The 132,731-nt window shown below is 45.4% G+C and overlaps 1 protein-coding gene across 2 annotated transcripts; it reads left to right on the top strand.

Moving 5' to 3' along the window:
- The first annotated feature begins 22,853 nt into the window (after positions 1–22,853).
- On the top strand, positions 22,854–113,800 carry gsna (gelsolin a). 2 transcript variants are annotated; one of them, XM_059993806.1, is made up of 18 exons: positions 22,854–23,009; positions 45,792–45,994; positions 54,096–54,250; positions 69,988–70,149; positions 73,898–74,047; positions 75,893–75,982; positions 78,469–78,601; positions 81,243–81,331; positions 82,728–82,943; positions 84,455–84,588; positions 87,202–87,292; positions 88,871–88,900; positions 93,809–93,979; positions 98,919–99,093; positions 100,944–101,065; positions 106,154–106,231; positions 107,989–108,049; positions 113,157–113,800. In XM_059993806.1, the coding sequence occupies exons 2-18, from the start codon at positions 45,802–45,804 to the stop codon at positions 113,327–113,329; spliced, it is 2,223 nt and encodes a 740-aa protein (XP_059849789.1). In that variant the 5' UTR covers positions 22,854–23,009; positions 45,792–45,801; the 3' UTR covers positions 113,330–113,800. The 2 variants fall into 2 exon arrangements, with proteins under 2 accessions (XP_059849789.1, XP_059849790.1); XM_059993807.1 differs by lacking the exon at positions 88,871–88,900 and having other exon boundaries at positions 22,855–23,009.
- The last annotated feature ends 18,931 nt before the right edge of the window (positions 113,801–132,731 follow it).

Raw genomic sequence — 132,731 nt, 5'->3', positions numbered from 1 at the left:
AGCAGGCCCAGACCCTCAGCGCAGTTCCGAACCTCACGGAGCCCTCAGAGAGTCTGGAGCAGGCCCAGACCCTCAGCCTCAGTTCAGCACCTCACGGATCCCTCGGACAGTCTGGAGCAGGCCCAGACCCTCAGCCTCAGTTCAGCACCTCACGGAGCCCCCAGACAGTCTGGAGCAGGCCCAGACCCTCAGCCTCAGTTCAGAACCTCACGGAGCACCCAGACAGTCTGGAGCAGGCCCAGACCCTCAGCCTCAGTTCAGAACCTCACGGAGCCCTCAGACAGTCTGGAGCAGGCCCAGACCCTCAGCCTCAGTTCAGCACCTCACGGAGCCCTCGGACAGTCTGGAGCAGGCCCAGACCCTCAGCCTCAGTTCAGAACCTCACGGAGCCCTCAGACACAGTCTGGAGCAGGCCCAGACCCTCAGCCTCAGTTCAGCACCGCAGGGAGCCCTCAGACAGTCTGGAGCAGGCCCAGACCCTCAGCCTCAGTTCAGAACCTCACGGAGCCCTCAGACAGTCTGGAGCAGGCCCAGACCCTCAGCCTCAGCTCAGCACCTCACGGAGCACTCAGACAGTCTGGAGCAGGCCCAGACCCTCAGCCTCAGTTCAGAACCTCACGGAGCCCTCAGACAGTCTGGAGCAGGCCCAGACCCTCAGCCTCAGTTCAGCACCTCGCGGAGCCCTCGGACACAGTCTGGAGCAGGCCCAGACCCTCAGCCTCAGTTCAGCACCGCAGGGAGCCCTCAGACAGTCTGGAGTAGGCCCAGACTCTCAGCCTCAGTTCAGCAACTCACGGAGCCCTCGGACACAGTCTGGAGCAGGCCCAGACCCTCAGCCTCAGTTCAGCACCTCACGGAGCCCTCGGACAGTCTGGAGCAGGCCCAGACCCTCAGCCTCAGTTCAGCACCGCAGGGAGCCCTCAGACAGTCTGGAGCAGGCCCAGACCCTCAGCCTCAGTTCAGAACCTCACGGAGCCCTCAGACAGTCTGGAGCAGGCCCAGACCCTCAGCCTCAGCTCAGCACCTCACGGAGCCCTCAGACAGTCTGGAGCAGGCCCAGACCCTCAGCCTCAGTTCAGAACCTCACGGAGCCCTCAGACAGTCTGGAGCAGGCCCAGACCCTCAGCCTCAGTTCAAAACCTCACGGAGCCCTTGGACAGTCTGGAGCAGGCCCAGACCCTCAGCCTCAGTTCAGCACCTCGCGGAGCTCTCGGACACAGTCTGGAGCAGGCCCAGACCCTCAGCTTCAGTTCAGCACCGCAGGGAGCCCTCGGACAGTCTGGAGCAGGCCCAGACCCTCAGCCTCAGTTCAGCACCTCACGGAGCCCTCAGACAGTCTGGAGCAGGCCCAGACCCTCAGCCTCAGTTCAGAACCTCACGGAGCCCTCGGACAGTCTGGAGCAGGCCCAGACCCTCAGCCTCAGTTCAGCACCTCACGGAGCCCTCAGACTGTCTGGAGCAGGCCCAGACCCTCAGCCTCAGTTCAGCACCTCACGGAGTCCTCGGACAGTCTGGAGCAGGCCCAGACCCTCAGCCTCAGTTCAGCACCTCACGGAGCCCTCGGACAGTCTGGAGCAGGCCCAGACCCTCAGCCTCAGTTCAGCAACTCACGGAGCCCTCAGACACAGTCTGGAGTAGGCCCAGACTCCCAGCCTCAGTTCAGCAACTCACGGAGCCCTCGGACACAGTCTGCAGCAGGCCCAGACCCTCAGCCTCAGTTCAGAACCTCACGGAGCCCTCAGACACAGTCTGGAGCAGGCCCAGACCCTCAGCCTCAGTTCAGCACCTCACGGAGCCCTCAGACTGTCTGGAGCAGGCCCAGACCCTCAGCCTCAGTTCAGCACCTCATGGAGCCCTCGGACACAGTCTGGAGCAGGCCCAGACCCTCAGCTCAGTTCAGAACCTCATGGAGCCCTCGGACAGTCTGGAGCAGGCCCAGACCCTCAGCCTCAGTTCAGCACCTCACGGAGCCCTCGGACACAGTCTGGAGCAGGCCCAGACCCTCAGCCTCAGTTCAGCACCTCACGGAGCCCTCGGACAGTCTGGAGCAGGCCCAGACCCTCAGCCTCAGTTCAGCAACTCACGGAGCCCTCAGACACAGTCTGGAGTAGGCCCAGACTCCCAGCCTCAGTTCAGCAACTCACGGAGCCCTCGGACACAGTCTGGAGCAGGCCCAGACCCTCAGCCTCAGTTCAGAACCTCATGGAGCCCTCAGACTGTGGAGCAGGCCCAGACCCTCAGCCTCAGCTCAGCACCTCACGGAGCACTCAGACAGTCTGGAGCAGGCCCAGACCCTCAGCCTCAGTTCAGAACCTCACGGAGCCCTCAGACAGTCTGGAGCAGGCCCAGACCCTCAGCCTCAGTTCAGCACCTCGCGGAGCCCTCGGACACAGTCTGGAGCAGGCCCAGACCCTCAGCCTCAGTTCAGCACCGCAGGGAGCCCTCAGACAGTCTGGAGTAGGCCCAGACTCTCAGCCTCAGTTCAGCAACTCACGGAGCCCTCGGACACAGTCTGGAGCAGGCCCAGACCCTCAGCCTCAGTTCAGCACCTCACGGAGCCCTCGGACAGTCTGGAGCAGGCCCAGACCCTCAGCCTCAGTTCAGCACCGCAGGGAGCCCTCAGACAGTCTGGAGCAGGCCCAGACCCTCAGCCTCAGTTCAGAACCTCACGGAGCCCTCAGACAGTCTGGAGCAGGCCCAGACCCTCAGCCTCAGCTCAGCACCTCACGGAGCCCTCAGACAGTCTGGAGCAGGCCCAGACCCTCAGCCTCAGTTCAGAACCTCACGGAGCCCTCAGACAGTCTGGAGCAGGCCCAGACCCTCAGCCTCAGTTCAAAACCTCACGGAGCCCTTGGACAGTCTGGAGCAGGCCCAGACCCTCAGCCTCAGTTCAGCACCTCGCGGAGCTCTCGGACACAGTCTGGAGCAGGCCCAGACCCTCAGCTTCAGTTCAGCACCGCAGGGAGCCCTCGGACAGTCTGGAGCAGGCCCAGACCCTCAGCCTCAGTTCAGCACCTCACGGAGCCCTCAGACAGTCTGGAGCAGGCCCAGACCCTCAGCCTCAGTTCAGAACCTCACGGAGCCCTCGGACAGTCTGGAGCAGGCCCAGACCCTCAGCCTCAGTTCAGCACCTCACGGAGCCCTCAGACTGTCTGGAGCAGGCCCAGACCCTCAGCCTCAGTTCAGCACCTCACGGAGTCCTCGGACAGTCTGGAGCAGGCCCAGACCCTCAGCCTCAGTTCAGCACCTCACGGAGCCCTCGGACAGTCTGGAGCAGGCCCAGACCCTCAGCCTCAGTTCAGCAACTCACGGAGCCCTCAGACACAGTCTGGAGTAGGCCCAGACTCCCAGCCTCAGTTCAGCAACTCACGGAGCCCTCGGACACAGTCTGCAGCAGGCCCAGACCCTCAGCCTCAGTTCAGAACCTCACGGAGCCCTCAGACACAGTCTGGAGCAGGCCCAGACCCTCAGCCTCAGTTCAGCACCTCACGGAGCCCTCAGACTGTCTGGAGCAGGCCCAGACCCTCAGCCTCAGTTCAGCACCTCATGGAGCCCTCGGACACAGTCTGGAGCAGGCCCAGACCCTCAGCTCAGTTCAGAACCTCATGGAGCCCTCGGACAGTCTGGAGCAGGCCCAGACCCTCAGCCTCAGTTCAGCACCTCACGGAGCCCTCGGACACAGTCTGGAGCAGGCCCAGACCCTCAGCCTCAGTTCAGCACCTCACGGAGCCCTCGGACAGTCTGGAGCAGGCCCAGACCCTCAGCCTCAGTTCAGCAACTCACGGAGCCCTCGGACACAGTCTGGAGCAGGCCCAGACCCTCAGCCTCAGTTCAGAACCTCATGGAGCCCTCAGACTGTGGAGCAGGCCCAGACCCTCAGCCTCAGTTCAGAACCTCACGGAGCCCTCAGACACAGTCTGGAGCAGGCCCAGACCCTCAGCCTCAGTTCAGCACCGCAGGGAGCCCTCAGACAGTCTGGAGCAGGCCCAGACCCTCAGCCTCAGTTCAGCACCTCATGGAGCCCTCGGAGACAGTCTGGAGCAGGCCCAGACCCTCAGCTCAGTTCAGAACCTCATGCAGCCCTCGGACAGTCTGGAGCAGGCCCAGACCCTCAGCCTCAGTTCAGCACCTCACGGAGCCCTCGGACAGTCTGGAGCAGGCCCAGACCCTCAGCCTCAGTTCAGCACCTCACGGAGCCCTCGGACAGTCTGGAGCAGGCCCAGACCCTCAGCCTCAGTTCAGCACCTCACGGAGCCCTCGGACAGTCTGGAGCAGGCCCAGACCCTCAGCCTCAGTTCAGCACCTCAAGGAGCCCTCGGACAGTCTGGAGTAGGCCCAGACCCTCAGCCTCAGTTCAGCAACTCACGGAGCCCTCGGACACAGTCTGGAGCAGGCCCAGACCCTCAGCCTCAGTTCAGCACCTCACGGAGACCTCGGACACAGTCTGGAGCAGGCCCAGACCCTCAGCCTCAGTTCAAAACCTCACGGAGCCCTTGGACAGTCTGGAGCAGGCCCAGACCCTCAGCCTCAGTTCAGCACCTCGCGGAGCCCTCGGACACAGTCTGGAGCAGGCCCAGACCCTCAGCCTCAGTTCAGAACCTCATGGAGCCCTCGGACAGTCTGGAGCAGGCCCAGACCCTCAGCCTCAGTTCAGCACCTCACGGACCCTCGGACAGTCTGGAGCAGGCCCAGACCCTCAGCGCAGTTCCGAACCTCACGGAGCCCTCGGACATTCTGGAGCAGGCCCAGACCCTCAGCCTCAGTTCAGCACCTCACGGATCCCTCGGACAGTCTGGAGCAGGCCCAGACCCTCAGCCTCAGTTCAGCACCTCACGGAGCCCCCAGACAGTCTGGAGCAGGCCCAGACCCTCAGCCTCAGTTCAGAACCTCACGGAGCCCTCAGACAGTCTGGAGCAGGCCCAGACCCTCAGCCTCAGTTCAGAACCTCACGGAGCCCTCAGACACAGTCTGGAGCAGGCCCAGACCCTCAGCCTCAGTTCAGCACCTCTGGGAGCCCTCGGACAGTCTGGAGCAGGCCCAGACCCTCAGCCTCAGTTCAGCACCGCAGGGAGCCCTCAGACAGTCTGGAGCAGGCCCAGACCCTCAGCCTCAGTTCAGAACCTCACGGAGCCCTCAGACAGTCTGGAGCAGGCCCAGACCCTCAGCCTCAGCTCAGCACCTCACGGAGCCCTCAGACAGTCTGGAGCAGGCCCAGACCCTCAGCCTCAGTTCAGAACCTCACAGAGCCCTCAGACAGTCTGGAGCAGGCGCAGACCCTCAGCCTCAGTTCAGCGAAGAGCAGAGTAAACATCACGGAGCTGCTAGCAGAACCAGTTCGACCCTCACTGCTGGTCCTGCCTTTTCTATCCATCTGGCCTGGCATTTAAATCATCCAAACATCAGGTTGTTGACGCACTGAGATTTGAAAAATATAGGTTATTATTAAGGATTAGGGATATGTCTAAACCAGGGGTTCCCAAACATTTTCATACCATTAACCAAGGGGTCCATGGACCCCAGGTTGGGAAACACTGATAAATTGAAAGGCATGGAATAATCAGAAATACAAAGAACTCAGCGATTTGATTCAGGAACAGCTTCTTCCCCTCTGCCATCCGATTCCTAAATGGTCATTGAATCCATATATAACCATATAACAATTACAGCACGGAAACAGGCCATCTCAGCCCTTCTAGTCCGTGCCGCCACTTACACTCACCTAGTCCCACTGGCCCGCTCTCAGCCCATAGCCCTCCATTCCGTTCCTGTCCATATACTTATCCAATTTTACTCTAAATGACTATGAACACTATCTCACTACTTTTTCAATTTCTGTTTTGCACTACTTATTTTAATTTAACTATTTAATATACAAATATTTGTATATATCTGTATCTCTTTATATATATATATGTGTGTGTGTGTGTGTGTGTGTGTGTGTGTGTATGTATATATACACACACACACACACACATATATACATACACATAGTTACTGTAATTCCATTTTTCTCTTTGTAGTTATCATTGTACTACTCTTTGCATTGTACTGTTGCTGCAAAATTAACTAATTTCACGACATATGCCCCTGATTTTCAACCTGATTCTGATTCTCGTTCTGCTTCTGAATACAGAATAATTTTCACATGTACAGTTTGTTGACATTGACCATGATTAACAGCACACAAGTACCTTTTTTTTACATGGCTTGTTGTTATTTGACCACACTACTGGAAATGTCAAGATATTTTAATGTTAAATGTATAGTATGCATAAACAAAATCTATTTCTTAGCATAATTTTTTCAACAGTGCACCATGCTCTCTGGTTATCTGGAAATGGCTTCCTGCCTTCTTTTACTGCTCCTGTACTCAAGTTTAATTTATGGCACAATTAGAGCCCTGCATCCATTTCTAATCATCATTACTTCAGAAGAATGAGAAGGTCCAGGAGACGGTGCAGGGAAGGTTTAATAGAATTGTGAAGAGGGATTTCATTTCCGGGGTAGAAAAAGCAAGATGGGAATAGTCTCTTTGTGGCAAAGAAGATGGAAAGTAGAGTGAGAGATCCTGACCAGCCACGATTTGTGTTCGTTCTGAATAGAAACATGCTTCTCCCAGAAGCTTGTTCTTACTAAGAACTGAGCACAAATATAAAGTCGGGCAAAAAATACACAGATACTGATAACGACTAGAATACACTGTAGGGATTATATTGTAGGTTTTTGCAAATAAAACAGAGTGGAGTGTTTTATGTTCAAGAAGAACCTTAACAACTCCTTTATTGTAATCCAAATATTGAAAACAATAGAAACTCACACAATTACATCATCATGTCAGAGCAACCTCTTAAAGTGAACCCCAGCTCAATGTTGTGAATTATGAACATTTCCACCAATTACGTTACCCTATACAGTTCTCCCTCCCCCAGAATTCACTAGAACTGGCATTGGGAGCCTGTCTAGAGCTCGGATGGGCTGCCCAGCTCAGGTCCTGTGTTCTGTGGGTGACGGAACAGCAAGTGCCTCTGGCTCGTCCAGATGTGTGTTGACATGCCCATTGTCATGTTGTGACGGCAGGGGCATGGTAGCAGAATCCTCCAAACCTTGGTGGTATGGCTTAGGGCAATCTACTGAAACACATTCAGATTTACCCTTCTTATCTATGATAGAAGTCTTTTACTCCATCCCAAAACGCAGAACAGGTCATTGTAAGGAGGCCTTAGGGGATGCTGGTGTGTATCATGGTGGATGAAACCATAAATAGAAACACAGAAAATAGGTGCAGGAGTAGGCCATTCGACCCTTCGAGCCTGCACCACCATTTAGTATGATCATGGCTGACCGTCCAACTCAAAACCATGTACCTGCTTTCTCACCATACCCTCTGATCCCTTTAGCCACAAGGGCCATATCTAACTTCCTCTTAAATGTAGCCAATGAACTGGCCTCAACTGGTTCCTGTGGCAGAGAATTCCACAGATTTGCCACTCTCTGTGTGAAGAAGTTTTTCCTCATCTCAGTCCTAAAAGGCTTCCCCTTTATCCTTAAACTGTGACCGCTCGTTCTGGACTTCCCCAACATCAGAAACAATCTTCCTGCATCTAGCCTGTCCAATCCCTTTAGAATTTTATATGTTTCAATAAGATTCCCCCTCAATCTTCTAAATTCCAGTGAGTATAAGCCTAGATGATCCAGTCTTTCTTCATATGAAAGTCCTGCCATCCCAGGAATCAACCTGGTGAACCTTCTCTGTACTCCCTCTATGGCAAGAATGTCTTTCCTCAGATTAGGGGACCAAAACTGCACGCAATATTCTAGGTGCGGTCTCACCAAGGCCTTGTACAACTGCAGTAGAACCTCCCTGCTCCTGTACTCAAATCCTTTTGCTATGAATGCCAACATACCATTTGCTTTTTTCACCGCCTGCTATACCTGCATGCTCACCTTCAATGACTGGTGTACAATGACACCCAGGTCTCGTTGCATCTCTCCTTTTCCCAATCGGCCACCGTTCAGATAATAATTGTTTTCCTGTTCTTGCAACCAAAGTGGATAACCTCACATTTATCCACATTAAATTGCATCTGCCATGAATTTGCCCACTCACCTAACCTATCCAAGTCACCCTGCATCCTCTTAGCATCCTCCTCACAGCTAACACCGCCGCCCAGCTTCGTGTCATCCGCAAACTTGGAGATGCTGTATTTAATTCCCTCGTCTAAATCATTAATATATATTGTAAACAACTGGGGTCCCAGCACTGAGCCTTGCGGTACTGCCTGCCATTCTGAAAAGGTCCCGTTTACTCCCACTTCCTGTCTGCCAACCAATTCTCTATCCACATCAATACCATATGCCCAATACCGTGTGTTTTAAGTTTGCACACTAATCTCCTGTGTGAGGCCTTGTCAAAAGCCTTTTGAAAATCTAAATATACCACATCCACTGGCTCTCCCCTATCCACTCTACTAGTTACATCTTCAAAAAATTCTGTAAGATTCGTCAGACATGATTTTCCTTTCACAAATCCATGCCAACTTTGTCCGATGATTTCACCTCTTTCCAAATGTGCTGTTATCACATCTTTGATAACCAACTCTAGCATTTTCCCCACCACTGATGTCAGACTAACTGGTCTATAATTTCCCGGTTTCTCTCTCCCTCCTTTTTTAAAAAGTGGGGTTACATTAGCCACCCTCCAATCCTCAGGAACTAATCCAGAATCTAAGGAGTTTTGAAAAATTATCACTGATGCATCCACTATTTCTTGGGCTACTTCCTTAAGCACTCTGAGATGCAGACCATCTGGCCCTGGGGATTTATCTGCCTTTAATCCCTTCAATTTACCTAATACCACTTCCCTACTAACATGTATTTCCCTCAGTTCCTCCATCTTACTAGACCCTCGGTCCCTTACTGTTTCCAGAAGATTATTTATGTCCTCCTTAGTGAGGACAGAACCAAAGTAGTTATTCAATTGGTCTGCCATGTCTTTGTTCCCTATGATCAATTCACCTGTTTCTGACTGTAAAGGACCTACATTTGTCTTGATCAATCTTTCTCTTTTCACGTATCTACAAAAGCTTTTACAGTCAGTTTTTATGTTCCCTGCCAGCTTTCTCTCATAATCTTTTTTCCCTTTCCTAATTAAGCCCTTTGTCTTCCTCTGCTGGTCTCTGAATTTCTCCCAGTCCTCAGGTGTGCCGCTTTTTTTTGCTAATTTATATGTATCTTCTTTGGACTTGATACTATCCCTAATTTCCCTTGTCAGCCACAGGTGCACTACCTTCACTGGTTTATTCTTTTGCCAAACTGGGATGAACAATTGTTGTAGTTCATCCATATGATCTTTAAATGCTTGCCATTGCATATCCAACGTCAACCCTTTAAGTATCATTTGCCAGTCTATCTTAGCTAATTCACGTCTCATACCTTCAAAGTTACCCTTCTTTAAGTTCAGAACCTTTGTTTCTGAATTAACTATGTAACTCTCCATCTTAATGAAGAATTCCACCATATTATGGTCACTCTTACCCAAGGGGCCTCACACAACAAGATTGCTAACTATCCCTTCCTCATTGCTCAATACCCAATCTAGAATGGCCTGCTCTCTAGTTGGTTCCTTGACATATTGGTTCAGAAAACCATCCCACATACATTCCAAGAAATCCTCTTCCTCAGCACCCTTACCAATTTGGTTCACCCAGTCTATATGTAGATTGAAGTCACCCATTATAACTACTATTCCTTTTTTGCACGCATTTCTAATTTCCTGTTTAATGCCATCCCCAACCTCACTACTACTGTTAGATGGCCTGTACGCAACTCCCACCAACGTTTTCTGCCCCTTACTGTTATGCAGTTCTATCCATATTGATTCCACATTCTCCAGGCTAATGTCCTTCCTTTCTATTGCGTTAATCTCCTCTCTAACCAGCAATGCTACCCCACCTCCTTTTTCATATGAGGCGGAACATCAGTCAACAGGAACCCATGATGGGAGGTTAGGAATAGGTGCAAAGGAATTGAATTTACCGAGGAGGGTGGAACACTGTTGAAAGGCCAACCAGGGAGTCGTGGCATCAGGAATGAAATCACCTGGCACTCGTAATGGCTGTCCTTACACCAACTCAGCCGTGGATGACTGCAGGTCCTCTTTTGGAGACGTTCTGAGCCCCAGCAGGACACATGGGAGACGATCATACCAACACTCATCAGTCAGGGAAGCTCTCAGAGCAGCTTTTAAGGAGTGGTGAAACCGTTCACATAGGCCATTGGACTGTGGGTGATAAGCCATGGTGTGATGCAGCTGGGGTTCTGGGCCATCGCAGCCCAGAGGTCTGATATTAATTGGGGACTGCGGTCAGAGGAAATATCGGATAGGGTGCCAAACTGAGTAACCCAGCTGCTGATGAATGCCCGAGCCATGTCTGCAGCTGTTGTTGATGCTAGGGGCATGACTCTGGCCACCTTTGGTATGGCCCACCATGGTCCATGAAACCATGGGACAGGGGAAGAGGGCCAAACAGTCACTCAGGGACCTCAGAAGGTGAAAATGGTGCCTGGACATGACTGATAATGTTTGCCTGCTCACACTCCACACAGGCTGCTCGCCAATCAGGCATGTCCTTTCAAAGGCCGTGCCACACGAACTTTAGTGTCTGTGAGGCCTTGCGCCCCGGATACGAGAGGACGCGTATGGAGTTAAAAACAGTCCGCCTCCAGTTTGCAGGCACGATGGAGCGAGGGCAACTGGTTGAGACTTCGCACAGGAGAGAAACCCCAGCTCCCCCGAACTTAATGTTAGCCTACCACAGGCCCGTGACTGAATTTCAGTGAGACTGGACCTCTGAGTCAGTAGCTTGGCTGGTTGCCATGCTGACATATGTGTACAGCCTCAATGGCCGGCCATGAGAGGCAATCAGCCACTGCATTATTAGTCTGAAGGGTCAGTAGTATTGGCTATAGTTGCATTGGGGAGCAGGTGCTCCAGTAGGGTCACAATGGAAAGAGCTTGTTTGGTATCATCAAATGCCCTGGTCATGTCCACTGACCTGTCCAGCACATGATTGGTGGCATTACCTTTAAGCGCACTACACAGGGAGAGAATAGGTTCAGCGGCTCACGGAATGAAGTGGTGAAAGAAATTCACCACGACTAAAAAGTAGTGTGGGGAAGTGAGAGATCCGTAACAGCGGGTACTTTTGATGGGAGGGGTTTTTTTTAATTAGTTTTTTTTATACATTTTACAGATTTAAAAAAAAACCCAAATCACAATGAGGAACATTAATACAGTGCAAAATTAAGCAACAATGACAATATGATACAGAGAAAGAGAATTTTTAAAAAAGCACCTAAATTGAAGACAAGTAAAATTAGTATCCTCCCCAAGCCCCACAACACACAAAAAAAACTCCAGACCAACCACAACACAATATAGAGAATATAAATCAGGACAATCAAACTCCCAGACTGTGAATACACTTAGCAACACAGGATAATAATGCCTACTACCAGAAAAAAAAGGAGCTGAAAGCAAGAGACCGAAAAGAAAGAAAAACCCTAGTCAAGAGGAAGGTTATGAAAGTACTCGATAAAAGGTCCCCAGACCTTATGGAACTTTAGATCCAAATTAAGAACTGAATAATGAATTTTTTCGAGGTCCAAGCAGGCCATGATGTCGTTAAGCCATTGAGCATGAGTGGGCGGGGCAACGTCTCTCCATCTGAGGAGGATCAAGCATCTAGCCAGGAGAGAGGCAAAGGATAATATTCGGCATTTGGTCGGACTCAGACGTAAATCTGTCTTGCCCCAGAAACCGAACAAAGCAATTAAGGGGTTTGATTCTAGGTGCTGATTCAGAATATACGATTACGTAGTGAAGACATCTTTCCAAAATTTCTCCAAGCTCGGACAGAACCAGTACATATGAATGAGAGAGGCCTCGCCCCTCTTGCATTTATCACAGAGCGGACTAACGCTAGAGTAGAATCGAGATAGTTTAGATTTAGACATATGGGCTCTATGAACAATCTTAAACTGTAAAAGGCAATGGCGAGCACAAAGAGAGGTTAAGTTAACCGATTTGAGAATCGAGTCCCAGCTCTCATCAGATAAGGAGGTATTTAAATCATGCTCCCATGCCATTTTAATTTTTTCCACAGGGGCCCGTTGTAAGGCTGCCAATTTATCTTGGATAATTGATATTAAACCTTTACCAAGTGGATTAATGGAAAGAAATAAGTCCATAGCATTTTTCGCAGGCATTTCAGGAAAGTTAGGAATTAAAGGAGCAATAAAGTGTCTAATTTGGAGATATCTAAAAAAATGAGCATTGAGCAGATTGAATTTAACAGAGAGCTGCTGAAAAGAAGCGAAGCGATTATCAATGAAGAGATCTTCAAAACGTCTAATGCCCTTCCTATACCAAACCTGGAATGCTGAATCGTACGTGGTAGGTAAAAAAAAGGTGATTATGTACGACAGGACTGGAAACAGAAAACCCCTGGAAACCATAGCATTTCCTAAACTGAGCCCATATACGTAAAGTATGTCTAACAAGAGGATTAGCTATTGTTCTGGACAGACTGCTAAGGAGTGCAGAGCCAAGAAGTGCAGAGATAGATAATTCTTTAGTGGAGCTCAACTCCAATTAGGGCACTTGGGTTGGCCATGGAAGAAAGAGCAAAAGGTAGCACAATGTATATTAGCTGCCCAATAATATAAACAAAAGTTAGGTAAAGCCATGCCACCCTCTTTTTTAGATTTTTGGAGATGGATTTTATTAATTCTAGAGCGTTTACTGTAGATGGGAGGGGTTTTACACCTGCAGAGATGTGATGCTGGGGAAGTCAATGGTTGACAACCCGAACTGGCATTTAGCAGGGTTAATAATCAACCCGTGTTGGCATGAGCATTTGAGAAGTGTGTGGAGATGAGATACGTGTTCGGATTTGAATGCACTGGTGACAAGTTTGTCATACAGGTAAACGTCAGCCGTTGGAAAGTCTGTGCTGCATTTTTCAGCCCAAATGGCACGCGTGGGAACTCAAAGAGACCAAATGGGGCTATCACAGCTATTTTGGGAATGTCCTCCAAGCACACAGGCACCAGATGGTAGCCCCTAGCTAAGCTGACTTCGGGAAAAATGTGCCGAAAAGTCTTGTATGTGTGGGACTGGGTATCGATTGGGGGTGGTGACCTCATTGAGGCATTGGTAGTTGTCACATGGGTGGCAAACACCATCGGACTTAGGGACCATATGGAAGGGCAAAGCCCAGGGGCTATTTGATCAGTGTATAATGCCAAGTCTTTCCATGTTGGCAAACTCAGCCTTCACAGTTGCCAAATTTCTGGGTCCAGTCTACGCCGAGGGGCGTGGACTGGTGAGTCGGTTGTGGAAGTGTCCTGCTTCACCCCGCGTTTTGTGATTGTATTGGAGAATGTGGGGTCCAGGACTTCACCCAGCAGTTGAGGAAACTCACATGCGGTGGTGCATGCACTTGACAGAGTCATTGTGGGGAACTTACTGTGAGAGCAGGGTAACAACCCAAAGTCCTTGACATCCACAAGCCGGCAGTTCTTAAGATCAACTAACGGTCCTTGTGCAAACAGGAAATCTGCACCGAGCAGAGGTCTGGCCACTTTAGCCAGGACAAAGTCCCATGTGTAACATCACCCACTGAAGCAGAGTGTCAAGGGAGCTGCAAGGGTGTTGGCATTTCCGAGCGTTCGTACCAAAGTGAGCGTGATCCTTCAGGAGTATATTAGCAAGAGCTATGCAAACTTGATCAGGCATTTGCTGCAAGAAGAATTCTTTAAAAATAAAGCAAGGGTGCTGATTTCCCGGGAGAGACGGCACGTGCTCCATTAGCTCTGATGGCTTAGCCTTGCTGAGGCTGGGCAAGGAGAGAGCAACTGTTTGGCACACTTGTACTCCAGAAGTCCGTAAAAGGTGAGTTTTCAGTGATCAGTATTTATCATATAAAGTCTTCTCAGGCTTCCAGCTGGGTGCAGGTATCAATTATAACCAAAGTTTCGATAACAAACTCTGCCATCTTCATCGGAGATGACAGCAGAGTTTGTCATCAAAATGTTGGTTATAGTTGATACCGGTACCCAGCTGGAAGTCCAGGAGGCGTTTATTTTCATATACGATGGGAAAGCACTCGATCTTTTCTCAGTATTTAACGTGCTCAGGCGGGTGTTCTAGTATACTTACTACTCTGGCATCTGTGGAGCTACCGAGGACACTACCAAGTGGTGAATTTTGGTTTTGAAGGCAGAGACTTCTGGTTGTGCGAATTGGGCCTCAACCTGTACAAACCAAGGCATTTTGCTCCCAAAATTCTGACAGTTTCAAAGCGACTGCATTGGCCAACATGTTTAATAACTCTGGAATCGTCCTAGAGTATCAGATTCACCAATGTACGTTTTTGCAAATAAAGCAGCGTGAGGTGTTTTATGTATAAGAAAACCTGTGACAACTCATTTATAGTAATCCAAACACTGAACACAAAGCGTGGTAACAGAAACTCATGTAATTACATCATCATGTCAGCCCAGCCTCTTAAAGTGAACCCATCTCAATGTCGGTGGCTGTGAATTACGTAGGCTTCCACCAATTACACTACCCTACAATATAAACAAAATCTACCCATGCCTTGAAAAGAGATTGGGATAGACTTCTGAGAGAATAATTTGTAGAGCTTCTGGGAAAGAGCAAGGGATGGGATTGGCAGAATTGGTTTACAAGGAGCTGGTATCTAGAGCCAGCCTGGCAGATTCAAGCTCAGTAGGACTTGACTGTGCTCAGGTCAGGCTGTTCCCTAATGTACAAGCCTGGGTCAGTTCTTCAGAGTCACAGAAAACTACAGCACAGAAAGAGACCCTTCAGCCCATCTCTTCCATGCCAACTGCCTACTCCCATTGACCTGCACCAGGACCATAGCCTCCGTACTCCAACCATCCATGTATCTATCCAAACTTAAACGTTGAAATCAAGCTCATATGCACCACATCTGCTGGAAGCTTGTTCCACACTCTCACCACTCCCTGTGTGAACAAGTTTCCTTTCACATTCCTAATGTCTGGTCGTTCACCCTTAACCCATGACCTCTGGTTGTAGTCCCGCCCAACCTCAGCGGAAAAAGCTTGCTTGCATTTATCCTATCTATACCCCTCATAATGTTGTATACTTCTTGCAGCAGGAACACATGCATGTAGGTACAGACAACGGACAGAAATTGTACATAAATTATACCATACAGTGAAAAAAAGTCTGCAACTTTTTTAGCCCTGAGTGCAAAAAAAAACAAAGGCACAATCAAAGATAAGTCTGTGATATCATAAGAGGTGGTCTGCAGTGTTCCATTGTTGAGGGAGGGTCAGAGTTGTTCAGGTAGGTTCAATAATAATGATGGTCGTAGAAAGGTAGCCACTCCTGAACCTGGTGGTAAATTGGTTTACTATTGTCACATGTTCCTGTATACAGTGAAAACCTTTGCAAAACATCTCTGCAGATCATTTTATCACATCAGTGCATGGAGGTGTTATAATGAGGTGAAGGTTAATGAAGTATCCATGAAGAACCCCCATCAGTGACTGGGATGTGGAAGTTGCAGTAAGGCAAGGGTTAACATAATGTCCAGCAAGTACATTGAATTGAACTGACTTTATTACATACGTCCTTCAAAAATGTGAGGAGTAAAAATCTTTACGTGACGTATCTGTTCAAACATGCAATGTGCAACTATAGTAATTTATAATAAATAGTATGTACAACAGGACTGACAATATAACATAGAAATACAATTGTATCAGCATGAATTCATCAGTCTGATGGCCTGGTGGAAGAAGCTGTCCTGAAGCCTGTTGGTCCTGGCTTTTATGCTGTGGTATCGTTTCCCAGATGGTAGCAGCTGGAACAGTTTGCGGTTGGGGTGACTCGGGTCACCAATGGGCCCTTTTTACACACCTGCCTTTGTAAATGTCCTGAATAGTGGGAAGTTCACATTTATAGATGTGCTAGGCTGTCCACACCACTCTCTGCAGAGTCCAGCGATTGAGGGAAGTACAGTTCCCATACCAGGCAGTGATGCAGCCAGTCAGGATGCTCTCAGTCGTGCCCCTGTATAAAGTTCTTAGAATTTGGGGGGGTCATACCAAATTTCTTCAACCGTCTGAGGTGAAAGAGGTGCTGTTGTGCCTTTTTCACCACACAGCCAGTATGTACAGACCACGTGAGATCCTCGGTGATGTTTATACCGATGAACTTAAAGCTATTCACCCTCTCAACCCCAGATCCATTGATGTCTATATGGGTTAGCCTGTCTCCATTCCTCCTGTAGTCCACAACAGCTCCTTTGTTTTTGTGCCGTAGAGGGAGAGGTTGTTTTCTTGACACAACTGTGTCAGGGTGATGACTTCCTCTCTGTACGCTGCAGCTTGAGTGCATTGCATTGCAGCTTGCGTGCAGACAGCCCAGGCAAGGAAGGTCTTTGAAGGGCAAAACTTCCCTTTGCATAGCAGGTTATCAGAGTTATTTCACTTACTGGAAATGTGATAAAAATGTAATGGAAGTATGTGAATCACACACACACCAACTAAGGGACAATTACTTTAATACCTTCAAAGTATCATCAATTGTCAGTTTGTAGTTTCTATTGACTTTTAACACCTGTTTCGTGAATGACGATTGATCTTCCACGTAAGGAATTCAATCATACACAGTTCACCAAATGGCCAATATCTATGCCTGCAGGTCAGTTCTTTATAAAAAAGGCATTTCTCTGTTCAGACTTCAGAACAGAGTGGTGACGGGGCCATGCTGTTTTCCTCATGCACTGGTAAAATAAATTATGATTGAGGAATAAGTGCAAGTTCTCAGAGACTAGTTAATCAGTGACGACAGGGAAGTATCTCAGCTTGAATGGAGTTTTGTGAGGGTGACTATTGGTGCTGACGTTCTGAGGTAAAACTGAGTCAGCTATAGATTGAGTCCAAATTAGGATTCAGATACTTTGGAATTATGGAATTGTCAACACACAGTTGGCCAGAAAGAACTACAGTCTACAAATTAGTGAATTCAAATGAATCAAGGACAATGGAACAGACAAACCATGAACTCAAAGGAATGGAGGCTGCCATTTTGTGAAGTTACTCTGCATCCTCCATTTTGTGAACTGGATTTGCTTGGCTGAATTAATGGTTTAAAGAAGACACAACAATGCTCCAGGTAATCTGCTGGACTAGAGATAATTTTCAAATAAGAATATATTTGTGAGGTATTCTTTGATATGATTGATGCACCATCAATAACTCTCTGAGACACGAGGCGAGATATCGGCTTTTATTGACTGGAAGAAAGAACAAGCAGCAATTGACCACTATGCTACATCCTGGAGACTGAGAGGCAGGGCTCGGGCCCCAATCGCCTTTATACCGGGGTCTGTGGGAGGAGCCACAGGAGCAGTCAGCAGTGGGGGGGGGGGGGGGCGTGTCCAGACAGGTATATGTAGTTCACCACAATGATATAATATGCAGGTCTATGAATGGTGAGGTCTGTATCTGCTCTGAGAGATTTGAGCTGGTTACTGGTTTGGTAACTGATTTAGAACAAAGAGCCATACTGTGGAAAGTAGGGCACTAAGAGGATGCTGGCCTATTATAAGGTGTTATAAGTCAGTCAGCTGACCCATGGCTAATAACACTGAAATGCAATAATTGAATTGGTAAGGAATGTATATAAAAGAAAAGGCTTTGAATGCAAAGTAGTGATAACTCTCTCCAGAGAGCCCCCCTTGCAGATGTGGAATACCCCGTGAACATGTGGAGATCGGACTGGGACCATGAGGAGCACATGGCCAGCACAGATTCCTTTTACTGGTACATGCTACCTTTTCTGTTCTTTAACTGTTCATGGAGCATCAGGAAAACTTAGTAGGTATACTGACAGGTATTTGGTTGTGTATACTCACGTGTTCTTCCATTGAGACAATAAAGGTACTTGTCAGTAATTACTGATTCTCCCTGATCATTATTATTAACGGATAGATCCACGTAACAACACCAAGACTGCTTGGCCTGATCAACCTCTCTCAGTCCTGTGGAAGAGAATCCCATTTCACAATACATTCCTCTTAGCTACACAGTTGACTACTCTTCAAGTGAAAAGGTTTTGTCTCAGGTCAGTTGAGTTTTCAGCCAATCACATCTCTTCAGTTAGAAGCAACACACACAAAATGCTGGAGGAACTCGACAGGTCAGGCAGCATCTATGGAAATGAACAAACTGTCGACATTTTGGGCCAAGACCTTTCTTCAGATCAGGAACGGAAGGGGAGTACACCAGAATAAAAAGCTGGGGGGAGGGGGTGGAAGGTGATGGGTGAAGCCAGGTGTGTAGGAAAGATAAAGGGCTGGAGAAGAAGGAATCTGATAGGAGAGGAGAGTGGACCATAGGAGGAAGGGAAGGAGGAGGAGCACCACTGGTAGGCTTATGAGAAGAAATAAGAGGCCAGAGTGGGGACTAGAAGAAGGGGGTGGGGGGAAGGGAGACTTTTTTTTCCAGATGGAGAAATCAATATTCATGCCATCAGGTTTGCGGCTACCCAGATGGAATATAAGGTGTTGCTCCTCCACCCTGAGGGTGGCCTCATCTTGGTACAAAAAGAGGCCATGGACTGACCTGTTGGAATACGACTGAGACATGGAATTAAAATGTTTGTCCACCGGGAGGTTCTGCATTTGGCGGATGGAGCAGAGGTGGTAAATGTAGCAATCCGCCAATTTTACAATAGGTTTCACCAACGTAGAAGAGGCTGCGTCGCGAGCACCGGATACAATAGACGACCCCAACAGATTTACAGGCGAAGTGTTGCCTCACCTGGACGGACTGTTTGTGGGCCCTGAATAGAGGTGCGGGAGGAGGTGAATGGGCAGGTGTAGCAGTTTGGCTGCTTGCAGGGATAAGAGCCCGGAAGGAGATTAATAGGGAGGGATGAATGCATAAGGGATAATAATCTGAAAATCCAAAATACCAGGAAGACAAAAGGCTGAAATATCATTAAGGAATATGCCTATTTAAACTGAAAGGCATGGAATGATCAGAAACATAAAGAATAGAAAATAATTTTCACGTGTACATTGACATTGATCATGATCACCAGCACAAGTATCTTTCTTTACATGGCTTGTTGTTATGTATTACTTGATTACGATCTTGAGATATTTTGATATTACTGAGAGTCAGAATCATTGGCATATGTTGTGAAATTTGTTGTTATGCAACAGCAGTACATTGCAATACAATATGGTATAAACTGTAAACTACAGTAAGAAGAATATACATTTAAAAAGTTAAATTAAACAAGTGGTGCAAAAAGAGAAGAAAAAAAGTAGTGTGGTAATATATCTTGAGTTCAATGTCCATCCAGAAATAGGATGGCAGAGGGGAAGAAGATATTCCTGAATCATTGAGTGCGTGTCCCCAGGCTCCTGTACTTCCTCCCAGATGGAAGCACGAGAACGGGGATGACGTGGGTCATGGGGAGTCTTTAGTGATGAGTACCACCTTTTTGAGGTGTTGCTCCACAAAGATGTCCTGGACGCTGGGGAGGTGAGTGCTCCTGATAGAGCTGACTGAGTTTATGATTTATCACAGCTTACTTTGATGTTGTGCAGTTCCCACCCCTTCATATAGACAGTGATGCAGCCAGTTAGAATGCTATCCACAGTACATAGTAACTGAAATAATAATATTAAATACTTCATTGATCCCAATTGGGAAATTATTTGGTCACAGCAGCAACATTTAAAAACACTCTTGGCAAAAATACTAACTATAATAATAATAACTCATAATGAAGTCCAGAATAATAATATACACAATAATAATTTACCAATGTACAATAATGTATGAAATAATAAAGCAGAGACTATTGTGGTCTCCTGTTGCACAGGGAAGAACTGTTGTATATTCTTATTGCATTTGGTAGGAAAGATTTTCTGTGACAATCCTTGTGACAGCAGAGCTGAATCAGCCTGTTTGAAAGGGTGCTTAGCTGCTTATTCAGTAGGTCGTGGAGAGGGTGTGTCAGTTTGTCCATGATGGATAACAGTTTGTTTAGTGACCTCCTCTCCATCACTAACTCAAAAGAATCTGGGTTGTAGCCAAGGATAGATCCAGCCTTTCTGATGAGTTTATTTAATCTTTTTCTATCACCAGCACTGATGTTGCTCCCCCAACATAATGCTGCAAGGAAGACTGCATTCACTACAACAGACTGGTAAAAGATCTCCAGCATCCTGCTGCACACATCCAAGGATCTCAGCTTCCTTACAAAATAAAAAATAGAAAATTATGAGAAAATTATACCAAATCTCCTCAAACTCCTAATGATGTATAGCCGCTGTTATGCCTTCTTTGTAACTGAATGGATATGCTGGGCCCAGGATGATTATCAGATAAATGCATCACCCGGGAATTAAAGGCTTAATGCATGAGGAGCAATTGATGGCTCTGGACCTGTACTCACTGGAGTTTAAAAGAATAAGGTGGGGGGGGGGGTGATATCACTAAAACCTGTCAAATACTGTAAGGCTGAGATAGATAAAGGCCTAGATAAATAGGTTTGGAGAGGATGTTTCCTATAGTGGGAGAGTACAGGGCCGGAGAGCACAGATTCAGAGTAAAGGGATGACTCTTTAGAATAGGGATGAGGAGGAATTTCTTTAGCCAGAGGGTGGTGAATCTATGGAATTCATTGCCACAGACAGCTGTGGAGGCCAAGACATTGGGTATACTTAAAGCGGTGATTGATTGGTTGACTAATAGGGATGTTAAAGGTTACAGAGAGAATGCAGGAGAATGGGGTTGAGAGGGATAATAAATCAACCATGATGGAATGATGGACCAAACTTGATGGGCTAATTCAGCTTCTACATCTTATGGTCTTATATAAATGCAATTCTTGCTTAGCAGAGTTTCCTTTAAAAGTTTACCTTATGAGTAATTACCTACTCCTTTATTTAACACACATAACATGCTGGAGGAACTCAGCATGCCAGGCAGCATCTATGGAAAAAAGTACAGTTGACGTTTCAGGCCAAGACCCTCTGGCAGGACTGATAATAATCTTTTAGGTGGCAGTTTTTAAATGAATCGTCGCTTGAAGTTGTTCATTTGCTATAATGTAAAATAAAACTACAAATTATTGCACAATATCTTACATTTATATGCTCTTTTAATGTCAGCACTTTCAATTGACAATTAAGAAGGAAGAAGCAGAAAACAAACATATTATTACAGTACTGCTGAAGGGTCTCAGCCTGAACCACTTTTCCATAGATGCTGCCCGGCCTGCTGAGTTCCTCCAGCATTTTGTGTGTGTTGCTTGGATTTCCAGCATCTGCAGATTTTCTCGTGTTCATGATTTGATTAAATGGTGTGATAATGAGATAACTCAAGTAATTACAGGTGATATCAAGAAAATATTTCCTAACGAATGGAATAATAGCCTGAAATGAAAGAATTGGGCCAAAGTAAGAGCAATGTAATTAATCCACTTCTTGGTCCTCTTTCCAGATCCCCGAATATTGTTTTCCTTTAAATATGTACTTATGTATGAACATCATAATTGAATCTACCTTCACGATGAACCTTGTCAATGCATTGCAGACTCTAACTATTTACATATTATCATGTTTGTCCTACACTGTGCTCAACAGTGCAGGGACAGAACATCACTAAAGTTCTTGAAGAAAAAGTCTCCTACTTTGACCAAAGATTTAGTCATCTGCCCTAATATCTCCTATGAGATTTGATGAGAATCTTTTCATTTAGTAACCCTTTTAGGTGGCATTTTTTAAATGAATCATTGCTTGAAGTAGATATTCATTTGCTATTTTATAAAATAAAATTATAAATTATTGCACAATATCTCAAATTGATACACACTTTTAATAGTGGGGTATATTGTCAGCATTTTAAATTGACGATTAAGAAGCAAGCAGAAAACAACCTTATTATTATCAGTCCTGACAAAGGGTCTCAGCCCGAAAAGCTGACTGTACTTTATTCCATGCTGCCTGGCCTTCTGAGTTCCTCCAGCATTTTGAGTGTGTTATTACAATGATTAATACTATCGTCCCCTAGTATTTCAGGTCTATGGGCTGAGAATTTTTCTTAACCCGTTTTCCATTAATTAGCAACTTGTAAAGTTTAGTTGTCAATTATTTTAAGCAGGAGGTTAGGTGGGTAATGCAAATTGCTATGTTCTTGCTTGCGTATACTGTACTAATACTAGTCATGTCAATCTGTTATTACGATATCTATTTGCGTGAATCAATTTTGGAAATTACTTTGCTTTGGAGGTCGACTATTCAGTGTGGAATTCCATCCAGTTGTTATTTTAATCCCCCAAATCCTCGTAATTTAAATGTATTCCATGGATAACTTCAGCCAGGGACTATACTAACTTACACATAAAATAGGGGTGTTTAAGTAATATTTGTTTCCGATATCCTCAACAATCTCACTTGTACAATATAGTCGACGCTCAATTTGTTTTACATGAAAATAGCCATTGTAGACTTTCTAAGCGGGAACGGGTAAGAAAAACGCAATATTTTAAACACCTTCAAGTATTTGTGTAAAAACCCTGTTAAACTTCCTGTATGGAATCCTTTTTTTTACCCATTAATTTGTACTTCGGGAAAAGTTGAAACATTTCAATAAAGTCAATCTGAAGCTTAAGTTAGGTTTTTAATTTAAAAGAAAAAAATACAGTTTAGGAGGCTGAAAAGGTTTTGCCTGAAATCTGAGTACAAGGAACAGATGGCTCCGCACTGCCCCCTAGGCGTGGCTTTTGCAGGGATATAGCTGAAGGAGAAGGCGTGCTCCATAGGCAGATCCCGCTAGACGAGACAAGCCAGTCTCAGACTTCGTTTGATATCCCTGTGCCAATCGCTTCTTTGCATTGCCGGTAGCTCTTGGATAAGAATCACTGCGTATGTATCTTTTTTTTTAATTATTGTATTTGCGCTCGACCCCAGACCTGTGCGTTTTCGAGCCGGGAGTTACTTGGAATGAAAGACGCTCTTTGATCTGGCCATGACGGAATCTGGCAACAGAAAGCGAGATCTCTATGTGCAGACGTTTTACTTTTTCTCCAGTTTGGCATATAGTGAGATGAGAATGTCTACCTGTTAGTTACTGATTGCAGCATTTGATATACTTATAGTAACCAGTATCTGCCAGTACTGTGATTTTTTAAAAGTTTTTTTTAGTTTTGTTTACAGATACTTTTGTAAACGTCTCGTAAACAAAATAAAACGTAGCTTTTACTCCAAAATGCAATTAGTTTTAAAACTGTTTCAAAGTGTATTTCAGTGATTTTGTAACTTTTAGCTTACTGTCTGATTTTTAGATGGGCGTTAGCCTGGACATCTAACACGATGAGAATGTACATATTTCCTTCCAGTATTCCTGAACCCATTATTAACAAAAGGCACTTAAACATCACATTTAACGTACCGTAAGGCTTTTGCAGGAACTTTTTTTAAACAAAAAGTATTGATCGCTGTAGGGCGTTTGCGAATCAGTAAGTCTGTGGGATGTGAGTCATCCGAAAGAATTGTTGATGACTAATTTACAACCGATGCATGTATAATTTCCTGAGCTCTTTTAACCCCCCCCCCCCAATTCTAGTTTTCAAATGTGACAAAAATGATTTGGGTGTGTCCGGCTGTGGTAAAATCAGCTTGGCACATCTCCCTAAGAGAGATAGGACTGTAGTTTAGTTTGTGTAACGTTAGAACTCTTGTAAGGACGAAAAGTCTAAATACCACAGGGGATGCATTTAAGGAGTGAAGGGGGTAAGTTCAAAAGAGATGTGAGGAGCAAGTTTCCTTTACACAGTTGGGGTGCCTAGAATGCACTACCCGGGATGGTAGTAGAGGCAGATGCATTAGGGATTTGGGCACACGAATACGAGGATAATGGGCATTGTGTAGGCAGAGGGGATCAGTTTAGTCGTCCATTTGGTTGTTAATTGGTTCGACACAACACTGGTCTGAAGGGCCTGTTCCTGTGCTACTGGTCCGTGCTCTAAAGGGTTAATTTTGAGAAACGGTAGAATGTATAAACGTTGAAACTAAAGGAAGGAGAAACTCGTTGAAGTAGGCACGGGGGCTTTACCTGGCACCGAGCAGATGTGGCGGCAGTGTAAAAGGGTGTATCACCTTTGACGGATGGAATCAAGGAACTTTCTAAATTCTGTGTGATGCAAATGAGTTATTTTTGATCCCTTGAATGTCAGGGTATGCCTATGCTTGATCTGTCTTCCTAACTATACCTTGCCAGTCAGTCTTCATGTTTCAATGGGAAACTCTGCTGTAGAGGTTTCAACCTGCAAATAAAAACAGTTACTCATCTTTTCCCCAGTTTATCTGACTGTAGCTTCCAACCTAATTGCATGAACATCAGTTTCTCAAACTATTGGTAATCGCCCCCCTCACTATTCTGCATTCCTGTTTCTCTCTTTCACTTCATTTCCTTACCTGCCTATCACCTCCCTCTGGTGCTCCTCTTTTCCTTTCTTCCATGGTCTTCTACCCTGTCCTATCAGATTCCTCCTTGTTCAGTCCTTTGTCTCTTTCACCAATCAACTTTCCAGTTCTTTACTTCACCCCTCCCCCTCTTCCGTCTTCGCCTATCACCTGCCACCTTGTACTACTTCCACCCCTCCCTCCACCTTTTTATTTTGTCCTTTTTGCCCCCAGTCTCGATGAAGGGTCTTGGCCTGAAAGGTCGACTGTTTATTCTTTTCCATCGATGTTGCCAGGCCTGCTGAGTTTCTCCAGCATTTTGTGTGTGATGTCTGATTGTTTTTTTTAAAGATGCTGGGTAGTCAAACCTTTATTTTTCCTTAATGTTTTGGTTCAAACACTGAATCTCCGTAAAAGTTGTTTGAATAAATATAGCTCAATTGACTTAAGAATTAGTATCAGTCTTTGCATTGTGACTGTCATCTCATTGCTGATAGCAGTGCATGGGTGTGGCTCTGCAGTGGTCAAACTACTGACTTAGTAATTGATAACTAATCCGGAACTTAATGTTCAAATTTAACAATGGCAGCTCTGAAATGAATTCTGTAATTTAATAAAAGTTCTTATTTTAATTTAGTAATGATAAAACCAAACTACTGGTTATCATTTTAAAAAATATTTAATTTCCTTGAGGAGCAAAAATCTGCCAATTCAGCCTGAGTGATTCCAGACCACACTGATGTGACTAACTCACTTTTTTGCTCTTTTTTTTGCACTAATTTATATATTTATCTATATACTGTATACAAAATGTCTACTGCATATTGTAATTTATAGGCATTTTATTTATTGCGTTGTACTGCCCTACAACAACAACACACTTCATTGCATAAGCCAGTGATAGTAAACCTGATTCTGATTTGGAACTTGCACCACCAGGTTCGGGAACAGTTACTACCCCCCCCCCCCCAAACATCAGGCCCTTGAACAAAAAAGGATAACTACATTCCATCTGTTGAGATGTTCCCACAACCAATGAACTGGCTTTAAGGGACCATTATACATATTATTTCATGCTCTTGTCCTTTATCTATATTTGCATTTGCATGGTTGTTGTCTTCTGTGCTCTGTTTACAATTACTGTTCTCTGGATTTGTTGAGTATGTCTGCAGGAAAAAGAATCTCAGAGTTGTTCATGGAGACGTGTATGTACTCTATTAATGAATTTTTACATTTTTTTTTCCCCCAAGGACAAATCTGGCATTTGGTAATGCTGAGAACTCCCAAGATGTTGTAAAACTGAATAAACTGGGTAGGAAAACAAAGTTATTCTGCCTGGGTACGATTTAGTTTGGGTCTTGTCAAACACTTGGCTACAAAGTAAATGCAAAGGATGATCCCAGCCAGATCTTGGAATCTTCAACATAAATTTCCACCCTTCTATGTCTGAATAGCTCATTCCTGCAGCACCCGGTGTACTGAGGAAGGTTGTGCTGTTCTGAAACCATCCCATTAGAATCAGGTTTAATATCACTGTGCCTTCCTGATGGTAGCAATGAGAAGAGGGCATGTCCTGGGTGATGAGGGTCCTTAATGATGGACACTTCCTTTTGAAGCATCACTCCTTGACGATGTCTTGGTTCCTACCGAGGCAAGTGTCCATGATGGAGTTGACGAAGTTTACAAATTTTCTGTAGCTTACTTTGATCCTGTGCCATTCCATTAGCATGAAAAGTGGCTCAATTTTACTTGCTCAGGGCAGGTATTGCACATTGAATCTCTCAAACCAGGAGAAATTGTTTTGTAAATAACGCACTTCCTATTTTCAATGACTGGAAGTATTGTGTATCAGCTATATAGAAAACAAAATAGAGTAAATTACCAACAGAATTTTCTTAGATAGTCAACCTGCACTACTGCCACACACCTTCGCCCCCTCATTTTCTCCCACTCCATTCTGTTACACTGCTTAACCTGAACAGCTTGATTTTACTGAAAGTTATTTCCTCAGGTTCACTACCTGTTCCTCAATTTAAGTTCCTTCTCAAAAAAAGGGAAAACTCTTAACATTTTACTTGGAAATTGTTGTGGTAGGGTATTCATCAATTTACAAGTCTCTAACTATCTTAGTGATGCAACAGGGAAGAGGTTCCATAGATGCTGCCTGACCTGCTGAGTTCTTCCAGCATTTTGTGTGTGTTGCACAGTATTTCCAGCAACTGCAGAATCTCTTGTGTTTAGAATTCAGTTGGAGCACTATTTATCAAGCTATTGCACAATTGTGCAAATCTAATGCTCAGATTTTTAACTGCAATGCAAAAGCCCTCGCTGGAAAGTTATCTTTCAAAGCCAATCTGGGGGAGAAAGGACCATGAGAAATTGAATTCTTTGCCACAGGCAGCTGTGCAGGCCATGTCGTTGGATATATTTAAAGTGGCAGTTGATCGGTTCTTGATTGATCAGGGCATCAAGGATTTTGGGGAGAAGGCAGGAAAATGGGGTTGAGAGAGAAAATAAAGCAGTCATGATGAAATGATGGTGCAGACTCAATGGGCCAAAAGGCTTAACTCTGTCCTAGGTCTTGTGGTGAAATGATAATGATGGAATAGATTATGAGTCACACTGCACACTAACTCTCAAAATATCTTTGGTAAGCTTTGGGAAGTAATTTGGCTATCACTTGTAAATCATTTCTTCTAAACTATTTATCTAAGATGAAATATGTTGGCTGACATTGATGTAACGTGCAGAATATTCTGTCCGCAGTCGTCCTGAGTTGGGTTTTGGTTAGGTGGTATTCTAGGTAAGGAGTATAATACAAATGAAGGGGAAGCTGTGGGAAGTTAGGCTTGAATGGTGAGGAAGCAAAAGTGTTACTTCATGAATTGGCTCTGGACATCTGTTCTAAACCGGGGGGAAGTGTACAGTGTGGTTAGATTGACAGAAACAATGTGGTCCTCTGGAAAATATAACATAATCCACAGAGTAATTTAGAACTTGGTTTCTTGGCCAGTTAAATCCTTTTGCACTTTTTTTTAAACCATTCTGTATATTTGTGCCAGGACGTTGAATGGAAAATGACCATATATGGCATCAGATTTCAGGTACTGGATTAGAAAGCTCTATTCCCATTTCCAGCTGTTTATTATTCCAAACTTCAGTGACTCTCTCTCTATGAATGGGTAGAATCACACAGGGGAGCTCCAGTAACGGGTTTGGTGCTGTCTGTCTGGAGATTGTCATCTCAGGAAAAATCTTCAAGGCTTTCCTCTGGGTTCTTCAGTTTCTTCCCATACCCAAAATCATGGGTCAGTTTGTGGGATCCATTGCCCAGGACATGCTGTCTTCTCATTGTTACCACCGGGGAGGAGGCACAGCAGCCTTAAGGCGCGCACTCTACATTTTAGGAAGAACGTCTTCCCCTCCACCATCAGATTTCTGAATGCATAAACACTGTTTTTGCTCTCTTTTGCACTAGTTATTTAATTTGTATAGTTCTTGTTTGGGCAGTTGAGGCTTGTCAGCTCACCTAGAAGAGGGAAAGCTCTGATCACAATCCTCCGCTGCCTTGTGGCTATACCCACTCACAGGGAAGGCTTTTGGGACTAAACCTGGGAGAAATCCAGAGCTGGAGTCCCTAAGGCAGTCCTATGTTGAGTTCAATGTTGACTGCCAACTCCTGCGATGCTGTTGGTGCCAAACTCTGTCCGTCTCTGCCGTTCCTTCGGATTCATCAGATGGGTGGAGAGAGGGAGCCTGCTGTGTGGGCAACATCTTGCTCTCCGTATCATACTGCCTTGGCTTGTGTACCACATAGACAGGTAGAACGCAATACATGGTTAACTCCACCAACGGCAGGCCATGATTTCTTATTATAATTCATTGGTTTTAATGTATTGCACTGTAATGCCACCAAAACAACACATTTCACGACGTGTGTCAGTGATATTAAACCTGATTCTGATTGGCCACTCTAGTGCAGAGATGTGTGGTAGGAGCCACACATTTGACAGAGGGATATGTGTAAACAGGGTCTGGATGGTTAGCAGGGCCTCATTGGGTGCAAGAGTCTATTTCTCTGCTTTATGACCGTTTGTTTAACGTTGCAACATTTAGCTGTACCAAATGGTGTTCACTGTTGTCTTTTAAATACAGTAGCACCATCTGTGGTACTTTGCCAGAAAAAATATTTGCCTATTTTTGAGAGTTAATTGAACAATCAGGCAAAGGAATGGCTGATTCCTAAGGAATTTGGCTTTACTTTTATTTTAAGTTCAAAGTACTTTTATTATCAAAGTAGGCCTGCCTCAGCTGGCCGGCGGTGTAGTGGCATCTGGAGGGGAGTGGTGTCGGGTTCAAATCCGGCCAGCTCCTTGGACGGCTTCTGACCCTGCTGAGGTGAGTGTCGAGCTGCTTGGCCTTGTTTTAAAAAAAAACAGACAACTGCTAATAAAATGACAAGGTTGCCGCCCGGTGCGCCACAAGGTGCAAAAAGGAACAAACCAACGACAACGCATACATTATACAACCTTGAGATTTGTCTCCTAACCGGTAACCACAAAACAAAAAACCCAAAAGAACCCTTTCTTTAAAAAAAAGACCATCGAACACCCAGTGTGCACAGATTTTTTTAAAAAATCGTGCAAACAATGTGCGCAAGCGAGTAGTGTACTGAACTGAGGTCCTGTCCTCAGACCCTGAGTTCGGTGCAGGGTGTAGCAGTGCACAGAACCGGCCCATCCCCCGCAGTCCTGACACCCTGACCTTTGCAATCTGGCCTGGTACCTAAATCGGCGTCCAAAACTCGGGTTCTGTTGCTTTGATCTATTGGTGATAGAGTAGGCTTTCAAGTCAAGCTGCCCCAGCAACCCCGGTTAACCCTAACCTCATGATGTGACAATTTATAATGACCAACTAACCTAGCCAGTAGGCCTTTGAACTGTACACCCGGAGAAAACCCACGCATTCCACAGGGACGACAAACCGAGACTCCTTACAGATGGTGCCAGGATTGAACTCCGAACTCAGGACCGCCCCAAGCTGTAATATCGTTGCGTTAATCACTATGCTGCAGTGGTGCCCTAGGAAAAGGCAGAAAGTGCATCAATCTGAATTCAAACAAATTCCAAAATCTGGGATTTGGTGTTTCACTCAAATGCCGGTGTTAAAGTTTATCATGTGAGTTTCTGAATTTAGTGGTTGGTGAAAACCAAGGGGGTGGGGCAAACACTCCCAAGGGAGAAGTACAGTTATGGCCCTTCAGCCCAATATTCCCATGCTGACCATCAAGCATTCATCACCCCGTTAAGCAAGCACTTGATCCACTATATTCAATGATTTAACAATTCAAGTGCTCATCTAGACGCTGAAAATGTTGGAAGTTTCTGACTGCCACTCTCAGCAACAATGAGTTCCAGATTGAAACCACACTCTAGAGAAAGGACTTTCTAGATCTTTAATCATCCTGCCCTCTGGATATAGGCTCCTCGGTCACAGGGTGTTCCGGCTATCTGTCCTATTCATGTTAATTGTAATTCTGTATTTCTCCTGCTAGGTTCTCTAATGGCCGTTAAGGCCTCCGCTTTCCAAGATAAACCAACTCGATGTATTCAGGTGCTTCCCTTGGCTGAAATGTTCCAAGTCAGTCTCCCCTACACCCTCAAGTGCCATCACCTCTTTCCATTGCTCTTTGCGTCAGCTGTAGCCTTCCTGACAGAACAATGGATCAGAATCAGATTTAATATCAGGCAAATGTCGTGAAATTTGTTGCTTTGTGGCAACAGTGCAATGCATAGTAATTAAAAACTACATAAGTATATATCAAAAAAATTCAATACCTAGTGCAAAAGAAAAATACGGTTCACTGTCCATTCAGAAACCTATGGCAGAGGGAAGACACTGTTCCTGAAACACTGAGTGTGTGTCTTCAGCCGCCTGCACCTCCTCCCTGAAGGCAGTAGTGAGAGGAGAACATGTCCTGGGTGATGGGGGTCTTTAATGATGGATGTCACTTCTTTGAGGCATTGCCTTTGGAAGATGTCCTGGATGCTGGGTAGCGTAGTGCCCATGATGGAGCTGGTTGAGCTTACAACTTTTTCTGATCCTGTGCAACGGCCCCTCCATTACCAGATGGTGAAGCAGCCTGTTTGAATGCTCTCCGCAGTACGTCTGTAGAAATTTGCGAGCGTCTTTGGTGATATTCCCAATTCTCCTTAAACTTCTAATGAAATATCACTGTGTCGTGCCTTCTTTGTAATTAGACTGAAGATGATCTTTGAACGCTCCTGCCAGTTGGTTGGCACAGGTTTTCAGTGTCTTACCAGGTATACCATTGGGGCATGATGTCTTGTGGGGATTCACCCTCTTGGAAGATATTCTGAGATCAGCCTCAGACAGAGATCACGGGGTCACTGGATGCTACGGGGATTTGCATCAATGTAGTTTCAAGAAGCTTAAGGGTTCCCACAATGTTGTGCCAAACTAATGGAGTAAGTGATCACCCATCTGAACTAGTGTCTAACCCTTTCATTTCCTGCACATTCACGTATCTATCTGAAAGATTGTGCTTGCATCTATCACCAACCCTTGCAGCACATTCCCGGCACCCACCTCCTTAACTCCGAGCATCGGGACACCGTCAGGGCAGTGCTTTATAGCAGGCTTTCTTGTTTTTATGAGGCCGAGTTGCTAGCTCGACGCTCGACCCAGCACCGATGGAAAGTGTGTGAGGGAGCCGGCCGGATTCGAGCTCAGGAGCCTTCGCTCCGAAGTCCGACACTGATGCCACCTCTTTACGACACTGCAGCTTTTTATTTTAATGTATCTCCTTTCAACGTGCTCCCTCTCATCTTGAAGCTTGCCCTTTGGTATTGAATGTTTCACCCACGGGGAGGGGGAAGATACCAGGTGTCTACTGATGTTTCTCATAACTTTTAAGTCAATCAGGTCTCCTGTCAGTCTTCACCACTCCAGAGAAAACAACACCAGTTTGTCCAACCTCTTGTTATTAACACATTTTCTCAAATGGAGGCATCCTGTTCTGCGCCCTCCGCAAAACCTCGACAGGCGCACTGTAATGGAATCTGCAGCAGCATCATTTATCTATCTATCTATTTATTTATTTATTTTATTATTTGCATGATGCCTTTTACACATTAGTTGTTTGTCAGTCTTCGTTGCTTTTTAGCTTGTCATAAGTTCCATTGTATTTCTTTACCTTCATGTAACTGCCTTCAAGAAATCTGATCTTAAGGTTGTGTATTGTGACATAGGTACTTTGATAATAAATTTATTTTGAACTTTCACATCCTTCCCTTGATATGCTGACCAGAACTGAATGTAATACTCCACATGTGGCCTAACTAGAGTTTTATAAACATGCAATGAAACTTTCAGTGGTGGTTGCCCTCGGGCAAGGTGTGGCACCTGCTTAGCACTCCTGATCAGGGTCGTGAAGCTGTGGGAGCAGGTGGTGGATGGCCATAGGAGTTGCTGGTGCAGATCACCCAAGTCCTGGTTATGCAAACACTGTCATGAGGTAGATAATCTCTGATGAATATTCACACATCCCACCTCTCCAGTTCTGGGAGTCTCCCGCATATTGATAGCGTCTCCTGGACACCTGCAAATTACATACAATATCCTGGAAATCGATGTTTGAGAGAGAGAGAGAGCCCAAAAAAAAGTACTTCACCCCATACTACAGTGAAGTGTTACGAATCTGCCAATGCAATCATGGTATTATGCCCCATGGATTCTAAAATGTATTTGTGCTAAGTACTGAATATTTTTATTTCAAAAATACACTTTATCCATAAATATAGAAATTAATTACGTTCATCTTTCTCTACACTGTGTTTTGTAACTTCAAAACATTAAGTTAATTCAATGAAAAACACGGGAGACCGTGAATAACTTTGAGTTTACCTTAAGCAAGGTCATCAGGTAGTAAGTAGTGTGATGGCACATGCAATTAATGTTTTTTTTTACAGATAATATGTAATTAAACAAAAATGCTTAATCAACCAGTATATATACAAGATTACTCAAATTATTGAAATATGAAATCTACAAATACACCAATGTGATCAAACCAATATGTTGTTGTACAAAGCACCAATTCCATTCAGGTTTCCTCTTTTAAGCAATGCAGATTTTTTCCAAAATAAACTTCCTAATAACAAAAAAAATCCGCCAAAGTGCAGAACTTTACATTCAATGGTGTTAACTTTTTTTCAGAACCACAGCCACACTGCTACATGTGTGCCTCCCTGGGGCGATGCAACCATTTCAGTGTTTGAGGGCCACAAATCCTCTCCAAGCTTTGTGTTTAAGATTCTTGCTGTGGCCCGAGGGATCTGCTCTCAGCCGGTTCAAGGCTGATGTTGCTCTTCGCCTGTTTGTTTGTGGAGGTTTGCATGGTGCCTGCAGTTATTTATTCAGAAGAAGCTGGGGTTTTAAAGCCTCCTGAGGCAACATTTATTGGTCTCTGAGCAGCAGAGGCCTCTTCTGTTGCTTCCCAGCTCAACTTCTGAGACGTAGTTTAACTCAAAGGAAAATACTGACAGTGTGTATCCACAGGTGACCCTTCCTTTCTTTCCATTCTGACTCTGCCAGGTTGAAATGTCCCCAAGAGCTGTTTGCAGTTGATTAGCCAGGTCGGACCTGGTGCACACTACACATCAGATGATATTATTTTTTGTCACAGAATCTCTGTTTTCCTCTAGTTTCTTGCCTCTTCAATTTGCCCTTTAGCGGTATGCCAATTCCCTCCTCCCTGCATTGACACTTGTTCTGTTGGTCTGACTGATGAGGCATGGGAGCAGAATTGGGGATTTGCCCCTTCCAGTTTGCTCGGCCATTTATATTTTCGCTCTCAGCCCCCCCTTCTCCTAACCTTTGCCACCTTTAGTAATCAAGGGCCTATCAACCCCCCGCTTTAAGTATACCCAGGGACTTGGCCTCCACAGCTGTCTATGCATGTTTGACACATTATATTGGTATAGGGCAGGGGTGGGCAAACTTTTTGACTTGTGGGCCACAAAGGGTTCTAAAATTTGACAGGGGGGCCAGACCAGGAGCAGATGGACGGAGTGTTTTGGTAATACACTTCATAAGAGAAAATAAAATATCATGGGATATGTAGAAAACATGTGCTTTAATTTCAATTGAAAATGAACAAATGCATTACAACAAAATAACTGTCTTTGAAGTCCCATGGTATTTAGCTATTTAATGAAATGACTTTTAAAACACTGAAAATTAAATGAATAAAATACAGCTTTTTTTAATAGTAACAGTTATTATTTTAAAGCACTGAAAATTCTGTTATCCTTCAAGATATTATCATCATCACTCTCCTCCTGACTGTCTTTATTTCAAAAACGGTAGGAGATGCAGGTCTATTTGTCCTGCTCCTTCTTGTTCAATTGTCCCCTGTGCCAAAACTCAACAACGACCTGCACAATGACAGAACACTGCCAGTATGCGGAGTGCGTTATTTGATCTGGAGCGCATTTTTTATTTTGAGAACGTACGTGCACCTGCGCACTACTCATGTCCATCACTTAACAGAAATGACATGTAACATGTAAGGCTTATCGAAAAAAATATTTTCAAATGCATTTTTTACATAACACAACGAAGAAAACTTATTTTTAATTTCAGTGGGAACAGTGTTGTTGGTCTCCCTTTTTAGCCAGCGCATCAAAGTCTGGATTTAGTTTTGTTGTGGCGATTCTCAGGATGGATCTGAGGTGTTGGTCAGTTAACTTGGATCTGTGGCTGGCTTTGTCGATGTTCATGACGCTGAACGCCTGTTCACACAAATAGGTCGAGCCGAACAAAGAGTAAAGCGCAAATGTGGAGTAATACGCTGCACCTCAACAAAGGTCAATGTATATAGAGTGCGTCATCTATTGGGAAAACGCCAGAATTGCGGGGAAAAAACGTTAAGAAGGTTTATTAATATAATTTCATCAAGTTCTGCGGGCCAGATTAAAAAGCTTAACGGGCCGCATATGGCCCCCGGGCCGTAGTTTGCCCATGCCTGGTCTAGGGCCTCAGAGCAGATATAACATAGGGCATAGAGGACAGCACAAGAACAGGCCATTTGGCCCACAGTGTTGTACTGAACCAGCTAAAAAGCAGATCAAAAACACCCAAACATTAATCCCTTCTACCTACACCATGCCCATATCCCTCTATCTTCCTTATATCCATGGGCCTACCCAATGTCTCTTAAAAGCCTCTAATGTATTTGCCTCTACCATCATGCCAGGCATCTACCACTCTGAGTAAAAGAAAACTTGCCCCTCACTTCCCCCTTGAACCTACCCCTCTCACCTTCAATGTAAGCCTTCTGGCATTAGAAATACTGGAAATTACTGGCACTGATAAATGCCATAGTTGGTTGAGCCAGTGACCCAGTCCTGGCCTGCCCACTTGTGCTCCATGCAGGCCCTTGAAACCAGGGACTCACTTCCCTTCGACTTGCTGGGGATGTTGGGGGGAAGAATACCTCACTGGCTTCTCTGCATTCTGCTGTGCGGATGGCATTATGTGGGACAAACAGTGGCGCTCTGCCCTACGTGCACAGCATGCCTCGTATTCCCAGATGCAAGGAAATGCAATGGAGTCAACGGGGGAAAGACTACACACAAAGACTGACACCCAAACAACGTGCGAGAGAAAACAATCTGTTGAAGTAAATTATAGGTGGTTAGATCAAAGTGAGAATATGATTTGAAGAGTCCTTGAATGTCGGTCTATAGGTCGTGGAGTCAATTCAGCATTGAGGTGAGTGAAGTTATCCACACTGGTTCACACTGATGTTTAAGGGGTAATAACAGTTCCTGAACCTGGTGGTGTGGGATCTAAGGTGCCTCTATCTCTTTCCCGATAGCAGTAGTGAGAAGGGAGCCTGGCCTGGGTGGTGGGGCTCGCTGATAATGGACGCTGCTTTCCTGTGACAGAGCTGCTTGTCGATGTACTCGGTGGTGAGAAGCACTTTGCCTGTGATGGACTGGGCTTTTCCATACAAGGGCACTGGTGTGCTATACCAACCCGTGGTCCAACCAGTCAGGGTACTCTCCACTCTGCATCTGTAGAAGTTTGCTAAAGTTTTAGAAGACTTGGCTGAATTTGCGCAAACTTCCAAGACAGTAGGGGCGTCTTGCATGTTAGACTTGTAAGTTATCTTCCTGTTGTTGGGATTTGCTGGGACGGTGCACAGTAATCTGGGAATTGGGACTGTTCACTTGGCCAGAATCTAAATCAGGTTTACTGTCACTGACATGTGCCAGAATGCAGTGCAATACTTGAAATACCTTATAGGTTACAGTGAGAAATATACACGTTGCAAAAATAGTGAGGTGGTGTTCATGGGTTCATTGTCTATTCGGAAATCTGATGGTGGAAGGGGAAAATCTGTTCTTAAATGTTGAGTGTGAGACCCAAGGCCCCTGTGTGCATCCAGTACAGACAGGTTCACGCACCTCAACGCTGAACTGACACCACAACTTACAGACTCGCCTGCAAGGACACTGCAACTCTACTATTTATTTATTTTTATTCATTATTTGCGCATTGGCTGTTTTTTTCAGTCTTTGTTTATGTATAGTTTTTTCCATAAATTCTATTGCTTTTCTTTTCCTGTAAGGAAATGGATGGCGAAGTGTACGTATTTTGATAATTAGCTGAGATAGTTTACTGGGTTCTCAGTGGACTTGGGCATTCGCTGGTGAATTTTATGTAAACTGCCCTTATTTTCCCCCAACGGTGCACATTTCCAGCTGGTGGTACTGCAGGGTGAGGCAATCTGACCTCCTCTCCTCAGGTGTTGTTTGAGTCTATGACAAAGCTGCTCAAAGATTTTCCACTCCACAACCGGTTCCAGGAGCAGGTTTTACTCCAGATCCACAGCTGAGGTCTTGCCTGATGAGTAAACACAAGCAGCACACAAAAGAGAGCCTCTTCTCCTGTGTAAGGCAAAGGTTGTATTTTATCTCTCCCACTCATAAAAAGGAGGGTGGGTCTTAAAATAATGAAAAGGGTTTTATTAGCTAGTTTTGTTAAAAAGATACTGTATTTAAAGTGGGACATTCAATAGCGAATTCAAGTAGATGGAGTGTTTGAGTGGAACAGTGAAAGGGCGAATGACTTAATTGGATAAAGCTTCTAGGCCTGAAACGTTGACTGTTCATTCATTTTCATAGATGCTGCCAGACCTGCTGGGTTCCTTCAGCATTTTGTGTGTGTTGCTTTGGATTTCCAGCATCTGCTGAATTTCTTGTGATTTTGATTTGGTGGTGGGGGGGGTGGGGGGAGAACCTTGACTCATATGAACAAATTGTGAGTGTGTGCTTTTTTGACAGCTACGGGCTTCAGCGGAGACTGCTAATGGCCTTGTCACTGTGTGGGACCTTTCTGAAGTCAATGCAGTTTGAAGCAGAAGACTGTTTAACCTTACACCCTTGTTTGAACTTTTGTTTCTGCATTTTCATCTGTTTCTCATCTGTTCATCCATTGCCTTGTGGGGAAGACTTGCCTGACATCGAACATAGACTGTAGCACAGTGCAGGCTGTTCGGCCCATGACTTTGTACTGACTATTTAACCTACTCTAAGATCAATTTAACCCTTCCCTCCTATATAATCCATTTTTCTATCACCCATGTGCCAATCTAAGAGTTTTTTAAACGCCCCGAATGTACCTGCCCCTACCACCAACCCTAGCAGTGTGTTCTATTTACCTGCCACTCTCTACAAAGAACTTGCCTCTGACATTCCCCCCATTCCCACTATACTTTCTTCCAATTACCTTATAACTATGGGCCCTTGTATTAGCCATTCCTGCCCTGGGAAAAAGTCTGTGGTGATCCATGCCTCTTATCATCTAGTACCCCTCTACCAAGCTGCCTCTCATTCTCTTTTGCTCCAAAGAGAAGATGCCTACCTCACTCAACCTATCCTTGTAACACCTTCTAATCCAGGCAGCGTCCTGGTAAATCTCTGCACCCTCTCTTAAGCTTCCACATCCTTCCTATAATGAGGCGGCCAGAACTGAACACAATATTGCAAGTTAACTAGGGGTGACTAGTTTGAAACACGATCTGAGGGAAGCCAGTGAACAGTGTGGCTTTAAAAATCATAATGCACAGGGTTGATCTGCTCCTCTGGCTGTTTTGAAATGGGAATCTACAGCTTAAGATCTTGGTATCTGTACTGAGCAGTTTTAAGCAAAAAATGAACATGAACATGCCTTGGCCAATTGCATTTTAATTCTGCATTATTCTGGTGCTCAAAGCCAAACTAACACACTTGGCCACACACACGAATGCTGGAGGAGCACCTATGGAGAAGAGTAAGCAGTCGACGTTTTGGGCCGAGACCCTTCAGGACTGGAGAGGAAGGAGGGAAGTCAGAGTAAAGTGTGGGGAGGGGAGGAAGAAGGCCTGCTGAGTTCCTCCAGCATTTTGTGTGTGCTGCTTTGGATTTCCAGCATCTGCAGACCTCCTCGTGTTTGTAACACACTAGGCCTCTTGTATTGATTCTTTCTTCAAGTTTGTCACTATGAAACCCGAAGTGAAGAGCTTTCGACCACTCTCCCACCTCGATCAGAACGTCCTCGGATACGGAAATATATAACCACTGATGTTTAGTGCAAGCTGATCGTGGATTTAAAAAGATTCAAAATACATTTATTATCAAAAAATATATAAACCTTGAGATTTGTTTGGTCACAGGTAGCCACAAAGCAAGAAACTTGGAAGAACCCATTTAAAGAAAAAAAAACACACAAAAATAAAAGACCAACTCCCAATACACAAGGGGGGAGGGACTCAAATCATGCAAACGACTGTCAGAACCAGAATTGAGCCCCAACTTCCAAAAGAGATACCAACTCGGGATTTTTTTCTCTTTGTTCACTTCTGGCAAATCACGAGCCCTCAAGACATCTGTCCGCAGCGCAGTTGTCTGACAAACAAGTTGAGCGAGGAAGGAACATCAAACTTGGAGTAGCTATCTAGTCGTGATTCATTCCTCCGTGAGGAATGCCCATTGTCCATTGTCCTCCCTTTTTGCCTGGAGAGCGTTGTTTTTTTCTTCGCTCCACAATACCCCCAGGCAAGTGAACAGCTGACTGTGTATATAAAAAAAACTTTCCCCAATACCTTTCCAAAATTAGCTCAAGAGATTAGTCCATCTACTGCCAGGACCGTGGGCGTAAGTGAGACTGCTAGCTGCCTTATCTTTGGGCATCTGAAATTACCAATGTGCATTGAGTTGCAGGCAGACTTCAGGCCAAACGCAGGAGATTGGGAACTACCTTCCAAGTGGGAGCTGGAAGTGGAGTACTGCTTCGATTACTTTTAAGTCCATGTGTAATATTCAGAGGAATATTCCTAGTCTGCCTTGAAGGGCAGATGGAGTTCTGCTAGTAGTCACAGAGTACTACAGCCAGAAATGCGCCCTTCAGCCCATCTAGTTTGCACTACCTGGCCTAGTCCCACCTGGACCATAGCCCTCCATACCCCTCCCATCCATGTGCTTATCCAAAATTCTAGAAATGAAGTGGCTCCTTTCTTTCTAAAATAAAGAACACATTTTTCAGCCCTTAGTTGTTGAGAGATGAGTCATTGTGATAGGCTGGGCCTTAGTTTGAGCTTGGTTGGGAGAAGCATCGATTTCCTTAACAGTGAAATCTGTCTGTCTGTTTGGTTTATACGTTGTGTGTGTGGGGGGGGGGGGGGGAGAGAGAGAGAGAGACACACACACACACACACCCTGATCAGGCTGTGATACAGAACTTGATGCATATGATTGGTTAAAATCTCTGGCATTACTTATTTAATTTTTAACTTTAGAGATGCACGTGGTAACAGGCCCTTCTGTCTTAATAAGCCCACGCAGCCCAATAACACCCATGTGACCAAGTTACCTAGTAACCTTTATGCCTCCGGAATGTGACAAGGAACTGGAGCTCGTGAAAGGAACCCATGGGACGAAATCCTTGCAGACAGCAGCAGAATTGAACAAAGCTCGCTGGCACTGTAATAGCTTTAAGCTAACCGCTACGTTACCCTGCCGCTGGGTAGGACTTGGCAAGGTGCTGCTTTCTATTTCTGATGCTCCTGTTAATTCAGGATAGCCCAGTAACCCCACAGTCCTCAAAGGCAACAGTGCCAAGCAAAGGTGGTAAACCTCAGTGTCAGCCAACCACTGGTTAGTGAGGATCTGTTGGGCTGGGTGTGGCCATATCTCGGTTAGGAGCAGACTAGATGGGCCGAAGGGCCTGTTTCTGTGACTAAATCTCAGCTGCTGTTTGGATCTGCCTCCATTTCGCCTTTCAAGGATATCACTTTGTTTCTTGTCTGTGGTGGCCGCTGAGATTTTTAAGTCCCATTTCTGCGTGGTTTTAAGATGCACCCTCCCTTCCTGTCTTTAAATCCTTTGCCTGGAACCGTGATGCAGTTTCCAGAAGTGGAGATGAAAGTGAAGCTGCACATGCTGGAAATCTGAAATAAAACCAGAAAATGCAGGGGAATCTCAGGTTGGGCAGCATCGGAAACTGTTAATTTGTGTGACCTCTGCTTCCTCAAGATGGTGCTAATTATTTAGACAGGACGTGAAGTTTCATTGAATGAAATGATCATAAAACATAGCAGCAGAATTAGGCCATTCAGCCCATCGAGTCTGCTCTGCCATTCCATCAACCCGATTTCCCTGCCTTCTCCGCATAACCTTTTACACCCTTACTAATAAAGAGCTGTCGCCCTCCATTTTAAATATGCTCAATGAATTGACCTCCGCTCCCTTCTGTGGCAACGAATTCCACAGATTCACCACCCTCGGGGCTGAAGAAATACCTCCACCTCTCTGCTCTGAAGATTCTGAAGACATACCCTCTGGTCCCGGACTCTAACGCTATCAGAAACATGCTCTGCATGTAGGTTTCAATGAGATTTCCCCCTCAGTTTTCCAAACGCTGGTGAGTACAGGCCCAGAGCTATCATGCGCTGCTCGTAATTAACCCATTCATTCTTGTGAACTCTTGAACTCTGTCCAATGCCAGCACCTCCTTAGTTAAGGGGTCCAAATAACAGTGTAGGAAAATGATTTGAGAATCATTGGTAGTGAGAGTCCAAAGCACCCGGTTCAGTGAGTACTTGCGATATACCACTTGAGAGAGGTGAAGGCAGAGTCATGGACAGTGGTGAAGTGTCCAGACCAGCACCAGATTCTCTGGGCAGGGAAGGTTGCAGGACACGTACAGGAGCTTGGGAGTAGCATGGATAGACGACCACTGGTGAGTGAGGATCTGTGGGGCCGAGTGAACAATTTTGGCTCTGTGTACAAAACACAAAAATACAACTGCAGATGCTGTGGATCAAAGAATACGTACACAACGCTGGAAGAACTCAGCAGGTCAGGCAGCATCTGTGAGAAAAGAGTAGCCAAAGTTTCGGGCCGAGACCTTCCTGATGAAGGGTCTCGGCCCGAAACTTTGGCTACTCTTTTCTCACGGATGCTGCCTGACCTGCTGAGTTCTTCCAGCGTTGTGTACGTATTCTTTGGCTCTGTGTAACTGGCTTGTACAAGAAGACTTCATCATATTTGGAAAGAACACAAGTTGCAAGAAGCTCAGGCCAAATTCCTGATGGGTGACTCTTTTTGTGATCGTATCTGCATCCTAAAATACAGTACTGTCTTCATAAAGAGATTGGAATGTTGATAACAATTGGTTTGAAAGTTAACACGAGTGAATCTGCAGATGCTGAAAATAAATAAAAACACAAAATGCTGGCAGAACTCAGCAGGCCAGACAGCGTCTATGGGAGGAGGTAGTGACGACGCTTCATCAGGAGAGAAGGTTTGAAAGTTTGGAAGTTACAGCTTACAAACAGTTGAGAGCATTGGATGAAAACCCTAATGGACATTTGGCACAAATTAATTGGAAAAGGGTAACGGAGGACAAAATGGAATTATTTTAGTTGTCTTTGGGATTGCACCCTGTATCTGGAAGGGTGTCAAAGATCATGACCATCTGAAGAGAAAGCCTAGAGTAAGGGACATCAGATCCAAAATGCATGGAGATAGTCCTCAGTTCCATTAAATAACTTGCATAACAGCACCTTGAGGGTGTAATCAAGATCCCCTAGGATTGGTCTTTAACTGTCTGTGGGGAAAGCCTGCCTCCCCACCTCCCTGTAATGAAATTGTAAGCTGGCATTGGAGGGGGCCCAGAGGAGGTTCACAAGAGTGATTCTGGGGATGAAAAGGCTGATGTATGAGGAGCATTCAATGTCTCCAGGCCTGTTTTCATTGGAGTTCAGAAGAATGAGGGGTCCTGCACCCATCATGTAAATATAATTGTGAAGAGAGCATGTAGAAATCCTGTACATGATGGCCTCTACTTCCTCAGGGGTCTGCGGAGATTCAGCATGTCATCAAAATCCTTGGCAAACGTGTACAGATGTGTGGTGGAAAGTGTTCTGTCTGGCTTCATTACGGCCTGGGATGGGAACACCGATGCCTTTGAGCAGAAAATCCTATAAAAGGTAGGGGATTTGGCCCAGTACATCGCAAGTAAAGTCCCCCCCAGCTGTTGAGCACGTCTACGTGAAATGTTGCCATAGGAAAACAACATCCATCATCAAAGATCCTCACCATCCAGGCCGTGCTCTCTTCTCGCTGCTGCCATTAGGTAGAAGATACAAGAGCCTCAGGGCTGACACCACCAGATTCAAGAACAGTTACTACCCCTCATCCATCAGGCTCTTGGAACAACGGGATAATTACACTCGTGTAAAGACTCTGCTATATTATTTAATGCTCATTTATTGCTATTTATTTATCTCTGCACTTGCAGTCTGTTGTCCATTGATCCTGTTTACAGTCACTCTTCTATAAATTTGCTAAGTATGCCTGCAGAAAAAGTGTCTCAGTGTTGTATGTGGTGGTATGTACATACTCTGATAGTGGGAGAGTCTGGGATCAGAGGGCGCATCCTCAGAATAGAAGGATGTCCCTTTAGAACAGATGCAGAGGAATTTCTTTAGCCAGAGGGTGGTGAGTCTGTGGATTCATTGTCGGAGATGTCTGTGGAGACCAAGTTATTGGGTATATTTAAAGCAGAGATTTATAGGTTGTTGATTAGTGAGGGCATCAAGAGTTTAGGAGAAGGCAGGAGGATGGGGCTGAGAGGGAGGGAGGCTGTGATTGAATGGTAGAGCAGACTATGGCTCTTTGTTTCCTGGTAATAATTTTTTATCTATAAACCAGAGGAGCCCCACAATCTGTGAGCTGGAGGAAAACTATACGATGAGCTGCAAGCATTGTATGGCGAACAAAAAGCACTAATTTGCCTTTTTAAAGTAGTCAGTTGACACTTCATCTCAGCAATCCATTCTGTTTCATCCCAGTATATACAAGGCTAACAACCTCAAGGGTAAAAGTTTCATCGTCCGGGAGACCTTGAGTGGTTTCCTTGCTTCTGTTGCCTGACTCTAAGTAGTCTGATCACTTGCTTCTCTGCAAAGTTCAAGACTCTTCGCTGTACCAGAGCTTTAAGAAAAACAGTGAGCCCTGTCCATTAAAGAGCCGGAGCTGGCTAATGGGTAGTGAGGTAGCACGGTTGATGGAACAGTTGCTGTGAGCCCGGGTTCAGTCCTGACTTCCGGTGCTGTCTGTGAAGTTTGAGATTGCTTGTTCTTCCAGTGGGTTTCTTCCATGAGGTTTGAGCTCTGTCGCTGCTGCTTTTCACTATCAACTCTTGCCTCTGGCGTTAGGGCAGCGATGAAAACTCTCCATCTCTGTAAAGAAGGATTCTTCATTGCTGGTCCCATAACCATCTTGTTTTTGTTTTCCCAGTCAGGGTTGTTAGCCTCAAGCTGAGCCTCCGAAACTGGAGGACTGGTGGGCCACTCTTAGTCTGACCTCTACCCTTTGACCTGTTTGGCATGGGTGACCCCCACCAAGAGCCAACGTGGACTAACTCACCAGGAGCCAAGCCCTGAGCTGCTCCCGTGGCGTTCTGAAATCTGGAGCAAAATCTAAATGGACACCCCAGCTTTGTCCACACACTGCGTTACAGTGCCAGTGCTCAGACAGCAGTTCTTGCTGCGCGGGGGTTTGTTTTAATCAGTCAGAGTATGGGACGGTTCCATACAGAGGGTGCCTCGGTAGCCTAGCACTGTTACAGTCGGTATCGGAGTTGAGTTTAATTCCGACACCGACGGTAGGGAGTTTGTATATTCTCCCCACAACCCTGTGGGCTTTCCTTCCACGTTCCAAAGATGTACACATTAGTTGGTTAATTGGTTACATGGGTGTAATTGGGCAGCCTGGGCTTGTTGGGCCAGAAGTACCTGTTACCATGCTGTACCTCTAAATTCAATTAAAACCTTTCGTGCAGTGTGGTTTTGTGCAGGTTACAATGCTGAGCCTGTAGTTGCTGGATGAGGGTGTGTTGGGCATATAGATGGTATCTCCTCAATGTGTTTCATGTCCTCTTTGCAAAACTCGTGGCTGTGCTGAGCGGTGATTGTGTCTTTGTCGCCATTTCATTACATTTGAAATTTAGCCCTTGCATTGTCATAATCACACCAGCTGAAGTGTTAGGGAGCAGACATCAACCATTAACCTCTGCTATCAGGTACAGGGAGAACCAGTCTGCAATAACTTTTGAGCAGCTAATTTTAGATGAAGGGATTAAAAGTAACATTAGCAAATTTGCTGATGACACAAAGCAGGGTGGCAGTGTGAAATGTCAGGAGGATGTTATGAGAATGCAGGGTGACTTGGACAGGTTGGGTGAGTGGGCAAATGTATGGCAGATGCAGTTTAATGTGGATAAATGTGAGGTTATCCACTTTGGTGGCAAGAACAGGAAGGCAGATTACTATCTAAATGGAGTCAAGTTAGGAAAAGGGGAAGTACAATGAGATCTAGGTGTTCTTGTACATCAGTCAATGAAAGCAAGCATGCAGGTACAGCAGACAGTGAAGAAAGCTAATGGCATGCTGGCTTTTATAACAAGAGGAATTGAGTATAGGAGTAAAGAGGTCCTTCTGCAGCTGTACAGGGCCCTGGTGAGACCCCACCTGGAGTATTGTGTGCAGTTTTGGTCTCCAAATTTCAGGAAGGGCATTCTTGCTATTGAGGGAGTGCAGCATAGGTTCACAAGGTTAATTCCCAGAATGACGGGACTGTCATATGTTGAAAGATTGGAGCGACTGGGCTTGTATACACTGGAATTTAGAAGTATGAGAGGGGATCTGATTGAAACATATAAGATTATTAAGGGTTTGGACACACTGGAGGCAGGAAGCATGTTCCCACTGATGGGTGAGTCCAGAACTAGAGGCCACAGTTTAAGAATAAGGGGTAGGCCATTTAGAATAGAGATGTGGAAAAACTTCTTCACCCAGAGAGTGGTGGATATGTGGAATACTGTGCCCCAGAAGGCAGTGGAGGCCAAGTCTCTGGATGGATTCAAGAGAGAGTTAGATAGAGCTCTTATAGATAGCAGGGTCAAGGGATATGGGGAGAGGGCAGGAACGGGGTACTGATTGTGTATGATCAGCCATGATCACAGTGAATGGCGGTGCTGGCTAGAAGGGCCGAATGGCCTACTCCTGCACCTACTGTCTATTGTCTATTTACCCCTGTTGCTGTGGTGGAATGAGTTGGATTAAGGAACTGACTAATATTCTAATTATTTTAACCAAATGGAAGTAAAACAATATATGCTCGGTGGCCACAATACAGTTGCACGTTAGTGCAAATACCTTATCAGCCAATCACAAGGCAGCAGCTCAATGTATCAAAGCATGTAGACATGGTCAGGCCAAGTATCAGAATGGGGAAGGAATGTGACTTTGACCATGGAATGATCGTTGGTGCCAGATGGGGTGGTTTGAGTATCTCAGAAACTGCTGATTTCCTGCTATTTACAGGGAATCATGTGGAAAACACAAACCATCCAGTGGGTGACAGTTGTGCAGGTGAAAATGCCTCGTTAATGAGAGGGGTCAGAGTAGAATGGCCAGACTGGTTCAAGCTGACAGGGAGGTAACAGTAACTCAAATAACCACGCGTTACAACAGTGTACAGACAAACACACAACATGTTGAACCTTGAAGTGGATGGGCTATATCAGCAGAAGACCATACCGGGTTCCACTCCTGTACCTAATAAAGAGACAGCTGAGTGAAGGTATTTTTAAACTTTTTTTCTGCAGGCTTTCCACAATGGTTTACCACGCTGAATTTGAAAAGGCTGGGAAGGAGCCGGGACTGCAGATCTGGAGGGTGGAGAAGCTGGATCTTGTGGCTGTCCCCAAAAACCTCTACGGCGACTTCTTCACGGGAGATGCCTACCTCGTGATGCGCACGACTCAGCAGCGGTCTGGCAGCTTCCAGTATGACCTGCACTTCTGGCTGGGTGAGTTGAGCTCTCCACAGAACCGTGGCTGACTTACAATCCTTTGTCGCTCTTCGTATCGTAGCCGCCATTCCTCTCTTGGGAACTGTGCCATCGGCTGTTTAATCTGAAAGCTTGGAGACACACCTGGGGGACCATTGTAAACACTGGGCCAGAAACATAACTAGTTTCGAGACTTTTCAATCCCAATTCAAAATCAGGTTTATTATCACTGGCATAAGTTGTGAAATTTGTTGTTTTGTGGCAGCAATACAATACATAAAAGTACTACGTTACAATAAGAAATCATTAAAAAGTAATGTAAAAAATGAGATACTGCCCATGGGTTCGGGGTCCATTCAGAAACCTGATGGCAGAGGTAAAGGAGCTATTCCTAGAACATAGTGTGTCTTCTAGCCCCTGTAGCTCCCTGATGAGAAGAGGGTATGTCCGGGGTGATGGGGGTCCTTAATGATGGATGCTGCCTTCTTGAGGCATTGCCTCTTGAACATTGCCTTGATGGAGCGGAGGCTAGTGCCCGCGATAGAGCTGGCTGAATTTACAACCCCCTACAGCTTTTCCCAATCCTGTCGTACTCCTGTTGTTTGCCCGAAACTCTAGTCAATTCTGAATGCACTCTTTGAGGGGAATGCCCTCACTTGACCAATCCTACATGAAGCTGGTGTTGGCACCACTAACCACCCGTCCTTTAGCTTCCTCTTGTGTATCTCGCCTGGAGATTCGTAGGATCGATGCAAAATGCTCACCGTGTTCTTTCCTGACCAATCCCAAACATCAAACACCAGTGAGCGTATATCTACTGGACATTGCCCTTGCGGATTGGGTGTGGTGACTGACTTCTGTGTAAGTGATAGTTTAGCAACAATTAAACATTGTCACATGGAGGTTATTGACATGTTGCTATGGCAATGGATGCGATGCCTGTACACCTGTTTGCCCCCGGTATTCCCAAGCACCTTGTATTCAACTATACGTAGACTGCCTGTTACGCCGCTGGTGTTTGGGGCAGCAATGAAGGCCCTCCATCTCCGGTGGTGTTTGGCACTTCTTCATCGTGTCAGTAGCTTCCTCTTGGTTTTCACTACTGTCAGTCACACAGGTCGCGGGTGCAGATCCAGGAATACCGTCACATTCAGATGTAAAGGGATTCTGTAGCAATATTGTTTACCAGTCAGGGTAGTTATTCCTGAGCCAAACTGCCGAACCTGGAGGACCGGTGGGTCACTCTTTGTCTCTCCTCCTGCCCTTTGACCTGTTTGCTGACCCTGCCAAGAGTCAAAGCATAAAGCCCTGACTCCAGCCAACATCGCTCTCTGGATCTTTGAGGCACGCCAGCCTCCAAACCCTACGACAAGGATCAGGAAGCTTTCTGACACCTCCCCGCCCACCTCCAGTGACAACGCCCCAAAATTCCTTCTCGCGGGCACATAAGAAAGAAAAACATCCCCCCTCATTTGCCAGCACACATTGCCCCTGTTATCTCTGATCATAACCCAAACACTGCAGCTACAGAGAAACCATTACATTAGCAGTGAACCCTTTCCTAGGGTGTTACCAAACTATAAATTGATGATTATATCCTGTAATTTATAGTTTGTGTATTGTACTGCTGCTACAAAACAACAAATTTCATGACCTATGTCAGTGATATTAAACATGATACTGCATCATCCTGTGCCTCACAGCCTGGTGCTCATTCTGTGGGTAAAATGAGATGAGCTGATATTATTGCTTCCTGCCGGTCTCTATAAGTATATGGTGTGTATTTTAGTGACATAACGGTGCTTCCTTCATTCCTAAATGATGCGTTTAACGTTCTTTTTCTCAACAGCTTTTGCATAATTTTATTTGTAATTTGCCAGTAATATTCATGTTTAATCTGTCACACACAACCTGTGGCTGCTACGCTCGGACGGAGTATGAGAGATACTCTTGATTGTCCTACCATCTTCTGCCGGGTTTCAGCACTTGCAGGAGGCTGTGCCCCTCCTTGGTTCCTGGTGCAGATAGGTATCCGGCAGCCTCTGGGCACTTTCCCACTGTGATGGAAGAGCCACTCAGAAGCCACGGGTAATAATTAGCTTAGAGGAGCCATTAGAGATAATTTTGGGTCTAAGTATAAATCTAGTGCCCTGTGAAGAAAGCCGTTGAATATGGTTTGAGCTTGGCAATAAAAGTCCAGCTGAGAACTCACTCTGACACATCAGTTTAGATTTGCTTTGACTTCAGCTGACTGGTGTTTTGCAAGGATGGTTATTGTACCTGCAGGCAAAGTCAGCCATGCTTCTCACCTGCTCAAGTTTAATTAATCTTTCAACTATATTGTGAGCAGTTTTGGTCCCCTTTTCTAAGAAAGAATGTACTGAAATTGGAGAGGGTTCAGACAAGGTTCATGGAAATGATTCCGGGATTGAAAGGCTTCTCATAGGAGCAGCGTTTGGCTCTGGGTCTCCTCTCACTGGAATCCAGAAGAATGAGGGGTGACCTCATTGAAGCCTGTTGAATGTTGAAAGGCTACAATAGAGTGGATGTGCAGAGCATGTGGGGGTGTCTAGGACCAGAGGACACAGCCACAGAACAGAGGGAAGTCTTTTCAGAATGGAGATGAGGAGGAATTTCTTTAGCCAGAGAGTGGTGAACCTGTGGAATTTGTTGCCATAGGTGGCTGTGGAAGCCAAGTCATTGGGTATATTTAAGGCAGAGGTTGTATTTAAGAGAGATCTACAGTATTTAAGTCAGGGCATGAAGGGAAATGTGGAGAAGGTAGGAGATTGGGGCTGAGAAGGGAAATGGAACAGCCATGATGGAATGGTGGAGCAGGCTCGATGGGCCAAATGGCCTAATTCTGCTCCTATCGCTAATGGTCTTTTATAACCATATAACCATATAAGAATCACAGCACGGAAACAGGCCATCTTGGCCCTCCTAGTCCGTGCCGAACCCTTAATCTCACCTAGTCCCACCTACCCGCACTCAGCCCATAACCCTCCACTCCTTTCCTGTCCATATGCCTATCCAATTTTACCTTAAATGACACAACTGAACTGGCCTCTACTACTTCTACAGGAAGCTCATTCCACACAACTATCACTCTTTGAGTAAAGAAATACCCCCTCGTGTTTCCCTTAAACTTCTGCCCCCTAACTCTCAAATCATGTCCTCTAGTTTGAATCTCCCCTACTCTCAATGGAAACAGCCTGTTCACGTCAACTCTATCTATCCCTCTCAAAATTTTAAATACCTCGATCAAATCCCCCCTCAACCTTCTACGCTCCAAAGAATAGAGACCTAACTTGTTCAACCTTTCTCTGTAACTTAATTGCTGAAACCCAGGTAACTTCCTAGTAAATCGTCTCTGCACTCTCTCTAATTTATTGATATCTTTCCTATAATTCGGTGACCAGAACTGCACACAATATTCCAAATTTGGCCTTACCAATGCCTTGTACAACTTTAGCATTACATCCCAACTTCTGTACTCAATGCTTTGATTTATAAAGGCCAGCGTTCCAAAAGCCCTCTTCACCACCCTATCTACATGAGACTCCACTTTCAGGGAACTATGCACAGTTATTCCTAGATCTCTCTGTTCCTCTGCATTCCTCAATGCCCTACCATTTACCCTGTATGTTCTATTTGGATTATTCCTGCCAAAATGTAGAACCTCACACTTCTCAGCATTAAACTCTATCTGCCAACGTTCAGCCCATTTTTCTAAGCGGCATAAATCTCCCTGCAAGCTTTGAAAATCCACCTCATTATCCACAACACCTCCTACCTTAGTATCATCGGCATACTTACTAATCCAATTTACCACCCCATCATCCAGATCATTTATGTATATTTTCCGTGATTGCAGCCGAACGAGACAGTGTTCCTCTGGGGCCAAGGTACAAAATACAGTACCAGCAGTCATACACAGCATAAGGCATGTAATAGATGGCAATAAACGTACTGTATTCAGACCAAAAACAATAATATAGCTAAGTCTGTGAGTGACATGCCCTGTAGATTATGTTACATGGATGTTGTTAGCAAGAATAGTCCCTCAGCAGTCCATAGATGGATGAACACACACACACACACACACACACACACACACACACACACACACACACACACACACACACACACACACACACACACACACACACACACACACACACACACACACACACACACACACACACACACACACACACACACACACACACACACACAACACTCAGGCACAGATACAATGGAAAACTCAGCTGCAGCATCACCACAATTACTGTACGTAGTGTTAAGTAGCACTGGCCAGAAAAGCAAAATAAATTATACATAACTTTTACAGGAGGACACAATTAGAACAAAAGCATCTCTACTAAGAAGGTTCTGTCGATTTTGATTTGCACCTAAAACTTAGGCAAACTATCTATAGATCACGGTTCCCAACTCTCTTTGATGCCGTGGACCTCTACCATTAACTGAGGGGTCCCAGGTTGGGAACCCCTGCTGTAGATGTACAATGGAGAGTGTCTGAACTGATTGTATCATGGCGTGGTGTAGGAACCAAGATGGGAGAGTCTGCAGAACATGGTGGATACAGCCCGGTCCGTCACAGGAAAAGCCCTTCCCCACCAGTGAGCACATTCACACGGAGCACTGCGATGAGAAAGCAGCGACCATCATCAAGGGCCTCTGCCGTCAGGACCATGCTCTCTTCTCACCACTACAGTGGGGCACAAGGTACAGGAGCCTTGGGTCCCACACACCTCGGTTCAGGAATAGTCTCCACCCTATAACCATCAGGTTCCTGAACCAACAAGGATAACTTCACTCACCTCAACTCTGAACAGATTCCACGACCCACCAATTCACTTTCAAGGACTCTACAACTCATGCTCTCAGTATTATTTAATTTTTTATTTGCACAATTTATCTTCTTTTGCACATTGTGTATGGTTTTTCATAAGTTCTATTGTATTTCTTTCCTGTAACTGCCTGCGAGAAAACAAGGCTCAAGGTTGTGCATATAGTTGCATACATGTGCTTTGTAGTGCAAAGTGGTCAAAATCGTGGCGTTACTACGCTGGAATAGTGGTTAGGGTTGTGGCAGTTGGTTCAAGAGGCAAATGGTGGAAGGGAATTAGCTGCACTCCAACCTAGTGGTCGTCAAGAGGACTGCAACCTTGTCATGGTTTGGAGGCCTACATGTCTCAATGACCTAGAGAGCTAAGCAACAGACTCAAAATGCTGGAGGAACTCAGCAGGCCAGGCAACATCTATGGGGCAGTGGGGGGAAAAGTACAGTCGACGTTTCGGGCCGAGACACTTTGGCAGGACCTAGAGCGCTATGCTGGCTGAAGTCAGGCCTTTATTCTTTGGCTCTCGGTAGGGTCAAAGGGTAGAGGTCAGACTGAGTGGTCCACTGGTCCTCCAGGTTTGCGGGCTCAGCTCGGGACTAACAATCCTGACTGGTCAAACAGAATTGTTACAGAAACAGCAATGAAAAATCCTTCTACGTCTGAGAGAGATGGTATTCCTGAGCCTCCATCTGGGACTTGTGTGACTGACGGTGTGAAGACCTGAAGGAAGCTACTTACACGACGAAGGAAGCTGTGAACACCATCAGAGATAGAGGACGTTCATTGCTGCCCTAGATGCTATTGGCCTAACGAGCAGTAGGCAAACCTCTTGGTGGGGGACTTCAGGTTTCTGTACAACCCCCTGCCCAATGGTTGCTCCAAGAAGACGGCATTGCCCAGATGGTGGAAATCTTTGGATGTTTGCTTCTTGAGGCCATGTGTCCTGTTAAACAGTCCTAATGGTGGGAGGGATGTGCAGAGTTACTGAGGCAGAGTGCACTACTGTCTGCATCTTTCTGTGCATTCAAGTGATATATCAGTTAGTATACGTTCAACTGTAGAAGTTTTAGCAGACTGACCTCTTACCCAGCAGCTCTCAGACGCCTCCTCTTACCTACCATTTGAAGAGGATCCTACTCCAGACCATCAGAATACTGTCTCTGACGCCATCGCTGACCTTATCAACTCTCGAGAACTTTCAGCCTCTGCCACCAAACTCGTTGTTCCCTTACTCCACACTGCTCGCTCCGACCTCCTACCCAAAATCCACAAAACTGACTGTCTGGTAGGCCCGTTCTCCCTGCTTGCTCCTGCCCCACTGAACTCGTACTCTCGTATCTTGACTCCAATCTGTCCCTGTACATGCCACTTAAGTCTGACTTACCATTCCATAGCCCTGACCACTTCATTTTCTCTAAGGATGTCCAGTTGATATACACTTTTATCTCCCATCAAGAATGCCTTAGAGCTCTCCGGTTCTTTCTTGATAAAAGAACCAACGAGTTCCCCTCCAGCACGCAATACTCCTCCATCTGGCAGAACTGGTCCTCGCCCTCAACTGGTCCAAATTTCTCCTTCATCTCCTCCCACTTTCTCCTGACTCAGGTTAACCATGGGCCCCAGCTATGCTAGACTTCTTGTGAGCAATGTAGAGCAGTCCATGTCCCAAGCCTTCCCTGGTAATGCTCCCCAACTCTTCCTCTGCTACCGTGAGGACTGCATTGGTGCTGCTTCATGCTTCCACACAGAGCTGGTCAAATTCATCAACTTTGCCTCCAGCTTCCACCCTACCCTTAAATTCACTTGTCCATTTCTGACACCTGCCTCCCCTCCCTCGATCTCTGTCGCCATCTCTAGAGAGAAACCGTTGACCGACATCATTTACAAACCTACCAATTCCCACGGCTATCTTAACTAAACCTCTTCCCACCCCATCGCCTGTAAAAATGCTATTCCCTTTTTCTGAGTTCTTTCATCTCAGCTGCACCTGTTTCCAGGGTGAGGTTTTCCTTCCCAGAATATCAGAGTAGTACTCGTTCTTCAGTGTTTCCCTTCCTCCACCAGTGATGTTATCCTTCGCCCGCATTTCCTCCATTTCCCAGACATCTGTGCTCACCCCATCTTCCCGCTGCCTTAACGGGGTACCGCTCCTCTTGTTCTCGCCTACTACCTCATGAACCTCTGCACCCAACACCTTGCTCTCTACAACCTCTGCCATTTCCAAAGGGGTCCCACCACCAAACACTCCTTTACCTTCCCCCCCCCCACCCCCATCTCACTCTCTGCCTTCTACAGGGATCGCTCCCTCTGTAAGTCCCTTGTCCTTGTATCCCTCCCCACTAATCTCCCTCCTGGTACTTATCCCTGCAGGCAGCCAAAGTGCTCCACCTCCTTCACTCACCTCCATTCGAGTTCCCAAGCAGTCCTTCCAGGTGTGGCAACATTTCACCTGCAAATCTGCTGGGGTCGTCTGTTCTATCTGGCGCTCCTGATGCGGCCTCCTCTACGTTGGGGAGACGGGTTCGTTGAGCGCCTCTGCTCTATCTGTCAAAAGTGGAACTTCCCGATGGTCAAATATTTAAATTTTTATTCCCATTCTGAGATGTCGATCCATTGCCTCCTCTTATGCTACAATGAGGCCACCCTCAGAGTGGAGGAGCAACACCTTATAGTCAGTATGGGTAGTCTCCAACCTCATAGCATAAATATTGATCTCTCATTTCAGTAAAAAAATGTCTTTTCCCTCCCTCTCCCCTCTCCTCCTACTCCCCACTCTGGCCTCTTGCCTCTTCTCACCTGCCTATCACTTCCCCCTGGGTTCCCTCCTCCTTCCCTTTCTCCTATGGTCCATTCTCCTATCCTGTCAGATTCTCCAGCCACTTCCAGTCCTGAAGAAGGGTCTCAACCTGCAATGTTGGCTGTTCATTTCCATGGATGCGGCCTGGCCCCACTGAGTTCCTCCAGTAGATTGTTTGTTGCTTTGGATTTCCAGCATCCGCAGAATTTCTTGTGTTTATGACTGTCAAAGTTTGTTTTTTTTTCGGTAATGAGCCAAACTTCCGAAGAAAGTAAATGCTGATCTGCCTTTTTGAGAGTTGCTCCTCCTCCTCGCAGGTTTGTTAATATCTTGAGCAGTTGTTTCAGCAGAATTTAAAATAAGTTACTTACTTCACAGAAAAAGAATGGGTGATCTCAGTCCTAACTGTGTGTGTGTGTTTTTCTCTGTGTGTGGAAAATGTTCATCTGAGCAGGAGAGTCATGTTCCCAAGATGAGATGGGAGCAGCTGCCATCTTCACAGTTCAGTTGGATGACTACCTTGAGGGAATGCCTATCCAGTACAGAGAAACTCAGGGACACGAGTCCAACATCTTCCTGGGCAACTTCAAGTCTGGCATCAAATACAAGGTGAGGATTTGTCAGTGAACATAACCAACAGCAATCTGATTCGACTTTTAACCGGTTAAACAAGTGCAGCACCTGCTTTTGTTTTCGCTGTGTCATTTCCTTGAGCCAATGGTAGAGTTTGCTGGCAGGATGTGATTGGGAGAGACTGGATCCCAGGTACAATGGCAGTCATGTTAGGGCTGTTCTGGAGGGCCCACTAAGCTTGATTATTATGGGCGAGCTCCCTTCCCTTGAACCCTACCAATGAGCTACACTTGGACCCTGTGAACAGCTTCCAATGCCAACTGCTGAAAGACAAATCTTCCCATGATATTTTGTTTCTTGTTCAAGTTGATGAACTTTTTACGTCATTCAACAGCAAGACATGGGCGTGCTAATGGAATTGATATAAATGATTGGGGGGGGGGGGGGGTGCAACGCCAGGCATTACCAAACTTCACAACCGTAAATGTTGGATGAGGTTTTCCAGCTGTTTTCTGAAGATGTAGTAGTATAGTATAAAAGCAGGCCATTTGGCCCAACACATACATGCTGACCAGTAGGGGAGTCCAGGTTAGAGCAATGCTTAGCAGCACTAGCTGCTAAGATCAGGAATCCTGATCAGGTTTAGTATCTCTGACATATGTTGTGAAGTTTGTTAACTTTGCAGCAGCAGTACGATACACTACATGATGGAGAAAAAAATACCTGTGAATTACAGTAAGCATATATTTAATAGTTATATAAGTAGTGCAAAAAAATAGAAATACAAAAAGTAATGAGGTAGTGTTAATGGTTTCACAGTCCATTCAGAAATTAAGTAACTCAGCAGTCTGAGGCAAGTCTGTAAGGGTGAGATGAAGGTATAGTGCCTATCAAAAGTATTCCTCCCCCCCAACTTGAAAGTTTTCATGTTTCATTGTTTTACAACATTGAATCACAGTGGATTTAATTTGGCTTTTTTTGACACTGATCAACAGAAAAAAAAAGACTTTTTTTGTATCAAAGTGAAAACAGATCTTTACAAAGTGATCTAAATTAATTATAAATTTAAACACAAAATAATTGATTGCACAAGTATCACCCCTTCCCTCCTAGTCAGTATTTAGTAAATGCACCTTTGGCAGCAATTACAGCCTTGGGTCTGTGTGGATAGGGGTTTCCATCAGCTTTGCACATCTGGACACTGCAATTTTTCCCCATTCTCCTTTACAAAACTGCTCAGGCTGTCAGATTGCATGGGGGTCATGAGTGAACAGACCTTTTCAAGTTCAGCCACAAGTTCTCAACTGGATTGAGGTCTGGACTCTGACGCGGCCACTCCAGGACATTAACTTTGTTTTTAAGCCATTCCTGTGTAGCTTTGGCTTTATGCTTGTGGTCATTGTCTTGCTGGAAAACAAATCTTCTCCCAAGTCGCAGTTCTCTTGCAGACTGCATCAGGTTTTCCTCCAGGATTTCTCTATATTTTGCTGCATACATTTTACTCTCTACCTTCAGAAACCTTCCAGGGCCTGTTGCAGTGGAGCATCCCCACAGCGTGATGCAGCCACTGCTGTGCTTCACGGTAGAAATGGTGCGTTTTTGTTGGCATGTGGTGTTTGGCTTATGCCAAACATAGCGGTTAGTCTGATGGCCAAAAAACTCAATTTTAGTTTCATCAAACCATAGAACCTTCCTCCGGCTGCCTTCAGAGTCTCCCACAGGCCTCCGAGCAAGCTCTAGCTGAGATTTCATGTGAGGTTTTTTTTCCGACAGTGGCTTTCTCTTTGCCACTCTCCCATAAAGCTGCGACTGGTGAAGCATCCGGGCAACGGCTGTATGCGCAGTCTCTCCCATCTCAAACAATGAAGCTTGTAACTCCTCCAGAGTTGTCAGAGGGCTCTTGCTGGTCTCCCTCACTAGAACCCTTCGTGTACAGTCACTCAGTTCTTGAGGCTGGCCTGCTCTGGGCAGATTTTCAGCTGTGCCATATTCTTTCCATTTCTTATTTGACTTAACTGCACTCCAAGGGATATTCACTGACTTAGAAATTTTCTTGTCTCCATTTCCCGGCTTGTACTGTTTAATAACCTGTTCACAGCGTTGCTTGGTTGCAACATAGCTCACTCACGATGCCTGGCAGAACATTACAGAACCCAACATGCAGCAGCAAAACAAACACGAAGAATAAAGAAGGGGAATAGAATTGAAGAAAAACGATACAGACTGACAAGCAACCAGTGTGCAAATGCAAATAACAGTAAATAACACTGAGACCAGGAGCTGTAGAATCTTTGTAAGGGAGTCCATAGGTTGTGTTCAGTGTTGAGGTGAGTGAAGTTATCCAAGGGCGTCTCAGGAGCCTGATGGTTAAAGGTTAGTGACTGTTCCTGAGTCCTGAGGCTCCTGTACCACCGTCCCAACGGCAATAGTGAGGAGAGAGCGTGACCTGGATCGTGACAGTTTTGACCTGGAATGGTGAGATTCGACCACCTTTCCCTTTAAGTATTTATTTTGCAGCTGCACGGACCAACCATCGCTCGGAGCAGAGTATGTTTACAAAGCCTGAAAACTGTGCTGATGCACCATCAATAACTCTCGGAGACGTGAGTTGTGTTAAGGTCTGTGGGAGGAGCCACAGGAGCAGTCAGCGGGGGGGGGGGGGGGGTGGGGGGGGAGGGTGGGACATGTCCAGACAGGTATATGTAGTTCACCACATGTGCTATGTATGTCTTTTTTTAAAATAATATGCAAACTAGGAATATTTGGAATGAAAATTGAAAGATCACATACTTTTTATTAATTGGTATAATGAAATACAATACAACAAAGAAAATCTTTCACGTTTTGTAACCTTTTTCTCATTTGTCTTTATTACAAATCCATTGTCTATAAACACTGTCCAGAATAATTTAGCATCCAGATGAAAAATACATCTTAATCCTCATTAGATCATCCAAACAGTCCATTTCTAGACTGTGGCTGGCTTTACATTTGATTGAATTCATAAGACCAAATCCACATTCACAGTCAGCACTAGAAGCTTGGAATGTTCCAATGATGTCAGCAAGAAATGACGGTTCCTCAAATTCTTTATTTCTAAGCTCATAGTTCAGCATATTAGTGAGCATCTTAATTGAAACAGTCTTAACTTTATCAGAAATGACAAATTTGAAATCACCGTATTTCTGCAATGTTTTTGAGGGAGCACTTTTGTCGTTGTTTGTAATAGTAGTTGTGCTTTTATTTTTGTTAATTATACAACATTCTCCATTCCAAATTCAAAATTGGTTGCATTTGCAATAGCAACAGGGTCAAAAGCTTACCATTCTCTTAACTCATTGTCAGGAATTCTATCATCCAAGTGATCACACACACCTTGAATGAATAAACTAATAGGTGCAGTATCAGTGTCAGAACTTATAGATGCAAGCAGATCTGTCAGTTTGTCATTCCAACAAATGGTATTGTCAAGATTCTGTGACTGTAACTTGTTCATTTTTGCTTTTGCGTACTGCAGTGTTCAAACAGCTTTTCTGAAGGAACTTACGAAGAGATGCCAGATCTTAAGGATAGTTAATGCTACACGATATTGTAAATTGGTCAAAATATTTAGACAGTAGTTGCTGATTGAATTCATTAAATTACTCTTGTCGTGGTTTCTCGTGCCCCACAAATGACCAGGAGATGCAGAAGATTCCTCAAGAAGGGTTAAACTTTAATTTGCAAATCAAAGCTGAGACAGTCATTGAGCTAGTGTTCGTGATCAATCCTCTGAGCCTCCTGTTAACCCCCAATTCTGCCAGATTCTTTGGACCGGAGAGACCCTTCGGCAGTGGTTCCACACTTCTGAGACTCCAAGACCTCCCCAAAACCAACAGAATTCTTAGTCCAAATTGTTGCAAAAAGTGTTTACCTTTTGTTTGGGTGCACCCTTTATTCTGTTAGCCTTGTGGGGGTCCCTGGAGGACTGGGAATCGTCCCCAATCTGCAGGGTCTCTTTCCGGTCCTGCCGCGGTCGCCAATTTTGTCGTGATTTCTCGTGCCCCACAAACGACCAGGAGACGCAGAAGGTTCCTCAAGAAGGGTTAAACTTTAATTTGCAAATCAAAGCTGAGACAGTCATTGAGCTAGTCGCTGATTGCCCACCGATCCTTGTACATAGCATTTTTTATAGCAATCTCCTGGTTTAGTTGCATTAGCATATCCAGTATCACACGTACATCCGCCACTATTGTTCCTACCCATAAACTTAATCATGTTCTAATCTACATCTCTTAGCTACCTCTCATTAACACACCATTGTCTTCTACATTCCTAAGATTTCATTCTCTAGCAAATAGCAAGTTGCAACTTTTATACCCCAATATATCCCCCCCCTTGAGACCCAGAGGGTCTCATACAGAGAAAAAAGACCAAGAGTTTGCGCACAAAAGCCCCAACAAAAATTTGACTTTGGCCAAAGTTTCATCTCTTGGATCCAATTGCTGTACCTGTGTCCTACTGCCTCTGTTTTAACCAATTTTCAGAAATCCCAAGTATTTAATCTCAAACGTGGCACCTGCCAGGGATGCCCCTTAAGTCCCTTTCTCTTTGATTTGGCTATGGAACCTCTGGCGATAGCATTTCGAAACTGCCTTGAATTGACTGGGATTTGGAGAGGGGGTGTTGAGCATAAAGTTTCTCTCTATGCTGATGACTTATTACTCTTTCTCTCAAATCCGTCTACATCCTTACCTCTAATGTTTTCACTTCTTGACCAGTTTAGCCAGATCTCTGGCTATAAACTTAATTTACATAAGAGTGAACTTCTCCCAATTAACAAAGAAGCACAAGAACTAACATTTCATGATCTCCCTTTTAAAGTAGTCCATAATCAATTTACTTATCTTGGAATTACAGTCACAAGAAAGTTTAAAGATCTCTTTCATGAAAACTTTGCCAATCTTTCATTTGTTATAAAACAGAGTCTGGTACAATGGTCACCTCTATCTATGTCTTTGGTAGGCCGTATTAATGTTGTTAAAATGTATGTTCTCCCCAGATTTTTATACCTATTTCAATCTATCCCAATTTTTATTCCTAAATCTTTTTTTGATTCCTTAGACTCTATTATTTTGTCATATGTGTGGCAGAATAAGCGCTCTAGAATTAATAAAATCCATCTCCAAAAATCTAAAAAAGAGGGTGGCATGGCTTTACCTAACTTTCGTTTATATTATTGGGCAGCTAATATACGTTGTGCTACCTTCTGGTCTTTCTTTCACGGCCAACCCGAGTGCCCTAACTGGGTGGCAATGGAGCTGAGCTCCACCAAAGAATTATCTATCTCTGCACTTCTTGGCTCTGCACTCTCTAGTAGTCTGCCCAGATCAATAGCTAATCCTCTTGTTAAACACACTGTGCGTATATGGGCTCAGATCAGGAAATGCTATGGTTTCCAGGGGTTTTCCGTTTCCAGCCCTGTTGCTCATAATCACCTTTTTTTACCTACTACATTCGATTCAGCATTCCAGGTTTGGTATAGGAAGGGCATTGGACGTTTTGAAGATCTTTTCATTGATAATCGCTTCGCTTCTTTTCAGCAGCTCTCTGTTAAGTTCAATCTGCTCAATGCTCATTTTTTCAGATATCTCCAAATCCGACACTTTATTGCTCCTTTAATTCCTAACTTTCCTGAAATGCCTGCGAAAAATGCTATGGACCTATTTCTTTCCATGAATCCACTAGGTAAAGGCTTAATATCAATTATCCGAGATAAACTAGCTGCCTTACGACGGGCCCCCATGGATAAAATCAAAATGGCCTGGGAGCAGGATTTGAATATCTCCTTATCTGAGGAGAGCTGGGATTCAGTTCTCAAATCGGTTAACTCAACCTCTCTTTGTGCTCGCCACTGCCTTTTACAGTTTAAGATTGTTCATAGAGCCCATATGTCTAAATCTAAACTATCTCAATTCTACCCTAGCGTTAGTCCGCTCTGTGATAAATGCAAGAGGGGCGTGGCCTCTCTCATCCATATGTACTGGTTCTGTCCTAGCTTGGAGAAATTCTGGAAAGATGTCTTCACTACGTTATTGTGTATTCTGAATCAGCACCTAGAACCAAACCCCTTAATTGCTCTGTTCGGTTTTTGTGGCGAGACAGGTTTATGTCTGGGTCCGACCAAATGCCGAATATTATCCTTTGCCTCTCTCCTGGCTAGACGCTTGATCCTCCTCAGATGGAGAGATGTTGCCCCGCCCACTCATGCTCAATGGCTTAACGACATCATGGCCTGCTTGGACCTCGAAAAAATTCATTATTCAGTTCTCAATTCGGATCTAAAGTTCCATAAGGTCTGGGGAGCTTTTATCGAGTACTTTCATAACCTTCCTCTTGACTAGGGTTTTTTTTTCTTTTCGGTCCCTTGCTTTCAGCTCCTTTTTTTTCTGGTAGAAGGCATTATTACCCTCTGTTGCTGAGTGTATTCACAGTCTGGGAGTTTGGCTGTCCTGACTTATTCTCTCTATATTGTGTTGTGGTTGGTCTGGAGTTGCTGTTGTTTTCTCTTGTGTTGTGGGGCTTGGGGAGGACACTAAGCTTACTTGTCTTTAATTTAGGTGCTTTTTTTTTGCTAAATTCTCTTCCTTTGTAGCATATTGTTATTGTATGCTTAATTTTGCACTGTTTTAATGTTCCTCATTGGGATTTGGGGGTTTTAATTTGTAAAATGTTTTGAAAAACTAATTTAAAAAAAAGCCCCAACAAACTCAAGCACTTACTCCCAAATCTTGGGTCAAACTACAATTTTCTGCGCCAAGACCTCAAAGTATCCTCTCCCTGTTACCCTGGGCCGCCGAGCCAAAAACCCGTCCCTCTGTACCTGAGACAGGGAAAAAGACTCAGAGGCCCTTACAATCTACTCCCACAGTGTCGTTTTGCTCTTGTTCATTCTGCAGGTGTTGTAGGCTGTAACGATACATTTTCGGTGTTTCTTTCTCCACTAAGCTTGCTTCAGTAATTGCCACGAGCATCGGAAATTGTTTGGTTGCAGCACGCACTACAAGAGATTTGAGACAAGGAAGAAAACAGCACAGCACAAGCGCACAGCTCAACAATGCAATACTGACAGTTATTGCTATTTTAGTCAGCCATGCTCCCCATCCTCCGAGTCTACTTTCTAACCAGTCAAATAACTGATGTCCGAACCCTGCATTCTGTTTAACTTCCTTTCTTAGACTTTTCAACTTATTCATTGCCTTAGTAAACGATCCTTCTGGACTAGTGTTATTTGGTATAAAAGTACAGCACTTCTCTCCAAACATCACACAAACTCCTCCTTTTTCTGCCAACAGCCAATCCAATGTTTTCAGGGTTCCATTAATTCTCTCTACCATGCCCTGCGACTGAGGGTGGTATACACATCCAAATCTTTGCTTTATCCTCAGCGCCTGTAGTACCAGTTTGACCACTTTCTGGATAAAAGCTGAACCATTGTCTGAGCTAACTTCTGTAGGTATTCCAAACCTTGGGATCACTTCATTTGTCAGAAATTTTACCACCGTCTTTGCCCCTTGATCTCTTGAAGGTACCGCCTCCACCCATCTGCTAAATCGATCAATTACTACCAGCATGTATCTTTTCCCTCTCACCGTCTCCATCATGTCTACGTAATCGATCACCGGATGTCCAAATGGTCCCCCAGGTACAGGAATGTGACCCATTGGGGTTGCAATTCCCCTCCGAACGTTATTCTGTGCGCGCACATGGCACCGTGACAAGACAAAGTCCACTGAAGCCTGTAAATAAGGTGACCAAAAACCATCCCCCCCCACCTTCCCCATCACTTCCCCCCCCTGCACAATGGTCCATCCCATGCGCCCCTGAAATCAGAAACGTCAGTAGAGGGGTGGGCGCTACAAACAAACCGTCTTCCGTGCTCCACAAGCCTTCCGGGTTCTGCTTGGCCCCCCTTCTTCTCCACATTGTTTGTTCTGCCAAAGTTGCCTTACCTTGTATTTCAATCAGGTCCTCTACCACAGGTTCTGGAGCTGGGCTTACCTGGGGGGCAGTGACAGCTGATGTACACCCAGACGCTTTTCTGGCTGCCTCGTCCGCAGCTTGATTTCCCTTTGTTATTACATCATTTCCCTTTTTATGTGCCTGGCATTTTACTATAGCCAACGCTTTAGGTTTCATTATGGCTTTTATTAAGTCTACAATTTGCTGACAATATTGTATGGGATCTCCACTACTTTTTTTAAAACCTCTCTGCTTCCACACTGCCCCGAACAAATGGCATACTCCATGGGCATATGCTGAATCAGTATAGATGTCTACTTTCTCACCTTCCATCATTTCACACGCAGCTGCCAGGGCTTTGATTTCAGTTAGTTGGGCGGAACACGGTTGGGGACAGGACTCCATCCTAATAACCTTATAGTTCGACTGATCCTGCTGCACTACTGAGAACCCTGCATGATTTCCATCATAATCCCTGTAACAAGAGCCATCTACGAACAGAACCTTTTTATCTGCATCCTCTAGTGGTTCTGACCGTAAATCTGCTCTCAGTTTGGCAAATGTCATCGTTTTCCCTACACAATCATGGGGTTCTCCTTCATAGCCCAAAGGGACAAAATCGGCTATATTACTGGGAGTGCATCTCTGTATAGTTATGTTTGGAAATGTCAATAGCATCTGATACGCTGCTATCCTGGCTGGCGTCAGCACAAATTTCCCTCTTTCCAGCAATTCTGCTACTTTGTGGTGTGTGTACAGAGTCACAGGATAGCCCAGGGTTACAGATGATGCCTTTTCATATGCATAGTACAGCGCCGCCAATCCCTGATAACATACCCCTGAGCTACTGTAGTATGCTATCGGCTGCTTTGCTTTTCCTGTGCCTGTCTCTTGTGTTAGAACCGCTGTGATATAACCCTCCTGTCGGTTGGATACATACAAATGAAAAACCTTCTCGTAGTCAGGCAGAGCTAATGCTGGTGCTGACTGCAATTCCTGCTTAATAGTATTGAAAGCTATCTCCGCCTCTCCATTCCACTGTAAGCCGTTCTTCAAATTTGTATGTCCTACTTCCCTCATCATCATCCCCAAAGGTGCCACAATCTCAGCATATTCTCCTATCCAATCTGAGCTGTACCCTGCCGTTCTCAAATACGTCATCATCTGCCCTACAGTCCGGGGTTTTGGGGCCTTAGTTATTGCCTCAATCTGATCTGGTGCTATTGCCTTCACTCCCTTGGATATTACCCTGCCTAAGTATTCCACTTGCTGCATGCAAAATTGCAGTTTCTTTTTGGATACTTTATGTCCTCCGTGCACCAGATTCTCTAACAGAGTTATAGTGTCCTACTCACACTGTTCCTCGCTGTGGGAGCAAATCAACAGGTCATCCACATACTGTAACAATGTACTTTCCAATGGTATGCCCTCTAGGTCTGCCTTCAACACCTGATTAAAAACGTGTGGTGAATGTTTAAATCTTTGCGGCATTCTGATATAGGTATACTGAGCACCCCTGTAAGTAAATGCAAACAGATACTGACACTGGTCGGCTAGAGGAATGCTGAAGGAAGCCGAACACAAATCAATCACTGAAAAGTAACTTGCTTCTGGTGGAACATTAGTCAAAAGCGTGTGAGGGTTGGGGACTACCGCTGGCCAGTCCTCTACCACATCATTTACCGCTCGCAAATCATGCACCAATCTCCACTTCGATTTATCTGCTTTTAAGACCGGCAGCAACGGGGTATTGCATGGACTGTTTGTTCTTTTAAGCACTCCTATTTCAAGCAACCCCTGCACTGTCTATGCTATTCCCTCTTCTGCTTCTGGTCTTAGAGGGTATTGTGGTCTCCTGGGTGGAATTGCTCCCCTTTTCAGCCTTATTTCCACCAGACTAGCTGTTTTTATTTTCTCTACGTCTGTGTCATGCTGTGACCACAGAATAGATGGCAACTCATCTAACCTTTTATCTTTCTGCTGGCCTCTTTCCTTTCCCGGTAAGGGCAGGTGTGGTTGGGGAGTTACTTCGACCTCTCTCACTCTCCCTACCATATCTACACTTACCATTATTTTAATGCAATTGTTGTCTTCTGATATCCACACCTCTGGTGTGATTTTCCTCCACACTGTTACGGTTTCAGCACTCTTAACTAAGGGTCCTAAGTCTTTAGACTGATATCCCTTGTTTACCAACAACGTTACATGGGGCGCAGCCTCTGGTATCCTATACCATTTTTCTAAAAAGGTGTTCCACTTAACTTGTAAAGCTGCCCCTTGCTTTCTAATTATCACAGCCTCCCCTTCCAGGTGCTGTTAGGTACATGCCTCCACGTGCCATCTCTCCTCTAACTCCCCATTCCGAGTCCCATCAAAAATCACTGTATGATGTAGCTCAGATTTGGGCATTACAGCCCTGGGTAATAGCCTGCATGCCCTTTTCCCATTTTTCCCAGGTTTCCTGAATCTGATCTGCGATGTCTCTTATCCAAAAGACATTAGCCTTCTTGTCTTCTCGCACTATCAATTGAACCCCTGCTCTTTCCACACTCAGCCCATTTCTAGTGCATTCTAATTTTAATTACAGTTTCAATAAGGCATCTCTGCCTAACAAATTAATCGGAGTTCCTTTAAATACTAGCACCGGCAAAACAATTCCTTTATTTCCCATTCTCATCCGCACTGGAGCCGTGCACTGTGTCAACTGTGTTTTCCCGGAGAACCCTACCATCTTAATAAACTTTCCTGACATGGGAAGGTGAAGGGCATACTGTGGCTGTACACAAGTGTACGTGGCTCCAGTATCTATCATCATTGGTGTCAGTTGCCCTTCTAACATAACCTGAACGATGGGTTCCTCGTCTGCCTCCCTTGTTATCATTGGGTAATGTCCCTTCCCACTCAAGTTCTTGGGGCACCCCTAATACCTCGCATAGGAGCTCACAGGTCTGCTTGGGCCTGTGGGGGCTGGTCTTTGGCTAAACTTTAGTTCCCTTCTTATCGGTTCCTGCTGGTGTGTGTCAGGCCATAGTGTAAACGGACAATCTCTTTTCAAGTGACCTGGATGATTACATTCCCAGCACAATCTTTCCCCCTGTCTACTCACTGGTCCCCTCTGCACATAGCTCCTCTGTCCCCCTCCTTGGGACTTTCAGTCCTGTCTGGGCTGTTTGAATTTAGTCTGTTCCTGATAGTGTGAAACAATTCCTTTGTGGGAATGCTCCTCCAAAGACGATTATTGGCATGGGGTTTTCCAGCCCTTGTCTTACAGTATGATCAGTTCCTCCATATATCGGTGCTCCGTCCAGTTCGATGGCTGTACTCGGACCGGTGGTTGCTGGCAGCATCTTTTTGTTTTTCTCTTTTTCCTTCTTTTTGAGTTCTTCGAGCTGCATTTGTATTAACTTTCTTTGCACCTCTTCTTGCTGCTCAGCCAACCTTCGTTTGTCTTTCCGGTATTTCTCAACCGCATGGACTAAGTGGTCTCTAAATTCTTGTGGGGTCATTGACGTTGGATTTTACTTGCGGAGGCATTGCATCCAAAATGCTATGTCGGAACAGTGAGGTCATAAATAAGCTATTTTCCACCTCTTGCTCAGTCTCCAGTCTCCACCTTTTCAACTGGTTTTCTACGTAGGCTGCTGGGTTTTCAGTGTCTCCCAGTGGATCCCCCTTTAAGGCTTTGGGGTCCACTTTGGGTGGATAAAGCTTCCTGAGGGCCTGCCATACCCTCTGCCTCACTCTGTCAAACCCGTCTCTATCAGTTCTCAGGTCGTTCGAGTTTACTATGCCAGCCATTTCCATTAGTTCGTTAAATTTGGAGGTTCCCATCAACCTTATCAATAGTGCCTTCAAATCTCCCATAGCCAATAATCGTCCCACCGTTTCTCCTTCAAAGGCTCTAATCCATTTCTCTGCTCCTTCATGTAGATTGGGCAGAGTGTTTTTCAGCCCTTCTAGGTCCTGGGATCCCCAAGGGATATACTGCACTTGTCCTGATCCTTTAACTAACAACGACATCATTCTTCCTCCTCCTTCCCACCTGCCCTGGCTCTCCTCCTCACCTGACTCCCCATCTGTCTCAGGGTATGTCTTTACTGCCTCCCACACAAATTTCTCCAGGGTCCTCTTCTTCCCTCGTTCTCCTTGTGGAGTCCTTCCTTTCTGTCTTAATTCAATACTTGGTTGGCCCCTGGAATATTTTTCGCATCTCTTCTGGCAATCCCCTCTCAGTAACTTATCTGGCTCTCTCTCTACTTCCGCAAGTCACTCCCATACTGCCTCCTTCTGCTCTTCTAGGCTTCTGCCTCCTACCTCTTCCCCACAAATTCTCGCATCCTCTCTCTCTCCACTTAACTCTTGCTTCTCCAATGAGTCACATTCTTTTCTAGTCTGTTTATTTCTATAGTATAACCGATACTCCTCATACTCCTTTTCCTCTCTCAAGTATTTCATCCGTTCAATCCCTTCTTCCATTTCTCTTTTTGCCTGTTCCACCTTTATCCTTTCTGCCTGTATCTCCTTCCATATCGCCGCTTTTTCCTTCTCGTATTGTTTTTTTTCTTCCTCATTATCCCAAACTTGTACTTCTCCCTGCATGTTTATTGTCCCCGCAACAGGGGGCACTGCTTAGGGGTTCCTTCCTCATTATAGGGAGGGGGCTTTTCTGTTTCTTTCGCATCCGGGTACGGAGCTGAAGCCAGCTTCTCACCATACCCTCCTCTCTCTCTCTCTAACAGGCTGTTTCTCCAGCACCTTAGTGTCTTCCTCGCTTGTAATCAATATTCTACCTGTCCTCCTCAGCCTTTCTCCCTCCGTTCTGAAGAGTTTCTCATTCCATTTCTCATTCTCTTCTTTGGCCTCTTTCCTTAGATTTATTTTTTGGTTTGTAATTTTTAATTAGTGCCTCCATCTCCCCCCACAAACCCACATCAAACACTCCCTCTTTTGGCCACTCCATGACCAGGTCTCTGGCTCTTCTTTCCCATCGTTCTGAAGTTTTTGTGATCTCTAATTTATTTATCGGGAATTTTTTGCTCAGTCTCTACTGCTGTTTCTTTACCTGTCACGTTATTCTCTCTTTTTAAGGTATTTCAGAGATTCACAGTTCGTTTACTGGGTAATATTATTTACTCTAATTCTATGCCTAGTCTATCGTCTATCTACCAGCGCTTTAAACTATATATTGGACTGTCCTTGTTTCCTATTTTGTTCTGCCCGTTCAGACCTTCGTTTCATATGAAGCGGTATCCACAGGGATTTCCTCTATTTTCCCTTTCCCTGCCCGTTCAGACCTTCGTTTCATACAAAGCAGTATCCACAGGGACTTACCAACACCACGTGGAATTTTTCTTAACTTCTTATTAACTTATTTGTACTTACCCTCACTGCAGTGTTCTTGATCAATCCTCTGAGCCTCCTGTTAACCCCCAATTCTGCCAGATTCTTTGGACCGGAGAGACCCTTCGGCAGTGGTTCCACACTTCTGAGACTCCAAGACCTCCCCAAAACCAACAGAATTCTTAGTCCAACTTGTTGCAAAAAGTGTTTACCTTTTGTTTGGGTGCACCCTTTATTCTGTTAGCCTTGTGGGGGTCCCTGGAGGACTGGGAATCGTCCCCAATCTGCAGGGTCTCTTTCCGGTCCTGCCGCGGTCGCCAATTTTGTCGTGATTTCTCGTGCCCCACAAACGACCAGGACACGCAGAAGATTCCTCAAGAAGGGTTAAACTTTAATTTGCAAATCAAAGCTGAGCTAGTCGCTGATTGCCCACCGATCCTTGTACATAGCATTTTTTTATGGCAATCTCCTGGTTTAGTTGCATTAGCATATCCAATCGGTCTACAGTTGCGTATCACACGTACATCCGCCACTATTGTTTCTACCCATTGACTTAATCATGTTCTAATCTACATCTCTTAGCTACCTCTCATTAACCCACCATTGTCTTCAACATTCTTAATATTTCATTCTCCTACTAAATTGGGTACACGCATGGCAAATAGCAAACTCAGACTACTTAATTTATATCTCTTAGCTTCCTCTTATTAACACACCATTGTCTTCTACATTCCTAAGATTTCATTCTCTAGCAAATAGCAAGTTGCAACTTTTATACTCCAATACTCTTTGCAATACTGAATCAGAACTTCATAATTCCTCGTTAAAACAGTAACGCCAAAATGCCTCGATAGCCATCTTATTTTAACATTAATGTTATATAAAAGAAAATTCCACCTGCTTGGCAACAAGGGCTATGTTCGTGGGAGCGTTTCAGTTACTTCATGACCGTGCATCCACACGGCTTAGATAGAGGGAGCAGTGGAGGAGAGAGTAGCCAGGATGGTGGGGGGCCTTCCTTGGTGAAAGATGCTGCTTTCTTGTGTCAGCGCTCCTTGTAGATGTGCTAAAGTATAATCCCGTGGTTTCATGGTCTAGTAGCTTCATGTTGCAGCGTACTTGAAAGGAGCAAGAAAATGAATCTCAAGGTAACATGTACCTGCTTTGATAATTTTACTTTGTACATAGATCTTAAGCCAGATTTTTAGAGTAGGTAAACATTTTAATACTTCAGGGGTGTGCTGCTCAACGTAAAGGTGGCAGGTTCTGAAAAGAGCTTCATAAACCAAGCTGAATGTTTGGGGTTGGGGATAGTGTTCTTTTGAAAATGTGGATGATCTTTCCAACTGTGAGGAGGAGAGGATCCTATTCCAAGGAATGAAAACCGGATTGGCAGCTGCACATGGCGTGACCTGCCCCACTGAGCGCATGTATGTTTAGAAATTACTGGGGAATGTGCTATCCCACTAGAATTTGTTTACCCCAGTGACTTCCAACCTGGATTGTCTGTCCAATTCCCCTTCCCAATAGTGTCAAGGTAATGGGGACCTGAGGCTCAAAAATGAGGGAATCTAAAGTGTCTCAAACAAGAAGGATACCTTGTCTGCTAGTTTCCCCAGTCAGGAGTATCTTGCTAGCAGCCCTAACCCCTTAAAGGGAGCAGGCCCTGATGGCATTAGAGGCCTTTTGGCCAATGGTTGGGTGCTTTCCCTGAAACTTCAGTCTGTACCTGAAGAGAATTGTGGGGTATTTCTTTAAAGAAATTAAATGATTTCTTTAGAGTTTGAGGGTTTTGTGAGATATAATGGATTATAGTAACATTTGCTCATAGTGATGGCTAGTCATTGTGATATGTGATGGTACCTGTGTAAGATGATGCCTTGATCCGTTAAATGGAGAATTGAGCATGCTTGGGTTTTTCTCTCTGCAGTGAGGAAGGACGAGAAGTGACTTGATAGAGATGTCCGGGTGATGAGAGGCAGAGACAGTGGATGGCCAGAGACATTTTCCTAAGGCGGAAATAGCTTCTACGAGGGCTGGGGGTGGGGGGTGGGTGGTGGAGGAGGAGGAGGAGGACTTAATTTTAAAGCGATTGGAGAAAAGTATAGAGGTGATGTCAGAGCTTAGTCTTGATCTGCTCCTGTGTCTTCTGGTCTTTTGGTCAGCTTTTACTTAGTAGTAAGTGCAATGACACCCTGCCGGGGTGGTGAATGCCCCAGTTGTATCTTAGACAGGCATATGAGTGCTTAAAAAAATGGAGGGCTAGGTAGGAGAAGGGTTGGATTGGTCTTCGAGTAGGTTAAGAGGTTGGTGCAATATCGTAGGCCGAAGGGCCTGTACTGCGCCGTTGAAAGATGCTCAGGGTTTTTGACATTCTACCGTACCCATCACTTCTGATTTCTTGACTCTCTCTGCACGTCTAACCCCTGCAGGCTGGTGGAGTTGCATCTGGTTTCTCCCACGTGGTGCCCAACGAGGTGACTGTGCAGCGATGTCTCCACCTGAAGGGTCGCCAGGTCGTTCGAGCGACGGAGGTCCCCTTGTCGTGGGAGAGCTTCAACTCCGGAGATTGCTTCATCGTTGACCTGGGAGATGTGAGTCAAACCGCTCTGACAGGTTACTGGACAATTGTTTGGCAGCCAAGCCGAGAAATCTGTGCAGATAGCACAGTAGGTGTTTGTATTTGGCAACTGGGCCATGAAAGGGAACCGATTCCAAGTCCATTCAATCCGTGTCTGTTTCCAAGGAATCCTCTTCACCTGTCTAACTTAAACTTGCATTTTTTATGGGGCCTTTTTAACTATCTCTTCAGGTTCAGATTAATTTATTTATTGCATGTACAGTACATCAAATGGTGCAGTTGCATTAACGTTCAACACAACCCAGGGGTGTGCAGAGGGCAGAAGGTGCCACACCTCCCACTGCTAACATAGCGTACCCACAATGTTCAACAGAGTAACAACAGCAAAACTCCAGGAAAGTGGGGCTGAGATTTTTGTAATAAGTCACCACCTTACTGAATGGCAGAGCGGGTATGGTGTCTACCCCTTGTATTTCCGTGGTAACCAAGGCAACCCATTAGGTGCAAGAACTCGTGTTCGAGCACAGCGCACAAGGTCCTTTTATGAGGGTGGCCTCCCCTTGCATGTTGGACAGCTGGGTGGAGTGTGTTGCATAGAGCAGTTTTTCCATTTCTACACTGAATTCCCAGCCGCCTGTCGCTTCTGTGGGCTGGAAGAGACTGTGTCCTGTATGTGCATGGAGTGCATAAGGCTGCATTTACTACTTGCCCATCTGAGGAGGCTACTTCTCGCTTTCTGGCTGCATTTTAGCCCCATCTTCTTCATCCTTGGTCATCCAATAAGGAAAGGGGTGGGAGAGAGGAGGATGTCCTTGTTAACCTATTCCTAGGCTGGGTAAGACAGCTATCCATGTGTCCTGGAGATGGGCTGTGAAGGGTTCTGACCACCTGACAATGTTCTGAAGGATACATACATACGGAAAAGGAACAAGTTGCATCCGTGGGTAACATGGAAGTGTTTTGAGACCATTGGGCATCATCGGGGTTAAATGCCTTCCTTGATGAGAATGGGAATGTGTTAGTTTAATGAATATTAGTTATGATTTGTCTGGTCTTTTGTTTGATTGTACATTAGTGTCACGGTCGGAATTTGTAATAAAAGTATTCTTGTAAAAGAAAAAAGCACGCTATGTTGTGCTGACATATGAACCTACGCTAAGATCAGCCTAGCCCTTCCCTTACACTTAGCCCTCCATTCTTTTTAATACCCACGTGTCTTGCTCTGATCCACTCCTGCACTTGAAGCAACATTCCCCAGGAGCATTGTCTCCAGCTGAAAGTTCTGCCACTTGGTGAAGATCCCAGTTTAACATTTTGGGTGGGAGACAAACGAAAATGATGCCTTCTAACCTGCCAACCTCGCCCAGTCTCCTTGAAAGATAGATGTGACACTGGGAGTGAATGGTTATTTAGATGTATGCTAGTAGCAGCTGGGAGAAGGAAGTTCTCTTGCTCTGAGTTCTGTGGCATTTCCATTCCATTAAAACATACAGGCTGCAATCACTTGTTACAAGCACAGTCAAATTCCTTAAATGTCTGAAATAGTTTCCAAAATAACTGATTCATTCCTGATAACAGCTGTAACGTTAATTGGACAGTGGGTTTGGGGAAGAGGAGAAACATTTCCTGATTTTTGCCAATGAATGCCAATCTTCTCATTTCTAAATGGTTCAGGAATCTAACTTTTAAAGCCATGATTGCTGAACGATTGAGTTATAATGTTGGTGCCAGTGGATTTTGTTTTAACTTCCCACCTCGTCACCTGCCCTCTTGGGGAGGTCTCCAAGTGAATCCAGGCCACGGCAGCTGTCTCCGGATTACTGCTTGTTGGATTGTTCGACGGTGGTGCCTTGGTCTTGTTGAAAGTGATCTCCTCTGCTGTCTGAGCCCGTGCAACTGACAGACATCCCCAGACCAGGCGTCTGTCACCTCCTGCAGAATATCATATCCTGTATGATAGCCAAGTTGTGAAAAGGGTCTGTCCCAGTCAGGACTCTGCATGCTTAATGCCCTCTGCTGTATCAGTGTTAAAGAAGTCACGGAACCTCAAAGGGAAGTTGCCGAATCCTCACTTAAATGTACTCTCCAGCAGTAGTTACTATTGGTGCTCCTAATTAACCAAGTGTAATACCGTTGTAAAACACTGTGGCTTCTTTATTAGGTACCTCCTGTATAAAATAAAGTGGCCATTGAGTGTATGTTTCTGGTCTTCTGCTGCTGTAGCCCATCACTGTAGCTCTTCTGCACACCACTGTTGTATCACATGCTTATTTGAGTTACTGCTGCCTTCCTGTCAGCTTGAACCAGTTGGCCTTTCTCCTCTGACCTCTCTCATTAATAAGGCTTTTTGCATACAGAACTGCTGCACACTGGATGATTTTTTCCTTTGCTTTTTCACGCCATACTCTCTCATCTCCAGAGTATGAAAATCCCAGGAGATCTACAGTTCCTGAGATACTCCAACCACCCCATCTGACACCATCAATCATTCCACAGTTAAAGTCACTTAGAGCACACTTCTTCTCAATTCTGATGTCTGGTCTGAACAACAACTGAATCTCTTGACCATGTCTGCATGATTTAATGCATTGAGTTGTTGCCACGTGATTGGCTGATTGGATACTTGCGTTAATGACCTGATAAAGTGGCCGCTGGGGTGTGTATATATAGCAGGGAACAGCACTGGCTCGGGATCAACACCAATGTGGTCACTTCTGTTGTCTGCACTCACCTGAGTTTCCATTGTTAATGATGGTTCTGTGGGACTAAACATTTGTTACTGGAGCCAGTCCGAAAATCCACTCCAAACTGTCAAAGTCAAGTTTATCGTCAAGTGCACAAATGAAATGGATAACTTGCTTCCAGCAGCATCAGATAAGCAGAATTCCCAGCAAAAACGATTTAAGGGTTCGCTGAATTTGTCACATGTACAACAAAAGATAAAGTTCAAAGTATGTATACTTTATACAGCCCTGAGATTCCTCTGCACGCGGGCGGTCATGAAACATGGAACCCAATAAAAACAAAAGAAGACTGACAGTGTGCAGAGAGAAAAAAAGAACAAGTCAAGCCAACAATAAAAGCTGACAAACAGCAGTCGGAACTGGAGTTCGCAACGCCAGACATCATTGCAGCCGACCCTGAAGTCCGCCAGTGGCAGGTCACACTCTCAGTCCAGCAGAGAGTCGAGCCAGCTCCGTGGAGCAGCGGGCTGAAATGGCCCATCGCTCTCCCGTGACCCCGAGTGTTTCAATCTGGCCCGGGGCCCAAATGCCCTGTCGTGTGGCATTTGCGTCAATGGCCGACACAGTCCGAGGATGTGAGTGTCGCCTTGTTTCCGGTGCCAACGTGGCATGCCTACAACTTACCTGCCCGAACTTGTACATCTTTGGAATGTGGGAGGAAACCAGAGCACCTTGAGGAAACCCAGGCAATCACGGAGAGAATATGCGAACTCCTTACAGTGGATTGAACCCTGATCGCTGGTGCTGTAATTTTTACAAGAAAGAATGCAATCTGAACAATAAACTTGCTGGTGGTGGCAGGAATAATGCTAGATGTGAAGAATGGGCTTTCATCTTCCCGGTCCTCATTTGACCATTTCTCTCCCTAATCAAACGCACGCAATTCTACGCTTTGGAAAGCCGAGCACTCCATGAGCAAAGATGGTGTAGTGACATGTAATATATAATTGGCTCTATGGGGGATAATGTGTTACGTTGATTCTTGCCACTTTGTAATATATTTCCTTTATGTTTCAGGAAGTCTTGCAGTGGTGTGGCTCCAAGTGCAATAGGTTTGAACGTCTGAAGGCCACATACATCGCCAAGGGTATTCGTGACAATGAGAGGAGCGGCCGTGCCCGTGTGAGGGTGCTAGAGGAAGGCAGGGAGTCAGAAAGGTTGATCGAGGTGAGCATCGGGCTCTGACGTATGAAAGACCTTGTGTACTATTGTAAAATGAATTTTTTTTCCTGTGGGGTTGTAGTTTGCCAAAGTGCCAGCAGGTGGCACCATAGCTGTCTGACTGATGGAGGGGGTAGTCACAGATTTTTCAGGTAAAAAGGTGACCCTATTTGTCACGTGTGCATTGGACCATTGAAGCATACAGTGAAATGTCGCTTGTGTCGAGGATGTTCTGGGGGCAGCCTGCAAGTGTCACCACCTTTCTGGTGCTAACGCAGCATGCCACAATTGAACTAATCCTAATTTGTACGTCAGTGGACTGTGGGAGGAAACTGAAGCACCCGGAGGAAACCCACGTGGTTACAGGGAGAACGTAGAAACCTCTTACGGACAGTGATGGGAATTGAACCGTAATTGCCGATTGCTAGCGCTGTAAAGCAATCGTGCTAACTGCTACCATGTATCAGAATCAGGTTTAATATCATCGGCAAATGTTGTGAAATTTGTTAACTTTGTGGCAGCAGTTCATACATAATATAGGAAAAACTGGATTTTAGAAATTTTATACGGAAATTAAATAGTTAATAGCAGTATAAAAGCAGAAATAAAAAGTAGTGAGGTTGTGTTCATGGGTTCAACGTCCATTCAGAAATCAGATGGCAGAAGGGAAGAAGCTGTTCCTGAATTGATGAGTGTGTGTCTTCAGGCTTCTGTACCTCCTTATTGACGGTAACAATGAGGAGATGACATGTCCTGGGTGATGGGGGTCCTAAGTGATGGACACTGCCTTTTGGAGGCACTGCTTCTTGAAGATGCCTTGGATACTATGGAGGCTAGTACCCATGATGCAGCTGACTGATTTTACAACTTTCTGCAGCTTACTTTGATCCTTTGCAGTAGCACTCCTCTCCCCATTCCAACCGATGATGCAGCCAGTCAGAATGCTCACTACGGTACCTTTGTAGAAATTTAAGTCTTTTAGATGAGATACCAAAACTTTTCAAACTTGAAATGAAATATAGCTGCTGTCTTCCTTTCATTGTAGCTGCATCAATCTGTTGGGACCAGGTTAGGTCCTCAGAGATATTAACACCCAGGAACTTGAAATTGCTCACTATCTTCACTGCTGATCCCTCTGAGGCCTGGCATCTGTTTCCTCATCTTGCCCTTTCTGACGTGCGTAATCAATCTTATTGATATCGAGTGCAAAGTTGTTGCTGCCACACCACTCAACTAGCTGGTATATCTCACTCTTGTATGCCCTCATGTCACCATTTGAGATTCTGTCAACAATGGTTGTATTGTCAACAAATTTAAAGAAGGCATTTAAGCTGTGCCCGTTTGAACTTTTCTATATTAACAAGACATAGCAACAAATCAGATCCTTCGGCCCATCAAATCCACACTGATCATCCTCCATCTTACACTGATCCTGCACTGGTCCGACTCCAATGTTTCCACCAATCTGAGGAGAGTTGCAATTTACACTCTCCTACATGCATTTAATTAATGGCACATACATCTTTGAAATGTGAGACCCACAGACTCCATGTAGACATTGCCCAAGGCTGGGATTGAACCAGGGGCTCTGATGCAATGAGGCTGGCTGTATTAACTGTGCCACAGACAGGGCCCAGGTTGGATGCACCTTCATTCAGTGGAAGGCTGGGCCCTATGGAACAGAGAGTGGAGACCTCAGGGTGAAAGATATTGGTAAATCATGTTGTTATATCTGTGTTGGTGGAAAGATGCGAGATGAAGAGGCTTGAGCATTGTGTTTTAACATTGGTTCTTCTAGTTTCATGTGTTTCCAGTTCCTGACCACCAATTCCATTCTGTTTTATTTTTAAGGTTCTTGGACCAAAGCCAGATCTGCCCGAAAGCGTGGATGATGACATTAAGGCTGATGTATCCAACAGAAAACTGGCTAAATTGTACAAGGTGTGATGCACAATTCTTTGAGAGGCGTAAAGATAGTTGGAAATGGGATAAACAAATGTGCCTGTGTACATCACCCCTGTGAAATGTGAACCGCCTTGTCTCAAACATTCCTCTGGGGTTGGGACACCTAAGATCAAGGTGATCTGTCCAGCCTGGAATCGGGAGTCTGGAGCACCCATTAGACAAGACTGTTTACTCTTGGCAAGTGTCTAGGCATTCAGACTCTCTGAGCTCCATGGCAATTTAGAGATCTTTGCCTGGATCTTCTCACTTAATTGCCTGTGCTCTAGGTTTTATATAGACAATCAAAGGTTTCAAAGATACATTTAATGTCAGAGAAATGTATACAATATACATCCTGAAATGCGTTTTCTTTGCAAAACATCCCCGAAAACAGAGGAGTGCCCCCAAAGAATGAACAACAGTTAAATGCTAGAACCCCAAAGTCCCCCCCAGCTCCCCTCCTTCCTGCGCATAAGCGGCAGTGAGCAATAATCCCCCTCCCGCCACCGGCAAAACGGCGTCGGCACCCGACACCAAGCATTCAAGCGTGAGCAAAGACACAGACTTGCAGTACCAAAGACTTCTCGTTCACCCGGTATTCGACATACCACAGGCTCTCTCTCTCCCTAATAAAGGAGAAAGAGGAGTCTCCGTTTCTCAGTGAGAGGGGGGGCCACAACAAACAACTCTGTGCAGTGACCTCACATTCTTCTGTAATACTGTTGCCAGTAGTAACAGAATTTCCCAACCATTGCAATGCCGTTAAACCAGGGGTTTCCAACGTGGCATCCACTGACCCTTTGCTTAATGATATTGGTCCATGTCATAAAATAGTCTTAGAATCTCTGAGTTTAATCATTTCGATCAGACTGTTTATAATAGATATTTTGTGTCCCAACCACTACAATGCGGTTAAACCATTTCTGTCACATTGATCATGAAGAACATTTTGTCATGCTGTGCACTTGGTATGTGAAAGTTGATCTTGGGCGGAGTGGGTGGGGTTTTGACGTTAGACAGATGCCTAATTGGAAAGGTTTGCTTGTGCTAGACTCTGCTGCCGAGCGAGGTGCTCATACGAGTTTACTTGGATCTTCCCAGCTCTGATCACTAGCCAGACCAGCTAATGAACTCTACCAGCATTGATGTTTGATTTGCTTCTGTTACATACCCCGTAACTGGGTGTCTAACCAGCAAAGATAGAAGAGTCTATTGGAGTCTGGTGGTACTATTTCTAAAGTGTTTATTAGTAAAATATACAAAACAATACCAATAATACAAATATATAGATAATACAAGTTAGCAATAATAACCTAAAAATGTCAGTATAATAATAAGCAATAATAAACAAGCTCTATCGTTGTCTAGGGGATAATGAATTGTCATTTATAAGTATAAAGTTCAGTTGAGTTCATACGGGCTGAGGTAGTTGTTGGTCACTGTGTTGTAATTGTTGGGGAGAGAGAGAGCGAGCAAACAGTGACAGCCAGTCAAACCTTCCTTTATGTTCTTGATCCGTCGATGTGTTGTTGTGGCCATTCAGGTTTGACCCCTCTGTCCATTCTTCTGTGGTGGACTCGTCACCCAGGCAAGGGCGGACACACACACAAGCCCCCACCGGCCCTGCTATAACTGAGTTAAACTGACCGATCCTTTGTTCGGTCCCCGATGCCTCACACCTTCACGTGGGTTCCAACACTCAAGCAGTGCTCACTAGTGTGTCTCCTGGTATGTCTGAGGGGTGTCTCCCCAGACCTCACTTTTATCCCCACTCACAGAGTCTCAGGTGTCAATCAGTTTTGAATGGCTTAATTCATCAAACCAGCCCACTCCGGCTGTCCACTGAGGAATTTTAATGAACAGAATAGCTGAAGACAAACAACCTTTGCAGAAGACATAACAGTAAATCAATGTAAATCTCCTCCCTGTCTTATCAGTAGCAGATGTTCCAATTCCAGCATGTTTTCCCTTACATTTCTCTCTCTCTCATTAGCAGCATAGCAACAGTAACGGTTTGCGAATCTCCCGGTGGGGAGGGTCATGGGCAACTCTGCACCCTTCTGCCCATCAGAGCTGTTCATCCTTCGTAACACTTCTACATCCCTTTTAAATTTCAGCCCTACGGCTTTTGTATTCCGCCATCCCTCTGGTGTGAGAGAATGGTGTTCAGGTGGTCGTGCTTGTGAAGCCATTTGCTCCTAAAGTGGGCTCCCTTCACAGTTGTAGGACAGAAAACAGCATGGAACCGCTGGAACCTCATTCCTCCTGCATTCCAACTCTCTGATTGCAATGCGAGGAATGTCTGCCATTGCCACCGTGAAACATTTTCATGGTCTCTGTCGAGTTTCTTCCTACCTGAAGTTGTTCTCACTTGGCCTGTAAAGAGGGAGCAAGGCTGCGTCATAGAACTAACTTTCCGTTTCTCTGGAGTGCAGTCCTTGACAGATACTGACCAGATTTTTTTTTGGGCTTCTCTCGTTCAGGTTTCGAATGCCTCAGGAGAGGTCAATATCTCCCTGGTGTCTGCGGAAAACCCATTCAGACAGGACATGTTGCAATCTGAGGACAGTTTCATCCTGGACAATGGATCGAATGGGATGATCTTTGTGTGGAAAGGTTAGAACCAGTTCCACAACTAATGCTGGGAAGTTAATTGTGGGTGTGAAGGCTTTTTCCCAAACACATTTTAGGGAATGTGCTTCAAATGGTCCTCTGTCTGCTGTTCTTTCTGGATTCCAATTCTGGGAGAAAAATTGGATCTTGCAGGGTAAATTCATCATGTAAGTTGTGTTGTATTCAATTGCTCGGTTAATTTATTATCATAAAAGTTAAGTTCAGAATGATATCAAATAGTGTGGGAAAAATCTGCCAGTCTGGTGAAGTCTGGAGAGTGACAGATTCTCTGAGTTTTATGTACATTGGCTGAGCAGTTTAACATTGACCGTAGAACAGTTGCAGTTGGATCTCTGTTTAATTTCTGACCCTTGAGCTTCTTCTGGGAGTCAAAAACTGGCAGGCAGTCTGAATTCCAAGATTTCAGTTTATTTTAGAGTACAAACATGCAAGTACTAAGCAAACTAAATATAGAACTGAGAAATGATGCTAAGAAGGGAAATAATGCTAAGGGGTGTAAGAAAGGTGATAAATCAACACACACAAAATGCTGGTGGAACGCAGCAGGCCAGGCAGCATCCACAGGAAGAAGTACAGTCGATGTTTCGGGCCGAGACCCTTCGTCAGGACTAACTGAAAGAAGAGATAGTAAGAGATTTGAGGGGGGAGGGGAGATCTGAAATGATAGGAGAAGACCGGAGGGGGTGGGATGAAGCTGAGAGCTGTAAAGTTGATTGGCAAAAGGGATACAGAGCTAGAGAAGGGAGACGATCATGGGACAGGAGGCCGAGGGAGAAAGAATTTCCAGCATCTGCAGATTTCCTTGTGTTTGTGTTTTAGTAGGTGACAACTAGTTAGTTTAGCTGCTTTACCGCTTTCTGCCAGTCAGTGTGAAAAATACCCGAGTTTGTTAAAAAGTACAAATCTAAATCTTATAAAAGGTACTTTAAAACAAGTCTTGGACCAGTTGTAATGTGTAATATGGGAGCTTCCAGCTTAATGCCTTTGTGGCCATGGCCTGTGCAGGAGATGAAGTTCTGTCCAGTAATTGGGCTGCATTGAGCTGCATCCTTTCTGCTGTCTGTGCATCACAATCTTGGACACTCAGGGCTGGCTGGTAGATGGAACAAATCTGGCCAGTATGACCGGTCTGAAGTTATTGTGTGCAGTGAGGCATGGCTGCTTTATTGATGTGCTGACACAGGTTGGGAGGAGGTTTCTACAAGAGTGGGGTAGAATATTGAGGTGAACAGGCTGTCGTTGTAAATTTGGGATGTGTTTCATTCAAGACAGCTTGGGAAGGTCTTGTGTTGTGGTGGTGTGTTTTTGTGAGGGGTTGGGAGAAGACGAGCTTGGACAGCAGGGCAAAACAAAGCTGTCTAAAACTTTACCTTGAAGCACTCTACTTGTCAGTGAAATGGGTTGATTTATTCTCCGGTCGCTAGTGATCACTGTCCTGTGAAGTTGTGTGTCTATGTGGAAATTCTGTTCTCCTTCACGCAGCATTTCAGAGGTTTATCCTCTGCATTGATCACTGAAGTTCAAGTTCAGTTTATTATCATTCAAACATCCACGCTTACCACCAAACGAAACTACATTCCTTTGGATCCGGGTGCAAAACACAGTACACGTAACTCGCACGTAAAGAGCATGAGATTTAGAAGCAGAATTAGGCCATTTGGCACATTGAATCTGTTCCATCCTGGTCCATTTCCCTTTCAGACTAAATCTCCTGCTTTCTCCCCGTATCCCTTCATGCCCTGACCCCTCTCTGGCTGAAGAAATTCCTCCTCATCTCCATTCTAAAAGGACGTCCCTGCATTCGGAGGCTCTGGTCTTGGGAATATCACCACGAATAAATGAGCAAATAACAAGGTGCATGTACAACACTCAGTTCAAAGTAAACTTTTATTATCAGAGTGTACCCGTGTCACCACCTACAACCCTGAGAATCTTATTCTGCGGGCATGATCAGCAAATCTATAGAACAGTAACTGTAAACTGTGCAAATGCAGATATAAATAAATAGCAATAAATAACGAGCATGAAATAACACACTAAGAGTCCTTAAATGAGTGTAGCTATCCCCTTTTGTTCAAGAGTCTCTAATGGTTGAGGGGTAGTAACAAGTTAAACAGTATAATGCTACTGTTGATTCATACATGATGAAGCCTGGGTGTTGGCAGGGAGTTCAGTAGTCTTATGGTTTGGGGGGTAAAAAGCTGCTTCCCATTCTAACAGATCTTGTTCTAATGCTACAGTATCTCCTGCCTGATGGCAGGGGGTCATTGAGATTGTTGGAAAGATGGGAGGGACCATTGATGATGCTGAGGGCCCTGTGCGCACAGTGCTCCTGATAAATATCTCTAATGGGTGGAAGAGAGACCCCGATGACCCTCACAATCGTTTGCCGGGACTTGCAAATCCCGTACCAGACAGTGATGCAGCTGGTCAGGACACACTCTCAAAGGTGTTTATATTCTAAATAAAATGGTTAAAATGGGGGATGCTGTGCTCTCTTGACCAAAGTGGTGGTGTTGAGGGACCAGGTGAGATGTAAAGAGTGAAAGTCTGATGGGAGAAAGAGAAGGAGGATGTTCAAGGAATTCTCAATGTCACTTATTTCTTTCGTCAACTGTAAAAGGTAAACAAGCTGATCCGGAAGAACGCAAAGCTGCTTTGAAAGGTGCAGAAGAATTTATTTCAAAAATGGGATATCCTAAACACACCCAGGTAAGATGTATTGGGGTACTTCATTCAGTGTGGGCAGGGACTTGGACTTTCTGGGATCTAAACCTACTTCTTAATGTTATTTGCTAAAGATGATGAGTGGATAGTCAGAGACATTTCCCCAAGGGGAAAATGCCTAATATAAGAGGACATGAATTTAAGGTGATTGGAAGAAAGTACGGGCCCTATTATCAGAGGGCCCAGAGAGTGGGAGGTGTGTGGAATGTGCTGCCAGGGATGGTGGTAGAGGCAGATTAATTAGGGTGACTTAAACTTTTATAAAGGCTGATAGAAAAATGGAGGGTTATGTTGGAGGGAGGGGTTAGATTGATCTTGGAGTAGGTTGAAAATGTTGGCACAACGTTGTGGGCCCAAGGGCATGTATTGTGTTGTAATGTTCTACATTTAAAGATGTTATTAGGGAGAATTTGTGCCGCTGCAAGGAAGGGTTTTATATTTATTTGTTTATTTATTTCTAGAAATATACTTCTTTAATTGAAATATAGCATGGAATAGGCTGTCCTGGCCATTCAAGCCACGTGACCCAGCCATCCCCAATTAACCCTAGCCCAATTACCGGACAATTTACAGTGACCAATTAACCTACTGACCGGTACGGTGGGAGGAAACTAGAGCACCCAGAGGAAACCCATGTGGTCCGAGGGAGGACGTACAAACTCCTTACAGGCAGCGATATTTACTTGGGAGCAACAGACAATTACTCGTTAGTAACCCGTAATACAGTTTATTCAGCAAAGACTTTTTCATCGTTAGGAGTTTGTTCATTGGTGGCTGTGAAGTTTTCTGTCGGGAGGAAGACCACTTTGCTCACTGAGTGTCATGTTCAGAACTTGGGTCGAGACAGAATCAGTTGTGAAATTTGTTGTTTCGTGGCAGTGCAATGCATAAACCTTTAGTTTTACAGTAAGTCATGTGTATATTAAAAATAAAAAAGCAGTGCAAAACAAGAGCACAAATACTGAGTATTGTGTGTAGGTAATTGCTCAGAAATCTGATGGCAGAGGAGAAGAAACTGTTCCTAGAACATCGAGCGTGTGTCGTCAGGCTCCTGTACATCATCCTCGATGGTAGCAATGCGAAGAGGGCATGTCCTGGGTGATGGGGGTCCTTAATGATGGATGCTGCCTTTCTTTTGAGGCATCATCTTTTGCAGAGGTCCTCAATGGTGGGCATGGGCTAATGCCCACGATGGAGCCGGTCGAGTTTGAAACCCTGAGCAGCTTTTTCCGATCCTGTGCAGTGCTACAAGCAGAACATGGATTATAGTTCAGGAGCAGGCCCTGCGTCCTACAATGTTGAGCTTAACCAATTAAATTAGTAATGCAAATGGCCAGCTAAACTAATCTCTAATGGGACACGGGCCTGTGTTGTTCCTCAGGTTCAGATTCTGCCCGAGTCCGGCGAGACTCCGCTCTTCAAGCAGTTCTTCAAGAACTGGGTTGACTTGAACCAGACACAGGGAATGGGCACCTGCTATATCTCCGGGCAGATCGCCAAGATCGAGAAGGTGCCCTTTGATGCTGCTACTTTGCATGAGTCTCCCGCCATGGCTGCCCAGCATGGAATGGTGGACGATGGATCCGGGGAGAAAACGGTAAGGACACCAGCCACAGCTTTGATCTCTGTTTGGAGACAAACTCATCTGAAGTACAAGTAGGAAGCAGATAGATATTCCTGGAGGAACTTGGGGGTGGGGGGTTGGTAATGATTATGTTAGATGGAGACAACAGCAGACTGCAAACACTCTGAAGCAAAACAAAAATATTGCTGGAGGAATTTGGTAAATCACTTCCCTCCACTGCCCAGTTTTGATCTTGCATGTTGATTGCCCATCACTTTTCCCAGATGCTACCTTACCTGTGAGTTCCTCCAGCAGTTTTTAAATTTTTTTTGCTTGGGGGCAGGTGTCCGACTCCATTATGTTGGAGTTCTGAGATCTTTCTGGGCAGGCTGCGCTTTCTCAGCCCCCGGTTTTTCTTTTTGCTTTATGTAAACCCTACCCCCCGGCTTTTCCCCCACTGATGATGTTTCTGTGGTGGTTCTGATCCTGCGCAGTTCCCAGGTACTGATCACCCTGCTCTCTACAAACCAGGAGGCAACTAAGCCTCAGGTACTAGGCCTTGGGTAGCGAATCAGGAGACTGCCTCAGGACACCCTACTGATGGCTCACTCTGAAATTAATAGATGGATGAATTTTTAAAAAATTAATAATTATTTGCACCTCCTGAGGATGCAACTTCAGAGTAGAAGCATGCCCCTTTACAAACAGCAATGAGTTGGCATTTCTTTAACTAGAGGGTGGTAAATCTGTGGAATTTATTGCCTCAAGATAGCTGTGGAGACCAAGACTTTGGGTGTGCTTAAAGTGGGTGATGATAGGGTCTTGATTAGGTAGGGTGTCAAAAGTTACAGGGAGAAGGCAGGAGGGTGGGGTTGAGAGTGAGGGATGATAAATCAGAATGGCGGATCAGACTCGATGGGCTAAATGGACTATATCTGCGTCTATGTCTTGTGGTCTAAGTGAGATAACCAACTGTTCTGACACAGGATGTGGCTTTTTGGTCCATGCTGAACACCCTCCATTAGTCTCACTATTTTTCCCTGTAGCCTATAATTTATTCTCTTATATGACCATCAGTTTGCCATCTGCCTACACCTGGGAGTAAGTCAGTGGGCAGTTAACAAACTCGCACAACCATCTGGTGGGGAGGGAAGCTACGTATCATGGCTCCTTGTGACAGGAATGTGTGGAGTAAGTTACCATCATTACATCTGAAGCGAACTGCCATTTCAATGGGAGGGCAGTGTTGTCTTGTGGCAGCAGTTCAGTCCAAGTCAAAAATTACTATAAGTCGCATTAAAAGCCAGTGGGAAGGAAGAAGAGAGGTGGTATTTGTGAGCCCTTTGGAAACCTGATCGTGGGGAGGGAGCTGTTCCTAAAACATTAATTGTGCATCTTCAGGCTCCTTGCCTTCTCCCCAGCGGTAGCAGTGGGAAAATGTCATGCCCTGGGTGGTGACATCCTCAAGTTAAATCCTTTGGTGTGGACGGGGAAGTTGAATCTGTGCAGTTTTGGTTTGCCTCTATTACGAACAATCATTTCAGATCTGGCGCGTTGAAGGCAGTGACAAAGCCCTTGTGGATCCAAGCGCCTACGGTCAGTTCTACGGAGGCGATTGCTACATTATCCTGTACGCCTACACCTTCGGAGGGAGGCAAGGGAACATCATCTACTTCTGGTGAGCCATCGAGCTGCTTCGTTGTAATTTTGTCCAAATGCCGCTGAGGTTCCCTCTTCTTATTGAGAGGTTGAAGTCGATTTAGTCAGGTGAAAGCGCTCTTGAATTGTCACTGTCTACAGAGATGGGTTGAAATTAGTTTGAATGTTGTGCTCCATTTTTAGACCATAACATGTAGGAATATAATTAGGCCATTTGGCCCATTGATTCTGCCCTACCATTCCATCACAGCTCATTTTATTATCCGTCTCAAACATATTTGTACAACCTGTACTATAAAAGACAGGTTACACCTGAACCCAAAGGAGTCCAATATCCTAGTGGGCACATTTAATAGAGCTGTTAGGGAGCATTTCAACTAATTTGGCAGGGGGTGGGGACTGGAGTGATAGGACTGAAGAAGGGGAAAACAGAAATAAATCAGAGATAGCGTGCAACAGAGATTATTGAAAGAACAGGCAGGAGATGAGGCTTAATCACAGCCAGTGGGATGAGTTACAGGGCAATACAGGCGTGGTGCAGTTAAAACAGAAAGCAGCAAAACTGCACTGAGAGTGTTGTGTTTGAATGCACGCAGCATAAGGAATAAAATGGACAATTTGAAATTCAGCTACAGATTGGCAAGTATGATGTTGTGGCCATCTCTGAAACTCAGCTAAAGGATGGCTGCCATTGGGAGCTGAATGTCCAAGGACATACGGTGTATCGAAATGATAGGTTAGTAGGCAGAGGGGGTAGTGTGGCCTTGTGTATAAGAAATAATATTAAATCATTAGAAAGAGATGACATGGGATTGGAAGGTGTAGAGTCTCTATGGGTTGAGTTAAGAAATAGCAAGGGTAAAAGGACCGTAATGGCAGTTGTATACAGGCCTCCAAACAGCAGCCAGGATGTGGATTACAAATTACAGCAGGAGATAGAAAAGGCAAATCAGAAAGGCAACGTCATGATAATCGTTGGGGATTTTAACATGAAAGTGGACTGGGAAAACCAGGTCAGTACTGGACCTCAAGAGAAAGAATTTGTAGGATGTCTAAGGGTTGGCTTTTTAGAACAGCTTGTTGTTGAGCCCACTAGGGGATCGGCTGTGCTGGATTGGGTGCTGTGCAATGATCTGGAGGTGATAAGAGAGCTTAGGGTTAAGGAACCCTTAGGGAACAGTGATCACAATATGATCGAGTTCACATTGAAATTTGAGAGGGAAAAAAATAAAATCCAATGTGTTGGTATTTCAGTGGAATAATGGAAATTACAATGGCATGAGAGCGGAACTGGCCAAAGTTGACTGGAAAGGGACATTTGCAGGAAAGACAGCAGAACAGCAACGGCTGGAGATTCTGCGAAAAATGAGGGAAGTGCAAGATGGATATATTCCAAATTAGAAGAAATTTCTAATTCCTTGTATGGAATTTAATTCCTTGTATGTGCACAGGTACTTGGCGATTAAAGTCTGATTCTGATTCTGATTTTCAAAAGGAAGAAGGATGACAAATGAAGTCAGAGCCAAGTAAAAGCTAAAGAAAGGGCTGACAAGGAAATCAGTGGTAGTGGGAAGACAGAGGATTGGGGAGCTTTTAAAGACTCGCAGAAGGAAACTAAGAAGGTCATTTAGAGGAAAAGATGAATTATGAGAGGAAGCTGGCAACTAATATCAAAGAAGACACTAAAAGCTTTTTTAAATATATAAAGGGTAAAAGAGGAAGGTAGATATAGGACCAATACAAAATGATGCTGGAGATACTGTAATGAGAAATGCAGAGGTGGCAGAGGAACTGAAAGCGTATTTTGCATCAGTCTTCACAGTGTACTTAACCACACACTGCTCCAGTCCACCCAGCTGAAAATGGGTACCAGCAAAATGCTGGGGGTTAACCTCATGATAGACTGGTGTCATATCTGGGGTTTGGGGGAGTCTCGTACTCTCAGCCGCTTCACGCCACGGAAACCGGCATAAGCACCGGCCTGATGAGCCGATAAGGCTCGGGACAGACTTTAACTTTTCACAATGGAAGACATTCGCAGTATTCCAGACCTGTCAGGGAAGTGAAGTTTGTGCTGTGAAAATTATGACTGAGAAGTTTTATTATCCCGGCATGTGACGCGAAATTTGTTAGCAGCAGCAGTTCAATGCAATACATAATTTAGCAGAGAGGCAAAAAAAAAAACCCATAATAATAAGTAAACAAGGAAGTCAATTATATATATTGAATAGATTTTTTAAAATGTGCAAAAACAGAAATACTGTATATTAAAAAAGTGAGGCAGTGTCCAAAGCTTCAATGTCCATTTAGGAATCAGATGGCAGAAGGGAAGAAGCTGTTCCTGAATCGCTGAGTGTGTGCCTTCAGGCTCCTGTACCTCCTTCCCGACGGTAACAGTGAGAAAAGGGCATGGAAACATGGCCCGAATGCTGGAGGTCCTGAATGATGGATGTCACCTTTTTGAAGATTGCCTGTTGAAGATTTCTTTATTGGTGGGTGGGGGGGGGGGGGGTGATGGTGTCAGCCTTCCCATCTCTTCTGTAATATTTGATACTGGTTTTGCTCTGTATTACTGGGTTAGTAGGAGCATGATTTGTTAATTGGTCAGTGCTTTATTTTTCTTCCCATCCAGGCAGGGAAATGATTCCTCCCAGGATGAAATTGGTGCGTCGGCCTTCCTGACTGCCCAGCTGGATGAGGAGCTGGGAGGCGGCCCGGTCCAGGTAAGCACCCATCCTTCTCGGTCACAGAGTCGAACAGCTAACGCTGGACGTAGGTGCCAAAGCAATTAGGTTAATAAAATCGAGTTTTTTTTTAAGTGGGGGCTGTTAATTTTCAGGCAGCTGTTCTGGTGTGGAATAAAGTGCTGGCGATCCTTGGTGACATCTTGAAGAGAACAACTACTTGAGTTTCTGCTCTTTCTTTGTGTGGGCAAGTGTATCACAGGGGCTGCTTCATTCCTCCTCTTGGTTCAAATGGATGCTCTGTCCCTCAGTCCAAAAGAGTTGGCTATCTGACTGTACTGGCATCAGCTTTTTAATTCTCAGGTATTTTGCATGAAGCTTGCCAAACACTGATTTAAAAAAAACTAGAGCCAGCAGTGTCTACAACCACACAGGCGAATATATTTAATGTGTAATTTGATTTCACATTACAAGTATTCTAGAATGAAAAGAATTCTCACTGGCACTTAAACTAATTGCTGTTTGAGCTCGAGTTATCTTGGCTAGTATTTTGCTTTCCCACCAACCATCTTCCTTTTTGTAGTTCGGTGTTCTTGCATTGTAGTTGGAGTATCTGTCCGTTTCCCTCATGGCCGTCTCGCGAATCTCAGCACTTCGGTTCACAGTTGTGTATCTGTGGGAATTGCGAAAGGGAAGGTGTGTGAAGCTGCTAACAGTTGAACATCTCTGTTTTGTGGGATCAAGCCCCTGGGGATGTCACGCTTTGGTCCACTGCTCCTCCCCGGTTACGTGAGTCACTGGTAGTAGCTCTCTGTCACTGAAGATGTGACACTCTTGTGATCGATACGCTTGGGGGTCCAGTCACCAACAAGCATCATTTATTGGAATAAAGAGTTAATTGTTGTGACTAACATTCATAAGGTCTTGTGGAACAAAATAATTGGAAAGTTGCCAGTATAAACGCAAACGTTATGACAGAATAGCTTCTTTTCCCTATCGAAGCGTGCAATGCATTTAATCTTTCTCTTACAACAGTCTAGATTTCCTAATGACCAGATTTCCTGTACTGTTCTGAGTAGACTAGGGATGATCTGCTTTCACTAACGGCCTTTCCCAGGAGCGTGACATAAACACTGGGAAGAATTTCCCGGTTGGAGACTGTTTCTGACGTGGATTGAGGGGCAGAGCATCCATTTCAGACTTGAGGAATTTCTTCTCAAGTGTTTTTTTTTTTGCGTCCCTTGGAATTTTTCTTCCTCGCAAAACTGAGACCGGCTCATCAAAATACGTTGAAAGCTAGAATATATTAATCCTTAAAAATTGAAAGTTGTGGGGGGGGGGGGGAGAAAGGAAAGACATTAAACTTGGAAAGTTGATTCAGCCATAACCCCCATCGATGGACAGAATAATGGCTCAGCATGGACTAGATGGGCCGAGTGGTCTGTTTCTGAGCCATAGTACTCTATGGTTAGCCAGGCAGGCTTTGGGGGTGGGGTGGGGGGGGGGGGGGAGAGTCGGTGTCTGACTGGTCTATTTCTGCTTCCATTTCATCCTGTCTAATTGTTTGCGCTTGAAGCGGACTCCTTTGCTAATTACTGAATTCCTAATTCCCCGCAGGGGCCTGGCGGTGCCCGAATCGTTAACCAGGTATTGACGTAGATTGTGGTTTTGTGTGTGAGGCAGAGCGTCGTAGAGGAAGTAGAAATGGCTGTGTGTTAAATAGTAGTGTACGTCCAGATCATGTCCAGTGCTGCTGCTTGGTTTTGCCTGCTCTGCACAAGGTGGATGGCTGCTTCACAACAATATTGAGTAGAGTCCGGTGGCTGCAGCTGGGTGCCTCACTTTTCTCGGAACCTACTGAGTTCCTCTGCTTCTGTCACCCCCTCCCACCACCCCTCTGTCTCACTACTCTCACATATTAGACCTAGACTGCCTTTCTTCACTTCTCTTCCTGAGCCTCCTGCTCGAACGGACCTCCAATCCCAGGACCCACCGACCTGGAACAGCCCAACGTGCATGAATGTCCTTCGTGGTTTTGTCTTTTCCTGTACGTTGCTGGCGACCTCCTCCATTTTATCCTCTCGTGTCAAGTGTCCTGGCACAGATCTTGTTCGACCCCCTGTACTTCTGGTCTTCTATTGAGTCCTGATTTCAACAATACCTTTTGATTTTCCCAAAAATTCTGACTTTACTCTCCATGGGTTAATCTCCCTCACTGTCTCTGCAATCACCTGCTGTACTGCCCACTGCAGTCCCAACCCAGGCCCTCGGCCGTCCCTGGATTTAATTGCACTGTCCTGATGGATTCAGCCCCAGCACACCACGCCAGCCAAGACCCCCTCACCTCAGCTCTGCTTTTGCCCCTCTCCCTCTCCACTCGCTACTGCCTTTGGGTGGGAACTGGGGGATTCTCGGGTCCCACGCCACCCGACTCAGAAACAGCAGTTGCCCGACGGCTCCTGGACTGTTGTCAATGGCTTCAGAGGCCTCAGAGCTAATTCAAGGCTCCAGACCTTGTCACGGCCTCCGGATTCAGATTCTGGAATCTCGATGCCATGCTCAAATTCCACGACCTGCACGCTCACTTTCAAGGACTCTGCCACTCCTGTTCTCAGTATTTTTGATTTATTTGCACATTGAATGTTTGTTCAAGGTACACTTATTATCAAAGTGTGTATGCAGTATACAACTCTGAGATCCATCTTCTCCCGACAGCCATGAAATACAAAGAAAGACCATGGAGGACGTTCAAAGAGAAGCATGAACCGTCCCCCCCCCCCCCCCACACTCAAAACATTCAAATCGTGCAAATGGCAACAAGACTATCAAATGCACCCCCACCCAGAAAAAGGCACAACCAGCACCAAGAATATCATGCCCCCCTGCACAAAAACAATGAACACACTATGCAAAATAAGAAAGAACGGGAAGAAAGTGCAGAATATAAAAACATAAAACTGAAAGAGTTGAATTTGAGCTACAATCCAATCAATAAATGGCATCAAGGGAGGGAGAGAGACATTAACGTGTGGTTTTTCATGGATTCTATTGTATTTCTTGTGGGTGCCTGTAAGAAGATGAATCTGAAGGTTGTATATGTATACAGTACATACTTTGATAACAGATTTACATTAAACTTTGGTTCTACGCCAGTCCCTGGAATTTGCTTCCTCACCCTCCCTCTCATGGGCATCCACAACACTTCACACCGATACTCACACCGCAGTCTGCAGTTCATTTTCTCCACTCTGCCTCCTGCTTTGCTGAAGGCAGTGAAGTACGAAGTTTCCGTGCCGATCGACGTATCGGGGGGGTCAATGCCTGAACACTTTTATTTGCTTGCATGCAGCCCCCTCAGATGTTAAAGTGGTATTTTTTATTGGCAAAAGCGACGGTGTCTTGTGTTTCTTGGAACTTCTAGTTGAAACCCACCGGCAGCTCACTGCAGGATACCAATCCCCTCCCCATCCTCGTTACTAACTCTGTATTTTCGACGATGGTACTGATTTAGATTACGACCACAGCATGAGGAAATTAGTGACAGTGCTCAATCTTGAGTTAACCTCCCACCTGATTTTATTAGTTGCATTAACACCTCCTGCAATGGCAGGAGGAATAAACTCTAAGTCTGTGATCACCCCTGCATTAAAAGCTTTGTAGCTAATTTAATTTGTATTTTGCTATGAGTTTGTTTTCTAAGCGTCTCTGATTCCTGTTGGTCCATCCTAACTTTGGGGTTTGGGTGACAATTGGCTAAGCCTGGAATCTCTGACTGGAGTGACAGAGTGCCAACCGTCTCCTCTCCAACTTTTGAACTAACAAAGATGCCTTTTGTTGCACGCCAGCACCATGCCATCATGACACTTAATACAGTGTCTGTATTTTCAAAATAGCACCTAATTATTATCTTGTCAGGTCTCTAAACTTCTTCTGCCTACTTGCTTGTGAGGCTGTTGTGTTGAGAAGCAGGCACGTGTGGCTGTAATGCCCAATAGGAACACGTCTGAGCACACACTTAACTAGTAATGTGTTTTAAATCCTGCTTTGTGAAGTCCTTAAAGTGAGACTTGCATGCAGTTCCAGGCCTTGCCCACTAGATGGAGCAGTGGAGCCTCTGGAAAGAAATACTTTGCTCCTTATCCAGCTCCTCCGACCCACTCAACTCAATGCTTCAGATGTTGGGTGGTACGTTTGTTTTCGAAAATGCAAGTGGGCTGAAACGTCTAATGTGGGTTCCACTTTAGGGAAGAGCTCTGGTTAATTCCTAAAAGCTTTGTCCCATGTGCGTTAAAGCATGCGGTCACTTGTGCCAAGTCAGATCAGTGAGCAGTGCGCTGGGAGCAGCCCACAAACATCGCCATGCTTCCAGCGCCAATATAGTACGCTCACAACTTACTAACCCTAATCTTAATTGCACATCTTTGGAAGCTGGAACACCAGGAGGAAACCCGTGCAGTGATCATACAAACTCCCTAGAGACAGCATGGGAATTGAACCCCAATCAGTGACCATTGGCAGTGTAAAGTGATTTGCACCAGCTGGTCCACTACCATGTGGAAGCATAACTGCTATTCTAAAAATGTTCCACTGTATTTCCTGTTTTTATTCCAACTGTGTGGTGGAAGGTCCATCAAAATTTTAACTTTTAGACCATGACTGCCCTTTCCTGTACTCCAGGAAGTCTTTCGTCCCAAAGTTCAGAAGCTGAAGGCTTCCGACTCTTGGCTTTTAAATCACGAAAGCTTGTGTACTGAATTGGCTACAAAAATACTGCGGTGCATATTCTGTAAACCTGAGGCTTTGCCAGCAGGGTTGAAACTTCCCTCTCATGGTTCCAGCAACCCAGATTCAATTCCGACGAGACCGCTGTCAGAGCGGAGTTCACACGTGTCTCCCCAACCGCCTGGATTCTCGAGCCCCCTCCACGTTCCAAAGGTGTGAGGGTTGGCACATCAATTGGCCCTAGTGTGTAGAATCCGGGAGGGGGGTGTGATGGTGATGGGAAGAATAAAACTCGGATTAGTGTAAACGGGTATTGGAATGGTCAGCCCATAGTTGCTGGGCCGAAGGGCCTGTTTCTGTCCTGTGTAGTTAATTCTGTATCATAAATGGGAACCAATTTGGAGTTCTTGGAGGATAAAAAGCAACTAATTCCTTTGACTGTTCATTACACAATTACACACACGCACACGCGCACAATTCTGGAGGAGCTCTGCAGATCAAGCAACATCAATGGAGGGAATCTGCCTTTTTATGATGCTCCCTGGGATATCTGAGACCAACAGAGGGATCTGGGAATACAGATACAAAATTCCCTAAAAGTGGCGTCAGAGGTAGAGAGGGTAGTAAAGAGAGCTTTTGGTACATTGGCCTTTATAATAAAGTATTGAGTATAAGAGTTGGAATGTTATGGTAAAGTTGTATAAGGTATTGGTGAGGCCGAATTTGGAGAATTGTTTGCAGTTTTGGTCACCGAATTACAGGAAGGATATTAGTAAGGTTGAAAGAGTGCAGAGAAGGTTTACAAGGATGTTGCCAGGACTTGAGAAACTGAGTTACAGAGAAAGGTTGAATAGATTAGGACTTTATTCCCTGGAGCATAGAAGAATGAGGGGAGATTTGATAGAGGTATATAAAATTATGATGGGTCTAGATAGAGTGAATGTAAGCAGGCTTTTTGCACTGAGGCTAGGGGAGAAAAAAACCAGAGGACATGGGTTAAGGGTGAAGGGGGAAAAGTTTAAAGGGTACAGTGGGGGGGGACTTCTTCACACAGAGAATGGTGGGAGTGTGGAATGAGCTGCCAGATGAAGTGGTAAATGCGGGCTCACTTTTAACATTTAAGAAAAACTTGCACAGGTACACGGATGAGAGGTGTATGGAAGGATATGGGCCAGGTGCAGGTCAGTGGGACTAGGCAGAAAAATGGTTTGGCACAGCCAAGAAGGGCCGAAGGGCCTGTCTGTGGTTCTAACTGCAGAGTGGTCACAGCTCCTGCTGACGACTTCTGTCCTTGTCTCCAGGCTTGCATCCTCTGAGAGGAATGTGCGACTTGAAACCTTTTCTCCCCCATGCCAGCCATGGGAATGTGGTGAGGCCGACTTTTATTCTCGACCCGTGGCGTTGAGGCGCGGCGGTTAGCGTAATGGGTTCTTGGCGCCAGAAGCCCGGGTTCAATTCCCGCTGCTGTCTGTACGTTCTCCCTGTGACCGCGTGGTTTTCCTCCGGTGGCTCTGGTTTCCTCCCACCTTCCAAAGTGGTACGGAGCAGTGAGGGTTTGTAAATTGAGGGCGTGCTGTGTTGGCGCCGGAAATGTGGCAATACTTGTGGGCTGCCCTTGGCACATCTCCGGACTACGCTGGTCGTTGAGGCAAAGCGTTTTTATTGTATGCTTTGATGTACGTATGACAAATAAAGCTAATCTAATCATTTAAAAAAATGCCCTGGGGGGGAGGCATTGGGTCTCTTCATAGGACAAAGGTGACCAAATATAAAGAAGGTTCCACATTGCCACATTGGTCTCTGCGTCCGCTAACTGTTTCTCTCCCTTACCAGGTGCGCGTGATCCAGGGGAAAGAGCCAGCCCACCTGATGAGTATGTTTGGGGGGAAACCACTGGTGGTCTACAAAGGCGGGACCTCCCGGGACGGTGGCCAGAGCACACCGGCAGACAACCGCCTCTTCCAAGTTCGGGCCAGCAGCTCCGGTTCCACCAGAGCTGTAGAGGTTAGTCGATTTGCTTTTCGTCTCCTGAATTCGACCATCTCTTGCGGACAGGGTCACTCTCACAGTTTGCCTCTCGTGCATTGTCAGTCTTTGTGTGTAGTTTTTCATTGATTCTATTATATTCTATGTCTTATTGTGAATGCCTGAATTAATCTCCAGGTGAGATTAATGAGATATGGCGACACATACGTACTTTGATAATAAATGCACCTTGAACTTTGAAGCTGGTTTTGATGCAAATGTTTATTTCGGTTGATCTGAAGCTGCCGCAATACTGACTGTCGCCAGCAGGCGTCACTGGTGAGCTGCTCTGCAGCAGGCTGGAGACAGCAGCTCACTCAAAACGGCAATCTCGGGAATAAACAGTCAACGTTTTGGGCTGAGACCCTTCATCAGGAAGCTAAATTCCTCCTATCGGCCAGGAGGTGTAGGGGCCTTGGATCCTGCACTACCAGCTTCAGGAGCAGTTATTACCCGACAGCCATTAGGCTCCTATCTTCACTCACCACCACTCTGAACTGATTTCACAATCTACTGACTCACTTTCAGAGATTTTACAATTCGTGTTCTCAGTATCATTGATGTTTTTTTAATTTGCACAGTTTGCCTTATTTTGCACATTGGTTTGTCAGTCTTTGTTTATAGATAGTTTTTCATCAATTCTGTTGTATTCCTTTTCCTGTGAATGCCTGCAAGAAAGAGACTCTCAGGGTAGTGAATGTGTACACACTTTGATAATAAATTTACAGTAGTTAGAGTGCAAACTGGCAATCTCCCAGTCAAAAAAAAAAGTGCATTTGGATTCTTGACTAATCAGATTGAAGGATTATGAAATAAATATTGATTGAAATCTTCACTAAAGTTCAAGGAGTCGCACATTTGCGTGGACCTGTACAGATTCTGATGGTTAGTCCCTGCCCCAAACTCCGACTGTTTCTTTCCCATTGTAGATGCTGTCTGACTTGCTGAGTTGCTCCAGCATTTTGTGTGTGTTGCTCGAACTTTCCAGAGTCTTGCATTCCTGGGCCGTGCAGTAGCTGGATCAGAGCCTCCAGCAGTAAGCAGTGTCTATAGCGTGACCACAACTTCCTCAATTCCAACACTTTCCACACTCGTGAGAAACCTTTCAGCAATGTTGGGCTTGGTGACTGTCATGTGAGGCACTGACTGTTTTAATCTGTGAGTGTCAAACTTCCGCCCCAGCTAGGAGCTTTACATTTCGTCCTCTAATCCCCCCCCCCCATCTTAATGTCTGATGGGTATCATTCCCATCTGAGGCTGAGACGAGCTCGAAGCTGGTTCCCGTGCACTAGTAGCTTTTGGCTGAATCTGACCCTGTTTGTGAGAGCGTGTGTCCTGTGTAGCCCTTTGCCAGCTTGACTGAAGAACCAACCTGTCTTATGTGTTCTTCTCCATCGAAGCTTCCAGACTGGAAATTGGGCCCAGTGTTTCTCTCCTTGACTACAGACCTCTGGAAAGAGCTGCTAAATGCAGATCTCTATCCATATTGATCAATCCCTCTGGGTTCCCCACCTCCTTGGCTTTTTCTTCCCCCTCCCCCCTCATGGTCTACTGTCCTCTCCAGTCACATTCCTCAGAGTTGAGGAGGAATTTCTTTAGCCTTTGGGTGATGAATCTGTGGAATTCATTGTTGCAGATGGCTGTGGGTGCCAGGTCTTTGGGTATGTTTAAAGCGGAGGTTGAGAGGTTCTTGATGAGTAAGGGTGTCAAAGGTTAAGGGGGAGAAGGCAGGAGAATGGGGTTGAGAGGGGTAATAAATCAGCCATGGCGGGGCAGACTCTGAGCTAAATGCCCAATTCTGTTTGTATGCCTTAGGTCTTCAAGCCTTTACTTCTCCCTCCTATCACTTCCCAGCTTTTCACATCATCCACCTTGTGCCTCACCTGTTCTCACCTAACACTTGTCAAATTGTACGTCTTCCTCATCCCCGTCTTTCTGGTCCCGATGAAGAATCTCGGCCCGAAATGTCAACTGTTCGTTTCCCTCCATAGATGTTGTCTGATCGACCGCGTTCCTCCGGCACTTTGTGTGCTGCTCGAGGTTTTCAGCCTCTGTGCGTCAGTGCTTACAGAGTCCATGGTTGAGCCGGTTGGCGAACCACACCTTCCCTTTCGCAGGACAGGTTGTCGCCGTCCTGCCACAGCTTCCCTGTTTACCACACAGTCATAATTTCCCATCTCCTTTCTGAAACCCAGAAGAGACTGGGAGGCAGCTGTTTGTTCCAGCTGGTGTCCCAGAAGGGCCAGGCTTTTTGTCGTCGTTGCTGGTTTGCACTTGGCTCCCTTACACCTGTGGGACGCGCTGGGTGAAATCCCTCGAGGAAACTTCAGACCCGCTGTACCCAGCTGGGATCCCTACCGCGCAAGTGGGCAGCTAACTCTGGAGGTCAAGTCATTGAGGAGGCAGAGAGTGATGTATCAGTGGAGTTCATTGCCAAGTCACTGGGGCACGTTTAAAGCAGAGGTGGTTACACTCTTGTTGAGTCAGGGCATCAGAGTTTATGGGAGAAGGCAGGAGAATGGGGTTGAGAGGGAAAATAAATCAGCCGTGATGGAATGGTTGAGCAGGCTCTGTGCTGAATGGCCAAATTCAGTTCCTATGCCTTTTGATTTTCTTGGTCCAAACGCTAGATTCAACAATGCCCTCCTTTTAAACCCTGGATGGAGGAGGTCGCCTCCTGTTACCTACTTGCCAACTCTAGACTCAAATCCTGCTTCCCTCCACTTTAAAACAGGATAGGAGAACCTTGGCAGTCCCCACCTCCCTTCCCGTCCCTCCTGCCAGTTCCCCCTTACTGCAGATAGCGAGTTGGGCGTCGGGAATGGATAATTATTTCTAAGTAATTCACAGCTTTCCTTGCAGCACACACAAAATGCTGGAGGAACTCAGCAGGTGAAATAAATGGGCAACCTTTTGGGCCAAGGTTCTTCACTGTGACTGGAAAGGAAGGGGGACGAAGCCAGAATAAGAAAGTGGGGTAGGAGGAGGAGTGAAGCCATGTCGGTGGGAGGGGCAGGGAGGTGGTTGGCTGGGGGTGGTGACTGATGTGAGAAGCTGGGAGATGATTGGTTGAAGGGCTGAGGGAGAAGCAATCTGATGGAGAGGAGAGTGGAGAAGGGGAAGGAGGAGGAGCACCAGAGGGAGGTGATGGGCAGGTGAGAAAAAGAGGAGCCGGGCTGGAGAATGGCAGAAAGAAGGGGAGAAACCGCTGGAGGTCTCACTGCTCTCCCTCTGCTGCACCCTGACTCTTCACTCTTTAGCGAGAATTAATTATTTTTCTGAATAGCCTGGGGGGCATCAGGTGTTGGTGGTTTTGTTTTTAAGGCACAGTCAGTGTTGACCATTGTGACTTGGGGGTTGCTAAGACTAATCCCCAGGAAGGGACTGGGACTGGGAGTGACTCTGGGCATTTGCTGTAGTCTTGCCTTTCATTAGACACAAGTAGTTAACAGCGCCCTGAAACAGGCCTTCCATTGGAGGAGCAGATAAAGAAACCAACCAACATCGGGGCAGGTGATTGGGTTGATGGGGGTGGGGGGGGAAGGGGGGGTCATGTGATACATCCAGGGGTGTGTTGAACCGAAGTTAGTGACTCCGAGGGTCTTGAAATGTGTTGTTAGGAGTTAAATCCTAAAGGTATTCTTTGTCAAGTTTGAACAGACAGCATATCCTGAAACCGCAAAGTAGATTAATTATCAAAGAACGTATATGTCACCATATACTAACCTGAAATTCATTTTCTTGTGGGCATTCACAGTAAGACAAAGAAATACAATAGAATCAGTGGGAAACGACACAAAGACTGACTGACAACCAATATGCAAAAGAAGACAAACTGTGCGAGAAACCATAACAAGTAAATAAGTAACACTGAGCTGTGGAGTCTTTGGAAGCTCATGCAGTCAGCTTGGTGTTGAGGTGGGTGAAGTTACCCTCCCTGGTTCAGGAGTCCGATGGTTGCGGGGTAGTAACTGCTCCTGAACCTGGTGATGTGGGACCTAAAGGTCCTGTACCTCCTTCTCGAGGTACAGCATGAAGAGGGCGTGGCCTGCATGGTGGGGGTCCCTGATGGCCCTTGTAGATCGCTGCCACTAAAACCCTGCACAACAATGTCTTTGTTTCCCTGGTGGAACTACGCTGGACAGCTGACCAGTGGAGGAAGGAAATTCTTCAAGAGTTAGCTCCAGCTACTTCCCCAGAATGGAACTCCACCCGCCAGTCGGGACCATTGTCACGCTATGATCAATGACTCCTCGGGTGAAAAGCAATTTGTTTTGAAGTACTTCCTTTCTCGTAGCGTGGGAGAACTCTTTCTCCATCTCTCAATAGCTCTGCTGTTGGTTGAATGTTGTCACGCCTTGCCTGCCTCTGAGGGCAATAGAAGTGTGGGGGGCCGCCAGGCCGGGGACACTGGTGGACGTCGTGTACAGTTAAATAGAAGGTGTGGTCGGCTATCTAGTTCCCTGTCTGCAGGACAGCAGTTGCCAACTGTATTGAAAAGTGGCGACAATCCTGTGTCTTTCACTGTCACCCCTCCCCACCTACCAGCCTCCAATTCTCCAATTCGCACATCTTGGGCGATAGTAACCATTTTTAAACTGGCTACCCAAAAATACTGTTCTACCTTCAGCTCAACTCTGTTCCTTTACTATCAGCTTCATTCCACTTGGATTACATTTTACACCCCCTCCCTGAGGATGAGTCCCTGGGATGTATGGAAGGTTTTTGTTTACGTGGAGCAGCCCCTGCAGTGAGTGGAAATGCGGTTACCGTGGGAACGGGAAAGAGTTTAGAAGTTCCTGTATTCAGTGAGGGCTAGCTGTCTCGAGGCCAAAGATTCTGGAGTTGAAGTAAGTGTGTGTGTTTACTGCGCCTGAGATTACAGTGATCCTGTGATTGCCGTCTGTCCCCCCTGCAGGTCGATGCTGCGGCTGCCAACCTGAACACAAACGACGTCTTTGTCCTGAAAACCCCCGGCTCTTCCTACGTGTGGGTCGGCCAGGGAGCCAGTGATGCCGAGAAGCAGGGGGCACAGCAGCTCCTTGACATCCTGGGAGTCAGCGCGTCGGAGGTGGCTGAGGGGAGCGAGCCAGGTAGGTGAAGAGCGCCAGGGTCCCACGGCTGGTCCAACCTGGGCTGTTCATCCTAATGGACGGCCATCTTATTTCCAATGCCGTCCCCTTCCGGAACTTGAGGCAGGAAAATAAAGGCGGAGGGTGGAGGGAAATCAAACCAATCATTCCCAATAGAAGGTGATGAAGAAAATTTTCTCCAGAATCAGGTTTATTATCATAGAAACATAGAAAACCTACAGCACAATACAGGCCCTACAGCCCACAAAGCTGTGCCGAACATGTCCTTACCTGAGAAATTACCCAGGGTTACCCATAGCCCTCTATTTTTCTAAGCTCCATGTATCCATCCAGGAGTCTCTTAAAATACCCTATCGTTTCCGCCTCCACCACTGTTGCCGGCAGCCCGTTCATTCCACGCACTCACCTCTCTCTGCGTAAAAAAACTTACCCCTGACATCTCCTCTGTACCTGCTTCCGAGTACCTTAAAATTGTGCCCTCTCGTATTAGCCATTTCAGCCCTGGGGAAAAAGCCCCTGACATATGTTATGTAGTTTTTGTGGCAGCAGTACAGTATAAGAAGAGTATAAAAATTATAAAAAGAGTTCAAAGTAAGTTTATTATCAAAGTACACATATGTCACCATATTCAACCTTGAGATGAATTTTCTTGCAGTAGAATGAAGACATACAATAGAATCATTGAAAATCTACACACAAACGCTGACAACCAATTTGCAAAAGAGTGTGTGAGTACAAAAGAAAAACGCAATAAGTAAACAATATTGAGACGGTGAACTGCAGAGTCTTTGAAAGTGAGCCTGTGGGTTGTGGAATCAGTTCAGAGCTGAACTTGTCCACACTGGTTCAGGAGCCTAATGGTTGAAGGGTAATAACTGTTCCTGAAACTGGTGGTTTTGGACCTAAGGCTCCTCTACCTCCTGATAAGAAAAATATAGATATAAAAAATTAAATAGGTAGTGCTAAAAGAGAGCGAATGACTAGTGAGGTGGCGTTCACGGGTTCAATGTCCGGTCAGAATTCTGATGGTGGAGGGGAAGAAACTATTCCTAAAGTATTGAGTGTGTGTCTTTAGGCTCCTGTACCTCCTCTCTGGTAGAAATGAGAAGAGGGCATTCCTGAGTGATGATGGCCCTTATTGATGGATGCCACCTTTCTGAGACATCAGGGAGGCAAGTGCCCATGACCGAGTGTATAACCCTGCAGGTTATTTCAATCCTGTGCAGTGACAGTGATGCAACCAGTTAAAATGCTCCTCGCAGTGTACCTGTAGAAATGTCTTTGGAGGTGTACCAAACCTCAGACTCCTAATGCAGTATAGAAGCTGAATCAGTACATCGGGCCCAGGACACATCTTCAGAGATGTTGACGCTCAGGAACTTGGAAAAAGCCTGGATGTTTGTTTATGGAAATAACATTGTGTTAGACTGTACACTGTGTATTACGCTTTGTGAGCAGGAAGCTGAAATAAACCTTAAGCCTTTTTCTAATCAGTATCACCATTCAATATTATTACAAACCCAATTCATTTGTCCTTTTGATCTTCTCCCCTACATGCCCATGAATTTGCCATGAGATGCGAGCGTCAATGTATTTGTAATGTAAATCATCTTGTTAGATTGAGTTTGGTGGAGGTTAAATTGTCAGAACAGCATTGTGGGCCAAAGGATCTGTACTGTGCTGTGATGGTCTATGTTCAATGCCTGGTGTTTCATTTTGGTTATTTCCTAGTGCTTCACGGCTTTCGATGGGCTTTGCAGGACATTGAGCCCAGCACAGAGCAGTTGCTATGCGCAGTCCGTGTGATTCCCCGGGTCACTCACTCTGGGTTTTCCTCTGATTGATGGCAGGTGAGTTCTGGGACATCCTGGGAGGAAAGGCTGAGTATCGCACATCAGCAAGACTGAAGAACAAGATGGACGTTCATCCTCCTCGTCTCTTTGCCTGCTCCAACAAAACGGGTCGTTTCATTGTGAGTTTGATCTGTGCTGCCCCTCTCGGGGGTTTCTGTTGATAATTGTCATTGTGATGCCGTAGTAACTATGGTAACAGGCAATCTTCATTCTTCATTGGGCCTCCGGTTTTTGCTGTTGTCCATAAACTTGCTAATCAGACCAACAGTGTTCTCATCCAGATTTTTACCATATATGACATGTAGCGGATATCTGTTCCCTGTGCACACTGCCCGTCGTGGGCCTGGGACTTTGACATAATGGTTCACGTTTGAATTTATTGATAACATTTACAGTGAAATGTGTCATTTGTGTTAACCAACACAAGCTAATGATGTGCTGGGGACAGCCCACAAGCGCAAATCAGAACACAAACAACAAGCCACATTCTTCCCCACCTCCCACACACATGGACAGTCTTCTGGCACCAGAACAGGACGCTGCACCTCCACTTGTTGGGATTTGACTTCCGGTCTTCTGATAGACCTTCATACTGACTCCTGGACTAGCTGATGATGGGGATCCCAGACTCCAGGCTGGTACTCTGGGCACAACGACTGGCTGGTCCTTGGGCCTCCTCCTGCTCGCGTGGACAGCCGATCCTGGGAGCCCACCCACCTGGGATGGGCCTAGCTCCACATTGCTGGACTTTGAGTGCCTGACCTCTCACTTCCTTTGCATCCCTGTACATAAGTCCTTACTTGACCCCTAATTCCCCCCACCACCCCCATTCCCAAAACTATCCCTACAAGCTTAAAAAAAAGCTGTCTAAGCCACTGCCCGACAGCAGCTACAGCTTGGTGCCATCTTGGACTTTTTCCATTCAAACCCAAGGCAGTGTGGATGGGAGAAGCCTCTCACTTGCACGTAAGGTTGGCGCAAGTACCTTGGGCTTATTGCTTCTTCCCCAGCTGCGTTTGGATCGCCAACTGACGTTCCCATGTACCGGCCTGGAGTCTGATTGTGCCAACTTTTGGGAATTCAGTTAAGGAGACAGTACGGTAATCGAGCATAAGTTGGGTGCCAAGACGAAGGGTGTAGTAAGAAATAGCAAAACAAAGTCCGAAGGTCAGATGGTACAGGAATTCAGGTGAGCTAAGAGCAAATGAGGCACAGAAACGGGTTTATTATCGTCACATCAGTTTATTATTATACAATGGAAAACTTGCCTTGCACCGTTTGGTCTGTTAACCCATCAAGTCTTCTGCCATTCCATCAAGGGTGATTTACTTTCCTTTTCAACTCTGTTCTCCTGCCTCCTCCCCGTAACCTCTGATGTTCTGACTAATCAAGCAAGTATCAGCCTCCACTTTAAATATACTCAATGACCTGGCCTCCACAGCTGTCTGTGGCAAAGAATCCCTCAGATACATGTCCTACCCCGCTAAAGAAATTCCTCCTAGTCTCCGTTCTAAATGGACGTCCCTCTAGTCCACGGGTTCCCAACCTTTTTAATACCGTGAACCGATACCATTAAGCAAAGGGCCTGCGGAGCCCAGCTTGCGAACCCCTGCTCGAGTCCGAGGCTGTGCGTCTGGTCCCTAGAGTCACAACGCATTGAGCTGGAACAAGGTGGAACTCTAACACTGCAGGATAAAGTGTAAAACCTGCCAGAAGTGTCATAGTGGTGACACCGAGAGTCTGATAACAGTGGGACGGAAGCTGTCCCGCAGCTCGGTGGCGGTCCCTTCGGGCCGTTGTGTCTTCTGCCCGATGGGGGGGGGGTGGGATGTTTGATGATGCTGCCGGCTTTACTGAGGCAGTGAGAGGTATAGACAGTCTGCAGAGGAGAGGCTGGTTCCCATGGTGTGCGGGAAGGTGGTGGCTTCAAGCATGTAGAGTGAATATTAAATGTGGCTCAGGGAGCTCAAGCTTTAGGTGGGGGGGGGGGGTGGGAATTTAACTTGAGGCTGCAGGGTGCACAGGCAGAGGTGGAAAGCCTAGCTTTTGGCAGGTGAGCCTGTGGTGGGGCAAGCTGTGTGACCCTCCACAGACCTGTGAGCACCGAGCCTGCCCGCCATCATCGAGAGCAAGCTGGCGATGGCTGCGGAGGGGAGGGGGCGGTCACCCACTTCTCTGCCGACTGTGGATTTGCGAAGAGGGTGTGGAGAAGGCTGCGAGGGTCCCTTTCACCTTGGTCCATCCCAAGCAACTGTGGGCTGTTCCCGGGGTCACACAAGGATCGTCGACTCAGTGAAAGACTCCTTTCACCGGCTCGAAACTTGATGGTCTTCCTGTACGCTGAGATGCCCGTAAGGGAATGCTGTTAACCGGCACGGTCCAGACTGCAGGAGGACCCACTGTGTAGCCAATGCAAAGGCTCCGTGTCTCAGGAGCACAGACTATCTCCTGCCGCTGCCCGTGAAGGGGCTGCATGGGGAAGCTTCTCCAAGGTTGAAATGATTTATCATCCCAGGGTGGCAATGGTATGGTTTTATGAAAAAATGATGTACTGACATAAAAAAAGAAAGAAATGCTATTTATTCTTTTTTTTTAAAAAAAAGCATAAGTGTGTTCTGGAAGTTTAAAAGAAAGGGCTCTTGGGCTGAGATTCTGCAGCTGATGGAAATCTTGAGCAACACACAGAAAATGCTGGAGGATCTCAGCAGGTCAGGCAGCATCTGTGGAGGAGAATAAACAGTCGACAGGGTTCCTTTCCAGTCCTGATGGAGGGCCCCAGCAGAAAATGTCGACTGTTAAACGCTGCCTGTCCTGCTGAGCTCCTCCAGCATTCTGTGTGTCTTAACTTGAGCGGATTCATTGTCTGAACCTGGAACAAGTTGGAGGAGCAGCAAACCCTAGGCCACAACTCTGCCAAGCCGTGAGCCCGGCCTGATCACCTGATGTCAGCAGTGGAATCATTGAGGTCATTTGTAGGTGCTGATCTGTTTGCTAGATGTTGTCTACCTCTCAGGTCTGGTGACGTTTCAGAAAGAACTGCACTCCATCGTAATTAGTAAAGGTGGTACTTTCAGGGCTACATCCTTTGAGAGGTAATGGGGCAAGGGTTTGTTACTGGAGTGATTCAGTTCTGGTGACTGTGTGTAAGCTTAGGGTGATACGGTATCGTAGTGGTTACCACAACTCTTTACAGTACAGGCGATCCGGGTTCAATTCCTGGTGCTGCATATAAATTCAGCCCATGACCATGTAGGTTTCCTCCCACAGATCCAAGACATACTGATCGGTAAGTTAGTTGGTCTCTGTAAATTGTCCCATGATTAGGCTGGGATTAATTTGGGGGTTTTCTGGGTGATGTGGTTTAAAGGGCCTGTTCTACTTCACGCTGTAGTTTAATAATAACTCAAACCAGTTTGGCTGGAAAGGAGAAATAACATATGGTCTCTGTCGTGACTTGCAATAAACCAGTGTGATGAGAGTGTGTTATGATTACAGCACGTTACCATGATGATAATCTGCCTGTACAAGAAAGGTGGTGTCAGCCGTAGCACTGTTTACATACTGATCATTCAGATTTAGATTTGTCATTTGTATCAAAATGCAGTGAAACTCGTCACTTGCCTTAACGATCAACACAATCTAGGGATGTGTTGGGGGCAGCCCGCGAGAGTCACCCCTCTTACTGCCATCAAAGTAGCATGCCCACAAAGCTCGGCAGAACACAACAAGCAACAAAACAGTAACAGCAAAACAAGCCCCTGTTCCTTCCTCCCACCCAGGTACATGTACAGGCCCCCATCTCCAGTACAGGCCCCCAACTGCGGTACAGGCCCCCATCTCCCAGGCTTCGACTTCAAACTTCCAATCAACCCTTGGGTTCCCATCTTCAGTATCCACCCCCGGACTAGCTGACGATGGGACGCTGAACTCTGGACTCCAACTCCAGGCGGGCTGACTGACCAGCCCTCGTGCCGCCTGCCCACACAGATGTCCAATCCTGGGACACCCCGATCCATGACGCTGGCCTTTGAGCACCGAGCAGAGGCCGTAACTTTGGATGTCCTTTGTCACTCGTCCACGTTACTGGACTTCATGAACAGAGGCCTGGACTCTGACTGACCTTCACCTGACCACGTCACTGGATTTTGAGTGCAGAGCGGAGACCTCCATATCTTTGATCCTAGTTCCTAATCTGACCACTAACTCCTCTTAATCCCCTAAACTATCCCTACAAACTTAAAAGTTTTGTGGCACCTGAACAGTGCAATACATAAAACATGACCCAGATAAGTGTGAGGTGATTCATTTTGGTAGGTCAAGTATGATAGTAAAATATAGTATTAATGGTAAGACTCTTGGCAGTGTGGAGGATCAGAGGGATCTTGAGGTCCGGGTCCATAGGACACTCAAAGCTGCTGTGCAGGTTGACTCTGTGGTTAAGAAGGCATATGATGTAGTGGCCTTCATCAATCATGGGATTGAGTTTAGGAGCCAAGAGGTAATGTTTCAGCTATATAGGACCCTGGTCAGACCCCACTTGGAGTACTGTGCTCAGTTCTGGTTGTCTAACTGTAGGAAGGATGTGGAAGCCATAGAAAGGGTGCAGAGGAGATTTACAAGGATATTGCCTGGATTGGGGAGCATGCCCTATGAGAATAGGTTGAGTGAACTCGGCCTTTTTTCCTTGGAACGACGGAGGATGAGAGGTGACCTGATAGAGGTGTACAAGCTGATGAGAGGCATTGATCGTGTCGATAGTCAGAGGCTTTTTCCCAGGGCTGAAACGGCTAACCTGAGAGCGCAAAGTTTTAACGTGCTTGGAAGTAGGTACAGAGGAGATGTCAGGGGTAAGTTTTTTACGTAGAGAGTGGTGAGTGCATGGAATGGGCAGCCGGCAACGGTGGTGGAGGTGGATACGATAGAGTCTTTTAAGAGAATTCTGGACAGGTACATGGATCTCAGAAAAATAGAGGGCTATGGGTAACTCTAGGTAATTTCTAAGGTAAGGACATGTTTGGCACAGCCTTTTGGGCCGAAGGGCCTGTATTGTGCTGTAGGTTTTCTATGTTTCCATAACATCTATGTGCAAAAAGAGGAAAAGAATTACAAAGTTGTGTTCTCAGCTATTCAGAAATCTGATGGCAGAGGAGAAGGGGTCCCTCTGGAAATGCTCTGTAATTTCTCGCTGTCTTTGTGCCCTCTCTTAGATCGAGGAGGTTCCTGGTGAGCAGACGCAGGACGACTTGGCCCCTGATGATGTCATGATCCTTGACACGTGGGACCAGGTGAGGTTAATGGCTGACTTGTGGACTTGTTCATATTTCCACCCCCCCCCCCCCTCACTACATGGGGTAGACTTTGAAAGATCCTTCAGAAGCTCAAAGTGAAAAGGTGTGGATTTGCTCTCTGGGTCAAATGGGGCACCAACTGTGAACTTGGAGCAAACAAGATCTGATCCCCTCTCGACACTGGAGCTGCCCCTGTCACAGACTGCCCTGTGCTGCCAGTGCAGGAAATTTTAGAAGCAGTATATCAGATATTGATTATATCAGGAGGATCTGTTTGCATTGAGGGGTAACACAGCCCGGGTACTTGAGCACTTACCTCAAAAAGTCCATTGAATGTCTTATGTGTTTTAACATAAAAGGATCATCTGCTTAAAGTTCAGTGGCGTGTGGGGTTCGTATCTGCCTAGAATTCAACAGGTCATGTTGTTTCCTCATCATCGACTGCAGAGGTTTCGGGGGGAGAGCGATTTCAGCTGTAGGATTATTGTGGGGAAATGGGGATTGTCCCCCTAAGGAAGAAGATCTAGTTGAAGCAGAGGTCAGGACTGGAAGATGGAGAGGGGAAATTCTCCCCAATGTAGAGAGTAGCTAGTGGAGATTTGAAACTCTAGTAGCGAGGGTGAGGACAACCTCTTTCACTCATCACTATGATTTGGACCGGGTGGTGGAAATGGAAGTGGTCAAGATCAAGGAGGTTAAAACCGTAAAGCACAGGAGTAGAATTAGGCCATTTGGCCCATTGAATCTGCTCCACCTTCCATCATGGCTGATTTATTATCTCTCAACACATTCTCTTGCTTCTCCCTATGACCTTTGCTCCTTACTAATCAAGAACCTACTAGCCTCCACTTTAAGGATACCCAACAACGGCCTCTACGGCTGTCTGTGAGAAAGAATTCCACAGATTCACCACTCTGTAGCTAAATAAATTCCTCCTCATGTCTGCTCTAAAGGGATGTCTTTGTATTCTGAAACTGTGGCCCGTGGTCCTAGCCACCCCCACTGTAGGAAACAATTGTACAGATACTTGTGAGAGATGTTGGAGAGGGAAGGTGAGGGCTCTTCTCTTTGGAGCCAATGGGGAGACGGTCCATAAGCTATAATTTGTCCTTCGTGGTGTAACATCGGACGTCATTCTCCCAACTTGGGAAAGATGTACAATAACAGAACAGGTTTCCTATCACCACTTGAAATCCTGCCCCAAAATAAAATAACTCTTGCTTTAGTTGCAATGACATATTTCTGTCCCAAAGGGTTGGTCTCCTCCAAGGGCCACAGTTTATTATCGAGGTGATGAACTAAACTGACTGTACATTCAATGTGAATGTTACAATGAAATATCTTGACTAAACTTCTAGAGAAGATAATGTTGCAAGAACCAACATTGTCTGCATTGCTTTTTTTCCCCCAAGTTCAAGATGATCCATCTCCAGAGCAAATGGTTGGACTGCAGGGTGGGGTATCTTTTTAAATTGCAACTAATTGAATTTTTAGGTCCAAGAGACCAAGTTGAGCCGAAAGCATCGGTGACTCGATAGGCTGAAGGGTCTGTTACATTACAGTCTGTCTTATTCTGTGTTTATCTCTCTCCTGGCACCTGAGAGAGCATTTTTTTTGCTTGTTTCAATGAGCTCTGATACTTGATGGTGGGGACTGATTAACAAGTGTTACACCATTGAAAAGTACAGCCCAGTACGAGCCCTTCGGCCCATTGTGTTGTGCTGACTCTTTAACCTACATTTTCTCTTCTCCAGGTCTTCGTCTGGATTGGTAACGATGCACAGGAAGAGGAAAAGTCGGAGGCTCTGGCATCAGGTGAGGACTTTGGGATCACCTGATTTCCCTCGTGTCCATCTCTTTGTGCAGCTCTAGTGAGATGAGGGGTTGAGGTCGTGTGGTCAGATGGAAACCAAGTTGCTGGGCAACGGCTTGATGTAAATTCACGGGGGGGGGGTAAAATGGTTGCTGTGGAGAAGACAGTATGCATCTGGGAAGCGGTGAGACTGTGGTCTGCTCTGAATGATCCCTACTTAGAAGGATGTTGAAGGAGACACGAGGTTAGCCACAGCAAAGTCTCTTTGCTTGGAAATATGCAGCCAGTTGCAATGGGTTAATCTAGGACAGGGGTTCCCAACTTTTTTTTAATACGCCATGAACCATTACCATTAAGCAAGGGGTCTGTGTGGAACCCAGGTTGGGAATCCCTGAGTTGTCTGTGTGGAGTTTTGCACATTAATATAGAACAGATGTGAGAGGGATCATTGACAATGCTTTGGGTACGTAGTGCTCCTGATAAATATTAGATAAATAGTTATTGTAGCATTTATTAAATAAGATGATTTTTTTTGGGAGTTTTTTTCATGATTTGGGTAGGGAGTCTCTCTTTCAGTGTGGAATAGTGCCAAGTCAGGTGTGGTTTAGTCTGGTATGGTGCTTCCCATGTCAGTGAAAAGAGACCTGCCTAAGCCCCCATACACAGTGGTTATGTCCTGAACGTTGTTGCTTCCCGATGTGGGTGGAGAAACCTTCAGGCACTTCGTCTTTGTGATTATGTTAAAAGAAAGTGGATTGGGCAGGCTGGGGACTAATGTAGTCTTGGTGGACTGTGTGGTTTCTTCCTGCACACACAAGGTTGGAACACTTCAGCCAATCGGCCAGCACATCTCTGCAACCACTCAACTCTCACTATTTCCCACACCGGTCCCCTGAGACCTGGGCTATTTTGAAATGATGTGTGGTTCTGTAGCCTTGAAGACCGTTAAACTTTTGTGAAGCATCCTGTGGTTGGTGGTGCGAGGGGCATTCTGTCTGTATGCAGCCCTTTCACAGACCAGAAACCCACTGTCTCTCCAAGCATGGACCAGACAGGTTCCTGCATCCCAGTCTGGCCTCTCACATTCAGCCTCTGTGTCCACGTTGTCTTTAGAACATAGCATGGGAACAGGCCCTTTGCCTCAATGTTGTACTGAATGAGTGAAGCTCATAATCAAACACCTAACTAAACAACATACTGTGTCCATACCTTTCCATTCTCTACACATTCGCGTGTCTTATCAAAGAGCCTCTCGTACATCTCCATTACCAACCCTGTCAGTACATTTCAGGCTCCCGACACTGTTTTAATAAACAAACTTGTCCAACTCATCTCCTTCAAGCCTGCCCCCAAACTTAAAAACATGCCCTCTGCCCTAGTATTAGACATTTCACCCCTGCGAGAAGGAGTTCAAGAGTCTACTCGATTCATGCCTGTTCTGTTGGGTCTGCTTTCAGCTCTGTCATTCTAGAGAAAACAACCCCAACTTGCCCAGCCTCCTAGCACATGCTGACTGATCCAAGCATGCTAGGAAGCCTCCTCTACACCCCTCCAAAGCCTTCACACCCGTCCTATAATGGAATGGCCAGAAATGATTGCAACACTCCAGATGTGACCTAACCCAGAATTTTATCAAGCTGCAACACAGCTTCCTGTCCTTTGAGCTCAGTGCCTCAGCTAATAAGGGCAACTATGCCATATGCCACCGCTAACCACCGTCCACCTGCGCAGTTACTTTCGGGGAGCTGTGGAATTGGAGCCCCAAGGTCCCTCTGCTCATTAAATTGTACTGTCATTTATGTTTGATCTCCCAAAGTGCAACATTTCACATTAAACTCCATCTGCCATTTCTCTGCCCGTATCTGCAACTGATCTACATCCTGCATTTGATAATCTTCTTACACCATCCACAGCTCCTTCAGCTGCTTTTACTTTGCATTATTACCTGGCGACATTAGAGTCCATTTGAGCCATGGGGTTTAAATATGACAAACGGCAACCACAGTCCTCTACTTGTTTCCCTGTAATTTATAATCTTCCTCTGTCCATTAATACCCACTGCTCAATTCAAGAGTGGTAAAAAAAAACTAACGTGTGTCATGAGGATGTGGGTGGCTACCCAAAATTTCCCTTAACACTGGTGACCCCTTTGGTATGTGCAAAGTAGCACTCAAGTCCCTTCCATAAGAGCCTGTGCTTCGGGAATCCCCTACCCTGCAACATCAGTGACCGCGGAAGGTGGTTGGTTGTGAGCGCAGCATTGTTCTGTAAGCCGTATGTTAGTTGCTGTAAAACTGAAGAGCTGGGAATGGAAATGGAACATGTCTGCACAGCTCCCTGGCCTTCCCTTCGGGTCAGTAAGCGGATAAAAATCTCCTGCTGCTTGGAGAAAATCCCACTTTTGCAATCTTGGTCTCTGTTGTGCAATCCAGCTTGTTCAAAGTAAATGTATTGCAGATGATGTAGTAGGGTCTTTCAGGAGACTCTTGGCTAAGTGCATGGAGGACTTTGCAGAAGTGAAGTTCTGGAGTAGCTGACATGGTTGGCACAACATTGTGGACTGAAGGGCCTGTACTGTGTTGTAGATTTCTGCGTCTCCATATACAGCCCTAAGATTCACTTTCTTGTGGGCATTCACAGTAGAGCAAGGAAATGCGATAGATTCAATGGGGGGAGGGGGAACAACTACATACAGACTACAGACAAATAATGTGCAAAAAAAGACAAACTGTGCAAGCACCAAAACCAGTAATTACAATAACTGAATAGTGGGTAGATAATACTGAGAACACGAGTTGTAGGGTCTATAGCAGGGGTAGGCAACCTACCAGATCCGGCCTGCGAAGGTATTTTGGCCAGCCGCGAGCAAATATTGGGATGCTATGCTTATCTGGCCCTTGAGCGATTTTTCCTTATTCTGAGCGTTTCACGCGACCACACTGATGGACATGCATGGCATCTTGTTACACCTGCCCCTGGTTTCGTTTCAAATCAAACACTGGTATATAAGAATGAGGGGAAGGCAATATGTATAATATTATAATATGTATTAGATACTCTCCATGCACGCGCAGGTTTTCAGATGGGATCGTTCAAATTTGTAAACAGAAACAGCGTCACTGTGTTTTAACAAGAAATCCACACTAAATATCCAGGTATTTACATGTGCTATGATACTTGTTGAATAACTCGTGTTTCAAAATAAAATCAAAGAAAAAAATTCCAATGGCAATGAATGCAAAACGCAGGAACGTAGACACCGAGTGACAAAATTTGCAAGACACTTGGACACTAGATTACTTCTTCACCGAGCAAGCTGGGAAACCAGTTTGTCTCATTTGCCTAGAAAAAGTTGCTGTGAAGGAGGTGGCAAATATCAGGCGACATTACGAGACCCGCCATAGTGGAAATATGGTCCAAGAATTGAGAGAAGAGTTTTCATCTCATTTTGCTGATTTTCGCTTGCACGCAAATGAGTTCAAGCTGTTTGCTACTCCACTTGACGTGGAAGTGGACACTGCATCAGGAAATTTTCAAATAGAATTGATTGAGATGCAGTGTGACGACATATTGAGAATGAAATTTCATTCTGAAGATGTGTCAGTGCTCGACTTCTATAGAAAATATATTCATCCAAGTGGGAAGTATCCTAACTTAGTTGACCATGCAAAAAAGATGACATCATTGTTTGGCAGCACTTCTCTGTGTGAGCAATTATTTTCAAAATGAAGCACACCAAGAACATTTGAGAACAAGATTGACTGATGCCCATCTGGATAATGTCTTGCTCTTGGCATCAACAAGTCTGACACCCAATATTGAGAAGCATTCAAGCAACAAACAGCATCAAGTTTCACATTGATTTAACGACTGTTTGCATTAAAATTTTCTTTTTTATTATACTTACCACCATTCAATGCATCATGTTCATACATTTTAAGTTTAAAGATTCTTTGTGTCCTTAGATTCAAAAGATGCCTTGATTGAAATAAATTGCAACTAAACTGAGTTCTTTGATTACTAATTCGCATCCTTGGTTAAGCACGAATGATTTTCTAGCATGTGTTATTCATTAATTTGAGGCAAAACATAACTAGATGTATTTAAATGGATAATTCCCATATTTCAAGTTTTTTTTATGGCATTTATCTGGCCCACCGTCTGCTCATTAATATGCGATCCAGCCCACAGAGGCAAAAAGGTTGCCAATCCCTAGTCTATAGGTTCGTAGGGTCTATAGATTTCTAAGGTCTATAGGTCCATAGGGTCTATAGGTTTGTGGAGTCCTTATAAGTGAATCTATAGCTTGTGCATCCGTTAGTTTCGTGGGACCATGGATTTGTGCCTTGTAAGGTTTCCAGGGCGCAGGCCTGGGCAGGGTTGTATGGGAGACCGGCAGTTGCCCATGCTGCAAGTCTCCCCTCTCCAAGCCACCGATGTTGTCCAAGGGAAGGACACTAGGACCCATACAGCTTGGCACCGGTGTCGTCGCAGAGCAACGTGTGGTTTAAGTGCCTTGCTCAAGGACACAACACGCTGCCTCAGCTGAGGCTCGAACCACTGACCTTCAGATCACTAGAGCGATGCCTTATCCACTAGGCCACAGTTGGCGCGTGGCAATGTGTGGTGTCCTTGAGCAAGACATTTAACAACACATTGCTCTGTGATGACACTGGGCAGCTTGGGCAACTGCTGGTCTCCCATACAACCCTGCCCAGGCCTGCACTCTGGAGACCTTCTTTGTGTTGGCACGTGGCCAAGTGGTTAAGGTGTACCAGTTATCTGAAGGTCGCTAGTAGCGTAACCATGCTTCCAGTGCCAACATGGCTTGTGCATAACTTACTAGCTCCCACCTGTATGTCCTCGGAATGTGGAGGAAAGCAGAGCACTCCGAGGTCACAGGGAACGTACGAACTCCCTACGGTGGTGGGAATCGAATCCCTAAAGCATTAGACTGATCAGCACATCTCACAGAAGTTACTGTGTCTGGTGGCCTTGAGAGTCTAAGGAAGCAGAGAAGCCAGCCACTTCGTGATTGCAATTGTGTGTTGAGATGTTAATGTGGAATCTTTTTGGTACCTGATCTATTTTTCTTTCCCTTTCTCGCAGCTAAAGTTTATATCGAGACCGATCCAGCCAACAGGGATCGGCGGACACCGATCGTGATCGTCAAGCAGGGCTTTGAGCCTCCTTCGTTCACCGGCTGGTTCCTCGGCTGGGATTACGATTACTGGAGCATGGATCCCCTCCAGCGGGCCATGGCAGACCTTGAAGTGGAATAACCTGCCGGGCGCATTGTCCGTACTTTGCACTTTCATTCTGGCTTTGCGTGGCTTTGGTGGGGGTGGACAAAGGATTTGTCGGCAAAGAGCTCTGCTTATTCCTCACATTTTTAAAAAAGATTTGCTGAGCAATATTTATGCTACGCACTGGCACTTGTTAAACAGCATCTTATGCTTCCCACATAAAGGTTGCAAAGTTTGGAGCAGATTGGGATCTTGTTTCTGCTGGATTGATTTGAGTTTGACATTAATGTGTCAGTGGTAGTTCTGCAAAAGAAAAAATGCATAACTCTTACTTGTAACATTCTAAAGCACTTTGGCCCGGTGATATTTGTGTTATTGCAATAATGCAGGAAATGGGCCCACTAACTTATGAAATGTAAGATCCCATAAACAGCGGCAGACAGGAGCCTTGAGTGATATTGGTTGAATGAAGACTATATATTCAATAAAATTTTGGAATGTCTGAAATCACTGTGGCTGTTGCGTCTCATTAAAACTGAGCAACACTGAATCAGTAGCTGAGAATAAGTCTTTATTAGTAGAGCGGAGAGTACAAGAGAATATCATTCTCCTAGCACAATGTTTTTGTATTTCTTCAACACTAAGATGACAATAAATGACAACTTCAATTGCTGTGTACTTTAACATTTTGAATATAGTTGTGTAAATTTATAGACTTGCGTGTTTACATTGGCAGCACATCCTACCTAGCGGTGATTATTCAATTAGCCAGACACCCCCTTTTGTTCAGTGTCGAAGGATACGCTACTAAGCAGAAGGTTGAGTGAGGAACAAGCTCCATCTTGAGCTGTGCCTTAAGTGGCAGGAATACACCTTCCACAATGTGCTAATGACAGGAGCGTTCATCGTGCCCCTCCCTAAATAGTTGCAGTGGGACAGAATCAGAGTGGCCCACACCTACATAGACATAGAAGCAGAATTAAACCATTTGGCCCATTGAGTCTGCTCTGCCATTCCATCATGACTGATTTACTATCCCCCTCAACCCCAATTCCCTGTAACCTTTGACACCTATACTAGTCAAGAACCTGTCAATTGATGGCTTGGCCCCCACAGCCATCGATGGCAATGAGTTCCACAGATTCACCACATTCTGGCTGAAGAAATTTCACCTCATCTCTATTCTAAAGGAGCATCCGTTTATTCTGAGGCTGTGTCACCTGATCTGAGACTCCCCCATCTATAGGAAATGTCCTCTCCATGTCCACTCTATTCTGGACCTTTCAATATTTGATAGGTCTCAGTGAGATTCCCTCCACCTCTCCCCATTCTTCTAAGCTCCAAGGAGAACAAGCAGAGCCATTATTAACCCTTTCATTTGAGATCACTGATTGGTTTCAATAGTCACAAAGCATCAGCTGGAAGTTAAATAGTTTGCAGGTTTTCGAGTCAGAAGTGGAACAGGTCTGTGGGCCCAACATCCAGGCCCACCCAACCAACCAATCCCAGTTGCTCATGTTTGGTCCGTAAACCTCTAAACAATATGTGAATGAGGAATGAAGACAGACTCGGCCCAATCAACATCAATGGGTCTGCAGTTGTGAGGGTGAGTAGTTTCGAGTTCCTTGGTATACACATCACTGATGATCTCACCTGGCCTGTACACACCGGCTTCGAGGTAAAAAAGCACAGCAGCATCTCTTCCAGCTCAGGCGACTGAAGAAATTCGGTATAGGCCCCCAAATCCTCAAGACTTTCTACAGGGGCACCATTGAGAGCTGTATCACTGCCTGGTATGGGAACTGCACCGACCTTGATCACTGGGCACTCCAGAGAGTGGTACGGACAGCCCAGCACATCTGTGGACGTGAACTTCCCTTCATTGAGGACATTTATAGCAGCAGGTGCAGAAAGGAGGCCTGGAAGATCATCGGGGACACCAGTCACCCCACAATCACTACCACAGTATTAAAACCAGGACCAGAAGGCTACAGAACAGCTTCTTTCTACAAGCCATTAGACTTTTAAATTCAAATGCCTGTACATTACAAAGGAGTCATAATGCAAAGATTTTTACTCCCTCACATTGTGGGATGGATGTAAGATTTAAATAAATTCTAATTCTAACTTATTTCCAGAAGACTAGTTCTCATTTCTGTTAATCCATAATTATGCTTTCCATAATGTCATAGCTGCACAAAAGAACATATCATAGTACAGGCCCTTCAGCCCACGATGTTGGCATGACCTTTTAAACTACTCTAAAATTAATTTAACCCTTCCCTCCTCACGGTGAGATGGCAGCAGGTCGGGACGCAGCGAGCTCACAGGGGCCATCCAGAGGCGCTTTCATCTTTTTGAAATGTGTTTTTTTTTAACGATCGCAAGGCACTGCAGGACATTAAGAACTTTAAGTAGAGCAGGCCAACCCTACCCGCGAGTTGCTTGCAGGCAGAGGAGCTGGACTGTGTAGACCTTGTTACTGCCTGCTACAGGAAAGCATCAGAGTCGGTGTGTGAAGGTGGCGTGCGGTCCAGTGAGTGACTGCTTTGGAGGTCTCCTTTGCGATCGCAAGAGCCTGTTGGGCGCTGGCAATGTCAGACGCTGCAAGTCCATTTCCCCTGTTTGTTGGTGCGACAGACGGCAGGGAGGCTGCGTGGCCTCAGCTGCAGTGAGGACTAGGCCTCGAGCCACGGGCTTGCTTGTTGCAGCAGTCCAGGAGAGGAGATGCCGGAGGCAGTGTAGCACGGCGACCACGCTGGCTTGGGGGCTGGCACTTCCTGTTGGTGCTGCCAGCCAGTGTTTGATTGGTGGGATGACAAGCTGGATTGAAAGCGTGCATGCGTCCGTCTGAGAACTGCTAGCCCTTGCTGACAATACCCAAGCACCATCAATAATTTACAGGACATGTCACTCAGGGAATTGGGATATTAGTCATTTTTTCTGTATGTTTACTCTACCCTATATGTGCTGAATGTGCCTTGTGATGTGTATGACTGTTGGTATTGTGTTTTGTAACTTGGTCCCAGAGGAATGCTGTTTCATTTGGCTGCATTCATGGGCATTCATTTATGTTGAATATCAATGAAACCTGGACCTGATCTACATAACCGTCCATTTTTCTATCTTACACATGGATACCTACTAATTTCTTAAATGCCCTTAATGTATCTGCCTCTGCAGCCATCCCTGGCAGGGTGTTCATAAACCCACCAATCTCTCTGTGAAGAACTTTCATCTGATGTCTCCAATACTTTCCCCCAATCACCTTAAAATTATACCCCCTTGTATTTAGCCATTTCTATCCTGGGAAAGTCTCTGACTATCCTTTCTAACTAATCTCACATCATCCTGTGCATGTCTATCGTCACCCCTCATCCTCCCTCATTCCAAAGAGAAAAGCCCTAGCTCGCACAACCTATCCTCATCAGGCATACCCCCGAGATCATAATAATGATCCCTAACAATAGAAGTATTTTTTGAAGTGTCACTACTGGGACTGCCGATTACCATTCACAAACAAAGATGAAGTGATCTGTGTTTTTGAACGAGGACTTAAATGTTCACTGTCAACGGATGGTGGTTTTTTTTCTCTAGAGGGCAATAACTCAATGCATCATCCAACTGCGATGATAACAACCATGTGGCACTCCCTCAGTGCTGCACCAGGGCACTGGCCCATAATGCACTGGTGTCTTGGGACGTCAACCATGACGCCATGAATGGTTACGGAATAAACAAGTCCACTCCACCAAACTAGGCTCAGCTGCTTGGGTGAGCAATGTCCCAGATGGCAAGAGGTGTTTGGCACTGCAAAACCTGAAATTCTCCTGAGTTTTGAGTTGGGAGGCTAGAATGGCTTATTGTCAGTCTCTTTTTGGTGTAATTGCCAATCTCCACAATGAGATAGCATAGTTCAAAGTTCAAAGTAAATGCATTATCAAAGTGGATATATGTCACCATGTACAACCCTGAGATACACTTTCTTGCGGGCACACACTAAGTCCAAGAAGGATAATCGATTTAGTGAAAGAACTCACCTAACAGGATGAACAAATAATGAATGTGCAAAAGACAATAACTGTGCAAATTCCGTCAATCAACCAGTAAGCGAACAAGCAATAAATATTGAGAACATGAGATACAGAGTCCAAAGGTTGTGGCGACATTTCAGTGGTGGGGCGAATGAAGTTGAGTGTAGTTATCCTCTCTGGTTCAAGAGCCTGGTGATTGAGGGGTGGTAACTGTTCCTAAACCTGGTGGTGTGTATCCTCAGGCTCCTGTACCACCCTCCTGGTGGCAGCAGTGAGAAGAGAGCACGGCCTGGGTGGTGGGGTCCCCCCAATAATGGATGCTGCTTTCCTGCAACAATGCTCCGTGTAAATGTACTGAATGTTGGGAAGAGCTTTACCCATGATGGACTGGGCTGTATCCAGCACACTTTTGTAGAATTTACCATTCAATGGCATTGGTGTTTCCATACCATGGTGTGATGCATTCAATCAATATACTCTCCACCACACTTCTGCCAGAGAGTGGTGAACCTGTGGAATCCATTGCCACAGGTGGCTGTGAAGGACAAGTCACTGGGTACACTTATAGTGGAGCAGCAAGTCACAAACACAAGAGATTCTGCAGATGCTGGAAATCTAGAGCAACACACACAAGATGCTCGAGAGACACATCAGGTCAGGCAGCATCTATTGAGAAGAATAAACAGCTATTTCAGGCCGAGAACATTCATCAGAAGGGGAGGTTGATAGGTTCTTGATTAGTAAGGATGTCGAAGGTTAGAGGGAGAAGACGGGAAAGTGGGGTTGAGTGGGAAAATAGATCAGCCCTGATCGAATAGTGGAGCAGATTCAATGGGCTGAATGGCCCAATTCCACTTCTTGAAATCAGGTTTATTATATATGTCGTGACATTAGTTGACTTTGTGGCAGCAGCACAAAGCAACAGATAATAATAGAGTAAAAAACTGTGAATGACAGTAAGTATATATATAAAATTTAAATAAGTCATGCAAAAATGGAAATAAGAAAGTAGTGAGGTAGCTTTTATGGGTTCAATGTCCATTCAGAAATCGGATGGCAGAGGGGAAGAAGCTGTTCCTGGATCATTGAGTGTGTGTCTTCAGGCTCCCATACCTCCTCCCTCTCTGATAGTAGCAATGAGAACAGGGCACGTCCTGGGCGATGTATCTCCTCAATGGTGGACACTGCCTTTCTGAGGCACTCCTCCCTGAAGATGTCCTGGATCTGATGTTAACAGATTTCGCATCACATGCCAGTGATAATAAACCTGACGGTGCTCATGATGGAGCTGACTACGTTAACAACTCTATTTTGATCGTATGTAGTAGCTCCCCCCCCCCCGCCACCCTACCAGACGGTGATGCAGCCAGTCAGAATGCTCTCCAGAGTACATCTGTAGCAATTTCCGGGTGATTTTGGAGACAGACCAAATCCTCTCAAACTCCTAATGAAATGCAGCCACTGTTGTGCATTTTTTGTAGCTTCATTGATATGTTAGATCCTCAGTGATACTGACACCCTAGAATTTGAAATTGCTCATTCTTTCCACTTTTGATTTGAAATTGCTATAGGTCCTATGGACAACACTCAACGTTTGGACTTTACATTCACAGGTAGTGGGCAGTGAAACTCTGGGAGGGGCGGGGGGAAATCAACACTGGACATAGTGGGACTCCTGACATTATAAAAATGTCCACCTATCGATAGACACAATTAATATTTTCCATCTGAGACCCTTTCCCAGAGTTCTCGTTTGTAACTCCAGACACCGGTGCTTCAGGCCCGTAACACTGCAGTTGCCTTGGTTGTCTTTTGTGATGGACTGTTATGCTACTTGAGACTAGTTCAAGGTGGACTGTTGACATCCACACCCTACCTGGGAATCTGGGGCACTTTCGATGAAGCGTTTGGCATATGGTGGCAGAATGGATTAGAATAGATCGATTCTAGAGTAAGTTAAAAGGCTGGCACAATGGGTGAAAGGGTCTGTACTGTGCTGAAGTGTTCTATGTTCTGGGAAGAGATGAGGGTATCCACTTCACCAACACGATGAAAGGTGAGAAGACCATCAGCTAGTCTCTATGTGATGTTCACTTTACCACGTCAAGCAAAGGATGATTTCTTGCAGGAGGTGGAACATGTCGTCCCTAAGATATAGAAGCAGAATTAGGCCATTCAGCCCATCAAGCATTTTCCATCATTCCATCATGGCTGATTTATTATCCCTCTCAACCCCATTCTCCTGCCTTTTCCCCAGAACCTGTGATACCCTGACTAATCAAGAACCTGTCAAACTCCACTCTGAATATACCAAATGACTTGGCCTCCACAACCGTCTGTGGCAAAGAATTCCATGGATTCTCCACCTTCTGGCTAAAGAAATTCCTCCTTATCTCTGTTCTAAAGGGACACCCTTTTAATTGAGGCTGTGGCCTCTGGTCCGAGATGCGTAGACATCCCCATGATAGGAAACATTCTTTCCGTATTCACTCTATCCAGGCCGTTCAATGTTTGATAGGTTTCAGATATCGAGATGGGTTTTCCAGATGGTTCAAATCCTTCAGATCGTCTTTATATCCTTTGGTTAAGGACGCATAATCACACATGGTACTCTAACCGTAGCTTAATATTCGTAGTCCAAACGGGGAGTTCCACACTGACAGTACACAAGGTCAAGGACAGCATTAAAGATCATCTTTTCAAGATTCAAGATCGTTTAATGTCATTTCCGGGACACAAGAGTCAAGGAGAATGAAACAATTGTTACCCTGGATCTGATGCGCAGAAATAAAACACAATAGGATAAAGAACACAGTAATAAAAAAGCACACACAATAAATATAAATACATACGATTGCTTATATGCATTGTCTGTCCATAAAGTGACACCACGCACAGGAGTGACAGGAGGTGACTGACAGGAAATGATAAAGTAGTGGTGGTTGGGGGTGTGCAAGGGTGGGTAAGTGGGTGGAGGTGTCGATCAGCCTTACTGCTTGGGGAAAGTAACTGTCTTGGAGTCTAATAGTCCTGGTGTGGATGTAATGTAGCCTCCTCCCTGATGTGAGTGGAATCCTTCATGATGTTATTGGCCCTTTTCTGACACCTTGGTTCCTTAAAGTTTTTTTATAGCCTGGGGTAGTAATGGGGACAAGCTCCCACAGCCTATTAAATGCTCCCAACGGGGTGCGCCTCAAATAGCCTCTGACAATCAAGTCCAGCTCCTGGGCTTCACATTTCTACTGACAATGGAAAGATAAAACATAGCTTACTGGCACCTTAAAACCAGTCGCTTCGGGCAGACGGGGCTCGTCAGCCGTGGTTGGCAGCTCACCCAGGAGAAGGAAAACTCTGATCTCAAACCTCCGCGGCCTTGCGGCTACACCCACTCATGGGGAAGGCTTCGGGTGTAAATCCTGAGGGAAATATCTGGAGCTGGAGTTCCTAAGGCAGTCCTACATTGAGTTAGATGCTGACGGGCAACTCCTGCGACGCTGCTGCTACCAAACTGTATCGTTCCTTTGTGTTCACCAGGTGCGTGGAGAAGTGGAGCTGGCTACATGGACAACAGCTTGCTCTCCATATCGTACTGCCCAGACTTGCGTATCATGGTTCACCGTAACAGATGAAGGCCTCACTGCCTCACTCTGTATATAGGCCCTTGATAGCGGGTAGGTTGGTGTTGTGATGCCTTGGACAGTTTGGACTACCTGTCGTAAAGCCTCCCTGTCTACCGTAGGATGCTCTCCGCTGCGCGTCAGTAGAATGATGTGAGAACGGATGTGCAAAGTCCAGCTCTCTTCGGCCTTTTCAGAAAACAGAGGAATCGGTGAGCTTTCTTGACTGTGTAGGATGTGTTCTGGGACCATGAGAGATGAGCACTCCCAGGAGTTTGGAACTGCTTGCAGTTGCCATTGCTGTGCCATTGATGTAAAGGGGAGGTGGGATGAGAGTGGTATGAGTTCTCGATAACCATCTCCTTTATCTTGTTGATATTAAGGACGAGGTTATTTCCCTGGCACCAGGCCTCGAGCTCCTCCACCTTCTCTCTGTAGGCCGTCTCGTGGTTGGTGATGGTCAGCCATGTACAGCAATGGACTCGGCACACAGCCCTGTGTCGAGGATGACGTGGAGGGAGGAACAGTTGTCTATCCTGACTATCCGGTTAGGAAGTCCAGCACTGGTTAAGAATTGTGATCTCAGGAAGCTTCTGGAAAATGAGTTGTGGACAACATCAAGTGCCTTCTGCATTGCTTGTTTCCTGCACCTCATGAAGTATCATTCTAAGCTCCTGCTCACCGGCTTTGAAATCTTCTCATCACCTGTTAAAAGTTTCCCAGCTTTATTATTTCCTCAGGGATTTTCTCTGGCCTACAGTAACTCTGCTGCATTTGATATCTTCCAAATTGGCCAGTAAGGCAGGATCCAGGGTAGTGCTGTAAGTGCAGAAACATGAAAATCTACAAAACTCCCGGACTTCCTTCAAACATTTGTGAAAATGAAATCAACCACAACAATCAGACAGTCCTTTTATCGTATCCTTGGTTGTTTGTCCGTCCTGTCAAGCGCAGTCTTTTATCGATTCTATTGTGTTTCTTGTACTTACTGTGAATGCACACAAGAAAATGAACCTCAGGGTTGTATAGGGTGACATGTATGCAATTTGATAATAAATTTACTTTGAACTTGAACTTGAACTAAGAGTCTCTTAAATGTCCCTAATATATCGGACTCTACCATCACCCCTGCCAGTATGTTCCTACCTCTGACATCATCCCTATTCTCTCCTCCAATCACTTTTAAAGTGTGGCCTCTTGTATTGCTGCCCAGGGAAGAAGGCTCTGGTTGTCCTCTGCTTCTTATCATCTTATATACCTCTATAAAGTTGCCTCTCATCCTCCTCTGCTAAGAGAAAAGCCCCACTCACTCGGCGTTGAACTTCAGTACACTAAGGTACGTGGATGTAAGAGTGAGGTGCTGAATGAACATTAGCAAAAAAGAATGAACAGTAGGTTATGGTTCCCACTAATAAATGTTGTGTGACATTTCTTGGGAGTCCAGCTCCAAAGGGACTTGGGAGCCCTCGTGCAGGAGTCCCTAAAGGTTAATTTGCAGATTGAATTGGCGGTGAGGAAGGGAAATGTGATGTTAGCTTTCATTTCAAGAGGACTAGAATATAAAAACAAGTATGTTATGTTGAGACTTTATAAACATATACATGCTGTGAGCAGAATCATCTGCAGCTTAATGTGAAAAAGAGTAAGGAGCTGGTGGTGGACCTCAGGAGGGCCAAGGCACTGGTGACCCCGTTTCCATCCAAAGGGTCAGTGTGGACATGATGGAGGATTACAAATACCTGGGGATATGAATTGACAATAAACTGGACTGGTCAAAGAACACTGAGACTGTCTACAAGAAGGGGCAGAGCCGTCTCTACTTCCTGAGGAGACTGAGGTCCTTTAACATCTGCCGGACGATGCTGAGGATGTTCTACGAGTCTGTGGTGGCCAGTGCTATCATGTTTGCTGTTGTGTGCTGGGGCAGCAGGCTGAGGGTAGCAGACACCAACAGAATCAACAAACTCATTTGTAAGGCCAGTGATGTTGTGGGGGTGGAACTGGACTCTCTGACGGTGGTGTCTGAAAAGAGGATGCTATCCAAGTTGCATGCCATCTTGGACAATATCTCCCATCCACTCCATAATGTACTGGTTAGGCACAGGAGTACATTCAGCCAGAGACTCATTCCACCGAGATGCAACACTGAGCGTCATAGGAAGTCATTCCTGCCTGTGGCCATCAAACTGTACAACTCCTCCCTCGGAGTGTCAGACACCCTGAGCCAATAGGCTGGTCCTGGACTTATTTCCACGGCATAATTAGCTTACTATTATTTAATTATTAGTGGTTTTATATTGCTATATTTCTACACTATTCTTGGTTGGTGCGACTGTAATGAAACCCAATTTCCCTTGGGATCAATAAAGTATGTCTGTCTGTCCGTCTGTCTGTAAAGCACTGGTGAGGCCTCACTTGGTGTATTGTGAGCAGTTTTGGGCCCCTCAAGGATGCGCTGACATTGGAGAGGGTTCAAAAGAGGTTCATGAAAATGATTCTGGGATTGAAAGGCTTGTCATGTGAGGAGCTCTGGGCCTCCACTGACTGGAATTCAGAAGAACGAGGGGTGACCTCATTGAAACCTATCGGATCGTGAAAGGCCTTGACAGAGTGGATGTGGAGAGGATGTTTTCAATGGTGGAAGAGTCTGAGACCAGAGGACACAGCCTCAGAACAGAGGCATCCATTTAGAATGGAGATGAGGAGGAATTTCTTTGACCAGAGAGTGGTGAATCTGTGGAATTTATTGCCACACGCGGCTGTGGAGGCCAAGTCACTGGGTACTTTTAAGGCAGAGGTTGATAGATTCTTGATTGGTCAGGGCGTGAAGGAATACAGGGAGAAGGCAGGAGATTGGGGCGGAGAGGAAAAATTGATCAGCCATAATGATGGAGCAAACTCAATGGCTCAATTCTGCACCTACATCTTATAATCTTGTGGTCTTATCTCCAAGTTACTGCAAGGTGAATATTAAACACAAGAGATTCTGTAGCTGCAGCAGCAACTACAGAGAGGAACCACCACTGTCTGTCGTGGGCTAAGACCCTTCCTCAGGACTGGAAAGGAAGACGGAAGAAGCCAGAATAAGAATGTGTGGGGAGGGGATGGAGTACAGGTTGGCAGGTTGCAGGTGAAACTAGGTGAGGGGGAAGGTAGGTGAGCGGGGAGATAGAATGGAGTAATAAGCTGGGAGGTGATTGGTGGAAGGCATGAAGGGATGAAGATGAAACACTCTGATAGGAGAGGACAGTGGACCATGGAAGAAAGGAAGGGAGGAGGGCCTCCAAGAAGTTCTGGTGAGGAACACAGGAGTGAGGGGGAGTCAGAATGGGGAATGGAAAGAAGAACAAGAAGGAGGAGGGGGCAGAAATGATTGGAATTTAGGGGAATCGATGTTCATTCATTAGGTTGGAAGCTACCCATATGGAAAATCCTCCAACCTGAGAGTGATCTCAATTGAGTGTGTTTTGCAAGGTAAACATCACTGGTACATGGACCTGATCACGACTTACTGTTCAGCTTCTTCCCACAATTTGGAGAAATCCTTTATTGTAACTGGGAAGATGATCTGGTAGCAGGTTCACTCCTGATCTTGGGTACTGGCTGTGTGGATCTCTCTGTGCCTGTGCATGTTCACTGTTCCTGTTCACATTCCAAAGGTGCGTGTTTGTAGGTTAATTCACCCCGAGGAGCTATCCCTGGCGCACAGCTGATCTGCGGGGAGTTGTCGGCATTGTGGGGAGGGCAAAGTGGAACCGGAGCAGTTTTATACGAAGTGAAAATGTGCTGTCAGGTGGTCAAGTAGACCTGCGTGACTCTAGTGTTCCTCACAGTCATTTGACCTTTGGTTGACCTCCATTTCTTCTGTACCCTTCTACAGTGAAGACAAACAGAAACCATTTGTTTAAAGTCACAGCCTTCTCTTTGTACTACAGTTTCACCTATTATTTTCTCCATGGGACATAATATCTGTCTCTTTATATATATTTGACAATGTAGCAACTCCTACAATTGTTTTCTCACAAACTTTCCCATGAAATATTGCCCTCTTTACAATTCCTTTTTTTTTGGCCTACTTGCTAAAACACTCCTCCTCCTTGGGCTTGCTGTTCTTCTTGGCAGAGTTACAGTCCTCCTCTTTCAACTGCGCACTGTCCTTACTCATTATAGTTAGAGCTGGGTGAATCATTGTTGTCATTGGATTTATTATTTTCCAACTGCATACCTTGAATGTTTGTATTGTTATCAGCTGGCTATCTTTGAAATTAATTTCCCAATCTACCGTGGTGAGTCAAAACCCTCATAACTAATATAGCATAATTATGAGTATCCATAGCTAAACTGATTTGTGGCTTGTCATTATTGCATCATATTGTATCCTTCGTACCTCCTGATTGATCCCACCAGATAAGGGGAGAAAAGGTACCGTGGGGAACATTCTGATGGGCTGCGTCACCGGCTGGTGCATGGGCGGTGGGACGATTATTGCTCAGGATCGAAGCAAGCTGCAGTGAGTTGTGAAGTTAGGTAATGGATAGTTGGGATATGGGGGGCTATGGTCCTGCTGCAGGTCAATGGGAGTGGGCAGTTTAAATGGTTTTGGCATGGACTAGATGGGCCAAAGGGCCTGTTTCTGTGCTGTACTTCTCTATGACTCTGGAACAGAACCCATTATGGCTACGAGCCTCCATAATACCCAGGACATCATTAAGTACCCCCACCACCCAGGACATGCCCTCTTCTCATCGTTACTGTCAGGGAGGAGGTACAGGAGCCTGAAGGCACACACTCAATGATTCAGGAACAACTTCTTCCCCTCTGCCATCTGATTTCTGAATGGACATTGAACCCATGAACACTACCTCACTACTTTTTAAAATTTCTGTTTTTACACTACTTATTTAATTTGTCTATTTAATATACCCATATATACTTAAGGTGATTCAGTTTTTTCTCTATATTTATCCTGTATTGTATTGTACTGCTGCCTCAAGGTAAACAAATTTCACGATATATACCAGTGATATTAAACCTGAATCTAATTTTAAAATAACTTGCCTTCATAGTGGGCTCCATGAAATATTGATTGAGAAAAGTACCTAGAGGTAGCTATGAACTCATCATTGAGTTGCCAGTTTGATTAGCCCAACCTGCATGGGGTTTAATGTCCCCTGTGGATATCACATAATGTTTCATTAATTCTCTCTCCATAAGCATCACCACCATTAGAGGGTCTGTAATCCACGCCAGCAAGTATTTCATATCCTCTCTTTTATCTTGTCTCTCTCTGTATTGCTTCAAATGCCTGTTGGCCTGTATCAAAATCAGACTTCAATACTGTTCTTAGTCACCTTGTATTTATCCCACCCGCCCCAATGTTTCCATGACCTTCCTCTGAGTCCTGCGCCCTGGACGAGGCCATCTTGGTCAGCATGGACCAGTTCAACATTCAAAAGTTCGAAGTTCAAAGTTAATTTATTGTTGCAGTATTATGTATATTTTACCACATACTGTCTTGAGATTCATTCCCTTGCAGGCATTTACAGGGATAAAAATATACAAATAGAATTCACACAAATAAACTATACATACACTAAGAAAATCCTACAAAAAGTAGTTGATATCATGAGTAAAGCCCTTCCCGCCATTGAACACATCTACACAGAGCGTTGTCACAGGAAAGGGCTCCTACCACCTAGCTCAAACTCTTCTCTTTCTGAAGAAGGTACAGGAGCTTAGGACCTACTCCACCAGATCCAGGAACAGTTATTGCCCCTCAACCATCAGGATCTTGAATCAGAAGGGATACTTCCAGCAGCAATGGCTGGAATTTCTGGAAGCAATTCAGAAGGTAGAGGATATATACATCCCAAAGAGGAAGAGGTATTCTAAAGGAAAGGTGATACAACTGTGGGTAAGAAGAGAAGTCAAAGCCAACATAAAAGCCAAAGAACTCACACAAAAAGCTGGTGGAACGCAGCAGGCCAGGCAGCATCTATAGGGAGAAGCACTGTCGACGTTTTGGGCCGAGACCCTTCGGAAAGAGCATATAATAGAGCAAAGGTTAGTGGGAAGTTAGAGGAATGGGAAGCTTTTAAAACCCAACAGGAAGCAACTAAAAACATTATTAAGAAGGTAAAGATGGAATACAAAAGCAAGCAAGCCAGTAATGCTAAAGAGGATACTAGAAGTTTCTTCAGATTCATAAAGTGTAGAAGAGAGGTGAGAGTGGATATTGGATCACTAGAAAATGATGCTGGAGAGGTAGTAAAAGGGGACAACAAAATGGCAAATGAGCTGAAAAAGTATTTTGCATCGGTCTTCACAACGGGAGACATTAACGTTATGGTGGAAGTTCCAGTTGTCAGGGTTCATGAAGAGTGAAGTTACCACAACTAGAGAGAGGTCTTCAGGAAACTGAAAGGTCTGAAGGTAGATAAGTCACCTGGGCCAAATGGCGTGCATCCTAGTGTTCTGAAAAAGGTGGCTGAAGAGATTGTGGAGGCATTGGTAATGATCTTTCAAGAATCAATTAATTCTGGCATGGTTCTAGAGGAATGGAAAAATACAAATGTCACTCCACTCTTCAAGAAGGAAGACAGGTAGAAGAAAGGAAATTATAGGCTAGTTAGTCTGACCTCAATGGTTGGAAAGATGTTGGGGTCAATTGTTAAAGATGTCATTTCAGGGTACTTGGAGGCACATGATAAATCAGGACATAGTCAGCATGGTTTCCTCAAGAGAAAAAATCTTGCCTCACAGATCTGTAGGAATTCTTTGAAGAAGTAACAAGCAGGATAGACAAAGGAGAATTGGTTGACATTGTGTACTTGGATATTCAGAAGGCCTTTGACAAGGTACCACACACAAGGCTTCTTAACGAGCTATGAGCCCATCGTATTACAGGAAAGATTCCAGCATGGTGAAACAGTGGCTGTTTGGGAAGAGGCAAAGAGTGGGATTAATGGGAGCCATTTCCAACTGGCTGTCAGAGACTAGCGATGTTCCACAGGTGTCTGTGTTGGGGTTGATTCTTTTTATATTATATGTCAATGATTTGATGACAGAATTGATGGCTTTGTTGCAAAGTTTGCACATGATATGAAGATAGCTGGAGGGGCAGGTAGAGAGGCTACAGAAGGACAGACAGACAGACAGACATACTTTATTGATCCCGAGGGAAAATGGGTTTCATTACAGTTGCACCAACCAAGAATAGTGTAGAGATATAGCAATATAAAACCACTAATAATTAAATAATAATGTAAATTATCCCAAGTGGAAATAAGTCCAGGACCAGCCTATTGGCTCAGGGTGTCTGACACTCCGAGGGAGGAGTTGTAAAGTTTGATGGCCACAGGCAGGAATGACTTCCTATGTCGCTCAGTGTTGCATCTCGGTGGAATGAGTCTCTGGCTGAATGTACTCCTGTGCCTAACCAGTACATCATGGAGTGGATGGGAGACATTGTCCAAGATGGCATGCAACTTGGACAGCATCCTCTTTTCAGACACCGCCGTCAGAGAGTCCAGTTCCACTCCCACAACATCACTGGCCTTACAAATGAGTTTGTTGATTCTGTTGGTGTCCGCTACCCTCAGCCTGCTGCAGACTCGTAGAACATCCTCAGCATCGTTCGGTTAGGAGAATGGGCAAAGAAATGGCAGATGGAATACAGTGTCGGGAAGTGTACGGTCATGCACTTTAGTAGAAGAAATTAAAGGGTTGACTATTTTCTGAAAGGAGAAAAAAATTGAAAAATTTGAGGCACAAAGGGACTTGGGAGTCCTTGTGCAGGACTCCCCGAAGGTTAAATTGCAGATTGAGTCTGTGATGAGGAAAGCAAATGTGATGTTCGCATTTATTTCAAGAGGACTAGAGTATAAAAGCAAGGATGTAATGTTGAGGCTTTATAAAGCACTGGTGAGCTTTCAGTGAGCGGTTTTGGGCCCCTTATCTTAGAAAGGATGTGCTGACATTTGAGAGGGTTCAAAAGATGTTCACAAAAATGAATCCAGGATCGGACGGCTTGTCACGTGACCAGTGTTTGAATGCTCTGAGCCTGTATTTACCTGAATTCAGAAGAATGAGGGGTGACCTAATTGAAACCTATTGAATCGTGAAAGGTCTTGATAGAGCGGATGTGGAGAGGATGTTTTCTATGGTGGAGGAGTCTAAGACAAGAGGATACAGCCTGAGAATAGAAGGACATCCATTTAAATCAGAGATGAGGAATTTCTTTAGCCAGAGAGTGGTGATTGTGGAATTTTTTTTGCCACCAGTGGTTGTGGGAGCCAAGTCATTGGGTATATTTAAGGCAGAGGTTGATAGATTATTGATTGGTCAGGGCATGAAGGGAGACAGGGAGAAGGCAGGAGACTGGGGCTGAGAGGAAAAATGGATCAGTCATGATGAAATGGCAGAGCAGACTCGAAGGGCCAAATGGCCTAATTCTGCTCCTATATCTTATGGTTTTATGGCCTTATAATAAATGTACGTGAGTAACATCCAATTGTCTGGAAAACTTTTAGGTCGGAAGTTTACTGCAGTTGAATATTTTAACTACTCCTGCCAGAATAATTTGATTTCCTTTTGATAATGCCTTTTTGAAACATGACAGAGGGCCAATTACTATGCAAGCATCAGTAAGACGTGCCCTACTATGTCATGGTTTACCCTTGGCTTTTAGTTCTAATTCCATTGCAAGTCCATAATTAAACAGGACAGAAACAGGACCTTTGGCAAAACTGGTCCAAGCTCACTGAGAGGCTCCTTTTCTTGCATTTGACCCATAACCTTTCTAATCCTACTTTTCTACCTCAGTACACTGTGTAATGATCCGATCTTTATGACTAGTATGCAAGTTTTTTACTGTCTCTCGATTATGTGACAATAAACCAATTCCAATTCCAATTCCAAGGCCAAAGCCTTAAGGCGAGGCAAGTTGAAGTTTTGAGTGCAATGGTATTTTTAAAGATTAGCTTTATATGTCACATGTACATTGAAGCATGCAGCGAAATGCTTTGTTTGGGTCTTATCAAATCAGCAACGGTCAGGCTGGGGTTAGCTGACAAGTGTCGCTGCCCTACCGGCCGCAACGCATTGAGGAACGTAAAGGAGTTTATCTGTGATCATGGGGTACAGCCACGTGGTAGTGATAGTGGTTAGCTATCACCATCAGGACTTGGTCACCAGGTCATTATAGGCCAACCTGGCAGGAAATCAGCTGCCCATTGGAACCCACAAATTATGAAAACCTCAGGTCACAGTACCAAAAGGTGGGCAGCCTTGTTCTCAGAGTTGGAGAAACCAGTCCCTGGTTTGCACTGGTTTCCGCAACACTGCCCTTGTAAAGCAGACTGTTATAAATAAAATTGTCAACTTGCAGGTCACACGATTGGCAATGGTTCCATTGTTTTATAATGTAAATTAACAATACTTAATACATCGTCCCTCGAAGAGGACCACAACTTGTCGTGGCTTGGAGGCTTGCATGCCTTAGCGACCTGGAGAGCTACGTTGGCTACAGCCAGGGCTTTGCGGTTTGGCTCTTGGTAGGGTCACCCATACCGAACAGGTCAAAGGGTAGAAGCCAGACTAAGAGAGGTCTTCCAGTCCTCCAGATCAGGGGGTTCAGCTCAGGGCTAAGAATCCTGACAGGTGAAACAAAACTGTTATGGAAGCAGCAATGAAGAACTGTTCTAGATCTGTGTGTGACGGTATCTCTGGGTCTTTACCCGGGGCTTACATGGTGAAAACCGAGAGGAAGCTGCTGACATGCTGAAGGAAGAGTTGGACACTGCCAGAGATGGATGACCTTCATTGCTGCCTTAACAGGCAGTAAGTAAGTCTAGAACACTAGAATACTACAGCACAGTACAGGCCCTTTGGCCCTCCATGTTGTGCCGACCCATATATTCCTTTAACCCACACTACCCCGTAACCCTCTATTTTTCTTTCATACATGTGCCAGTCCAAAAGACTGTTAAATACCCCTACTGTTTTATCCTCCACCACCATCCCTGGCAAGTCATTCCAGGCACCCACAACCCTCTGTGTAAAAAACTTATCCCTGATGTCTCCCCTAAACTTCCCTCCCTTAAATTTGTTTGCTATTCGTGCCCTGGGAAACAGGCGCTGGCTATCCACCCCATCTATGCCTCTTATAATCTTGTAGACCTCTATCAAGTCCCCTCTCATTCTTCTACGCTCCAAAGAGAAAAGTCCCAGCTCTGCTAACCTTGCCTCGTAAGACTTATTTTCCAATCCAGGCAACATCCTGGTAAATCTCCTCTGCACCCTCTCCATAGCTTCCACATCCTTCCTATAATGAGGTGACCAGAACTGAACACAATACTCTTAAGTACGGTCTCACCAGAGATTTGTAGAGTTGCAACATGGCCTCTCTACTCTTGAACTCAATCCCTCTATTAATGAAGCCTAGCATCCCATAGGCCTTCTTAACTATCCTATCAACCTGTGCAGAGACCTTGAGGAACGTATGGATTTGAACCCCGAGGTCCCTCTGTTTGTCCACACTCTTAAGTAACCGACCTTAAGTAAGCCCTGTTCTCAGCCTTCTAATTTGTCCTTCCAAAATGCATCTCCTCACACTTGTCTGGATTGAGCTCCATCTGCCACTTTTCTGCCCAACTCTGCATCCTGTTTATATCCTCTTGCAACCTTCCACAAACTACAGCTCCATCCACAACTCCTCCAATCTTCGTGTCATCTACAAACTTACTCACCCGTCCTTCCGCCTCGTCATCCAGGTCATTTATAAAAATTACAAAGAGCAGGGGTCCCAGGACAGATCCCTGCGGCACTCCACTAGTCACCAACCTCCAGGCAGAATGCTTTCCTTCCACAACTACCCTCTGCTTTCTTCCTGTAAGCCAATTTTTTATCCAAACAGCCAAGGTACCACTGATCCCTTGCCTCATGACTTTCTGGATGTGTCTGTAACGCATTGATATAGAGTGATAGAGTCATGGAGCACTAGGTCCTTCGGCCCTTTTAATCCATGCTGAACTATTATGTGGCCTAGTTCCATTGACTTGCACCTGATCATAGCCTTCCAAACCACTGCCATCATTTACATCCAAACTTTTCTTAAATGTTAAAATCGAACTCTCATCCACACTTGCACTGGCAGCTCGATCCACACTCTCAGCACCCTCTGAGTGAAGATGTCCCCCATCAATTACACCTTAAACATTTCACCTTTCACCCTTAACCCTTTACTTCTAGTTCTAGTTTCACCCAACCTCAGTGGTAAACGCCTGACTAGGCTGACCCTCATGCCTACGAACGTAAGAACAAAAAGGAGATGCGTGGTTTATTCATGTGAATATTTCTATTATGAATTAAGTTTATTTTGTAATTTAGAAATTGGGGTATGTACCAGGCTCTGTTAGCAAACACAACGTGGCTGGCATAGAGAATTTCAGCCCACGGTTTGCTCAGAGATAAGAAACGCTCCTGCTGCTCACACCCACGAGATGAGCTCTGAGTTTCACTGGCATCGATGGTGAAAATGCAAGGTGCATGATACTACTGACCTGAAAGAGACTGCAGTCAGCTCACCACCAGCACTGAAGTAGGAAGTTGTGGATGTTTAGCAGACTGCTCGGTAATGAGGCAATCTTGCACCAGATCTTGAGAGGCATCAGTGAATGATCTGATATCTGCTTGACCTTTCGTCTCTGGCTGATCTTTCATTGATCCTCTTATAGTTACTATTCTATGGATTTGCTGCTGAGTATGCTCACAGGAAAATTAATCTCA

Source organism: Hypanus sabinus, chromosome 18 (genome assembly GCF_030144855.1).
Source record: "Hypanus sabinus isolate sHypSab1 chromosome 18, sHypSab1.hap1, whole genome shotgun sequence".
Taxonomy (NCBI): Eukaryota; Metazoa; Chordata; class Chondrichthyes; order Myliobatiformes; family Dasyatidae; genus Hypanus; species Hypanus sabinus.
This window is presented reverse-complemented; position numbering and strand designations above follow the sequence as displayed.

What these genes read in the sequence shown, in the direction of transcription:
- gsna (XM_059993806.1), top strand. Translation starts at nt 45,802, where the DNA reads ATGGTTTACCACGCTGAATTTGAAAAGGCTGGGAAGGAGCCGGGACTG. An exon ending in AACTGGCTAAATTGTACAAG is followed by an intron (nt 75,983 to 78,468) that starts GTGTGATGCACA and finishes TCTCTCGTTCAG; the next exon opens with GTTTCGAATGCCTCAGGAGA. An exon ending in TGGGAGGCGGCCCGGTCCAG is followed by an intron (nt 87,293 to 88,870) that starts GTAAGCACCCAT and finishes AATTCCCCGCAG; the next exon opens with GGGCCTGGCGGTGCCCGAAT.